Raw genomic sequence first — 128,450 nt, 5'->3', positions numbered from 1 at the left:
ACATTTGTATTGTGATATATTGTTACACCCCTAGAATCTATTAATTCATAAATTAAAAAAACATGTTCTTACAAACAATACATTTTTTGACATAAAAAATAATTCATTATTTTGAGTTTCTTTCTTTTTTTTTGTGGGGTAGCCTATAAAGTATAAAATGTCAAGCTTGTATAGCTCTCTTACTGTTCTCATAATAATAAATAATAAAATAATATTTTTAATGATAATGATTTTTTAATATGTAGTGAAGCAATTCTGTTTAAAAATTTTAATATTTAAAAATAATAATAAAAAATTGTCCATCAAAATGTTTTCCTCTGAAGTCAGTGTTGTGTAACCAGGCGGTGGTGTTGTCATATGACAGGACAACCATAAAACAGACTGATAATTTACTGAAATTCACACATAAAATGCTTCATCTTCATGTTCTGTTTTGATTCCTTTAGTTCCTGTTTCCCCACTCTGTTCAGTTTTGGTTTCCTCTTTTGTCTACGTTTGTTTCTGTGGTTGCTTATGATTTGCACTGGTCTCTTTATGTTTGCTATGGATATATACTCCTGTACAGTTTAGTTCTTTGTCGGTTCTCGTTTATGTGTGGTTTGCTTGTTCTCCTACGTTTTGTTAGATCGGATGGATCTCCACGTCATATATTGATATATCTGATGCTGAATCCCTGCCAGAAGATCTGTTTTATCTGGTGTCCAAAACCAGTAAAACCTGTCAACACAAAGTCCAGTCTGGTATCAGAGCTCTAGTCTCAGTCTCTGTCAGCCTGAGAGTTTGACTGAGAAAGCCAAGGAGGAGCAGAAGGAGATGAAGTGATGATGATAAAAATAATGTCCATCTGAATGTCTGACCAGTAAAAAGGAAAATTACAGCTTCACAACATCGTCCTGTGAAGTTAAAAACCTGGAGACATTCTCTCATCTCTGACAAACCACACAATCACAAGATTAAACAACAATAGCAGGCATTGTAAGAGCAAGGAAATTAGTAAAATAACATAACATAAAATGACAAATTAAAGGTCCCGTATTATGCCCCTTTTCACAAGATGTAAAATAAGTCTCTGATGTCCCCAGAGTGTGTATGTGAAGTTTCAGCTCAAAATACCCAACAGATAATTTTTTACAGCATGTTTAAATTGTCATTTTTTGGGGGGCTTAGAAAAACGCGCTGTTTTAGTGTGTGCCCTTTAAATGCAAATGAGCTGCTGCTGGACGACCCAGGGGGCGGAGCCTCACGAGCTCGCGCTCAGTCTCTCAGGACAATCTCATCTCACGGAATGATGATAATATCAGAAACTCTCAGTAACGGTGTTCATTTCGAGTCGGACAATAATGCCTACAGAGTCAGAGTGCTGTATAGAGATGGAACAGGTACAGTATAGTTTAGTAGTTTAATTACGGTTATTATAACGTATTTGTCATCTGCTTGTATGTATCCATTATTTATTAATAGCCTACAAGTCTGCTGTCTGAATGATGATCAAACATATACTGATGAGTTTAATAAAGTTTATTGTACATCACACAAAAGATGAAGCGTCAGTTTTACTTCAGAAAATCACCGTAAGAGCTGAGTAAACACAGTAAGTTATAAGAAGTGCGCAAAGCACATAAACGAATTTCGGTAGAGTTGAGGGAGCATTCCTGTGGGCGGAGGTTAGTCAAAAAACGGTTCTAGTGACGTCATTAAAGAAGGAAGTAGAGGGATGTAGTCCAAACGGGCCGTTCAATGTAGGCGACTTCTGTTAAATAAAATATCTCGCTTGGCATTGAACTTAGAGCATAAATAATATCTGTAAAATTATAAAGCTCAAACAACAACATTACACACTAACTAAAGTTTGAAACATGGGATCACGAAGAACGGGACCTTTAATAATAATTAAATGATGTAAATCAAATAATAATGATAAATCAAATTGCAACTACATAAATGACTAGTGATAGTAAATTATAAAATTAAATTGTATAAAAAATAAAGAGAATAAAACACAACACAGATGTGAACACACACACACACACACACACACACACGTACACACTGCTATTGAGAATCCTTAGATTCTTCAGTTTCACTAGAATAATTTTGAATAAAGACTGAAAAATGTCAAAAATGTTTGTTGTGCTGCTCCTCCTGCAGACCAGATGTGAGAATAACCGCAGGAAAACTTTTTCATTTGTTACAAATACTTTGTGAAACACGTTTGCAACACAACAGGATCATTAAATCAGAACTTTTGTTACATTTTGTTAAAACCTGTGAAGGCTTTTTAAGAATTTGGCATGTTTTAAAATATCATTTTCACAGAAATGTAATCTACCTAATAATGATTTTTAGAAATGAGAATAGAAATCTCTGAAGCTCTTCTAAAGGAAGATAGAAAACACTGATCTCTCCGATTTTAAATATTTATTTAAATATACATAATTGTGTACTTAAATTCAAATTACACAAGTGTGCACACAGCACACATATTTAAAACCCACACAACATTTTAATATTGGTACTGTGTTGCATGTATTTTGGGACTGTGATATCATCAAGACTGCTCATGCTTTCCCCATTATTGTTGAATCACAGAAGCTACACCAGATATTTTGCAAGAGATTTGTTATACATGTATCAGACGGAGAGAAACAGGCATACATGAGAGGTGTCTTCACTCCAGATTCATCTGTTCCCCATTTCTCTATCCTCTCACCCTGTCATGCCAGCTGTAAAGGGTTTCTCTATGTTTCTCTTTCCTCTCACCCCGTCACGCCTCTGTTTCTCTGAGGTGGGACAGTAAGATTGAGCTTATATACACCACTGAGTGACTTACAACTTTCTTGTAAGGTAGAAAAACATGTTGCTTATGTTTAAACTGGAACGTATACCTAATGCTTACACATGGTACAATCCACTTTCCACATTAAGAAACTAGTCCTCGGTGTATACATTAGTGGTATGTTTGCATCAGCTGAAACACATTCCTTTGCTTGTAAAGAACACACCAACTCTACACATTTGCTGTATCATCATCAGTGGACATCTCTGCTCAGTGAACGTTGCATTGCACACACACCTCTGAGCAAAATATATAACTCTCCCCGCTCTCATCAGCTCACATGTACAACGCACTCTGACTTCACAACATACATTATGAATGTATTATGAAACGTCCTCCACTGGAACTACGACAGTCAGTTCCACACCGTCATTCCCAGGTTGCCAACCTATTGAAACTGACATTGAGGAGAAATAGTAGACCAAAGGAAAATACGATAGAAAAACAAAATAAACAGACAAGGGAAACATAAGGAAAATAGGAAGGGAAAAACCCAACCCATGTTATGTCCTCGCATACTATGCGTCATTTAACGTATATGTGTCAGCATTTAAAATAAACCCCAATCATCTAAGAAAAGAAAAACTAATAAATCTTCCACCAGTGCTTCGACTCGTTAAGTGCTTAACTCCTCGAGTAAGTAGTGTAGTATAAAATCTCCTATTTCACTCTTATTCCCATTCTCGGTTTTATCCATATGTTATCAAAGGAGCATTTCTAAAGTTATCTTTAGTTTTAATGGTGAATTAATGTATCCCCTGTTATCCAGACTTCTCTTGAATTAGCAAAAACGATCTTCATCTTTAGACACCACCATGTCTTGGAATTATTCAATGTCTAATGATCGGCAAAAGTGAAAACTATGGTAGACATATTAATTCAGTATCACACAGCCATCACGGATTCAGGATCTAAAACTTTTAGATGATTTTGTCCATAAGGCAACCAACATCATATTTCTAAAATAAATTAATATTCTTTGTTATGGTCTCCGGAGAACAGTCACCCTCATGGTCTCAGCTAGGTCCTGGAGACCCCTTCCCATCAGCTCTTTGTAAACAATCTCCTTTCCTCAGGGTGTTCCCTTGGCATAGTTACATCAAGTTATGATACTTGTCACAATGAAACAAGCCATTCAAGGAATGCGGTTTCTGTTGATCAGGCATTGGAGAGCTCACATTTTTTGGGCAGAACCTTCAGTGATGCTGTTGGCCTAACAAACATCCGCTCAGCCGTCCCCATCTCACATCTCACACCCCCGTCAGGAGATGCCCAGTGGCGGTGACCCCCTGCCTAAGGTTGCCCTCTGCAAAAGAGGATCTTACCCGTCTATGAGAAACCACCTCATGCTCACTGGTAACCACTCCTTCCCATTAGGACATTTCTAACTGGTATTTTCCGGAGCTCAGGAAAGTGCATTTCAAGAGCCATCGGAGCCATTTCGAATGCCTAATAGTGTAAACATGGAGACAGATTAATGACAGTATATAATTACTAAAATCCATTAGACATCTTCAAACATCAACATAGCAATGCTGAGTTTATACTCAGTGAATTTAGTTATTACAGCCGGGTTGTTATTACAACCAATATTTAAAGGCACACTGTGAAGGAATTGTGTTTTTGTCAAACAGCGACCCCTAGAGTCGCTATGGAATACTTGCACTGTCGTAAATACCCCCCCACCTCCCACCATGGAATAGGCACACAGACTCCGAAGACATGATTATTGCAATTTATCATAATAGTTTGCAAAATGTACTCGTTTACACTATTTACAACCTCTACGTTAGGCTTATTTATGTCCTGATAATTATGTGAGATATTAAAAACTGTTCTCATGATAATCGCAAGAATCAACGTCAACAGCGTCGTCTGATATCCCTCAGGACTACGTGATAAATACACCTCACAACACCTGAGTTCAGCTGGCAAACTAGTTTGTGAGGCAAGCTATAAAACATAACGCAAAAAACACGTAGGTCTTAGAGAACGAGTGTTTGTTAGCAAGTCTGTTAACAGCTCTGATAATCGAAAGCTAGCTAGACATATGTGGAAATTATTGGACTGGTCTAATTATCAGCAATAAATGAATGAACAGCATATAAAAAAACATACTACAAGCAAGCGCAACAACATACAACATAGAATGCAAACAAGTTTACAAATAAGAGATTTATTTACTGGCCACTTCGTGCGTTTTCTCAGATCGGATAGCTATCAGATTTATCAAAACAATTCTATTTACACCTGGTCACATAAATGTGTTTTTGCGAAACGGATTTAAATCTGATCTTCAATTCCCGTGCTATATGCAGATTTAATGGAGTGCACGTCACCGAAAGCAACAGATATGAGCTGCATTTTATTGATCATCAGCTAAAATTTCTAAATCAAAGACCGCAATAAGAGAGAGCGGCAACAGCCCTGGTAAGATCATTTCATTTCTTTACTTTTAATGATGATGACTGTGTGTTAAGCGTCTGCGACTTACTTTCACTTTGATTTGCGATAGTTTGCACGTTCTCTTGATGACTATGCTCAGTTGCTCATCTGCGGTGATGTGTGTTCCAGTAGCATCGTCATATCTGTCTATAACATATAGCCTATAACACGCTCTCACACGTTATTTTTAGCATTTTTGGGAGGAGTACAATTTACATGTGGTTTCAACAACCAGATGCATTTACACTTGTCCAGTTTCGTCTGGAGTGCGTCTCAGACCTCCTCCTGAAGTGGTTTGAGCGATCGGATTCAAATCCGTCTCGAATGCGTTTCGGAGGGCATTTACACCTGGTCTTTTCACGATCACATAGCTTTCCGATCTGAGAAAATGCATGAAGTGGCCAGGTGTAAACAGCCCCCATGACAAAAACATACGCACGAAAGCCGAAAACAAACGCTGGTTGGCCTCTCACGTCCAAATTTGAGGAAGTGGTGGGGGAAGTGACGTATGCCGTAAAGCAGTCGAATTTTGTAGTTCTTTTTGTGCTCTGGTTACTACCCGAACCCCGAAGTTACGTAGTGCCAGTAAAAGCGATACAGACCCCGTCAGGCTATGGCAGACGTGTCATTCAACCTATAGTAAGTCGATGTACCATCACAAGGGTCTTGGAAATATATTATGAAGGTTGAAAAGTTACACAGTGTGCCTTTAAGGTATATTATTATTTATTAAAACATTTAACTACCAATTGAATTTCTTTTAAAAATCTCTGTGTCTATAATTTCCAACTGAGACACTGTGCTTTACTATAAATAGCCTGTTAATGACTCAGGCTCAAATAGCAGAATCTAACTGAACGTCCAGAATGCCCCGAACTGGTAATTCTGCATTTTCATAACTTTTATAATTTCATTCTACTAACTTTTTACTCTTAGTCAGAAATTACATGTTTTTTTTGTTTTTTTTACAAATAAACATCTTTGTTTATATTCGTCTTTTTTCCTTATATATTTTCCCAACTCACATTCTTTTGGAGTCATTATCTATAATTTACATCAGCTTGTACTTGTCAATTAACTATAAAAACAATTATCATAGATCTTTCCTCAAAGTAATTCCTTAACTTCAATCTTATGATCTAATTTTTTATCTCTTGTTCTTTTTCAGACAAAACTTAAATTTTGTAACGTTAAACAATGATCTACTTTCAACCCCACATTAACACGAGAAATTTCTGTTCAAAAGCTTAGCTTGTTTCTGTTTTTCTCTTCAAATACCCCAAAATATTGTTGATATTGCCTCTATGTTTCTCTTTCCTCTCACCCCGTCACGCCTCTCTGTTTCTCTGAGGTGTTGCAGTAAGATTGAGCTTATATACACCACTGAGTGACTTACAACTTTCTTGTAAGGTAGAAAAACATGTTGCTTATGTTTAAACTGGAATGTATACCTAATGCTTATTGTACAATCCACTTTCCACACTGAGAAACTAGTCCTCGGTGTATACATTAGTGGTATGTTTGCATCAGCTGAAACACATTCCTCTGCTTGTAAAGAACACACCAACTCTACACATTTGCTGTATCATCATCAGTGGACATCTCTGCTCAGTGAACGTTGCATTGCACACACACCTCTGAGCAAAATATATAACTCTCCCAGCTCTCATCAGCTCACATGTACAACACACTCTGACTTCACAACATACATTATGAAATTATTATGAAAATTAACAAAGAAAAATAATACTAAAAAAAAAAAACATTAAACAGTAAATGTTTAGTCTTCAGAGTGCATCTTCAGGCACGAGTGGTTATTTTTGGGAGCTTTTCTAGAACGGTCCCTCTTCATGGTCTCGCACCATCCCTCTGGACACCAGTGTCATGATGAGACGTCACTTCCAGTAATTGCTCTCAGGTTTGCCTGTATTGAAACACAGATAAAACAGAATTCAACAAATAAAGGTGGGAGAGAATCACACCAAAGCATGAAGTACATAGAAACACACACACACATGCAGGTACACACCTATAGGTTTGGTTGGCCTACCCAACTGGCTGGGCAGGTCTGTGCCTACGCCCATACCTGCAACACCTCCCTCAATGTGTGTGTGTGTGTGTGTGTGTGTGAGAGCTCTCAATCAGTCAGCTGAAATCACCAGTGCATCTGCCTTCGACTGCAGCTTAACTCATATTCATCAGGTAAGTCCTCTGTTCATGTTCATTACGATCCACAAACTGTTTCTTTCTAATGTGGCTATTTGGTGTTGGCAAATCTTTGACTGATCTGAAGTATTGCAAGCTTGAAGTGACATTTTTATTGCAGTTTCTTATATATATATATCTATATCTGCTGGTGTCATCTGTACTGTGTTGTGCGGTGCAGCGAAAGTGTTTTTCCCTCATATATCGCTGATTTGGCTTTCACACTGTCACTGTCACGAACACTATTCAGACATGTTTCCTCTTGCTCAAACTCTGTTGACTCATCAAGGTCATGTTGTGTCACTGTGGTGCAGGAGGATTGTTGGGCTTTATGTACACACTGGGATATTAATTTGGCAACCAAACAAACAGTTATGGACACCAAGGGTGGTTGATTTTTGAAGTCAGTTTTACAAAAAATCCTGCTATATATATATATATATATAATACTATTTTTAATGAATGGTGTCATCAAACTTAGGTGAGTTAATGTTCAGGATATAACATAAGGAAAGTGTAATGTAAATATGATCAGATGGTAGGAGATCGTAGATTTCAAAGAGAGAGAGAGAGTGTGTGTGTGTGTGTGTGTTGCCTGGATGGACAGGCTCTTCTACATGGTTTAGAAAGGAAACTCAGGAATTTTGCATAATGGTTCAGTGTTATAGATCCCTAGATGTATTTCCTAGGTTCAAAATAAATCTGTTAAATAAACAGAGATATTCATGATGTAGTAAGGAATGGATTATTTCAGTGATCTGGTTTGTGTAACTGAAACTCTTTGAGAATGCCATTAACACGGCTCCTCAGCTTCCCTGTTTTCTGTGAATCTGTCAGTTTCTTGGAGAATTACCTAAATAAATTTTTCAGTTCGTGGGAATTTCTTGAAGAAAAGTTGTGAGACACTCCCACAATGAGTATTTCTTTTTGTGTAGGTGGTTGTCTAACTTGCCAACAATACGCCTTTATTTAATAAATAGTGTGCCTACATTATTTACAAAATATGCAGTGCTTCCAGCAATAAGACCAATTCAATTATAATAATTAATATTAACCCATTTAATTCCAAATGTTTCCCACAGATGACATATATGAATTTGTATGGTATTTGTAAGGATATTAAACAATTATGTCAAAAAATAATTGAAAATTCCATGAAAAATGTTTTTTTTTTATGTCTGGTCACAAATGTGACCGGTAGTAGAACGAAGGGAGTCGAGGTCTATGGTGTTAATGCATTTACAAACTCACAAACCTCCAGCAATTAGTTCAAAGACTGGGTTAAATTGTTGAAATGAGTGTTTTATTCCATTAACAAAGAAGGCTCACTTTCAAAAAGGACAAAATAGCATTTCTATGCAGCAGTACGGCACAAATAATCAAATAAAATGATGACAAAATGACATAAATTATAGAAAAATGGAAGTTACCACTTGGATTAAATGGGTTAATATACATAGACTACCATTCAAAAGTCTGGGATCAGTTATGACAGTTTTCAATCTTTTATATTGTAATTTATTCCTATGATGTCATTGAATTTTCATCATCTTCACTGTCACGTTAAAATTCTTATATCTTTATACATCAATGTCAATGCATATCATATTTTCACTGCATTCCATTTTGACAAATCAAGTTTTACCACATGAAAATGAAAAATTAAAGACAATGAATAATATTTTTTTTTATGTCTTTCTAATGTCCAGGTGTCTTCTCAGGAAGATCTTTCACTTGATTGACAGTAACAATGTCTAAAGGTACGTTACAGCGTCCAGTGTTTCGATTCACTGTCTTATCTTATTGAGTCTCACACGGGTCAAACTGTCAGCGTTTGTTCATAAGCTGCAGCTATTAATTCATGGCATTCCACTCTTACAACCAAAACAATTATGTCCTGCGTCACAGCATCAAATCCTGTCGTGCCACATGTCACACATTGCTTAACACACTCAACTTTCAGCCATACTAAATACTCAAACAGCTGCGTGTATTACCCCTGAAGCAATGGCCCCTGAAAAACTAAATAAGATCTCAAAAGATGTCTTTATGTTTCTGTTGATTTCAGAGGGGGACAGACAGTCGGTTTTACGGACCACAAAGGTCCGCACCGCTCTGAAAGGAGACGCCAGCTGGATTCAGAGACAACAGCAAGCAAAGCTTGAGAGAGAGGAGGAGGAGAAGAAGGAGAAACCATGGTGAGAAAAGAAACAAAGCTTGAAAAACTACCCTAAGTTAAAAGTTCACAGTGCAATATGTCTAACACGTTCTCCCTTTTTAGGGTCGCTGAGGTGCGAGCAACCCGCTCAAATGGTGTGTTTGAAGAAGCACCTGTTTCTGATCCTTCACCCACGGTTAATGCGGCGCCCCAGCCCAGATCCGACACAGAGAAGTATGTGCTGTTACTCTCCATGAGCTCTACATTTACATTTAGTCAATTAGCAGGCCAGAGCCAATGTGGAAATTGCCAGTATGAGTATGAAAATCGATGTGTTTAGATGATAGGTCACATCAATGTTGTGCATTTCAAGAAGTGGAAGGGGCCGATAACCGAACCCTGAGGTACGCCAGCAGTTAGTTGACACCAAGATGCCATGAAGAATGGATTTGTGAAGCAATACTCAAACCAGCAGAGTGCAGTTCTCTGAACAATAAGGTGGACAGAAGGATCTGGGGTCTCATTTATAAACTGTGCGTAAGAAACACTTACTAAAAGTGTACGTGCGCCCGAAAGACAAAAAATGGCGTGCGGCAAAAAATGCCAGAACTTGCGTAAAATTCCCTTTATAAATCCCAGTCAGCGGAAGATTGTGCGCACGTGCGTCTCCTCCCTGAAATAACCATATATGAGCTTACAATGCCTAGTTTTACTATGCATTTCCTCATCTGCATATCATTTGCATATGTATATTCATCCACGTGATACCACGTTTAACGGTACAAGACGTTAGGAAAATAAGAGATATACGGATGTGCATCACATTGCTAAAAATCATTTAGTATCCTTGCCTTGTTTTTGAATAAATAAATCAAATAGTATAAAATACATTTCAGAGAAAGTTTTTCTCAATCTTTTCCAATGGCCAAATAGTATTTTTAATTGCTTTATATTTTTAATGGAAACAGATAGGCTTTATTGTGCATTATTGATCACTATTTGCACAACAATATTTTCTCAGACCATTATTTCTGATATTATCATGCGCTAAGCAAACATTAAAACACAGCATGCCTCAGGAAAAGTGTTCGAAAGCATCGCATCCACTACAAATATTTCTATTTATTAGAAAATAAAAAATGTTGTAACTTCTCGGTAATGATTTCATGTAATTTAAGTGCTTAACTCCATTAATGAGAATGGCATATAAATGTGTATATCAGATGCAAAACAGAGTTTAAATCATTATTGTGAACATGCACTATGTTTATGATTAGGAGTCATAATGAATGTTAAAGTGGTTTTCCTTCATCTGTTGTCACCATACGCATGGCTCAGAGTTTGCGTGCTGGTGTGCAAATTTTCCCATCAAGTTAGTCTTTATAAATCACAACTTATGCGTGGGAAGTGGCATACGGGCGTACGCCTCTGTCAGGGCCTGTTTTGTGCGACTCAGCGGTTATAAATGAGGCCCCTGGTGAATTACTGTGTCCAAGGATATCTTGCCACAGCAGAATGAGGATGAATGATTGAGAAGAAGCCAACTTGCCAACCGCAGGGCTTTGTTGACTGATAGCGAGGTTTCTATTGAATATCTGCTTTTGAAGCCTGGTTGATAATTGTCTAGCTGGTTTTTCTGAGAAGAAAGAGGACAGAAAGTGAAAAAAAGTGTCTGAAATGCCCTATTAGTGTAAGGTTATGTGCTTTTTAAGTAGTGGATACCTGATACTAGGAGATATGGCTTGTAGAAAATGCGAGGATAGGGTCAATAAATCTGTGATGTAAAGATGTTCTGTTAACTCCACAATTTGTCTGTTTACATGTTAAAAATGTCAATATTTAATTTTCAATTTCACAGACCAAAAACACCAACATCTGGATACATAATCAGGTAATGAGAATATTCAGTCTATCGAGTGAGTTTGGTTAACCCTGCTTGCGTATCGCTTTCCCTCATGTGTGATGATTTACTTTTGCAGAGGCGTTTTCAGAAAAACCGATTCCAAGCCCACATCAACTCCATCCACCAATGGATATGCGTAAGAGCATTCGCTTTTCATGTCAGAAACCATAGTTTCTATTGATTTTAGAACATCATATTCATCATTAAATTCATATAGATGTAGTTTGTTTGCAAATAAACTGCATTGCTAATATAAGATGTGGTCTAGTACATGAATTTTAATAGTATGCTGTTTGTTTCTCCTCCCTTAGCGGAGTAAATAGCTTCACCAAAAAGCCATCTGATAGTTACAAGAAAATGTAAGTGAGCCGAAAACACTCAAGCGTATGGGTCACGCACATAAAGCGTTTGAGCTCATTTATAGAACACCTTAATAAGATTTATTTCCATAAATATTAATTTCCCAGAGCCCCTCACACGATCCGGCCCAGCAATGAAAAGACGGCGCTCTTTGAACCAGCTCTGGATCCAGAAGAAATGGAAAAGAGGTGAGAGTCCACACACTACAAGCTGATTAATCCAAGATGACTTCTTCATAAAATAACCTTTCTGTTGTGTGTGTGTGTGTAGGAAAGAGGCTGCCATCGGTGTGCTGAGAAGTTCGGCATCAAATCGGCGTTCGTACGTAATATCTGCTGCAAAGAAATATGGGTAAGTGCCTTGTTAAATGTCTTCTGAAATCTCTGAAATACAGAGATGAAATGTTTTTTTTGGAAATGTACCAGGGCAATCCCATTATTTTTGGTTGTGTCCTGCACTCTAGGTGATAATATATTCCCTTTAGGGCTAAATAAAGTAAATATGTGTATCTCTCCAATAACAGCTGTTGTTATCTTGAGAGTGTATCGCCACTTTTTTTGGTCTGGATAGTAGATACCACTAGTAATTGGTGAAAATGTTAGGATGAATGCATATCCCATCCCTCACTGCACAATGTTCACATTTAATATTTCCAGATCTTTAGAGAAACCAGACAACTCTGATGAGACGAGCACATCCTTTGTTGCCAAAAGGTATGTGGGAAATTTCTGAGTTAAACGGGACAAACTGACTAAATGAAATAGGGTTGAAAGAGGTGAAATGGCACAGCTGATGATATGGCAGAAATTAAGCTTAATCATTATGTGTATATGTTTCCATTAATAAAAATGAGCAATGAGTTCAAGTGTCCCACTGTATAACCCCTGTATTTTATTACGATTGCCCTCATCCTCATTCCTTGTGTATATGATTGACGTGATTGTAGGGTAGTTATCAGTGGCGATGATGATGACACTACAGCATCTGTGCGGTCTGTGCCTCAGCAAAGGTAAACTACTCAACATCTGTCAGTTATACAACTGCAGGCTCTTATTTCTTGTTTTACACGGTCTCAATTGCAATTTTACTGTATTTACAGTGTTAAATCGAGCATTGAACAACCCACTGCACCAGTGGTGAAGGAGGTCAAGCCAGCCGCACCTGAAACTAAATCTGAACCTAAAACTACACCTGCCCCTAAACCAGCGCTTGAAACAAAAACAGCTCCTGAACCTAAGCTAGTGCCTGAAACTAAACCTACAACACAAACTAAGACAATAGCTGATCCTAAACCAGCAGCTGAAACTAAACCAGCGGCTGAAACTAAACCAGCGGCTGAAACTAAACCAGTGGCTGAAACTAAACCAGTGGCTGAAACTAAACCTACAACACAAACTAAGGCAGTAACTGAGACTAAAACCACAATTGAACCTAAACCAGTTGCTGAAACTAAACCTACAACACAAACTAAGACAGTAACTGAGACTAAAACCACAACTGAACCTAAACCAGTTGCTGAAACTAAACCTACAACACAAACTAAGACAGTAACTGAGACTAAAACCACAACTGAAACTAAACCAGTGGCTGAAACTAAACCAATTGCTGAAACTAAACCTACCACACAACTTACAACAGCATCTGATCCTAAACCAGTGGCTGAAACTAAACCAACGACACAAACTAAGACAGTAACTGAGACTAAACCCACATCTGAACCTAAACCAGCAGCTGAAACTAAACCAGTGGCTGAAACTAAACCAGCAGCTGAAACTAAACCAGTGGCTGAAACTAAACTAGCGGCTGAAACTAAACCAGTGGCTGAAACTAAACTAGCGGCTGAAACTAAACCTACTACACAACTTACAACAGCATCTGAACCTAAACCAGCAGCTGAACCTAAACCAGTTGAAACTAAACCAGTGGCTGAAACTAAACCTACCACACAAAGTACAACAGTAACTGAGACTAAACCCATATCTGAACCTAAACCAGTTGAAACTAAACCAGCAGCACAAACTAAAACAGTAACTGAAACTAAGACAGTAACTGAGACTAAACCAGTGGCTGAAACTAAACCAACAACACAAACTAAAACAGTAACTGAAACTAAGACAGTAACTGAGACTAAACCAGTGGCTGAAACTAAACCTACCACACAAAGTACAACAGTAACTGATCCTAAACCAGTTGAAACTAAACCTACAACAGCAACTGAATCTAAACCTCCAACTATAACTATAACAGCACCTGAACCAAAACCAGCAGCTGAAACTAAACCAACGACACAAACTAACACAGCAACTGATCCTAAACCCACATCAGAACCTAAACCAGTGACGCAAACAAAACCAGCATCTGAATCCAAGCCGGAGCCGGTTCCAGAGAACAGGTTTGCTCTATAAATATTCATATTTAACTGAATTTCAATCATTGCATATCTAATGTAAATATATAAGCCTATGTGTCTATAGATAAAATCATCCAGCACTACATTCTGTTGATGCATTTTCCTGATGTTTCTTGAATCCCTAGCAGTGCTAAGAGCCTGATCGAGCTGTCCGACACGCTGATATCCTTCAGCACAGAGCCGGCCAGGTACAAGATGATCCCATTAATATATAATATCCCCGTCATACAAAGATAACGTTCATTAATCTCAGTGTCATTCATGTGTAAAGGGCTTTCATACACCATACAGTATTAATGAGCGAGTGCGCTGATATTGTTGCTGACCTCTGACCTCACTGTCATATAGATTTATTGCAGTGTGATAGTAAAACGCAGTCAGATCCACACACTCACTCTTTGAGATATGAATATGGATACACTGTCCATAAGCAGCATTAGTTATAATTGTGGAAATGTGTATTTAGTCAAGTAGCCTACTATTCATGCACAAACATATTCAGAGAAAATAGGCTAGTGCTGTCGTTTGTACAGCTATACTACCAACAATAGGTTCGTTGTTATGCTTTATATGGTTTTCCATTTCTTTTGTAAAGGAAAGGCCTAAAATTAAAGTTCAGTCATTATTTACTCACCCTGGTGTTGTTCTGAAGCCGTATGACCTTCTTTCTTTTTTCAAACACAAAAGGAGAGTTTATTTATTTATTAAATGCCCTGCTTGTGCGTGTTCATATACGGTGACCCTCTTTTCAAGCTTTAATAAAGGGTATAAAGGTATATAAAACGATCCCATGCTTAATATTTCCAGTGTTCTGAAGACGTGCGATAGGGTTTGGTGAAAAACAGTCCGAAATATAATGTATTATTTAGCGAAAAAACAAAAAAACGAGTGGCCAGTTCTTCATATGAAACCATTTTAATGCCGCGTTATTATTACACTTAATACACCTATAAAGACCTAATTATTAACAAGTAGAAGAAAATAAGGGCCAGTTCTTATAGACCTTATGTAGCCCCGCCCCTTTTCAGCGCTGCGCTCGGTCTGTATTTCCACAGCGATCTTGCGTATTTATGAATGAACGGCTCGTTTTAAAATCTTCCCGGTCTACTGACATTTGTTAAGACATCTGCTTTAAACATTACAATCCTCATGATAACTTTCGTTAAGTTTACATTAAGTAAATCCACTTCAAAACTAATAACTCCTGGACAGCAGCGCCATAGAAATGTACAGAGCGAAACGGAACGGAAAAACGGAAGTTCAAAGATAATATTCTAAAGATGGCGGCGCCCTCGTTTCTCTGGCGCATAAGGTCTATAGGAGACGTCCCATACTAAATGCACACCTCACATGAAACCATTTTACTGCAGCGTTTTGGAGATATTTCACATTATTACCGTTTACACACCTATAAAATCAACCCGCGGCAACAGTTTAAAATAAGCCCAATTCCGCGGGAAAACCCGTATGTTTTATTTTTATTTTTTTATTTTTTTAATCATAGCATTGATAAGCTCAACTCAGTGATAATTGTGGTGGGTTAATATTTTGTTTTGGAAGTGATGCTAGCAGAATTTTAGTGTCAGGTATTGCTTCAAAATCACTTCAAAATGTAACAGGGTTGAACCTGTAATTCACTACTCTGAATATTTGCCCGACATGTTATAATTATGTAAGTCTGCTGGCATGACTTTAAAGAGCATTTTAAAACGTGCTGTTCTGTAATAGACCACAAGAGGACACAAGTTTTGTCAGAGACTTGATGAAGAATCTGACTCTACTTATGAGATCATTACTGTATATTTCTTATTCCTTCAGTTCTGGCCAAGTGGATCCAGGAATAGATCTGCTCAGTCGGGATCTGCTCATGGACAACAGGTGTGTGCATTTATGATTATTATTTACATTATATTTTACACCCCCAAGGAGTGTAATATGCAAAGCAGAGGTTATGGTCATTCTGCAAAATGGATGCTTCATATAAATGTGTATAAAATGAGTTGAACCGAATGCTGAGGCTAAATTCTACTATAGACTTTGACACTTCAGTTCACAACCTATCAACCCTGTTCTCTTACTAAATCACTTATAGTACCTATATTGAAATGTATTCATAGTGCTTGAGATGGCGTAATGCAGTAATTGTTAACACAAACACATTATTTACATGGGTAAAATCTTTCAAACTAGTTGTATAGAACGAGTCGTTGAATGTTCTGGATGTTTCTCCTCTAGTCCTCTTCCTCAGACGAAGAAAACTCAACACAGTCTGGATCTGCTTTCTGATGATCTTATTCCCTTCAGTACTAATACCACCAGGTGATTCTTCTGCTCATCTCAACCTTTTCTTCATTACTTTTGAAGAATTGTGCAAAAACAGTATATAAAAGAAGCTCATCGAACCATTGAAGTGTAATAGTTATATATTCCCTCTCTCAGAAGTTGGAGATGTCATGAAAACCACCCAAACATACACAAATTCTCATGATCTATTTGCTTTATTACAGAGATGGTACATGTGTTGATCATAGTACACACTACAGCCTCAGCACAATTAACGCTTTTCAACACATCACACATCCACTTTGCATATGTTTCTGAGCTCAGCATTAAATCTGTGTGAAATGGTTTATGTTTCAGTGTGTTCGATCCATTACCGACGGAGGGTGAGCCCACAAAGAGGTAATGAATCTGATGTGAATGTGTGTATTCCCAGTGTTTATCAGTGTTGTGTGTTCACGTCTCTCTCTCTGTCTGCTTGTGTCTCTCAGCCCTCAATGGTACCGTCCTCCTGTGCTGGACCCGAGGTGATTCTGCAGATCAGTTTGATAACTTCATGATCATTATGTGTGCCATGATAGAGTTTGTCATAATAGTGTATATTTATATTTTCAGTTCCACAGATACACTCAATGAATATCAGAATCCTATAGACTTGGTTGCTAAGTGAGTGTTTAAATCAATTCACATGGACTATATTTAATTTAATTTAATTTATAATCAGGGCTTGACATTAACACCCGCCAACCCGCCAAATGCATGTGTATTTCAGCAGTGGCGTGTAACAGTCTCTCCTACTAGACACTTTGGCTTTCGGACACTTTCAATTGTAGTCTTGTAAAAAGGCATCTGAAATAATAAACTAAGTTTAATGTAGTGTTGTCAAAAATATAGATTTTTCGTTACATACATATCGATACTGGAATATCTGAAACGCTAATTTTCCACAGAATATATACAGGATCCCAGCGTCTCTTTCTCTCTCATATCTCTCAGTCAGCGAGTGACACACAAACCCGCCTCTCCTCACTCACTCCATTCATTTGCTCCGGATGAATATTGTTGCTGTTATAAGGATTGAATTTCGGTGTGAGATTGTGTGTATTGAGCATAATTTTACTCATTCCTGCACATTTTGTACTCAAACCCAAAGTTAAATCACACACTTAAAGCCGCCTCTCAGGACTAAATTGAGCTCTTTTTCACTGTTTATTGCCCTTAAACTGTGAAATACACTCAAAATAATGTCAAAATGCCGGTCTTGGCGAGTATTCATGTAAACACAGTCAGTTCTGTTTTAAGTGAATGTAAACAGTTGAGAAAGAAAACACATGTGTAACAGTGTAATGGATCAGTGCGTCAGGTCTTAAAGTGACAGCAGTCTAATATTCCTGCTGCCAAATTATGAGATAATATTAAAAATATCTATATGGGAGTTTTGCCCAATGGTATTGATGTCAAAATTGTGGCCAGTGGAAATGCTGAGTGGCTCGTAACTTTAGAAAACCACGAGCCACAGCGGCTGATGAGCAAAAAAGTGAATGTCAAGCCCTGTTTATAATATTAAAGTTCATAATGTCATTATACACTATGCAATTGATTAACCAGTAATATTAATCTAGATGTTTTGTATTTTATTAATAGTATACCAAAAGATGTTTTGGTTTCCTTGGCTGAAGATGTCATTCCATTTGACACTAAAAGGTAATTCGTTTAATTATTTATTAGCACAATTCATTTCTTGAGAATCATGTCTGTGTTGATTCATATTGTTTGCATGGAGATCTTTGCTATGAAAAGTCAATAACATAATTAAAGTGCCGGAGGTGAAAGTGGCAAACCCAACCCTAACACTGCACCTGAGCGGCAGATACACTCTCACACACTGTCGAGCGCTCGTTCACATGTGTGCTCTCGCTCTCGGGGAATAACACTGCACTCTTTCTTCACAGGAGCGACTGGAGCACAGACATGGACAGGTACAGTGAGGCTCTTCTTATTCTCTCATTGTTTTATCGCTTACTATTTAACCTCCCAAAACAATAATGCAAGCAAATCCCACTATTCATATGGGTAATATGGGTCACATCATTCTTTGATACTTTTGACATAATTATATCATTGCTTTTTATCATCAAACTTTCTTATCAACATAAACTGGGTGTGTTGATATAATAAATGAATTAAACATGATTCATTTTGAGATTCTTTAAGATTCAAGATTCAGATTTGTATGTTTTTCAATAAAAATAATAATTATTGAGGGGGGGAAAGTTTTCTTTTTTTTATGTCCTCCTTGGAAGTTCCCCCCACCAAAAACATATTTAAAAAAGAAGTTTATATATTTATATATATATTTGCACACATAATTATGTTCTTACAAATATTGTACAATGATTTACTTGTATAATATTAACTTCCAGATTTATTACACATTTTGTGCAAGAAAGTTTCCAACCTCATTTATAATGTCTAAGGCATTTTTAAAATAAGGGTTAACAAGCACTTAAAGCCAAACCATCATGTAATACTCATATATTGGTCAAAAGGGTTAAACTAGCTTTTCCTGTTCAGCAAAGAAATATAGGGCAGGTTTACTAGGATAACATCTACATAAGTACAGCCCTGCTTTATGTCTAGGGTTACTCATTGTTTCTTCAAGGATCTCACTGAAATATGCCTTGACAGACACACTTTAAAAACGCCGCCTTTCTCTCCTATCTTCACCATAGATCGCATGTTTGCAGTCAAACTAAACAGTTATACCTGATTACACATGATTTACATAAACGTACAGGAGAAGCTTCACAGTCGTGTGATAGTGTGCATGTGTCGTGTTGTCTGAGACCGGATTACTCACACACTCACTGTTTTGTCTTGTAGTAACAAAACCAGCTCTAAACCAGTGGAGAGTTCGGTCCCGGAGAAGCTACCCGAATCCGAGTCCAGGAAGTAAGTGTTCATCCAACGAGAGCCGACTGTTTAACCGGATTATTATTGTCCTGTTGAGTGCCTGATCTCCTTTGTTCCCTGTTTTCTAGGGGGTTTGTCTTTGTTAAGGAATATGTGAATAATGCACTACCCGATGACAGGTAAGCTGAAGGCATTACTTTCTTAGAATAATTCGGTTCTCAATTGGTTTGCTTCAGGATCCAGATTTAAGACTCAACACAGTACCAAAGTGGCTTGCATTTGATACAAAAGTAACAGAAATATAAAAAAAATCTGAATCAAAATGACCATGAAATGCATGGGTGAAGAAATCCGATTTTTGTGCATATCCGATTGACATCCGATCAGAATTAGCTAATGTGAAATGTGATTTTTACAGATCCGTTTCGAGCTACAGTTCATTCATATGTGCTTTGAAATCCTATTCAAGTCGCATTTCTGGAAATCTGTATCAGTCTGATCGCTCTGATAGGATTTCACGTGGTTAATGTGACTTTCTCACGCCACGTAAAACGGAAACGTCAGACGTTGTTATAGGAAACATTGTTATAGGAAATTGTTTCGCCGGCTAAACAATGCTGTGTTGTTGCAAAGTGCCGGACGAGCAGAAAATGACAATATAACGGAGACATATTTGTGAACCGACGGAGACAAGCGCAGATTAAGCCGCTCAGCCTCACACGCTTCTGCCTCAGGGAACACAGTAGTCCAGCGCCGGCTACACATGTCCATGCTGTACAACAAGACAACATCTCTATTGCAAACCCCTCCATGTTGCTGCTGTTGTTATTGCCATATTCCTACCAACGCAACATCATGGCCATAGAAACCAATGCAGATAATCCGGAAAACGAAAGAGCTGCAAGGACACACAAATGGGATCTGAGCAGTTGTGATACACACTTCCCAGACAGCAACATAGTGTCGGCCCAGATCCGGCCCACATCTGGGCCGTGAGGAATCCACGTGTACCGGATCTGGGCCGACACTGTTGCTGTCTGGGTGTGGACATCAATCATTTTAGATCAGATTCCCATCAGATACACAAATAATCGGATTTGGACTGACAGTGTGAACGTAGCCTATGTTGCTGTCTGGGCTGCGACCTGTTTTTATCATGACTGTTATACATCATGCTGGATCAATACAGTGTCATCTACCATATACCCTTCTTCCCTCATACAGAAGCTCCTCCGACTATGTGTCTTCAACATCCTCCAGCTACAACTACAGCAGTCCCAGCAGCCACTACTCCAGGTACACCTCTATAATCACATACAGTACACCACTACTCCAGGTACACCTCTATAATCACATACAGTACGCCACTACTCCAGGTACACCTCTATAATCACATACAGTACGCCACTACTCCAGGTACACCTCTATAACCACATACAGTACGCCACTACTCCAGGTACACCTCTATAACCACATACAGTACACCACTACTCCAGGTACACCTCTATAATCACATACAGTACGCCACTACTCCAGGTACACCTCTATAACCACATACAGTACGCCACTACTCCAGGTACACCTCTATAACCACATACAGTACGCCACTACTCCAGGTACACCTCTATAACCACATACAGTACACCACTACTCCAGGTACACCTCTATAATCACATACAGTACGCCACTACTCCAGGTACACCTCTATAATCACATACAGTACACCACTACTCCAGGTACACCTCTATAATCACATACAGTACGCCACTACTCCAGGTACACCTCTATAATCACATACAGTACACCACTACTCCAGGTACACCTCTATAACCACATACAGTACGCCACTACTCCAGGTACACCTCTATAACCACATACAGTACGCCACTACTCCAGGTACACCTCTATAATCACATACAGTACGCCACTACTCCAGGTACACCTCTATAACCACATACAGTACACCACTACTCCAGGTACACCTCTATAATCACATACAGTACACCACTACTCCAGGTACACCTCTATAATCACATACAGTACACCACTACTCCAGGTACACCTCTATAATCACATACAGTACGCCACTACTCCAGGTACACCTCTATAACCACATACAGTACGCCACTACTCCAGGTACACCTCTATAATCACATACAGTACGCCACTACTCCAGGTACACCTCTATAATCACATACAGTACGCCACTACTCCAGGTACACCTCTATAACCACATACAGTACGCCACTACTCCAGGTACACCTCTATAACCACATACAGTACACCACTACTCCAGGTACACCTCTATAACCACATACAGTACACCACTACTCCAGGTACACCTCTATAATCACATACAGTACGCCACTACTCCAGGTACACCTCTATAATCACATACAGTACGCCACTACTCCAGGTACACCTCTATAATCACATACAGTACACCACTACTCCAGGTACACCTCTATAATCACATACAGTACGCCACTACTCCAGGTACACCTCTATAATCACATAAAGTACACCACTACTCCAGGTACACCTCTATAATCACATACAGTACACCACTACTCCAGGTACACCTCTATAACCACATACAGTACGCCACTACTCCAGGTACACCTCTATAATCACATACAGTACGCCACTACTCCAGGTACACCTCTATAATCACATACAGTACGCCACTACTCCAGGTACACCTCTATAACCACATACAGTACGCCACTACTCCAGGTACACCTCTATAACCACATACAGTACACCACTACTCCAGGTACACCTCTATAACCACATACAGTACACCACTACTCCAGGTACACCTCTATAATCACATACAGTACGCCACTACTCCAGGTACACCTCTATAATCACATACAGTACGCCACTACTCCAGGTACACCTCTATAATCACATACAGTACACCACTACTCCAGGTACACCTCTATAATCACATACAGTACGCCACTACTCCAGGTACACCTCTATAATCACATAAAGTACACCACTACTCCAGGTACACCTCTATAATCACATACAGTACGCCACTACTCCAGGTACACCTCTATAATCACATAAAGTACACCACTACTCCAGGTACACCTCTATAATCACATAAAGTACACCACTACTCCAGGTACACCTCTATAACCACATACAGTACACCACTACTCCAGGTACACCTCTATAATCACATACAGTACGCCACTACTCCAGGTACACCTCTATAATCACATACAGTACGCCACTACTCCAGGTACACCTCTATAATCACATACAGTACGCCACTACTCCAGGTACACCTCTATAACCACATACAGTACGCCACTACTCCAGGTACACCTCTATAACCACATACAGTACGCCACTACTCCAGGTACACCTCTATAATCACATACAGTACACCACTACTCCAGGTACACCTCTATAACCACATACAGTACGCCACTACTCCAGGTACACCTCTATAACCACATACAGTACGCCACTACTCCAGGTACACCTCTATAATCACATACAGTACGCCACTACTCCAGGTACACCTCTATAATCACATACAGTACACCACTACTCCAGGTACACCTCTATAATCACATACAGTACGCCACTACTCCAGGTACACCTCTATAATCACATAAAGTACACCACTACTCCAGGTACACCTCTATAATCACATACAGTACACCACTACTCCAGGTACACCTCTATAATCACATACAGTACACCACTACTCCAGGTACACCTCTATAATCACATACAGTACGCCACTACTCCAGGTACACCTCTATAATCACATACAGTACGCCACTACTCCAGGTACACCTCTATAACCACATACAGTACGCCACTACTCCAGGTACACCTCTATAATCACATACAGTACGCCACTACTCCAGGTACACCTCTATAATCACATACAGTACGCCACTACTCCAGGTACACCTCTATAACCACATACAGTACGCCACTACTCCAGGTACACCTCTATAATCACATACAGTACGCCACTACTCCAGGTACACCTCTATAATCACTGAACATACAGCAGCTCCAGAAATGCACACACACGCACATTCATGCCTTTTGTGGGAAATGCACAATATAGTATTATATATGATTATACAGACTGCAATTAGGGCTGGGTGCATTTCACGATCCAATTTAATTTCGCTTCACAAGCTTGCGATTCGATTCAGTCCCGATATAGTTTGACTCAAGGTTGATTAATCGTGATATACAGGTACAGTACAGAAACTCTCTCAACTAATGTAGTAAACTAGACAGGGAACCCCAGTTGGTACATCACTATTAAAGGTTAAACTGATTTGTATAGGCACTTCAATTACACGTGAGCAAGTTTTTATAATAATAACATTATAATAATAACTTTTTAACGACATAATTATGTTTTTGGAAAATAAATGTTTAAATGGTGGTTAACATTACAGATTAATATCAAATATTAAATATTGAAGAATGGGTTAAGAAGAAATACAATGAATATGCAATATAGTGCTCCAAATAATGTCAAAATAATATCAAAATAATGCTCTCTAGAGTTATTTTTCTTGTTAAACATTGAGTTTATGGTCATTGAATGGCTTTTCTGAGGTAAAATTGGTTTTACGACGTTTATCGGCGAGTCGATTACACGAGACATGACTGAGTTCAGTGAGTTGTTCTGTATCTTCTGATGTTCACTGATGTTGATTTGCTGCTGTAACTCGTAGTAAAGAGGAGGAGATGATCATCTGTCAGCACACATTACAGAGACACAAACACATTTATTGTTTGACTTAAAAATTTGCAGAATGGGAAAGCTCAGACTTTTTCATATAAAACATAAAGCACAAAGCTTATTGCGATTTATTGAATGGGAGGCGCCACAAAGATTCGTTCACTCATCAAACGAAAACAGCTCTTGGGATTCTTGGGATTTAGGAATGGATATCGGTTCTCCCACATGAGAATGGACTGAAACGGAGAGCCCAGTGCTAGCGTCACTGATGCACTAGCGGTGTGAGGGAGTGAATGCGAAGTTGTTTCCTTGAAGCCCATGCTTATATTGAATTAGGCTATATACTTATGAGTATTACTATTCTATTATTTTTTATAAAGACTCATTAAGACCTATACTGCATTATAAGAACAGTTATAGTTACATTTATATTATTTTTTATAATTACTTATAAGTCATGCATTTGCTTTTTCAATGCGTATGCTCATAATCCATTATACACTGATTTATAAATGATCAAATATAAATAGATCCAGAGACGCTTGTTTGCTGCACCAATTGATCAATTTATTGTCAATTATTTAAGTTTTTCTTTTATTACAAGAATTATTGTTCATTAGTTGCATTTACAAGTAAACAACTTTAAATGTATGATGAGCACATCTTCATGATTTCTTAACATTTGCTTTAGGAAAATTGCATCCAATGTTTTCACTTAAAGCCATCAGTGATGCATTTATAGAGTTAGTAACTGTATTATCACTCACAATAAGTATTTATAAGAACACAACAAGGCTATTAATAACAATAAATTCACTTATTTGACAGAAATAAATCTGAGTTACTAAAAAGTCATTGTAACTATAATATAATAACATTATAGCAATGCAGGTTGCATCTTTATAAATGCATTCATGGAACCATACGACTAACTAATTAATACTCATAAATCAGTGTACCGGTAAAATGGATTATGAGCATACGCATTGAAAAATAAAATACATGACTTATAATTATAAAAATAATATAAATGTAACTGTTCTTAAAATGCAGTATAGGTCTTAATATATGAAGAGTTCAGATGCAAAAGCCTCTAAGTGCCATCTGAAATTTTCTTCTAGAATGATCATTTTTATAAAGCTTGTATATTTAAGTTCAATAATTTCACTTAAATGGCAATGCAAATTACCTATTAATTGTCATTTAAGTTAAATTAATGAACTTAAATATACAAGCTTTATAAAAATGATCATTCTAGAAGAAAATTTCAGATGGCACTTAGAGGCTTTTGCATCTGAACTCTTCAAATAGATTTATAAAATAGTATTAGTACTTCTGGAGCTATAATATATAATAAGCATGGTCTTCATAGAAAGTGTTACAGTTGTTTTTTAGTTAGTCATATGAGCCTGAACTAACGCCCTCATGTTGTCTTCAGTAGAGATGTGACGTCATGCACGTACTGTGGAGAGCCGGTGGGAAACGACGCTAAGATCACCATCGAACACCTGAACATATCCTGTCACCCGTCCTGCTTTAAGGTAAGATCCCATATCCGCTTTTTTCCCCGGACTCCTCTCTCATTTGTAAGGCACATTATGCTGGATGCTTGTTTGGGATACACTACCCTGTATTCATGACATCATGCCATAATGAATATGTGTATTGAATGTCTTTCCCTCCCCCCCTAGTGTGGCATTTGCAGTAAACCAATGGGAGATCTGCTGTACAACATGTTCCTCCACCGCGGGACGGTCCACTGCGAGAGCTGCTACTCCAATGTGCTGTGAGGAGATCTGCCCCAAACATCTCCACAACACACACGTGACTGTCTCATCGAAACATCTCCACAACACACACGTGACCGTCTCATCGAAACATCTCCACAACACACACACGTGACTCTCTCATCAAAACAACATCTCCACAACACACACGTGACTGTCTCATCGAAACATCTCCACAACACACACACGTGACTCTCTCATCAAAACAACATCTCCACCACACACACGTGACTCTCTCATCAAAACAACATCTCCACAACACACACACGTGACTGTCTCATCGAAACATCTCCACAACACACGTGACTGTCTCATCGAAACATCTCCACAACACACACACGTGACTCTCTCATCAAAACAACATCTCCACCACACACACGTGACTCTCATTGAAACATCTCCACAACACACACACGTGACTCTCTCATCAAAACAACATCTCCTCAACACACACATGACTGTCTCATCGAAACATCTACACAACACACACACGTGACTGTCTCATCGAAACATCTCCACAACACACACACGTGACTCTCTCATCAAAACAACATCTCCACCACACACACGTGACTGTCTCATCCAAACATCTCCACAACACACACACGTGACTGTCTCATCCAAACATCTCCACACACACACATGACTGTCTCATCCAAACATCTCCACAACACACGTGACTGTCTCATCGAAACATCTCCACAACACACGTGACTGTCTCATCGAAACATCTCCACAACACACACACGTGACTCTCTCATCAAAACAACATCTCCACCACACACACGTGACTCTCATTGAAACATCTCCACAACACACACACGTGACTCTCTCATCAAAACAACATCTCCTCAACACACACATGACTGTCTCATCGAAACATCTCCACAACACACACACGTGACTGTCTCATCGAAACATCTCCACAACACACACACGTGACTGTCTCATCCAAACATCTCCACAACACACACACGTGACTGTCTCATCCAAACATCTCCACAACACACACACGTGACTGTCTCATCCAAACATCTCCACACACACACATGACTGTCTCATCCAAACATCTCCACAACACACACACGAGACTGTCTCATCCAAACATCTCCTCAACACACACGTGTTTACTGACCCACACAAGCTCCTCCCCCTCACTGATACGAGAGACACAAGCATATCCTGTAACACTGTGGAGAAGCTTCTGAACATGTTCATTACAAGGTATTCTAGTGCTAGGATAGTAGGAACGCTATTTTGGATATTTTTTATTCTGTCTTTAAATGTTTAGCCATCAAGACAGTAAGAATGCATGTGTCGTCGTCCTGTTTAATCACCAGAAACCATTTTGAAGAAATGATCTTATTGACGTAATGATTCATTATGAAAATATGTATCCTACATCGCTAATCAGAATTACTGTAAAGCAACACTCTCATGAATAAAGTTGTATTCTCATTTTATTTGTTTTGTTACAAGATTGTGCAGTAGAAAATATAAATATATAAATATTGCATAAAAAAATACTGAGGTATGCAAACACTGAAGATATAAACAACAGGTCTCAGGAGTTTCATAGGAAAACCGCATCAATAATTCAACAACTGCAGGTCAAATATCAGTCAAAAATCAAAAGGAAAAAGTACATTTTGCTTATTGACACCTATTCAGGACTTTAATATACAACCTCCCCCTCCTCCACCCCAAATGTACATTACAGGAATGTGTAAAAAAATGCTACAAAAAAATAAAAAATAAATCAGAAATGCTGCATTTTTCAAAAACGAACATCACCATTAAAAAAAATAATCCAGATACATAAAGGACACATTTTAATATTTTATAATATATAGACGAGTTATAATATATAACTCATGAAAAAGTCAACCCCCTCTCCACACACACATAGAAGTCCTAAAAACAATCTTTTCCTTTTGATTTTTGAAGTGAAATGTGTAGGTTAATAAATGTGTTTTTAGGGATGCACCGATATGAACATTTAGTCCAACACCGATAATTCTTTATATCTGAGAGCCGATAACCGATATATACAAGCCGATACATCTAAATCCAAATATTTATATAATGTTTGAGAGCCTTATTACAAAAACAAAAGTCTCATCATTAAAAGCCATGTCCAAAATACACAATTATGATGTTCACCACCATGGTGAACTGAAGTGAAGAAAATAATCCATTATTTATCGGCTTTAATATGTCGGCCAAATTTTCTTATCGAGCCGATAACCATAACATTAAAAATAAACATATATCGGGCGATACCGATATGGTGACAGATATATCATGCATCCCTAAAAATGTGACCTGATGCGTTTCATGAGATTCTCTTAAAAACTATCATGCAAATAAATGTTGATCATAACTGAGATCCTTCTGTGAGCAAGCCTGAGCGACTGAGGCCCTCTGAGCAACATATGCGTTCATAGTGAATATAAATGCAGAATACTGATGAGAAATGTCGGCATAGAATGAGATTACTGATTGTGAGTGTGTCCGTTTAGTTAGAAATATCACAATATGTGCACAAACTTCAAGAGAGGCTCATCCGCCATGGGTGCCGAGTCACAACTGCTGCCAGACACACTCCCCTGTCCTGAGTTTGCCCCGAGGCGTGACCTCAGGGTCGTCTGGCTCTCCTCACGGCGATGCTCTGGATGTGCTGCCACAGCAGCGACGGCTCGGACTCGTTGTGTCGGATGAGCGACTCCAGACCCTCGGCCTGGTCCAGACTCTGCCAGTAGTCCTGCGGCCACATCTGGAGCCAGCTGAGGACACACACACACACACACACACACACAATCAGCTGCCAATGCTGAAACAGCAACATCAAACAGGAGTCACAACATGTGTTTTTAGGCTGTGTTCACACTTGTAGTAGTTCAGTTCTCTTGGTTCTTTTGATCAGGACCAAAAAAAGATTTTTTTTTTGTTTTTTAGCATCCACTGTCATTTTTAACACAGAACTTAAAGACAAAAAAAAAAACAATTTTTTTTTTTTTTAACAAGGCCGAAACGATGCTGCTCGTTGTATGCGTGTTCATATGATGGTGTTTTGACCAGCTGAGATCTCAAGAAGAGTGTTATAAAATGTGTAAAGGAGTAAAACATTTGCACACAAATGAAGATTTGCTGCGACGAGACTCGTTCCTGACGCCTGAACCGAACTCTGATGGGCAACATCACGCCTAGTGGTGTGTGATATTGACAAAAAAAAAAGATATCTCAATACTGTCTGGGATTTTATCAAAAACCATAATTTGAGGATAATTTGCTGAGTGTTACTGTGTTTGTACCTCTGTCAGGGACGGAGACTCCTAAAGTTCCTGATCTCCTTCATATTCTGTGAGGTGGGCACAGCAGTGACAGATTACAGAGATTTTTTACCTTTATAAAGCCATTTTTTAACCTAATTAAATGTATGCATCATCTTTTGTCTCAAATTCTTACATTTAATCGATAAATTCTATTAGAATAAGACGACACTATAGTGCTGTTACCAATCAAATCAAATCAGCTTTAACAAAATGCATGTTTGCACTGCAGGGAAGCACAGAAGCTGCATCTGAAGTTCAGAAGCTTTAACACAGACTGTTTAATGAAGAGCAACATCAATGTGTTTAACCTGCACTTACACAAGCAGGAATAATGTTCTCATGTTTTAAACATAAAATGCTGAATATTGAAAAGATCCTTTAAATGTGAAGTGTACACTGCCAGTAGGTGCAGCAAGTCACTGTTCATGAGCGAGTCACTGATGCGTTCATTCGGTAATGAAACACCGCTGTGTGTTTCTCAGAGACGCAGAACAGTCCTGTGCTTTTGTTTGGAACCATTTTCATTGGTGAAATGGAGCAAAAACCAGCAATATTTTTCTAAAATATATTAATATATAATATTACTTAATATTAACTTGTTTATTGAACTTGTGAATCAAAATCACATGCTGATATTTGGAGAAAAAAAAACGGCACTCAGTGTGATTTTGATTAACTATATTAAATGACATAAAAGACATTATCGCAGACAATATATATCGCACACCCCTAGTAGCGCCAATGATGAGAAAAACAGGTATGTTTGAGCATTCTGTCCTTTTTAGCGTCGCATCTTGTGACATCACGTACTGTTTTTGGTTCGTTTAGGTGTCTTTGGTCCGTGTTGGATTCATATTTCATTCGAACCACACCAGAGTTAGTCTGGTGCGCACCAGGGTTCAGATGGCAGTGTTCACACTTCTTCAAAAGAACAGAGCAATCGCACCAGAGTTTGTTTTAATCCAACCAAACATGCACACACACACCCTTAAAGGCCCCCTGAAATAAAAATTTAAGTTTTTTAGATTTTAGTATGAATATGTCAGCCTTAAGGTTATGAATAAGATGGTGTGTTCCAAAACAATGACAAAATTTGCATTTAGGAGATATAAGCATTCAAAACTTCTCTCACTTTTGCTAAAATGGATGAGGGATTTTTATGACTTCAGCTTCTCATCAGATCTTCTGTCCAATCAAATGCTCTCTAGAATCTGAAGCTCCGCCCCCTCTGCTATAAACACCACCTGGCCGAAGCGATCGTTGACACATCACAGAGAAATATGTGACCCTGGACCACAAAACCAGTCACATGGGTCATTTTTTTTAAAATTGAGATTTATGCATCATCTGAAATCTGAATAAATAAGCTTTCCATTGATGTATGGTTTGTTAGGATAGGACAATACTTGTCCGAGATACAACTATTGAAAATCTGGAATCTGAGAGTGCAAAAAAAAAATCGAAACATTGAGAAAATCGCTATAAAGTTGCCATTTATGTTGGCGATTGTGCTGCATTCACTCACAAAAATAAATGTGTTATATATTTACGGTTGAAAATGTACAAAATATCTTCATGGAACATGATCTTTACTAAATATCGTAATGATTTTTGGCATAAAAGAAAAATCGATAATTTTGACCCATACAATGTATTGTTGGCTACTGCCACAAATATACCCGTGCGACTTGTGACTGGTTTTGTGATCCAGGGTCACATGTAGGGATGCGCGGTATACCGATACTGCAAAAATACCGGTATACATTATATTGTAAACAGTACAATATCATAATTTTGCTCAATTCGGTATTTGATGCACTGCAGTTTCAAAGTTCACCACTAGGCAGTGCGCTACCCAAACAGACGCGGGTCACTTGAAACAGGTGTTCTGATGGAACACCATACCCATCAGAATGGGATACCTTCGGTTAATGCGCATGCGCAGCAGTGAAATTTGTGGAATTGCGCATGCGTTAAATTTAAACCATCATTTCAGCATACCTAAGATTACAAGCGGTAAGTGTTGGTGTATTATATCGCATATTATATACACATTACCTAATTGCATGCCTTGTACAATCACAAGAAATGTTGACAGACGTTTTCAATATATTATTTTTAGCAAGTGGAGTTGTAAAGTCACGTAATGTCGTGTTAAAATGTTAAATCTGGTGTTAACTCGAGGTTCTAGCGTTTGGCGCCATCTGACCGAGATTAAACACATCGACTAATGTTTTGCTTTTAAATGATTAATGCTTATTTTTCTGCTAACTGTAGTTTAACCATGGAAAATAAGTGGGAGGAAATTTTCAATTACCCTTTAAAGGGTTCATACCCTGCAGAGCTAAATAAAGTTCAGAAGCAAAGCCTAAGGAAATACTCCTCGAAATTCAGGATTCACGGTCAGTATTTACCATCAAAATATGTCTATAATACTGACAGAAATAGTGTTCATATTTTGTATTATTTATTATTGGTTATGTCAATATTCCTTAAAGATGGAGAACTACTCTTTGGCAGTCACAGAAGAGTCATAAAGACAAAGGAGGAGGCTATGAATTTATTTAAAGAATTTCATGCCTCACCTATTGGAGTATATATATATATATATATAAAAAGTGTATTTTTATTAAACCAGGGGCTATCAAAACAGCATACCCTTCACAAACACTGGTATGCTGTTTTGACAAAGTAGGCTAAATTGACAGACCCTAAAAAGTGACAACGGAGAAACAAGATGGATCGAACTGATCAAACTAATTCTACACACCCGCAATTAATAAAAGAAGGCAGTAGGAGTGAAATATGGCATTACTTTGCCTACAGAGGTAATGAAAAGGTGAAGCTACAGACGTGAATGCACCACTATGCAAACGCTGTTTGAAATCATGTGTCGCAACGGGAGGCAACACTTCAAATCTGGCTAAGCATTTGTCTCTAGCTCATCCTGACTTATTCAAGGAGTTCAGAGATCGACAGGTGAGTTATGAATATGAATATTACTAATATTAATGTTAGAATAACACTTTACAATTAAGCTACATTTGTAAACATTCATTAGGTAACCTGACCTAACAGTATTATAACATTTATTAATCTAGATGAATCAGTAATTATTATTTAAATATACTAATACTAGTTTAGCATGTTAACATTACTTTATGGAATGCATTAAACTGATCTACATTGATACGCTTTTGTTTTTTTGCACCATGTGATAAAGAGTAAAGACTGACAAGATATGAAGATATTAAACTATTTTAATAGTATCTTTTCAAAATTTAACCTACTGTATGTTCCCTGGCTGTAGGTTTTTTTTTTATGTGTGTGTGAACATTTTGATACTTTTGGTTTGTACATTTGGTGCAGCAGAGTTTCAAGCAGTGGTTTTTTTAATAAAACTGTTTCAATTCTTTTAACTTTTGAGGCTGGTTATTGGTCACCTGTGATATCGATTTAGTATCGATACTGAGGTATTAGATTCTGGTATCGTACCGAAGCCAAAATTGTGGTATCGAGCCATCCCTAGTCACATGTGTGTTGGAGTGTGTGTTCGGTTGCTCAAACGCTCGAGTTTTATTCAGTTTTCTAACTGTACGTTAGTTAAGAATGAAATGACTAGAATTTATTCACACCTCTACTATTCCATCGTATCATCAGCGCTCGGATCCGCCTCCATGGTGCTGTCGTTACTGAGGGAAACTAAGCGCTATTGGCTATTTGAAAAGGGGGAGGAGCCATTCAATACGTCCCGCCTTAGCTTCCTGTTTCAGCGGAAATTACGTCAACGCATCACACAGAGCTGCGCGGTCCAAGACACTTCAGTGAGCGTTTAAGAGTGAAATGCACAGATTTATGTGTTCACCTGTCGTTCGGGTCGATGCTCTCCAGCGGTCCGTGTCCAGGGCTGGGCAGCGGGCAGCCCATGTGTGAGCTGTTGGCCATCTTCGGCTGAGGCGGCGGGTTCAGCTTCGGGTTCTTCCGGTGCGCCTTCACCGCCGCCAGACGCTCGTTCTCCCGGTCACACACGAAGCACTCGAAGCCGTTCAGGTAGTTGGGTTTGCTCATGTCATTGACGCCCCACTCTCGGCTCTCCAGCCCCTCCAGCAGACGCAGGTTAGTGATGCGACTGGGCGTTTTGTACTCCAGGTAACGCGAGTACGCCTCGTCGTCTTGATCCAGAGCCTGTATGAACTCCGCCAGCTCTCGAGGAGAGGGGAAATCATCCACGAGGATAGCGGAGCGGTTGTTGGGCAGCCAGTCGGACACCGAGGACGAGCCCCGGTACACGGGCACACAGCCCTGGTGCATGGGCCGCCACAGCTTCTCCGTCATGTAGTCCGGGCACAGGCCGTTCTCCAGCGCCAGGTGGAACTTATAGCGGCTCACGAAGCGCATGAAGCGCGCGTCCTCACCGGTGGCAGTGCTCGTGTCCTCCAGGTGCTCAGGCAGGGGTCTGGTGTTAAGGCACTTCCCATACGAGTCAATCTGAGGAGGAGACACAAGTTACTAGAGCTCCACAATATATCGAAATATCACAAATGTATATATCGCAATATGCATATCACAACGGCTTGCGAGACAAAGAGAAAATCACTCACTGCTCTTGGCTGAATAACTTCTGTAGCTTTAATAAGAATCAGTATATTTAATTCATACAGTGAAAACTAAGCAGTGTTTTATTTTTACATTTGATTATTCAGTTTCTGTTGTTAATAACCCTAATGTAGGATAACCTGAACCCCTAAACCCCACTGATGTTAAAATAACACTTCTTACGCTACAGTAAAACACTGCTGTTCACTGTCAGAAGTTTAGGGATGTTTTCTTGTCACAAAAACAATGTGAAACACACATGTAGGTTTAAAGATATTTTAAAGATAATTTAAGTTTATTTTACACACTTTAATCATTATTGTATCGCATATCGAATATCGCATTATTTAATGAGTTGTTGCATATCGCATTTTTCTTCAATATTGTGCAGCCCTACAAGTTACGATGAGTTTTAAAGACACATCCTTTCAAACTAGGGCTGCACGATATATCAGCCACCATATCGGTATCGGCCGATATCTGTTCGTTTTTAATGTTAATGATCTTCTGACGACACACAATTTAAAGAACACAGACACAGCCGGATCATTTCCATAATGACCAACGCAATTTACCAGTTAGCACCTGGTTTAAGAAGACATGTTTTTTTGGAGGTAAATAATGGTGCAAACACCAGTAAATTGACGAGCGCAAACCTTAGTAAATCATCTTGCATGATTCATTTAAATTCTCTCCTCCCATAAATAATGTGTCTACACATGCATATGCAAATATGAAACTCTACACATGCATATGCAATAAGGTCAGCTACAAAACTAACCCTGTCCAAGCCTTTTCAACACTAATTTTACACTTTGTGTCCTTAGTAAATCCAGACAGTAGTTTTCAGAAGACAGTAGTTTTGCACTGGAGCAAGATGTTAGTAAATCTGGCCCTAAATATTTATCGGTATCATAATAGTCACCCTCCTTGGTGTGAACTGGTTTTCACCTTTGACTGGATGGACAAAGTCTGAAGCCTAAAAAGTCTAAAAATCGGAAACCAGCAAATTGGGGCTAAGGTGTTCTTGAGGTCTCTTTCCATTTAAATATTTTTACTAATGTATGAAAAAATTTAAACTCTTAAAGTCCCCCTGTGGTGAAAATCCAGCTTTTAATGTTGTTTATGTGTCTATGTGGTGTTTTTAATATGCTTTAAGACAAACCATGTGTAAATTCATAAGTCGACACCATTGCTGAGTGTTTCCTCCTTAAAACTTCAGTGAACCAAAGACAGTCTCAAAAACACCCTTTGAAATCGCTGGTGTTTCTGACGTCACAAACTACCTTGTAACCAATCAGATCAACGTGTGATCGTCAACCAGTGGATCTCTGAGCTGAGTGAGTGAGTGGAGGCGGGGCTCAGTTGCATATTCATAGACTAAATGAGGCAAGGGTGTCAAGATATTTTAAGGCATGAATAATTTTTTTTCCAAAGAAAAAACGTTAAATATGTAATTTTGGTGGAGTTTAAGGGATAAATGATTGACTACAGGGAGTACTCACCTCTATGTGCTTCATGAGCTCCTGAACGTAGCGGTCCCGGTCTGAAGGCACATCACAGTGGGACTGCATGTAGAGCACAGGGGCGAGACCGGCCCGGCGCCAGCGGTTCTTCTCCAGCAGGGGGACAGCCGTCGGCGCCAGAAGATAATCCAGCGAGGGCAACCACTGCAGCGTCAGCGGATAGTCCGACTCCCGCCTGAACGTGGCCGTGTAGTTAAACAGCCTGATCCCGACACTGTGAGACAGAAGGTAGTTGTTCATGGGAGACTCCTCGTGGAAAAGCGCCCAGGTTTGATGGGGCATTCGTGGCAGCGGAGCCTCGTACGCACGGAAGTCTGTGCCGTAGAAAATAACGGATGCCGTGCGACGATACAACTGAACTTTCCGGTTGCTCGTGACGAGGCAGGACGAGCGGGAACAGTCCACGCGCTCCGTGTCTCCTGGGAAGTGTGGGAAGAGATTGGCGCTCCACCACAGGAGGATGGGCAGCTCTTTGTTGGGCCGAGGGTCAGTGTTTCCAGGGCCGCGGTAGGAGCTGACTGAGGCGAACTCCATGTCAGTGAGGGCACTCTGGGGCTGGAAAACACCCCCGTCCCCTGCGTCCCCCGGCCCCTGAGCCCCGCAGAACAGCGGGAACGCCGCGATAATCCACAGGCGGAGCGCCATAGCCAACCTGAGGAGGGAAAGGACACGCGAGTCACACTTCCAGCACCCTTAAACTTCATCTACACTGGACTGTGAATCTTATTAAAGTCAGCATGAAACAGAAGTTGCACTATTATGCTGTATATCAGAGTGAAACGCTTCTCAAACAAGAGCAAATGTGGGCGGAGCTTCATTTTGTCTGTGGGGAACTGATTGGATGGTTGTGGTTTGCTATTGGTGGATCTCATGTGAGTGACAGGTTGCCCCGCCCTCGTCATCAGAGAAGAGATGCTGAATTAAAAAAACAGATATTACTTACAAAAAAATATTTTGGTGTTAATATAATGGATTACTTATTCCATTTCTACGGAGCCCCGCACACGACATGCAAGAAAACATATGGCCATAAATGAACAATTCATTCCCACGACTTGCTTATACGGCAGCACGATTTACTAATCAGTTCCCTCGTTTTACTAAATTGTGGCAACAAAATTATTATATCGTGCGCACGAGTGACTTAAAACGAGGGAACTAATTGTGAAGAGGGTTAGTTCACCCTAGGGTGCGTTTACATGACAACGAGTTAAAGCGGAGAAGTTTTTCCTTTGAGTTTTCCGCGACACCATTGTCAGAACGATCCCCACTCACACGGATCCGCGAAAACGACTAAACCCCCTGTATTCTGCTGCCAGGACAGTAGATGGCGATGAAACACTATAGACTGAACACGTAATACACATGTGGATGACATCATTAGCGTTTTTGTTGTTTACACAGACCGTTTTCAAAAACTTCCACTTTGAAACCGGTTTTAAAAGTTTGCGTTGTCAGCCACACAAAACTCTGTAGTCATGTAAACGAACAGCCAAAACGGATAAGAAGTTTTACATTTTTAGTTGAAAACTGTGTTATGTAAACAGCCCCTAAAATGAAAATCAAGTCATCATTTACCAACTCTCAACAATACTCAAAAAGTAAATCACTCGCATATGCGACCAAATTTCATGCTAGGCGACTAAACAATGTCTTTAATTAGACATTGGCTAGTAAATTGTACGATTTCAGTCGCATGTGATTGAGTTTGAGGCAAAAATAAATAAATTTGCTTGACAGAGCACCCTCTGTCACTTTCTCTCTCTCACACACACACACACACACACACTCAACGTGAGAGAACAAGAGAGGCTTTTACACATGCCATGTCAGGAGAACTGACGCTGTCCCGATTGGGCCAGTGCTGCATCATCATTAAAGTGTATCATTTGTGTGTGTTTTTAAGCCTGACCATTTTAAACATTCAAGTGAAAAAAGACACGGAAAAAACTCGCACATCCGAAGACAATTTCACAGAAAATTAGGTAAAAATATCCGTCTTGGCGACTCTGGCGAGTATCCTAGTAAACAGTCAGTTATGTTTTAAGTGAACGTGAACAGTCGAGAAAGTAAACGCACGTGTATCAGTATATTGGATCTGTGCATTCGCTCAAAGTGACAGATGCCTAATATTCCTCAGTTTGTCAAAAGACAAAAGACTTGGAAAAAAAACTAAATTACTCAATGCTCTTGACTGAATAACTTCTGTAACTTTAATAAGGATTAGCCTAATCTATATTTAATTCATACAGTGAAGACTATGCAGTGTTATTTTAAATTTGTTTATTCAATATCTGTACCTAATCTACCTGTAGATTATCTGTAACTACTGTTAGATCTACCTGAAAAGCACTGTTTATTTAATTTGTATCTGTTCTATTGTGTTTATTTGTGCTATTGCTTGTAGTTTCATTATTTTTCTTATTTTATTACAGACTGTTTACTTGTGTTTAATAGTGTTTTTTTTTTTTTTTAATTCTCCTTTTGTGGCCCTAAAAAGAAAGACAGGCATACAGCATTAGAACAACACCAGGGTGAGTAAACAATGACTTGATTTTCATTTTAGGGTGAACTGCCCCTTTAACAAGTCGCTCCCTCATTTCTGTAGTATTAGATTAACCTGAAGAACTTAAAACACTGTTTATTTCATTTGCATCTCTGTTCTGTTGTATTTATTGGTCTTATTTATTGTAATTTGTTCATTTAAACCATATTAGCCTAGTAGTTTTTGCCTTGGTATATCGAAATAAAGAATTGAGAAATAACACTGGTATCTAACATTTTAGTGTCGTAACAACCTTATTTATCAGGAGACATGGTTAGATGGGTCAAGAAACAACGAAAACTATTTTTTTTTTTTTTTTTTTTTTTTTTTTTTTTAGCAGGTCCAGTGAAAACTTTGGGCAAGTAAAAATCTGAATCACTGACCCATCCGGGTGAGTAAACCCTTAGCGTTGAGCACTGTTAACTATTCAGAGTGTCTGAAGAACATATGAAGTGACTTAATAAACATGCATTGATCGAACAGAAGAAGATGTGCAAACACAGTCATCTGTCCTACAGCATTTTGGGCATTGTGCTCTTAAAACCTACTAGGTGCCGCATTTAGTCAACATCTTTGAGTATCACAGTACCAAAATTCAGTAATCAGCCTACATAATAATAATTTTGGGCATCATATGCAACTATTATTTCTAAAAATGCCTTTGGGTTACAAGCACGGCCAAAGAAGAATCTACAAACACATTTCCCACAAACACAGACGCTCGTTTTCCATGCTTTCTTACTTTAGCTCAGGACCGACGCATGTTGTGTTGTTGCTTTCCCACTGTTTCTCCTCCTGTAGGATCAGGATCAGGAATGATGCTGTGGCGTGTGAGTGCTCTTCCTGCTTTGAGGAATGACAGAGGGAAAAGCTGAGCATTACTGCCACCTACAGTTCTGGATGAGATGGAGACACAGAGGAACTGCATGAAACTCTGCATCTGACTTTTAATATTTTCTCACTTTAACTTGTGTAATCAAACAATTAAATAAAATTATACATTAAATTGAATTTTGCTGAACACTCTTTATTATTGCATTTACAGTAGAGGAATACAGAGCCATCACAAGTAAATCTATAAAACAGAGCGAAAAAAATCTAATCTTTTTAATTTTTTTAAACCAAATTCGGTCATATATCTAATACATAAATTATCTTTTTCAACAGCAGAGAGGCCTCACTTTACGTGTGTTCTTTATCGAGATTATTGTGTCAGTGGAATTAAAGATTAAAGTCAGTGGAAAACAGTCTTATTTTGGTACAACTGACATGATTTTATTTTCAAAAATGTATAATATTCATATCCAGTAAACAAGAATCATGTTCTATAAACAAGACCATGTTATTGTAAAAAAAAAAAAAAAAAAAAAAAACATCAAAATGAATGAACATAATGAGCCTTTTGGACTAAAAATGTTTTTATTAAGTGCAACTGAAAAATAGAGTAAGATTGTTTCTGACTGATCTGTACAGAAACAACATAATGGAGAAAAACTGTCCCTGAATAACAGGATTTTTGACCACAGTTTCTGAAATTTGTTGAGCAGTGAGCACTCAGTCACACACACACACACACACACACTCTCTCTCTCTCTGTCACACACGTACGCGCACGAAGCGCGTGAAATCTCTGCAGACAGCAGCACTGCTCGCGGTACAATATGAGGTAATTCAGAGAGTATTTTACATCATTGAAGTCTTTTAAAACCAGAGTGATTATTTTCCACAGCGTTGTATTTCTCCTGTGTGTAAGGTCGCGTATGTGTAACAGTGCTGAAGTTAATTTAATAAAGCATCCAAAACTGTGCTAGTCATGGAGCTATATCTAGCTAACGGGGCTGAGGATGTGTGAATGATTAATGACACCAAAGGCGAACATAAAAATATCAGTTGTGTTTACTAGTCATAGTACGAGCTGAGTTGGAGTAATAACAGACAGAGTAATAAAGATAAACCATAGCTTGAGCACTCGTATGCTAAAAACACAGCTGTCATGCACGTGTGCGCATGCGCAGGGAGCGATCATATGTTTCCTGCTCTTGGTGTATTTAAAGGCATAATACAAGGTTTTTGGATTAAAATATCCAATAAATCACTAAAACGGTGTTATATATTTTGACTTGTGTATTTACATTATCCCAAATGTCCCCAAAAATGTTTAAATCCCGAGAAATCAGCTATTTCAACCTGTGTAATAATGTGTCAGGTCAAATTGGGTCCTCCCATGAAATCTGGTCTCTATCAACTGTCGGTTAATGATGATAGTAAGTACGTTAGCCTACATACGAACGATATTAGGCTAATTTAAAATATGTATAGCTTACTATATAATGTATAAAAGCAATTGAACGTTATTTATTTTACTTATTATACTTAAGAAGTCTATGATTTCATTAAATAAATGTGAGCGCCTCGTGGTTTCAGAGCATTTCGCGGTCAGTGACACGACACATTTATGCCAACCGACAAGTGATTGCTTTTGATGCACCTTTGATGAGCTGTCAATGTTTACGTTATGGTTTTTATATTTTAATATATTCTAGATGGTTGTAAGAGTGCGCATTTTAATGTCGATCATATCTTCTGTTTATTTTATGTCTCCTTTTGAATGAGCAGCTGGAATTAGCAAAGCATCAGACATTTCAAAATAAGAGTCCCTGTGTATTTCGTTCCCGGCGCTTTTGAGAATGGTCACTTCGTATTGCGCAGCTAATACGCAGTGGGGACCAATGTAAAACGCCGCACTATTAGCAACTGACTCCGTCCTGAACTGGAGCCCAGCGCAACAAGCCCGAGATTCACAGTAAGACACGAGCCACTAATAAAAAACTCCCGACAGGGATATGAACTCAACGGGGACCAGACCTGAGTCGGGTCCTTATGACATATAAGGAGGGCAGGAGCCTCCGGGGGCCAGGCTCGCTCCGTGTGAACAACATCACTTCCTAGGACAGATTTGTGCTTATGGACAGTAAATTCGTGTTTAGATCGATAACAGACTCGTTAAACGGAGAGGACTCGAGCTTGTAAGCAGGGTACCTCCATATATTATAGTTTTATTACAGTTTTTCAGCGAAAGTGGCTTTAGGTCAGCCGACTGAAGTGGCTCAAATGGGGGGCCCCTCAGGGCCCCAAGACCGTGGAGAGGTCCCAAGCCGGTATAGAAGGGGGCAGAGGGGGGTTCATCCTCCCCTTTGAGGAAGCGAAAGACGAGGTCGCTTCTCCCTAGTGATTGGCCAGCCACAGGAGCGTGGTAGGCTGATATGGCCGCCACATACACCTTGAGCGTGGAGGGGGTGCGTCCCGTGTCAAAAAGCTCTTGAAGGAAAGAGAGCACCACTGGTACCTCACATGAATGGGGTTCGAGGTCCCTATCTGTGCACCAGCTGGTGAACACCGACCATTTCAGAGCATAGAGGCGCCTCGTAGACAGCGCTCTAGCCTCAGTAATAGTATCTAGGACTCTCTCTGGGAGGTCCCAGGATACCCGTTGAGGGGCCACACATGGGGGGCCCACAAGTCGGGGCGAGGGTGCCACATCGTCCTGTTCGCCTGCGTGAGGAGGTCCTTCCTCATAGGTATAGGCCAGGGGGCTGTGTTCAGCATCTGCGCCAGCTCTGGGGACCATACCTGGGTCTTCCAGAGGGGGGCGACTAGAAGGACTGCGCATCTGCTCCTTCTGCTCCCTCGATGACCTGAGGAATCATCGAAACGGGAGGGAACGCATAGAGCGGGCGTCTGGGACAGGCATGGGCCAGAGCATCCCATTTCTTCGAAAAGAACATTGTGCAGTGAGTGTTGCTCTCTGAGGCAAAGAGGTCGACCAGCCGAACACACTCCAGATCAGATGGACTGTCTGGGGGTTAAGGGACACAGGGGGAGTGTTGTCTTGGGACAGCATGTCCGCACCCATATTTTGGATTCCTGGGACCAGAGCATGTGAGCAGAGTGGAGCGGGAGCGAGTGGGGAGCGTGAGCGGGCGGATTTTGGACAGAGCACAGAGCGGCATTTTTAAAAGGACGGAGTGTTGCCCTATGTCCCGCTCATACCTGTCAACATTTGGGTACCAAAATACGGGAGACTTGGGGGGATTGGGGGGGATTATGGGGGGTGCTGAGGATGGCAGAGGCAGGCTAAATGCACATTAATTGCGCAGATATTAACATAAATAAATACATAATATTCAATAAAAATAAACATGAATAAGACTTATTCATGTTTCTTTTTTATTTATTTTTATCGATTGCAAATATTAACTAGATTAAAACAACTTACGTTTTTAATATATTTTATAATGTAACAATTTCAGTTAATCTCCAAATGAATGTAGAAACAACATAAAGACAGTATATTTTAAATACTTGTCTAACAGGTAGGAAATATACAGAAATTTAATAAAGTTATCAAACAGTTTGCACTGCATACATTTTAAATTATATATAGATTAATCCTTATTAAAGTTACAAAAGTTCTTTAGTCAAGAGCAGCGAGTGTTTTTCTGTTACGTTTGTTTTTTGACTAGCTTTACTGACAGAAAGCTTTATTGGCTGCTGTCACTTTAAAACCAGCCGCTGCTGACAGAGACGCGGATCTCACACACGTCTCATTCTCTCACAACTCTCTGCCTTCATTTAAGACTTTATTTAACTAATTTAAGACAGCTCAGTCTGCTCTTATGAGGATACTCCACAAACCTCAGGCATCTGCCGCAGAGGGCCTGCTGGTGGATAATGCAGTGCAGAGCAATGGCCTCCTCCACATTCTCCTCTTACGGCTTTCTTTGAACAAGTGCCACCCGTCACCAGTACGGAGGAAATTCGTTTGCACATAAACTGAGAAAAACAGAGTTTTAGGCAGCTGACGTCACAGTATGCGACAGAACTTGCATCTGCGTCAGTGCGGCCTATGTTTACATTTTTATTTGGCTATGGTGATCATGGATGCATTCAGAGTTGTAGTCGCATTTAAGTTGGTGCAAACCCTTTTTGTCTGTTTGCATTTGCAAATACAGCTGCTCTATTATGTCGAGGAACAGCGACTGATTGGCTAACGTGGGCTTGAGCTTCTCGTTACACCGCCACCTACAGGTTTGGCATGCTCTTGACGGCATATATACACGGGTTCCTGTAAACTAACACTTTTCTGAAAACTGACAGGTGTGCACGATGTTACTTTGGAAAACGGAGAGGGTGAAATGTCCGTAAATGGTCCGCGTTGGTCGGTACAGTGTGAATTGGCATTTAGGGTAATCAAAGATTTATTTTTGGATTTTTGTTGTTGCGATCACATGGTGACCCAGCTAGAATAGTCTTGCTTGTGATGGAGCAGATCCTATTTGTTGCAAATTGCCCTAATTCATCCTTGCACAAGATATAAAAAAAAAAAAAATGTCTTTATTGGGTGAAATGAAAGAAGAACGGTTTCACCAGTCCGTGTGCTCTTAGAGGAGGCGTTGTCCTGGCCAGAGTCTCAGGGTCAGTGATAGAGCATCTGACCCACACCAGCCATTATCTGTTCTTCACTGTTTAAGAAGTTTAGATCGTTCAGAGTTCATCTGCTGTCGAATCAATGTCTGTGTATTTAACCTGGAAAGTCATATGAGCCTTTAACACATAGACTTTTTAAATTACCGTATATATTACAGTTTAGAGATCATTTGTGAAGTGTGCACAGGACCTTTTTGAAAATACAGGTAAATCAGTTCTGGCATTTTCCAATTTTCATAGGGTCCAACTTCACATTATTAACTAGTTGCTTATTAGCATGCATATTACTTGGACATTGGCTGTTTATAAGTACTTATAAAGCACATATTAATGCCTTATTCTTTATTCTACATCCCTTAATCCTAAACTTAACAACTAGCCTACCTTACTAACTTATAATAAGCAGTTTTTAGGAGTTTATTGAGGTAAAAGTCATAGTGAGAATTGGACCCTAAACTAAAGTGTGAGCGAAGTCTGCTTGGGCGAATCATAAAGCTAAAGCATAAAGTCGGAGCTGTTTATAGTAAAGGCACGTTCACACCAAGGACGATAACTATTATGATAAAGATATGGTCTAAAAATCGTTCTAAATTGAAAAGAATAGCAGAGTTTCACACACCAAAACTCTGACGATAACAACACTTCGATTCACTTTCAGAATAATTTTTTTCAGCTGATGAACGTCATTGACAGCCAATCAGAACTCACCTTCTGAGCTTGAGCATTTAAAGCGACAGGCGATGAAACTGCAGCGCTTGCTTATACTAAACAGCAAGTTATCGTGGATAAAAGTCTTTTTATATAAAGGTGTTAGTCGGATGTCTGACTGTCTCGCACTCGAGATTCACACAATCAAGATGTTCTCGTCCGAAATTTTCGCACGTTAAAAAATAAATACGACCTCACATTGTCAATGCCGTTTACATACTTCCTCCGAAACTTTCGTCCGTCATAAAAAAATTCGGATCGGATTAAATTTTCTGCGTTTTTTTCACAATTTGTAGCAAACATTTTGAAAGGTGTTTTGACAATTCAGAGCCACCGTACAAACGAACGGCAAAATCCAGAGCTGTTCAGGATCAATTGGTGTTCTTCTTTTTAATATGTGGCTCCAGTATCGCTAGCAAAGCATCAAACTGAGCCACTGACATCCTGAAGTAAACCTTGAATCGCTCGGGATAATCCCGCAGCGTACTCTCCTTCCTCTCTACGCAATCTCAGGATTGGATGATGGACCCAATATGTCCTAATTTTTTTCTCTTTTTAAGAAGAGTGAGGACAACAAAATCATCCTCACTGCTTGAAGACTCTATTGTTTTGCGAATTTCTTCGCAACGGATTAATTAAAACGCAATGGACTCAGAGTGCAAGGTTTCTGTGCGTGATGAATTTTTAGGATGACGAATATGAAAAAACGCATACGAAAATTTCGGATTCAGTCTGCAAGGACCTTAAAGTCCCCCTGTAGTCAATAATTTTATCCATTAAAACTCGTCTTTGATCACCAAAATGACATATTTAAACAGTTTTTCATGTGAAAAGTTTTTTTCATGCCTTAAAATGTTTTGAATGTAACTCGACACCCTTGCCTCATTTAGATCCACTGGTTGACGATCACTCGTTGATCTGATTGGTTACAAGGTAGTTTGTGACGTCAGAAACACCAGCGATTTCAAAGCGTGTTTTTGAGACTGTCTTTGGTTCACTGCAGTTTTAAGGAGGAAATACTCAGCAATGGTGTCGACTTATGAATTTACACATGGTTTGTCTTAAAGCATATTAAAAACACCACGTAGACATATAAACAACATTAAAAGCTGGATTTTCTTTAAAACCACATTGTGTGATCACTTACACCTGTCACTCATTAGTAAAAAATAGCCTAAATGATGAATGAAGAAAACAGCTTTGCATTTAAAAGATGTTCATGTCTTTCTTTCTTCAGTCGAAAAGAAATGAAGGTTTTTGTGGAAAACATTCCAGGATTTTTCTCCATATAGTGACTATAGAGATTAGACTCTTACTCCTCGGCTGGATCGTGTCGAGACTTTGAAGCTGCACTGAAACTCACATCTGGACCTTCGACCCGTTGGACCCCATTGAAGTCACTATATGGAGAAAATCCTGGAATGTTTTCCTCAAAAACCTTCATTTCTTTGCGACTAAAGAAAGAAAGACATGAACGTCTTGGGTGACGTGGGGGAGAGTAAATTATCAGGAGATTTTAATTCTGAAGTGAACTACTCCTTTAATGTGTGAAACTGGCTAATGTTGTCACTGTGTTTGCACTTGTGCTTCATGTAGTGTGTATGCTTGTGTCTGCGTGTGTTTGTCAGGCTGCACTGAGCGCGTGCCGCTATGAGTGGGAAGAGCCTCTTGCTGAAGGTCATTCTCCTGGGGGACGGCGGCGTGGGCAAAAGCTCCCTCATGAACCGCTACGTGACCGACCGCTTCGACTCGCAGTCGTTCCACACCATCGGCGTGGAGTTCCTGAACCGAGACCTGGAGATCGAGGGCCGGCTGGTGACCCTGCAGATCTGGGACACGGCGGGCCAGGAGCGCTTCAAGAGCCTGCGCACGCCCTTCTACCGCGGCGCCGACTGCTGCCTGCTGACCTTCGCCGTCGACGACCTGCAGAGCTTCCAGAACCTGGGCTGCTGGAAGAAGGAGTTCATGTACTACTCAGACGTGCGAGACCCCGAGCGCTTCCCCTTCGTGGTGCTGGGAAACAAGGTGGACAAGGACGAGCGCGAGGTCGGGGAGGACGAGGCCAGGGCTTGGTGCGAGGAGAACGGATGCTGTCCGTACTTCGAGACCAGCGCTAAAGACGACATGAACGTGGGGGCGGCTTTCGAGGCTGCGGTTCGGGAAGTCCTGGCCAGCGAGGATCCCATTGATCACGCTCTCCTGAGCAGCTCCATCGACCTTCACGGGAACCGTAAAGTGTCTCGCTCCTCCTGTTGCTGAGGTCTCTTTCGAATTGCTCCTGTCCATGTTAGTGTTGTCAAAAGTACCGACTTCGGTGCCAAGTCGTTACTGAAATTTTAAAAATGTGACTCTTTGAGCGCTGTTGAGTGGAGTCATAAACGCCTCTGATTGGCCGTTGTGTTCACGAGCTCACCGGATATGTCTGTGATTGGCTACAATGATCAGCGCACGGGAGCGTTTGAAAGCACTAGCAGGACCGATCCGCTGATGGACACCTGCTTTGCAACGCTCCCGTGTGTATCTGTGCAAGCGCTCGCTGAAGAGTGTCATTGATTTATATTTACAACATGTTTTTTAAAACGCTGATCATTGTAGCCAATCACAGACATATTTAATGAGCGCGCGAGTACAACGGCCAATCAGAGGCGCTCAAAAGTGCGCAAAGAGTCACATTTTTAAAATTTCAGTATCAACTTGGTACCGAAGTCGGTACTTTTGACAACACTAGTCCGTGTGGACTCACACTCTCCTGCTGATGTGCCTGAGAGCTTTCCGGACCGGACGCGTCTCGTGAGCTACATGTGTGTTTCACCCAAACTCATCTCTCCACAGTCTGGCAGCGCTGGGCAACGATTAATCGCGATTAATCGCATCCAAAATAAAAGTTTGTGTTTACATAATATATGTGTGTGTACTGTGTATAATTATTTTGTATATAATATAAATACACATATGCATGTATACAGTGGCGTAGGTTTGATTTTGAAATTGGTGGGGACGGGGACATCAATATAAATATATTTTAAGTTTTGATCGAAATTATTGCTAAGGATATATCAGTGTCACTGGATATTGGTAGGGACACGTCCCTAGCGTCCCTACTAAATTCTACGCCCCTGCATGTATATATATTTATATTATATATAAATATTTTATATATAAATTATATAATTATACACAGTTACATATATTATGTAAACACAAACTTTTATTTTGGATGCGATTAATCGCGATTAATCGTTGCCCGGCGCTCAATCCCTGATCATTCCCCGGTCGAAGGCTCTTCTGCTTCTGGTGTTTGACGAGTCTCGCCGCAGATCCGGCCGCTCTTCTACATTCTGCTGTTCTAAACGCACCATCTTACTCTGTTGTGGTACTCTTTTGTCTGATATTTTAAAATGCATAACCCCAGAGAGTGACACATTGCTGACCGCTGCTGTCAGTGATATAATATTGCTTGAGAGAAAGGGTGTTTATGTGGTATTGAAAGAAATAAGGCATTTTTAATTTATTTTGCTCATAAGTTATTCTTTGGGTGAAGTCTGACGAGTCTGGGTCATATTTCACCACAAATTCACCACATGTTGTGATATCATAACACATTTTGACATTCTCAGTATCGTAATGTGAAGAAAAAAAAAAAACATTGCATGACCATTACAGTAATATGAAAAAAAAAGTAACATTATTTAAATTATTGTAGCGTTTTTTTTGTATTGGCTTCAATTTATGCTGGTTTCTTATAATAATTGTGTCCAGACAGGATGAATGAATTATAGGAAGAAAAACATTAATGTTCTTCATGCAAAGTTGATTTTGGGATGAAATATGACCATTTCTGCGTTAGATTCACCCTATTATGGTACGTGTGGTCAAACACACAACCTCAGGTTAGCATATTGCTAACAGACTGTATGAGATGCATTGGTACAGCATTACTTTTTTAGACAGAACGGGAATTTCTTCTAATATCAAAAGATTAAAATAATTGTTTTCTTTTTCTTTTGATCGAAGTTATCCTTTTTTGTTTTGTGAGGTACAGAGAGTTGGTGTTGGATATTAAATATCTTGTTTTTGTTTTATTTTTTTAAATAATTTAGTTTCAGTTGTCAGCCTGTGTTGTGTATATTTGAGCAATTTTACAATGTCTAAGGCTGTGCTGTAGAGAGAAAGTCGTGTGTGTGTGTGTGTGTGTTTGAGGGTGAAGCCCAAAGTATACTGCGGTTTTTACATGAATGCGAGGGTCCGCGTAAAGTGCGCGTAACACAAATGTTGTCACTAGAATAGTTTGCGCGCCGAAAGATTTTTGTACCGTGCATTACTTGTACGCACATGCACACTGAATTTGTTTTGCACTAAAAGTTCCACTAGGTGGCAACACTGTCCCGGGCCGTTGTTTTTACAGAAGAAAACTAAAGTATGGAAGCTTGTTTCCGCCACAGAATAAAAGATAAAAAAAAAAGGTAATTCTGACTTTTTATCTCAGAATTGCGTGATATAAAGTCAGAATTGTGTGATATAAACTCAGAATTGCAAGAAATCACCTCGCAATTCTGACTTTATAACAGGCAATTGGGAGATATAAAGTCGTAATTGTGTTATAACAATTGTGTGTTATAAAGTCGCAATTGTGTGATATAAAGTCTCAATTGCATGTTATAAAGTCGCAATTGTGTGATATAAAGTCTCAGTTGCGTGTTATAAAGTCAAAATTGTGATATAAAGTTGCAATTTTGTGTTATAAAGTCGTAATTGTGTTATAGTCAGAATTGTGTGATATAAAGTCGCAATTGCTTGTTATAAAGTCAGCCTTGTGTGATATAAAGTTGCAATTTTGTGTTATAAAGTCGCAATTGTGTGTTATAAAGTCGCAATTGTGTGTTATAAAGTCACAATTGCGTGTTATAAAGTCAGAATTGTGTGATATAAAGTCAGAATTGTGTGATATAAAGTCGCTATTGTGTTATAAAGTAGCAATTGTGTGTTATAAAGTCGCAATTGTGTGTTATAAAGTCGCAATTGTGTGTTATAAAGTCAGAATTGTGAGATATAAACTCGCAATCCTGAGGAAAAAAGTATTTTTTCCTTAGAATTTGACTTTTTATCTTATTTTATTATTAGTTTATTTCTTGCAATTCTGACTTTATTTCTCAGAATTGCGAGATATAAAGTCATAAACTTGCAATTGTGAGATGAAAAAGTCACAATCATCTTTTAAAATGTTTTATTCTGTGGCGGAAACAAGCTTCCACACTAAAGAGACGAAACAACAACAAGATCCCGGAGACTGCAACACCACCGGACGCCCGCAGTGACCAGCGCTTGTGTGAGGGGGTTATGAATATGAGATAGACGCAATTCTAGTTTAGAAGAAGACAAATACATTTTTAACGCTCATAACTTCTGGAGAAAAATAGCGCAGACACCAGACGAAGATGAAACTTCCCAGAGCACAGTATCAAGTGGAGTAAGCTTTGAAAGTCTGCGCGTGAGTGTAAGAAGCGCAGTGTACTCTGGGCTTTAGCTGCACATCCGTCTCTCTGAAGGACTCTCAGGAGCGTTGCTTAGACAGATGCACAGTTCGCTTCTGAACCGCTCAACAACACCCGTCGACAGCAGACTTGGAGAGGTCAGCTGACCAATGCACTCGCATCCATCCTCTCCTCAGTTTCAGTTCAGTGTTGATATGAAACCAAAGCACATGGTACCCAGTATCTTGCACTGACCTTTGACCCTGATTAGAGGGCACTTTTTATTTTAGTGCATTTAATAGGTACTTATTTCACTTCTATCTTTTATAATATTGACTCATTTCCTAGTGCTTTCCGCCCAATATGAATGTTTTCTACACCTGTACTGCTACAGCTCTCATATAACCAGAGAGAGCCTGATGTTCTGACAGCTTTCTGTCACTGGCATTAATGCGTTTCTGTTTACACACCTCCGCTTGCCTGCTATACATGTAAAACACAAGACATTGTTTGTTGTTACTTAGTTTTTGTTGACGGACGTCACATGGTTGTTCGTACACTGTGAAATGGAAATAGATGCAACACTGTGTTTCCTGTACACAAACTGCTGAACTTATTCATTCTGATACTATATAGTGTTTTCCAGCTAATAAAGGTACCAAACGTCTGGGTTTACAGTGAAGAAATGTTGCGTCAGATCTCTATTACACGATGGAAAGATTCTCCACACAGATGCAGAAGTGCAACTGTTGGACGTGTTTCTTTGTTACAAAAGTCTTTTGATTAGTCAGTCGAAATGTCAACTTGATATGTGAACTAAAGCTTTGCAATAGGTGAATCTCAGAGAAATGTGCAGGTCATTTCCACCACAAGAGCAAAAAGAAAGAAATGAAGCCTATTTATAAAACCATTGCATTCTGATTTTATGAAAATTAAACATTTTTTCCCTCTCAAAATTCTCATTTGCAATTTATCTAGTATAGTAATGAAGATCTAGACAATGATGGACAACAAATGGCGTGTGTGTGTGTGTGTATGTATGTATGTATATATGTACATATCTATATATATATCTATATATATATATATAATTTGGTGGTGAAGTGTATTCTGGATGTTTCTGGTGAGATTCACCCGAGCTGTTTCGGCTCGAGCCGGTGTTGTAGCGTTCCTGACACAGTATTGATCATGTTACAGTTCACACGAGTATTGAATCGCATTAATACTGTATTTTTCATTATTTTTTAACTGTGGGGGATGACGTGTGGTGAATTAAGGGCATTACTGCATTGAATACTGACTGTCAGTTTTTACTGTGTGATTGGTATAAGGTTGCTGTAGTGTTCAATCAACCCTGTATTCACTGACATGCAAACCGACGTCTTTTAATGGACCAAACGAGTGTTTGGAAAGCAGGGATTGTGTTATAATCCCTGAAAATGTGTGGACCACAAATGTCTGTTTCACATCATCTCCGATGCAATAAGGAGGTCAAGACTGCTTTAGTTTGCAAGAATCCAATGCGACGAATAAACAAACTGCAACAGCAATCATATGTGTGGTTTATGCTTTAACTCAGACTGTCATCGTTTTAAACGTCAAACAAAAGGCTCTTTCCTGTTTAGCCAGGCAACAATATAGTAACTCAAATACAGTGTTTGGTTTATAACGTTAACTCAATATGTTTTGGGTGTCCTCAGTCGGGATCTTCTTCTGGATTCACACATCTGGTGTGTGTAGATCGTAAGGGGAGCGCAGGGTTCCTCTGTGCTCATCTAACACTCGCCCGAAGAGCGCATGCAGTCTCCTCTCCTCCTTCTCTCTGCGATCACGCTCTGCTAACACAAGCTGCCATGCTGAGAGATGCAGGGGACAGTGAATCTATGAATAACAGAACACACATTAAAACACAACTCAAGGCTTTGACCTTTATTTCAGCTGAACCTCCAGTTTTTACAGTACTGTGCAGCCGACTGCAGGATACAGTGAGAAACCTGAGCTGAACAAAGCAGTGAGAGACAGAAATCTAGGAAACACTGTTAGTGCTACTAATAATAAAAAAAGTCCTTTGAATATAGAGAAATCACTGATTAATTGAAGCAAAAGAAAGCGTTATACAATAACTACAATATAATCTCCTGATAATTAGAGTTACATAACAAAATAGTTCACGGTTCAGATATTCGTTGCAGTCACATGTCGTTCCAAACGTTATTTTTGTTTTGGTCCCCTGCACTGTGACCTTTTCAAAGAAAATTAATTCAGTAGTGTTATCAATTTGACACTATCGGATGAGAATAAAACTTTTACTGAATTGAGCTGAATAATAACACTTTGTCTTCTGCAGAGCTGTTCTAAAGACATGGCGTTCTAAATACACTCGAGTTAAACTAAGTTCAACTTTAGAAAATGTGTTTCTAGACCTTGTATTTTTTTCGGTCCACTGACCTACATCTCGCGTTTTTAACAGCAACCTGCATGGACAAGCCCTAACACTGTTATTTTCCTGTTTATTAAAGTGAAGCTGCTTCTAAAAACGTTCTAAAAACACAGCGTTCTACACGGCGTTCTAACCACAGCGTAGCGTTCTACACAGCATTCTAAAAACACAGCGTATAGCGTTCTAAAAACACAGCGTAGCGTTCTACACGGCATTCTAAAAACACAGCGTAGCATTCTAAAAACACAGCGTATCGTTCTACACGGCATTCTAAAAACACAGCGTAGGATTCTACACGGCGTTCTAAAAACAGCGTAGCATTCTAAAGACACAGCGTAGCATTCTAAAGACGGTGTTCTAAAAGCACGGCATTCTAAAGACACAGTGTTCTAGATGCGGCGTTCTAAAGACAAGACACAGCGTTCTAAAGATGCGGCGTTCTAAAGACAGTGTTCTAAAAACATGGCATTCTAAAAACACGGCATTCTAAAGACACGGCGTAGCGTTCTAAAGACAGTGTTCTAAAAAAACGGCATTCTAAAGACAGCGTAGCGTTCTAAAGATGCGGCGTTCTAAAAACACGGCGTTCTAAAGACACAGTGTTCTAAAGACACAGCGTAGCGTTCTAAAGATGCAGCGTTCTAAAAACACGGCATTCTAAAGACACGGCGTTCTAAAGACGAGACACAGCGTTCTAAAAACATGGCATTCTAAAGACACGGCGTTCTAAAGACAAGACACAGCATTCTAAAGATGCGGCATTCTAAAGACACAGCGTTCTAAAGATACGTCGCTCAAGTTAAAATAAGTTTAACTTTTAAAAAATATGTACCTTGCGCTTTTTTCATTCCACTGACCTACATCTCGCTGAACAAGCCCTAACACTGTTACTTTCCTGTTTATTAATGTGAAGCTGCTTTGATACAATCCTTATATGAAGCTCTATATAAATAAATGTGACGACTTGACTATATTTTTACTGTGGAACACAACAGGAGATATTTCGAAGAATGTTCACACTGCTCTTTTTCAAACAGCAATAGCAGGACAAAGCTCCATCAAGACATAAGAGTATCATTAAAGTAGCCCATATAATTTCAAGTCTTCTATGATGGATCTTTACAGAATTGCTTTTTTTAAATTACTCATAAAATTGCATTGAGCCAAATTTTAATACAAGGAACCACAAATGAGATTTAAAAGCCATGTTAAAGGGTATGTTTTTCAAGGGCAATAAAAAAAAAGCAATCTTATGTTTCGTGACTTCAGAAGACTTGGATTATAGTGCAAAAGTGCATACTTCATTCTGCCTAACATTGTTTTTTAGTGAGGCGGTTTGAAACAACGTAATGGCGATTCACTGATGACCGTTTTCATTTATGAACTATTTAGGTGAACTACTGCTTTAAATCTACACTAAAACCCTGCTGTCACCAAACACTAGGGGGCGATCAAGCAGCCAACAATAGACTTTCATTATAAAAAATGTTCAAATAATCAATCTCTGAATTGGTTAACTTTTGTTATAAAAAAACAAACAAAAAAAAACCTATATACAGAAAACGAAAAACAAAACTAAGCTACGGCTGAGAAGAATGCTTTTTGTTCATTTTTGTTTTCTACATTTTTGCTCTCAGTTTTGAGTAAAATATCCCAGGCGTGAAACACTATTAGCACGGACACCCTCTGCAGCATCAGACATCATTAGCCCCATCTGTGCACAGGCTTTTATTCGAGCGGCTGAAAAGTCCCAGAAGCCTCTTTGTAAGTGGGCGATATCTTCTGACGCGTAAACTGACCCCTGTGGCGTGGGCTTTCCTCCAACAAAGAGGGGCTGGTCCATTGTTTAGGCTTTACTCAGTCCTTTCAAGAGACTGTGAGAAAAAAGTTCTGGGGTCACACGTTGTCTCTCTCTCCATGGCAACCAGATGTGAGGGATGGTCACCATGGAAACCAGCCATCACCATGAGAGGTTTTGGTTACATTTTATTTTAAGGTGTCCGTGTTAATCATACATTTAAGTAGTGAGTAATATTAATTAACTACATGTACTTCCTATAGGGATAAGATTAGGTTTGGTTTAGGATTAGTTGCATGTAATTATGCATAATGTATAGTAATTACTATTGAGACTACATGTAACGTGTAACAAGGACACTGTAAAATAAAGTGTTACCAACAAAACCATTGGGTAATAGTACCATAACATCAGATTTTTAGATCCTCAAAAAACCTTGATAACACTTTATTTTACAGTGTCCTTGACTGTGTCAAATATGTATATATATATATTTCCGCTTCAGACACGTCGGCGCTCCAGCCATCTTGGAACGGTCAGAGTTTCGTCTCTCACCGTAAGAATCAAAGGCCCTGTTTACTCCTGGTATTAAGATGTGTTTTGGTCGATCGGATCACAAGTAGTCGATGCTGAATACAGGTGTAAGAGTCTAAACCTTTTTGAGCTTGTCCACTTTCCACCACTTCCAGAGGTAGTTGAAAACTCATTCGTCCTGATTGCTTTCTTAGTGTAAACGCTCATGTGATCGAATGTGTTCGAACAGACAAAGAAGATTGTCTTCTCTCCATCTACTGACCTAATGCGTAAACATGGGAAGAGCGCTAGCCAGACAGGACTCAAACTTTATCCAAGTTTGATCTGAAGAGAAAAAAGGACCAAGCACAATGTTCTCTCACCATTACTGATTTCTAACTACACAGCGTTCGTAGTGATCTAGCGGCTGTCAGGGCAGATACGAAAGATGATGATCTCTGTGCCTTTCTCCGTCATCTCCAGGCGCGTTCATTTGTAAATTGTGTGAGCTTATTTTGTCCATTAGATCGAAAGATCTGAAATCCCATACATTTCCCGCCCATAGACCCTCCCCTCGAAGAAATCAGGACAGAAGTGGTTGAAAGTGGACAAAAGAGACGGATTAAAACACCAGGTGTAAACGGGAATGTGTCTCCCTCGTCTGCTTGTGACCCGATCGAACAAACCTTAATACCAGGAGTAAACAGGGCCAATGATGAAATTCCTGAAGAAATGGGAGAACCTTTCACAGATGAGAATGTGTTGGTTTGCGGTTTTATGTCTCAATGTTTTTACTTATATTATGGTAACTTAGCTGACGCTTTCATCTTGTTGAATTGTGTTAGTTTAGCAAAATCATCTGCTTAAGTCTATTACATATGTAGATATTCATACATCCATCTAACTACAGTTATAGACGCCCAGTTAACTTGCTCTCAAATGTTCACGGACCGCCTTTGACTGTTCCAATATGGCGGACCTCTTACGTATGGCGGCTCATAGAAACAGCCACTAATGAGGCATCTATGTACATATATCTATGACATATAGTATCACATCTCAAAAACAAAAAATAAAAAAGGGTAAACAATGGAATCCAATACTTATAGTTGACTTCAAGTCGTGTTGGCATGATCGTCAGAGTCGCCAGGTCTGTGTAACAAAACTAGCCCGGTAAAATGATCAAAACTCAAAATATGTCACCCCATACATAAATATTTTACAGTCAGTGTTATGCGTTATACACAATTTCAACTTCAAATCACTATATAGGCCTAGGCTAGGCATAATTAAGTTGGCTATACAGTTTAGTTGTGTACTGTTGAAGAAGAATATTGGTAAAGTTGGCTTGAAAACATGAAAAAAACACTACTCGTGAGGCGACTGAGACCAAAACTGAGGCCATTCTTTGTGGCAGCACAAGAATGATGAAATACATGGATCTTTTGCACACCCGTTTTGTTACGTTAACACAATTATAACGTCCCAGAAGACTTGAAGGCAGAATACTTCCCCTGGTGGACGGGAGGGGTATAGGTGGAAAAATTAGTTGAAAGATAGTTTGGAGAAAAGATTCCAAAATCTAAGCCTTTACATCCAAAAATGTAAAAGACAGTCAGGAAACGGTGTTGTGGGAAAGCACGAGATGAGATATGGTGCTGTTATTGAGGGTAGAGGGACCAGTGGACACCAGGACAGAAGAGACGTTAACACCGCGGACTGATGCCTTTCCTCCCCAGATACCGCAGAACTGCAAAGTTATAGGTGGTGGACACAGTATATGTGAGCTGAAGAGAGAAAGACAGAAACAAAAGATAATATATATATGAATAAGACCCAGTGACAAGAAACCAATCAGAAAAACCCAATCCACAAAGCTAATGTTCTGAGTGGTTGTTCCTAGGGGTGTGATGAGATCTCATGCCACAGGATCTCGGGATATTAAAACGTGACGATATTTCTCGTTGAGGTGAAAAGCTTGCAATATCAGCATGACGGAGTTGAGTTTGTGGCAAAACCTTTTACAGTGCTTGTATTAGATTACATAAAGAAGTTGCCAAATATTAAAGATTACGAGGACATTTGAATTAAATGTTGTTTGGTCAAAATGAAACAAGGATTTGATCTGCTGTAAAGTGTAACAACAACAAACGCCAGGCTGTTGGCGCCCTCTGCAGGCATTTGTTATAATACATTATATACATAACTTGATTATGATTACAATATGTATTTTAATAGTGTTGTTCAATAAAACCATATGATAACCTGCTTTTGATACTTTATTTGATCCAATTATTATTGCCTCATTGTTATTATATATGCATTTTAAGTTAAAGGCTATTATTAACTTTTTTTATTTACTATTTTTATTGCTACAAAAAATAATTTGATTAATCGTCAAAAAAATTACTTGAATAATCGTTAGTCAAAACCCAAGATTAGTTAAAACATTTCAAAATGCACCTGAATTGTTTTGCATTTTGTGACTTTCAGTTGAATAAATGACTATTTTCCAAGTCATATATTTTGTCATTGAAGATTTCTTAAAAATAGTGTTAAAGCATCGTCTCGTCTCATTCTCATAAACCCAATATCATGTATTGTCTTGTGAGTTAAGCGTATTGTCACAGCCCTAGTCTTTATCATAGATATGTATATGTAGATGTCACATTCGGCTGCTCCAGAGATGACAACGCGTCCGCCATCTTGGAACAGTCAGCGTGTCATCACGCACCATAAGAATCAATGAGTTTTCTTAGATGCCACAACATTGCGCAGCTTCTGGTTGTAAAAACTGCCGAGATTTAAACTCCAGAAGGAATGGGATAACCTTTTACAGGTGAGAATGTGTTGGTTTGTGTTTTTATATGCATTAACTCAAGGTTTGTCGACTCAGCTAACGCCTTCATCTCGTATTGAGTTAATCATGATAAACAAAATTCTATGAAAATCATCTGCTTAAGTCTATTGCATATTATTGCAGATATTGATACAAATTGATACTAACCACGGCAGCAGTCACATTCAACTTGCTCTCGACAGTTTATGGACCGGCTTTGACTGTTCCAATATGGTGGATGGCTTTCTCATAGCAGCCCATAGAAGCAGCCGCTAATGCGACGTGTGTGTGTGTGTGTGTGTGTGTGCGCGTGCGTGCGTGCGTATGTATGTATGTATGTATGTATGTTTAGTATATTATATATATATATATATATATATATATATATATATATATATATATATATATATATGTCAAAAGATTAAAATATTTAATCGCATTAATGTCATAGTTAACTCGCAATAAATCGCAATTTTTTATCTATTCTAAATAAAGCCTTGAGACGAAGAACCATATAAGTACATATTTTCACATTTTGAATAATAACTTTTTTTTATTTGGACTGTGAACATTAAATTATATATCTTTATTTCACTCGAAGATAGAAGACAACAAAAGCTTCCCAATTCTATTCTGTTACGATTTTTCAGTGTCAATCTTAAAAATAAAAAGTTAGACTAATTTATATTTCTGGAATGTGGAAGAAAGGTAGGCTATATGTCCAGTTAATGTGGAATAACAGTATAAGTCCAATTCATCATCATATCACTTTAAACCACTGGGGATTTGATTCCTTTATCTTAGTTTTAATACAGTAACAGAACTTTAAAGAAAATATTAAGCATTTCTTTCTTCCAATTTATTAATTTATTTATTAATTTATTTATTTTTTGCTAACGTAAATCACAGAACAAATACAGACAATACAGTGTGAACAATTAACCCCTGTTTCAAACCGCAAGCGTCAGCGGCGCGTCAGCAGCACACATTTTGTGGTTGTGGGAGAAATTTAGCTTAATTTAATGACAATCACATTGCACTTTTTAAGAAAGCTCAGCAGGAACTCAAACGTCAGACACAGAAAAAGTCACATGTGTGGTCATGACATTTTCACAGTGCTGAAAACTCCCTCCAAACGCAAAATAAGCTGTTCTCACAATCATCCAAGGCATTTGAGCACAATAAATGACAGCCAGCCCTTTAATAAATGCAGGGACAGAATTCCTCGACACCTACGGGAATGGCGTCATGAAAACACACTGTGATTGTGTTCAGTTCTGCACACACTCACCAGAGCCAAGACCGTCATCCCCGCTCCAGCGAAGGCAGCGATGTACAGGTCATAGGTCAAGAAAAACTGCAAAACAAGTCAAGACGCGAAACGTGACGTCCTGAACACTCACATTGCCTGAATGTTTGAGCTCGGCTTTGAGGAAGGTTTTACGGGAAGACATTGAATGGCACGTCTTACCTCTCTTGTCTTGCACACATTCGACAGGGTCATCCCACAAACCTTTCCTGGGACTGCGTTCCACGGAAGTAAACCTTAGAGAGACAGACACACGAAACTCTGTAACAGCATGAAAGAGATCACGGCACACTGATGTTTTATTGAGATTTGTGTCAGTATAAATAACACCATGTTCGTTTGTTAAGAGAACAGAGATTACACATTTCAAGTGCGCCGTCACATTGTACACACGTGGGTCAATGACAAATATTGTATAATATTGTGTAACTGTGTATTTGGTTTCTAATAGTTATGAATGTTTATACTTTTTACAAGAAATTTAGTGACTCTAAAATGTCGATCAAGTAGCCTACTTTTCCCCTTACATCTTGAACACAGTTGAGTGTACAAACTAATCATTTCAAGAAATAAAAAATAATAATTAATAAATAAAAAATAATTATATTTTTAGGCACACCTATGGAAGATTGTTTCCGCCACAGAAACAAAAGGGTAATTTGCGACATATATATATATATATATATATATATATATATATATATATATATATATATATATACACAGTATGTGTGTGTGTGTGTCATATATGTTTTTAAAATATATATATATATTTTTAAATATTAATAAGTAGTGAATTATTTTTATATTTATATACATTTTTCTTTAAGAAATAAAAAAAAAACATGTCAAACTAAAGGATTTCTTTTGAAGAACTGTCATTCACATTATGATGTCAGGAAAGTTGTATTTTTACTGTAAGATCTATTTTCAACAATTATGGTTTTTACTAGTAATAATTGTAATTCTGATATATGAAATTGGAATTTCAACTATTAAGAAAATAATTCTTGATATCAACAACTGAATTTGAATGTCAGCCTATGGTGACATTTAACTAGTGAAAATATAATTACAGTTATCAAGAATTACAGTTTTTACTAGTTGATATAAAATTCTTGATATCAAGAATTTGCATTTCTGCAAGTGATGAAGTTACTGTTGATACCAAGAATTTATTTTTTCTAGTGGAAATTACATTTTTGATATCAAGAATTCATATCCTGCGAATGAATAAAAGTAAAACGGCTTGCCATACTCATGTGGCAATGCACATGAATTAAATGATCTGACATTTCAGAATGCAGCAAAATGTGAAATCCAGTGTTTGTATTCATGCATTTCTTTCCGGAGAACATCAGGACACTTCAAAAGACTGGCAGATCATCAACAGGACTTTAATCATTATTACAGAGCTGCGATATCAGATGTCTAAGCTGTTGAGAGACAGATGAATGCATGGCGGGGTCATTACCGTACTGTCTGGCATCAATGCACAGCTGGTTGATGCTGGAGGGAGTTTCAGAGAGGAAGTTTATGGTCTGGCAGGTGTTTGCCATGTTGTAGAAGAAATACACAGGAATCGCAGAGAGGGAGAACACCAGCAGCCAGACTACAACCAGGACATAAGTGATCACGATGAACTGTGGGAGGAATTACACATATCAGTTTAATGCATTTTATTTTAATTCAATAATTCAGATAATTTTTTTTTTTTTTAATTGCACATATGCTTATTCAAGTGATAGATTTCACCAGGTTTAACATCAATGACAACATGAAACTGAAAATCTTGCACCAATTTTGAATATACAGAAGTGATACACATAGGGGAACAAATTCAGTAAATATCACCTTTTTGAACAGCTTCTGAAAGCATTATACATTCATTGTATGGAAATGTGCAGCGTAAAAAAATCTTAAAATGTTTTTATTTTGCTTACAGGACGAAAGTAAAGCATCTGTGTTTGAACATGAGGGTGCGGCATTTTGGAAAGGAGCCAATGCAAACTGAAACCTTCATTTCGAATCACTCACCGTTGTACTGAGACAGCGACCACAAACTGTACTACGAAACTCTCCAAATGACTGGCGAACTGCACTGGTGGTGTAAAAGCCTTCAGCCAGCAGGACTATACAGTACAGGAAGAAGAAGGAGGCCAGGACATAGATAATGTACTGAAAATACTCTATACTACAGGGGAGAGAGAGAGAGACGTTCACAATAAAAATATGTTAAAATGACTGATCGTTCCACACAATAAAACATTGTCTACTAATTCTAGCACAAATTCACTTTTGACACCTTAAAATACTTTAATTAAACTTCCTTTTTCATATGATTTTTACTGTGAACTTTTGATTATAGGCGAATAAATGGATTTAAAACTGAAATTGGAATTGCACATAGTTGCTAGAGCTACGTCTGGCACGCACAGGTACGCTAGGGTGATGTAGTCCTGATGGTCACGGGCGAAGTAAGTCTCGATGAGTCTTTCGCTCTCTGTAAGGGCCTGATGTCCACAGCCGCAGAACAGAGCAATGCCAGAGAAACACAGTAGAGTGGCCACGAGAGAGACGTACGGCACTCCTCCCAGACAGCGCATGCAGCATTCATAACAACCTGGGGATTCATAACAAAGGCATATGAAAGGTCAGCTTATGTCTACCATATCAGACATTCAGACCTTCACACATCATATTCTCTGTTCAAAAGAGGAACCGTGTAACGTGACACCAGTAAGGTATGGGGTGCAGCAAGGCTCTGTGTTAGGCCCTCTGCTGTTTGCTTATAAAAGCTTCCTCTTGGAAATATTATTAGTAAATACAAGATTAGTTTCCATTGTTATGCTGATATATTGTGTATTTCTTCAAGAAATGTCAAAATGATCCAAGTTAACAGAGTGTATTAAAGAAATTAAAGATTGTATGACCAGTAATTTCCTTCACTGAATTCAAAACTGGCCAGAACTTTAACGTAAAGTCCAGTCCACACAAATTAAAAATCACCATCGTGGAAACATGATGCAAAACAATTCAATAAACATTAATTTAACAACATGAGATTCATAAGAACATAAAACCTTAATGTACAAAGCTGATAACAAAAAACTAAGAAACAAATAAGAATCACACAGGGAATTCTGGGAATCTACAATTTTTTTTCTAACACTGTAAATTTAACAATATTTTACTGTATTTTTTTCCTTAAATTACATGAAATGTCCCATTCGATTTATCACAGTTTTCCACCATATAGAGTAATGTAACTTACTGTTAACCAGTCATCATGTCTTTCACCATTACAATGGCAATCATTTGTTTACAGTGTTCCATTTAATTCTGATAAAACAGAGACATTATTCACTTGACCAAAAACCTGTACACATGGTATCTCACAATATAATTTGCATTTAGACGGCTTAAAAGTGCAGTTTATAGGCCCGGTTTCACAAACAGGGTTTAAGTCAGGATTAGGCCTTATTAGTTCAATTAGGACATTTAAGAGGCTTTTATAAACATGCCTTAGAAAAAAAAGAAAAAAAGAAAATAGCACTGACATATTTTAAGATATGTTTTCAGTTAAAACAGCTCAATCAGGCATTTTTGCCTGGGACTGAAAACCTGGGGGAGTTTTTAGCTCATATCTCTATAATGGCTACGTGTTAAGTACTGCATCAATGATAAATATTACTTTAGTAGTAATTAGACAGTAACTTCAATTGTTTAACCAAACGCATGACTTGTACTAACTTAGAGCAATATATTATTGTTAAATTACACTATTTTGTTGCTAGAGAAAGTCAGGTCCGTTCAAGGTTGTTCAACACCTCACCACCAATGCGGTTTCTTGATTTAATGCTAGATTCATTAGGGCCAAATAAGATTGCATCAGTGAAACATGCAAATTTATAAAGCTGCTTTGAAACAATTATTGTGAAAAGCGCTATACAAATACAACTTGTGTTGCATATAGCAAGAGAGTAACCCTAAAATACATTTCTGGAGCACTGGTGCTAGAAATATAGACTATTAGATTTATTGTTAGTTTAATTAGTAACGCCTGCTCAGTGAAACATCTATACTTCTGCAAGGCCCCTAAGCTTAAGAATTCAACCCTGGCGTAGTAAATAATATAGACTAATAATATACACTGCAAACAGGGCTCATTCAAATCCAAAACAATATAACAAGCTCATACTCTCACAGATATCTATTCACAATCTATTCACATGTGCCAAATCTGAAACGCTGCGACAAAGCAGCAGCTGCAGCGAGGAGCGCGAGTGTGTGTCTGCGGACGGGTGTAAGTGTGTGTGATTCTTCCTCCGTCCGGATCATGTGCTGGTGTGTGTGGGGGTGAGCGACGGAGCTGCTCCGTACCACGGCATGAGGAGTGTGAGAAAATAAGGAGGACCAAGAGCCAGAGTGTCTCTTTTTGTGGCTGCACTGACAATAGCCTTTGTCTCGATGCCACACAAGGGCCAGCAATGACAAGCAAACAAAGAGCCGGTGCCACCGCGGGCCCTACAGCCGACTGAAATGAGTCTAGGGGAGGAACCAGAGGCAATACTGAGGGGGAAGATTTGGGATGGAGCTTGTTGCCAACCACCGTAAAACACAAAGAAGTAGTAGTCACCGTCATACGGAAGTGCTTCTGTTGGCTACACCGCCAGCACAGGTCCGTGAAAGGCGGTGGCACCACTTCCAGGATCACTGATCCTTAGCAGTTGTATTTCCAAATTTGAGCTTGAACTTCAGAAATGCTTGGGAAAATGTAGCTTGTGTGGATGCTGCCGCATTACTTGTTCAACAAAGAGCTTCGCTATTGAAAAGCTATTTGATTCAGAAAACAGCGACGCTAGCACCACGCTATTGAGAAATGTAGTTAAACTAGTAACGTCACCATGTGTAGCGACGCTACTGTCCAACACTGATTATTTAAAATATTATGTTTTATAATTGTGTGCAATAATACATTTTTAATTAAATACTTTGTGACTAGGGTTAGGAATCGAAGATCGATTCCAATTCTGCAATTCTGCAATCGAATACTAAGGTGAGGAATCAGATACTTTTTGTAAAATTAAAATGTTGATTCCTCTTATCGATTCCTCTGAGTGCATATTAATGTGATTTTAAACCATTCAAGCGCAAGAAGGCTCACACACTGTTTTCTCAATACACAAACACAGAAAGCCGCCTTTCATACATACAAACTTTGTTGCATTATTTTCCTGTTATCACTGTAAAGCTGCTTTGAAACAATCTGTATTGTAAAAAGTGGCAAAAGCGCTATATAAATAAAGGTGACTTGATTTGACTTGACACACTGTATTGTACGCAATACTGAACTGAGTTCTCTTCCGCATCGCTTTGCACTTGAATGGACAAATACACACAAAAACAGGTCAAAATATCCTTGGTTATATCGTAAGTGTTAGTAAACAGTTGAGAAAGGAAACGCACGTGTATCAGTATATTGGATCCGTGCAGCTCTTAAAGCAACAGCAGCCTAATATTCCTGCAGCCGTCTCTATAATAACGTTAATCAAACAACAAAAGACAAATCTTGACTGAATAACTTCTTTAACTATTTATAATGTATATTTTATTCATAACGTGGTGTTATTTTACATTTGATTACAAAAATCTTAAAACACTGTTTATTTCAATCATATTTTTGTTTAGTTGTATTTATTCGTGTGATTGCTAATTTTCTTTTTTCTTTTTTAATTACTGAGTATTTACTTGTCTTTAATGCTTGAAATGTATATTAGTTAGGTTAGTTGTTTTTGTTAAGGTATTTTTAAAATGTAGTCTAAAGTTCCTTGTTTAAGTGTTCTTTGGCATGTTGAGTTTTGTTTATGGTATTCAGTTACAATGAAATAATTTGCAATTAAACTTAGAATAAATGTGAATGATATCAAAGTTTTTTTTATTTTTATAATAGGGAACGATAAGAATCGGAATCATTCAAATTCAAACGATACTCAACCCTAGTTGTGACTCAGCAGTGCCATATTATAAACGTCAAGCAGTGAGACATTTCTGTAATTGTAATATGAAGCAGCACAACTGTTTTCAACATTGATAATAATCAGAAATTATCTTAGAATGATTTCTGAAGGATCATGTGACACTAAAGACTGAGTATTGATTATGAAAATTCAGCTTTGATCACAGGAATAAAGGTTAAACAGTAAAAGTATTTCACAATATTACTATTTTTGATCAGATAAATGCAGCCTTAGTTAGAGAGCAAAATTATTATTTTTTATTCTTACAGACCCCACACTTTTTGAACAGCAGTGTATGTAAAGTTGGTTAAACTTAATAAAAAACTATATTCTCTGAATTACTACAGACACAAGGATAAAGAAAAACTTAAAGTCTAATATCCAGCAGATCTATTCATAAACGGCACTATTAAATTTGAATTGGAAATTTAACAATTCCAATTCTTATCGATTCCTAATTAAATATTTTGATTTCATTGAGGTAAAAAACAAACAAACTTTGATATCATTCACATTTATTCTAAGACATATCCAAATATCAAACAAAGTGCTATTTCATTTTCAAGAAATACAGCACAAGCAAAACATTTCACATTTGTTTTGAAATAAGACATATATGCGGTTCAAAAAGCATTGGTGTTAGTGAATGATGTTCATAGTTAAATGATCTACACCTGTGTGAAGAACTGACTTCATACAGCCACTAAAACACAAGCTGATCAAAAGACACTGAGCTAAAATTATGAATCAACGAAAAGTTAGTTAGAAACTCTCCTGTGGAGGAATTTAGTCCTATCTATTGCAGTGACATCCAGACACTCTCAAATATGTATATAAGTATATGTAGCTGCTGGATATTCAAGTGTAGGCTATCACCATGATAACATTGTTCATTTAAATTTACAAAAAAATTACAAAATAGGGCGAACCGTCCCTTTTAAAGAGTAGAAATGCTGAGCTTACCCATGTCTTTCGGCAGCAGTGCTGTGCTTCAGTGTAACGCTGCTCTCAGTCTCTCCTACACAGACTCAGAGAACAGCCTTAAGAAACAATGTGTCTCTTCAATGGACTGGCTCAGAGTTCAGGGAGCAGACTGACAGGGTCATGATGATGCAGAAACATGCTCGCTTAAAATAAGTGCCTCTGATTTGCACTATCAGCAGCTTCAAGATGCAAAGTGTCTGATTACAGGCCACTTTCAGCTCAGAGAATTGATGAGTGTTAAATCTTAATTTTATTAAAAGTTTAATGTGTTTGTAATTTTATTTACCCTTAATTTTAGTTCAACATAAGACTGTTTGTAAAGTATATAGCTGTGGAAAAGAGGTACTGCTAATGAGCTAAAACTTTTGTGTGTGGATTTGTATGAGATCGGGCTCTCTGCTGACCTCTAGTGTTCACACGTCAAACTGCTTTAGCATCAAATTAGAAGTAGTGCTAATTGTAGTCCATTAATACTGATAACGAATTACAGTACAAAAATTGAAGTTAGTAACGTAATGCAATACATTACACATTTAAGGTAATTTGACTACTATTTGATTACTTTTAGATTACTTTTTACCTAACTCGTTTATCACAATGATTTGAATAGCATAATCATGTACCATATTGATAAAAATAAATAAATAAAAAAATACAAAGAGAAAGAAAATATATTCCATTCTTTGTTATCAATAACATGATGTGCATTCAATATTACATTACATTACATTACATTAGGGGTTCCTATACTGGGGTTTGTAAGTTTAATAAAAATATATTAAGTAATTAAATCATATACATTTTTAAATGAAAACAAATAATTAAAAAATAAAAACAATATAAGTAAAACACTTACTAAAAATACTAAAATTTGTTGACCTGCATGTCATGTGACCTTTAACTAATGTTAGTGAACTGTGAACCTAATTTTATTATTCTTTATTATTAATATTGACTTAATTTTATTATTGACCTAATTTTATTAACTTAAAATCTCAGGAGGTATTTCAAGTAAATATCTTGGGTCAAAAAGGTTTAGCTGACAAAAAGATGGTGAATCCCTGCACTGCATGTAAATATGAAATTATAATAATTTGTCAATTTTAATGTGTTTGAAACACAAAAGCCTTCCAAAGACAGTAATACATTAAATGACTGATATCACCCTGTAGCCCAAGACACCTGGATGGGAGACTCCTGGGAAAACTACTGAGGCCAGTAGGGGGCGCACAATTTAAATAATAATTTATGTGTTTGCCAGGAGTTGATTAGATATGCAATGTTGAAAAAACACTTGTTAAAATTTCAATGATTTTTCGTAAATGCAGTGATCTAATGATGGGCCTCATTTATAAAACGTGCGTATGAACAGATTTGATCTTAGAGTTTGCGTACACTAAAATCCACACCAGCTTTAATATTTATAAAAACTGTAAATTTTTGTGTCCAAGGGCATTGTTTCCGTTTAATATAATTTCATAAATATCAGGAGTTTCAAAGCTGTTAAGATAATTGAAGAACTTTTGTCCAGCAATTTGTATGTCAGGGTGGCACAACTGCAAACATGGCACTTTTATTATGAATTGACAAGGTAATAACAGTAAGCATGATAATGCATCATCCAGAGGAGCCCAACTGATCCTTGTGGCCGAGTGGAAAGGTTTGTAGATCTCTCTCAAATACTAGAAAAACTGCTAATTTCAAGGATGGGTAGGTTGGTAAACTTTCCATGTCTATACAACTATCTGGTTGTACCGCCTGACATAAAAACAGTCAAAAATATATTTAAACACTTTGAAATGTTATTTAACAACTGAAACTTGTTTAAACACATTATTCGTGACTGATATATATGCATGACATCAATTTTAAAAAGATATTTAAATAACACTTTTTTGAAGCTTTATTTGTCAATGATGCATTTATGAACAACAGTAGAACATCTCGGTTACATTCATTGTTACAATACACTCACCTAAAGGATTATTAGGAACACCATACTAATACTGTGTTTGACCCCCTTTCGCCTTCAGAACTGCCTTAATTCTACGTGGCATTGATTCAACAAGGTGCTGAAAGCATTCTTTAGAAATGTTGGCCCATATTGATAGGATAGCATCTTGATGGAGATTTGTGGGATGCACATCCAGGGCACGAAGCTCCAGTTCCACCACATCCCAAAGATGCTCTATTGGGTTGAGATCTGGTGACTGTGGGGGCCATTTTAGTACTAGGCCATTTAGGCCATTTAGCAGAGGATGGGTACATGGTGGTCATAAAGGGATGGACATGGTCAGAAACAATGCTCAGGTAGGCCGTGGCATTTAAACGATGCCCAGTTGGCACTAAGGGGCCTAAAGTGTGCCAAGAAAACATCCCCCACACCATTACACCACCACCACCAGCCTGCACAGTGGTAACAAGGCATGATGGATCCATGTTCTCATTCTGTTTACGCCAAATTCTGACTCTACCATCTGAATGTCTCAACAGAAATCGAGACTCATCAGACCAGGCAACATTTTTCCAGTCTTCAACTGTCCAATTTTGGTGAGCTCGTGCAAATTGTAGCCTCTTTTTCCTATTTGTAGTGGAGATGAGTGGTACCCGGTGGGGTCTTCTGCTGTTGTAGCCCATCCGCCTCAAGGTTGTGCGTGTTGTGGCTTCACAAATGCTTTGCTGCATACCTCGGTTGTAACGAGTGGTTATTTCAGTCAAAGTTGCTCTTCTATCAGCTTGAATCAGTCGGCCCATTCTCCTCTGACCTCTAGCATCAACAAGGCATTTTCGCCCACAGGACTGCCGCATACTGGATGTTTTTCCCTTTTCACACCATTCTTTGTAAACCCTAGAAATGGTTGTGCTAGAAAATCCCAGTAACTGAGCAGATTGTGAAATACTCAGACCGGCCCGTCTGGCACCAACAAACATGCCACGCTCAAAATTGCTTTTCTGACATTCAGTTTGGAGTTCAGGAGATTGTCTTGACCAGGACCACACCCCTAAATGCATTGAAGCAACTGCCATGTGATTGGTTGATTAGATAATTGCATTAATGAGAAATTGAACAGGTGTTCCTAATAATCCTTTAGGTGAGTGTATACTAGGTATGTGATGGTGAGAATATTTTACCACAGGTTAATCAACGTTAATCAATATTTTGAGTGTATCATAAAATCAGAATAAGGTAAGACAAGTAATATTTTCTGTCTTTTATATATACAGCATATATATATATATATATATATATATATATATATATATATATATATAAATATAGCTGCGAGCAGCGATGAAGGGCCAAAGCCAGCGGCACCGCCACCCCGGTGCCTTTAGGTAACTAAAGGTATCGGGGTTGCGGTGCCACCAGCTAGGGCCCGTAATCGCTGCTCGCAGCTATATTTTCAATTTGTGATCATTTATTTGACTGTTTACTATGTAATGTGTGAGTTTAACTTGATAGTTGTGTACTTCCAGTATATACTAGGGCTAATTTCATACTAAATGCCTTGTGGTATATTTTCATACAATGATACTGTTTGTGTAAAAAAGGAACTTTATTATACACACAGTAGTTCAACAATCAGTTTAAAGTACATTCATATGTGCATTTAAGTGAATTTATAACATGTTTGTATGTTAACTTTCTCAAATGTGTTATTTAATTTCCATTTATGTTTCCTATGAGTGCTGTCCTGTTATGTGGGGGGTAATTCAGCACCATAAAGCGTTCGCGCTCAGACGCATGGTGTATGCAGACGGGGAAGCGGAGGAATGAGAGGGTAGGTCTTCTGGTATGTCCCCCTAATTGTGCCTCACTACTCTATTTAAGGTGAATAAACAATTAGTATCACTTCAGTCGTTGTGTGGTCGTGTTTCCATGGTGTCCTGTGGTTTCCACTTGAAGTCTGCTACATTTGCACTTATTAGTTCACTGAAAAAGTTATTGTAATAACAATGTTTTATGTTCTTAGTAGTGTTCAAACCAGACAAAATTTTAAATAATCCCATTAACTTAGCACAATAAGCACTACAGTAATGTGTGCATGTACATGACAAGCATGTAATCAATATATTAAATATCCTACATGACAACAATCTATTTAATATATTGATTAATTTATTTATTAAAGGGATACTTCACCTCTGGAAAGATGAATGTGTATTTAAAATAGGTCATTTATGTAGAAGAAATGTGAAGAAATTTTTGCATTTGGAGCTTTCTAGACTGAGAAAAGCCAGAAAATGTATTTTTGGCTTATGTGGATGAAAGACAACAACTCCCAGAATGCACTTGCTTCGCTGCCCTAGGAGGTCACTCCCAAGCCACGCCTACCGGTTACAGAGCGCAGTTGAAAACAAGGCTAGGCTACTATTGAGACTCCGTGATGAGTTTGCCAGGGATTTCGAGACTGCCCAAAATGTGCAGGATTTGGCTTTTGCGTTCTACAGTCGCCATTCATTATGTCTACTGTAGCGAGCAGCAGGGACGTCACTAGGATTGGAAGACAGGGGGGGCTTAGCCCCCAGGGTATTAGTAATTTGTGTTTATAGAAAATCTTACAGTGAATTTGAGTAAAAAACAACTATGTATATGTTAAGCTGTATTTGTCTCTTCAACCCCGTTACCATCTTCAACCCTGTTACCCTAGTCTCAACCCTGTCACACCAGTGTTAATTTTGGCAGCCATTTTTGATTTAGTCTTACGCCGGTTTCACACCGCAAGCGTCAGCGGCGCGTGAGCAGCGCGTATTTTTTTCGGCGTCCATGTTATTCAATGAGTGCATTCACACCGCACGCAGAGGCGGCGCGGCAGCGCGTAGCAGGAGCAGAGCAGGAGCAGCAGTGCCGCGATCGTTTCGGCGCCTGGTCTATTTTTTGCTGCGCCGCTTACGCTGAATTAAAGTGACAATACATTGATCATGGCCAAAATACACCGCAGTTTTACCAAAAAAGCGCATTGATGATATATTGTGTTTTAAACAGTCAATCAAATGACCAACATCAATTTAAAAAGAAAACAAATGTCCAAAAACAAACTTGTTGCCCGAACAATAAAAACAAAGACGAACCAAACGTTATATAAATGAAATGATTAATAAAATAAGCTTCTTGACAAGTCTTTTCTCTTAAATGTATTTGAAAACGAAATAAAGCAATGCCAACTTACCCTGATTATAGAGTAGCCTACTCTGTCTATACACACGCCGCGGTTCAGCCGCGCGTGACAAACGCTGCCAGTGTGAAAGCAAAACGCTCGTGTCCTGCTCCTGCTCACCATATGCACTGCTCCTGCGCTGCTTACGCTCTGCTAATGCGTGCAGTGTGAAACCGGCGTTAGTTTTCATCTTGAGACGAAAATACTTATTGGTCTTAGTCACATTTTAGTCATTTTGTCTTTCATAGTTTTAGTCTAGTTTTAGTTGACGAAAAGTCATTGCGTTTTTTGTCAACTTTTAGTCAAACTGCAGTTACCGACATTAATTTTGGTAGCTATTTATATGTAGTCTTTAGACAAAAAATGTCCTAATTTTTTATCTCTAGGCCAATTCAATTAAGCTTATGAGAAATGTAAATTAAGGTAACAGGCTGTATTGACATTGCACTCTTTAGCAGTAGCACTTGTGCAATTCTACATAGCCTACCCCTTTTCCTTAGTTCAGTGGTTTTTAGAGTGCCCTACCCCCTGGCACCCCCTCTCTTCCACTTAGACTGCAGTCACACTTTTTCCATTAAGGGACAATATTTATATATATTTTTAAATTAAACAATGTTCAATAAATATGCAATGATGGTAAAAACTTAGTGATACCTGTACTTTTAAAATATTAAATTAAAGCCAGTAGTAAGTCACTGTCTTTATGAGTGAGTCATGGAGTCATTCATTCAGTAAGGAAGCAAGCTGCTATTTTTATGAACGGGTCAGGAATCTCACGATTCATTCTAAGCCATCGTTCACGAATCACCGCTGTGTGCTGCAGTTCTGCTGTGGCTTTCGTTGCAAAATAGAGCAATAAGCCTATGAGAATACTGTTTTAAATGTAGTAAATAATTTAATGTTACCCTTCTGTTTGTTGAACTGTTGTATAAAATCAATGTCTCATTTGAAATCGTGTGGATATTAAGGAAACATTGCATTCTTGCTCGTATAATATGATCGACATTAAAAACACTGGATATCAGCCTATATTTTGATCGCAGATTCATAGCGCAAACGGCTCGTGGCAGAACACAGACCGACTGAAAGACACTTTAATTTAAGTAGAAAATCTCAAATGAAGATCGCTAAACTCCAGCTTACTTGTCTGTGTTGTTTTCAGATCATCCGCGCTTCTTCAGCAGTGTAGAGAGCGCGCGCGCATGGTTGCCAGATACTATTGAAAAGACCGGGTAGAATACGTGTTCTTTTAACAGATCTGTCTGGGGATTTAATTATTAAAATCTGTCAATGTGTTGTCGTCTCCTTTATTTGACACAAACAAGTGGTTTTGGTTAAGTTTAAAAATGTTTAAACACATTTCAGTCTCGTCTTTTTTCGTCAACGATATTGCATGTGTTGATATAGTCACAGTTATCGTTTAATGACGTGGGTGTCGTCTCTCATCGTCTTGTCTTAGTCAGGGAAAAAAAGGTCGTCAACGAACATTTTTCGTCATAGTTTTCGTTAACGAAATTAACACTGTGTCACACTTACATTTTTATTAATTATTTTTTTAAGTTTATGAATAAGTAATTTAATGTTTGTTGAACTTAGTCAGAACTGTTCAGAGCAATCATAAGAATACTGATTTTAGTTTAAATTCTGAAGTTAAGCCACATCTTTGTTTAAAAATTATAGGGTTGCTGTCACAAAAAGTGCCCATTTCAGGCTTTATAGCATAAGTGTAAAATTATATGTAAATGTTATGGTGCATGGTACAATTTCTGGTAAGCTACGCTTTTTTATTATTTCAATTCAATTCAGTTATTGTAGCCTAATTTGATTTAATATTGACTCATTTGGATAAATATTAGGTACTCAAGATTTTTTTCTCAATAAAAAAACAACTCATCTAATGCTGTAAACAGACAGCCCTATCAGCTGGTAGTATTATTTAAGGTTAAAAGTAACTCAAATTAAATATAATGTGTTTTTTTTTTATTATAACAACAACTTTATTTAATGATATAAGTAAAAATATAATAAATATAGAACACATATTTAGCAAAATACTCTCTATAGGCTAGCTCTTTTTTTTCTTGCCAACTATAGGCTATATTATGTTCATTAAATGGCTTTCCTGAGGTAAATGGCTTTCCTGAGGATCATAAGTAACCTGCTCTGTCTAGTCTGTTGGTCTCCGTGTTCTCTGTTTCGCGATTTTTCTGTGCGTGAGAAAATGGATGTGTGGTGTGAGAGCGTGTGAAAAGTGTCAATTGCATGTGTCACAGACTCACGGTGAATGCGTGAGAGTTGGCAGCGACTTTGTACTTCTGTCCAACTTCCGACTTTTCGGCTATTTTTTGTAGCTGGATATCTTTTGTTGCGTCTAAATATGAATGAGGATACGGTTATTGATAAATCGAATTATTATTGTTGTTCTTATTATCATTTAGGGGGGCTTAGGAACATTTTGGGGTAGCTTCAGCCCCCCTAAAATAGGCCTAACGACGTCCCTGGCGAGCAGGACGAGGCTGACGGCCGCGGGAGAACGGCACGAGGCTGGTGGCGTGATTACTGAGACATGCCGGTCTCGTATCTCTCACGGAGGAGCGGGTATTTTCTTAGCAATGTTAAAACGCACATCAACCGATCACTTGTTTAGCGTTCATGTAAACACTACATTCAGATTCACCAATCGGAATGAATTCAGTTAGATTGAAACAAAAGGTGTGCATGTAAACAATGAATGGCGACCGCAGAAAGCAAAAGCCGAATCCCGGACATTTTGGACGATCTCGACGGCTGGACATGTCCGGGAAAAAGAGGATGGTAACCCCTACTACTCAGCTTTCTCCTACTACTCAGCTTTCTCCACAGAACAAGAGCCTGCTAGCTTAGCTTCCAAAGAAAGATGGCTGACTGACACTATGTGTACATTCTGTGAGTGAGATCCCACCCTCTATGGGCGGGTTGAAAACATGCGGGACAGCCCCTCCTACTGGCTGTAGTCTTTAGCCTCTGGCCAGTAAATCCTCCGATGATGCAAAATTACGATTTTTGTGTCATCGGAGGATTTTTTCCAGACAAAAAATACATAAATCTCTCGTCTCAGGGGGTTATGAGGGTGGAAAGCATGGTAATTCGAAAATACTACAGGTTTTCTACTAATACAAAGCTTAACCCTCTGAGGTCGGCAATCACGCCGGCGTGATTTGCTCGTTTTTTTTTTTTTATCAGTTCAAACGAGAGTCCAAATACTCTGTTGACTTTGATCTTACAAACCAGTATCATACATCAATCTCTCCTGTTAAGTGTGTATTATTTTTGTGTATACTCACAATAAAAACAAAGTGTTGTGCTTTTTGCCAAATAAAGAAAAATAAACATGATGCAAGTTCTGCTTTCTCTCTGTCAGTGAAGTCAATTCTGAAACGCGTCCGAAAATGAACCATAACTCAGCGAATACTCAGTCAAACAGGCATACAGACTGAAGCTTGAATTCTCTTCTTTTAAATGAAGTAATTTTTATAAAAAACAAATATTCTCAGTTTATGTAATCTGTAAGAAAAGAGCGAGATGTCAGTCGTTCTCATCTCATCTAATTATTTTTAATGTGACCCCGCCCACGGAGAGCGCGCGCTATTCAAACGCAAATGACTGAGGCGATCCACGCAAACCTGTGAACGCCCCCATATCAGCTCGAGAAAACACAAGTTTATTCAGATCATTACTTGTTTACACTGTCTCGCAGCGCTGTGAGGAATAATAATAATGGAAAATGTACCTCAGAAGTGCGGGTATTTCGAGGAACAAGGATCCCTGAGCTGAGGAATACTGTGTTTTTTTTCCTTCTCAAGTGAATCGCGTTTCTGTTTGTGAATGAATGAACGGCAGAGATGCGCGCTGTTTACCACAGCTCGCAAAAAGACAGTTTAAATTTAAATCGCGTGTGTTAATGAATGATGATGTTTTAGCAAACTGTATTGCTATACTGAGATGAGTAAAAATCGACTGAAATATGTTGAAATAAAATGTAGGCTATTTGTATTGCAACGTATTAAACTGCAAATTAACATTTATATGCCCTAATATTTCATAAAAACAACGTTAGAGTCAGGCGAAATATGAAAGACAACATTTTGTTGACTAGATTTGGGTACAGTTTTTACTGTAGAATATACTGCCACATCAAATAAGCTTTTGTTTAGCAATTTCTGCTCATATGTTATATATATATATATATATATATATATATATATATATATATATATATATATATAAATACTGTTTTTGTCAAAAATAAAGTCATCAACTAAGATGTTAGCTGTTCCAATGTTGGCTATATTCAAACTAATGAATACATATGATAAAATGTAGGCCTATAATCATTTTTTTTTTACAAAGAAAGAGTACACTTGAAATATTGTTGAAATTGTAATTATTGTTGTAATTGTAACCTTTTTAATAAAATAGCAAAACATATTTACAAGATCGATGTAAGCAAAATCTTAAATGGTCAATATAAGTCTTCTTCTAAATATATCTTTTGTCCTTGCATTGTGGTTCATTCAGTGTCACATAGTGATGTCCGGTTCGTGAACCGGTTCTTTTTAGTGAACTGGTCGAACCAGTACACTAAATCGGACTGAATCGTTCGAAAACAGTTCGCGTCTTGCATCAGCACTGATCCACAAGTTAGTAAAGTTACTCACTTTCGGACATGCCTGAGTCCTGACAGTCCCTTCGACTCAAAATAATCCAATATCCCGGAGTAGGCATATTACTCCAGTAAATACAACAGTTCACTGAACTGAGACATGTTGTGCTGAGAGAAGTGATAAGCACGAGCAGTACACTGAGCATGCGCGCACTACCGAACGTACAGGTACAGCGGTTCTCGGATCACCAGTACAGAACTGAGAACTGTTTATTTCGGACACGTTCGATACGGAGAACCGATGAGCTGATGAGCTGAGCATGCGTGCAATTTTTTCAGAGGGACAAAATGCATGTTTCTTAAGTATTTTATTGAACATCAATAAGTGCAACAAAATAAAACATGTTAGAAACATGTTTATCACATAGGCTACTGCCTTTTCACTGTATTATTTTAAAGATTGGAAACACAATGAATGGATTGTAAATCTAAACATTTATTATTATACTAAAACATTATTTTCTGGAACAGATCATTTCATGTCTAAGTAAGTTGATATACATTTTTGACTTGCCAAGGTTTTAAAGGGTGCAAAGTAAATGTTTATAATGTGTTAATCAAAACATAACGTATTAAACAAACTGGAGACATGCATCGAGTTTTTAGTTTTGTCGACTGAAGGCTATAGTCTAGTAAGGTTTCAGTAGTTCTCAGCTCACACACAGGCATAGGTTCTCGAGTCAAGAACTGTTTTGTTTTGTTTTCACAATTGAATTGTGTGTGCGATGCGAGTATTAGCTTTAAAATGCGTCGTTTCCTTGTCCCAAGTCAACAGAAGTCAGCATTAAGGGAGGATACGGAGCCACCTGTCACCTGTGTGAGTAAAAAAACGATCCGTGGCGACGGTTTTGCAATCCGTCCGCTCAGTTTATAAACAGTACTCACGAATTCTCAAACTGTTCCCTCGGTTTAATAAATCGTGCCCACGAGTTTCTAATCCGCGCTCTCAGACTTGTTAACCAGTTTTTGCAATCTGTACCCACAAATTCATAAACCGTGCCCACGCTTTCGCAATCCGTTCCCACGTAGTATTGCGTGACGAGTTCATAATGCGGTGAATTCCCGCTCCCATTTACTTCACAATCTCATTATAGAAAGACGCGCGTCACGATCTGTGCACTGCCGCGTCTCGCGCTCGCCATGCAGCCAGATTCAGTGCACCTTATGAACCATGGCGTTAACTTGAACTGCATTTCTGTCAGTGCGTGACACAGCTTGTTAATAAATAACAGCTCGTTTTTTTTATTGATCCATTTCATACAATCCGTCTTCATTTGGCAAGTCCACTTGCGCAAAAACGTTTTTCATGTTCAACTGTTTTTGTGTGTGTGGATGCTGCTGATAAAATAGCTTCGCCGAGACTACAAAGAGACATGCATTTGTGTGTGTGTGTTTGTTTGTTTGTTTCTTTCTTTTGTAAAAGTTTCCCGGATATAACTTACCTATTTAATGCACAATTTTCCTTACAAATTATATTTATCAGCATTACAATGTGAGTAAATGTAGCCGTGTAAAATGTAAGGGTTGATGCCACCCTTATAGAACAATGTGCATTTACGTTTAAATTGTAACATATTTAATAGCATGGAATTACAGTGTAATTAGTGTTAGCCTACTATCTTAGCCTTTTTCAGTGCATTAGGTGAGGTAATCTGATAATATTAGTGATTCTCATTTATCAAAACACTAAAACTGGTATCGTTTTGGAGAGAAATTGGGTATTTTTTAATCTCTCTTTTTAACCCATCTCATGGTGTGTGATGCTAAACTATCATATGAGTTTCTAAAAGTTTTTGAATTCTTTGCACAGTTATGAATATTGATATTTTATGTGCAACAATAGCATGCTCAGGCTCAGTGGACTTTCGCCTAATTTTAAATGCTTTTTTTTTCAAATACTGTAATATGATTTAAATGGTGATGAGTACGTACTGATTTGATGCATTTTAAAAAGATGGATGATAGATATTCTTTAATCTTTCTGACAAAGAACAAAATATAATGTGAATTACAGTATGTGCAATTTTTTTAAATTTATAAATTGTAGTGCACAGTGTTTATTATAAGGGGGTAGAATCCGCAGCTCAGTACTCACTACTCACTACTCATGAGTACTTTTAAATAAGCTACTTTTTTACTCTTACTCAAGTAGTTTTTTGGACAAGTACTTTTTACTCTACTCACACTACATTTTTTGGAATGTAATGGTACTTTTACTTGAGTATGTTTTTTCAGTACTCTTTCCACCCCTGCTGATTTTCTTCGAGATGATGTGCATCTCCTTCAAATGTGCGCTTAAAGCCCGGACACACCGTGCCGATTTCAGCCATCAGGTGTCGTCGGCGGTAGCTTTGGCGCCGATTGCACGTTAAGCATGTTTTGTTTTTTAAAAGTAGCCTCAATTAGGCATGCATAAAGAATCTTTGCTGTTGCAAAGAATCGTTTCTGAATGCACTTTTAAGAAAGTTGTGGAAATAAAATAATATTTACATTTTATCAGTTATTATTGAAAATCATCATTGCCTGGAACACACAAAAGATGGCATTTACTGCAGAGGCGTGTGTGGGTTAGGGCAGGCGGAGGGATTTTGGGGAAGGGGGGGCTCGGCTGTCCTTACCTACTCTAAGGGGAGGCTCACATTCACCCAATTTGAAAACCCCTGCTTTAAGACATGTAAAACATCCGCGTTTGCGCATTGCTTAGGCCTACTATAGGGTTAATTTTCAAAACGTAAATGTAATAAACCTATCCAAGATGATTATGACGATGAGTACTATTATTTAACTGAAGTTATGATTACAAATGCCTTTAGAATGTATTTGAATGTATATTTATCCGCCGGGATGATAGAATTGACGTCATTACGTGATGACGTAAAAGAACTGGTGAACCGTTTTTTTGAACCGGTTCATTGAAACGAACTGTCTGAAAGAACCGGTTCGCGGAAAAGAACCGGACTTCCCATCACTAGTGTCACACCTGAATGAATGGCTCATTATGCAGAGTGGGTGGGACATTGTATTCTCAGGTGTAAACTACTCCTCCTTCACGCCCCCCTCGCATATTGGCTTTCCAAGCAAAACCTGTTTTACACAATTTAAATCAATGTATTGCTTTATGTGAACAATAAAGCAAGACTATTTTCAGATCATTTTGAAGCCAGAACTCGAAGCGACAACGTCCATTAGTCAAAAGTCTTGTGGACACATATTTAGTATGAGTTTTGTGGTCTTATTTCAGCAACTTTCATTTGAATTTTTTCCAATTACCACGCATAAACATTATTCTCTTAAAAATACAAACATCTATGATGCTCACATATTATGGTAGCCCTGTTTGTGCTATATAGAGTGAATTTACACCTTTGCCATTAATGTGTTTATAAATAACTGAAAAAAGCACAAATGTCAGGGCATGTCAAAACATCCCAAGGGCCCCAAAAACACCTTAGACCCCAGAGGGTTAATGCTAAATCCTGAAGTATCCCTTTAATCTATCCATTCATTCATGTTTGCTTCCAAGATTAAAGGGGTGGTTCAGGATTTTGGACATCAGACCTCATTTCCAAGTTAGCCTGGGTGTTATTTATCAGTTGAGACTGTTTCCATCCAGTTTCCAGACAGTATTCAATTTTCATCCAGTTGCATAGTTCGCCGGTACTAGGCTAGCGCGAGTCAACGGTAACTGCTAGCCTGCCATTAAAATAGTTTTACCCACTCCACCGTACACCAGAATAAAAAAAATCATAACGCCAGAATATCGATGTAAATGTCTGTTGAGAGAATAATGCTAGAAATCAAACGACTCTCTTGCATCTCAATGATCGCATTACAGTTACAGGAACTAGTTTCTCTGCAGAGGCGGAATTTTACTTTGCTCCGGTTAGTAGTACTGCGCCGAAAAGTAAACACAGAACAGATGCGCTCTACGGTCGGGACGTCTAGCTATCTAGTAGTAGTCTCGGCTGCCTAGGTAACTTAATATCACTCCGCCGCTGCCATAGACTGTGCTAATAAATACAGGTAACAAAGTATAACTATTGCAATGCGATGAAAGGGTAGTTTGATTTCTAACATTATTCTCTCAACAGACATTTAAATCGATAGTCTGGCATTAAGATTTATTTGCTTTTGGTGTACGGTGGAGTGGGTAAAACTGTTTTAATGGCAGGCTAGCAGTTACTGTTGACTCGTGCACTGGCGAACTATGCAACTTGAAGGACTGGATGAAATTTTTTGAAAACTGTCTCCACTCATAAATAACACCCAGGATAACTTGGAAATGAGGTCCGATGTCCAAAATCCTGAACCACCCCTTTAATGCGTTCGGATGTGAAACATTTTGCGACACATCACTTTCCTGCACTTTTACCAGCAGAGGTCCTCGTCGAGCTCTGATTTAAAAAGCTTTGTGTATGAACCTTTTTCCGATATATATATATATATATATTTTTTTTTTTTTTTAACACAGGAAACCAAGATAAAACTCAGAAATGCAGAGTAACAACATCCAAGACTTTGCTTTGTCTTGTTTTTTTGGAATCAAATTTTTATGTAACAGACATAAAAAAGTTTTGAACAGTCTTAAAAAAAAAAAAAAAGATGACTAACTTGTAAGACTAGTTTCAGTGGTTTATGCAACCAGTCCCAGAGGCTCCAAAAGGTCATCAGAAACTCCACCCTCTTACAAAACCTACCAGGAACTGACTACTCATTATTTCTGTCTTTCATTTTTACTGAAAGCTAAAACGAGTTGTGAAGAACAGAGGAGGACACATTATATTAGGGTTTTTGTGTATTTCTGAATGAACCCAGATTAGATTTTGATTGTAATAGTTGTTTACTCTTTAAACCAAATTTCAGAAAGTGAAAGTTAATTCATTAGATCTTTTACAAGACGAGGAAATGGATCCAAAATCTGTGGAAGAGCTTTCTTGTCCTGTTTGCTATGAAATCTTCAAGGCTCCTGTTCTTCTGTCCTGTAGTCACAGTTTTTGTAAAGAGTGTCTACAACAGTTCTGGAAAACTAAGAAAACTCAGGAGTGTCCTGTCTGCAGGAGAAGATCATCTAGAGAATATCCTCCAAATAATCTAGCATTAAAAAACTTGTGTGATTCAATGATAAAGGAGGGAAAGGAGAAACGTTCATCAGGATCTGAGGAGATCTGCAGTTTACACAGTGAGAAACTCAAACTCTTCTGTCTGGAGGACAAACAGCCTGTGTGTTTAGTGTGCAGAGACTCAGAGAAACACACCAATCACACATTCAGACCCATCAGTGAAGTGCTTTCATCTTACAAGGTAAGACAAATGTCTCCCATTTCATATGCTGAATACATTGTTATACATAGAATTTAGAAACAGTATTATTCGTGTATACAATAGACCAATATTTATGTTTTTTCAGACTAAATCTCTATGATTTACTACTGAAATAAAATTCTGCTCTAATCTTAGACCCTCTGATGTTCAAATCTTCTTAAATGTAACAGCATTGGCACAAAATATGTTTAGAAAAAATAGAAATGTCATGGGTTATTAATATTTTTTCAATAATAATAATATGTGATTTAAGACACACCAAAAAGTGAATGATACTAACATACTTTCACTTTCTGTATTTGTATTTGCACAACCACAAAAATACAACTGAGAATTGGCCATTGCAAAAAACACATTTGTTTGGTGAAAACATGATTTCTTGATGTTCATCCTTTCCCAATTAAACAATTAAATATATATCTCCTGCCATTTTCAGGCACAAATGCTTCCTGAGAATGATCCATTCAACATATATATATATATATATATATATATATATATAAAAAAAACATCCAAACATACAATGTTTAAAGCTCTTAGAGCTGCATAAGTTTCACAGATTTTCATCTTAACCTGTAGGAGGAATTTAATACAGCACTGACGTCCTTACAAGACAAGCTCAAACATGGAGAAGAAATGAAGAAAAAGTGTGATGAAAGAATTGAACACATCAAGGTGAGGATATAAAGAGTTAAACACTCAACATTAGTGGAGTGTGTTCATACAGCGCTGACTGAAGTGAATGTGATTTGATTTCAGTCTCAAGCTGAGCACACAGAGCGTCAGATTAAAGAAGAGTTTGAGAAGCTTCATCAGTTTCTCAGAGACGAAGAAGAAGCTACAATCACTGCACTGAGAGAGGAAGAGGAGCAGAAGAAGCAGAGGATGAAGGAGAAGCTGGAGGAGATGAACACACACATCTCAGCTCTTTCACACACAATCAGGGACATGGAGGAGATGATGAAAGACAATGACGTCTCGTTTCTAAAGGTGAAAATCAGTCTGGCTTCATTCTTTGTGCATAAAACAACTTGTATAGAGAGACTCATTGACACTGAGAGTGTTTGATAAGATATTAAAATGTTTTCAAACTCTATATTTTCCAGAACTTTAACGCCTCAATGAAAAGGTAAGTGAGCTGCTCGTATCTCTTCTCTCAGTGGATCTGAACTCAAATTCACTGCAGTTCTGACTCCTGAATGTTCCTCAGAGTCCAGATCTCACAGCCGGATCCACGGATGAGTTCTGGAGCTTTGATTCATGTGTCGCGTTATCTGGATAACCTGCTGTTCAAAGTCGGGAAGAAGATGCTGGAAACTGTCCAACACAGTGAGTCTCAGCAGATTTGACACCAGTACAGAAGATAGTTCACATATAAATACAAACAAAATCAACATTTGATAGAAATATATTTAATAATCACTTGAATTTCTAAGTGAATCTGAACTGCATTTCAGAAAATCATCAGATGATACAGCGAACTCATAATGAAATATCTATTCCTCATGGTTTATGTTTATGTATTAGGATACAATAGTGTTTATTGAATATTGATATTAAACCTGAAGCCTCAATCCATTCTGACAGTAACTGAGAGACAGAGGTGGAAAGTAACGAATTACATTTACTTGCGTTACATAATTGAGTAGTTTTTTTGTGTGTAATTCTACTTTTTAAGTAGTTTTTAAAATTAGCAATTTTTTGTTTGAAGTATTGTACTTTAATACATTTTAAAACATATCCGTTAATGAGTAAAAAAATAATAATACAAGGAAAAAAAAAAATCACGCTCAGGAAACTACTGCATTGATTGAAGGGCGGGAGAACAAACGCAGACCCAGCTGTTGCAGACCCAGCTGAAAGCGAGCCGTCGAATTCTTATGAAGCGAACCATGGCCAGTATGGAAACAATTTGGATGTAGAATAAATGTGCGGTTGTCCTCAAGGATAGATATCCAATTTTCAAAAAATGTGGACGCAGAGTGGCTGCAAAAAGAGGCCACTTGAAAAAAAATTGCCTTCAAGGCAATATATATATATATATAATTTTTTTATTTTTAAACACAGGATAACCAAGATAACACTCACAAATTCAGAGTAACAACATCCAAGACTTTGCTTTGTCTTGTTTTTTTGGAATCAAATTTTTATGCAACTGATTTAAAAAAGTTTTGAACAGTCTTAAAGAAAAGAAAAAAAACTAATTTGTAAGACTAGTTTCAGTGGTTTATGCAACCAGTCCCAGAGGCTCCAAAAGGTCATCAGAAACTCCACCTCTTACAAAACCTACCAGGAAGTGACTAGTCATTATTATTTTTTTACTTTCATTTTTACTGAAAGCTAAAACGAGTCGTGAAGAACAGAGGAGGACACGTTATATTAGGGTATTTGTGTATTTCTGAATTAACTCAGATTAGATTTTGATTGTAATAGTTGTTTACTCTTTAAACCAAATTTCAGAAAGTGAAAGTTAATTTTAGATCATTAGATCTTTTACAAGACAAGAAAATGGATTCAAAATCTGTGGAAGAGCTTTCTTGTCCTGTTTGCTATGAAATCTTCCAAGGCTCCTGTTCTTCTGTCCTGTAGTCACAGTTTTTGTAAACAACCACAATATGTGGAAACTCACCTTCAGGGAGGCCTGGTGAGGCCTACTACCTGATAGCCACCATATGTGGGAATTCGCCTTCAGGGAGGCCTGAAGAGGCCTACTACCTGATAACCATCATAAGTGGGAATTCACCTTCAGGGAGGCCTGAAGAGGCTTACTACCTGAAAGCAATCTAAACAACTAGCTGCTTTGAGCCCTGAATCCGGGTGACAGTCCCAGGACGGCCTGCTAAGGCCAGCCAGTCCTGGGGCCCAGTCTCGGAACGGCCTGTTTAAGCTGGTTTCTAACCCTGTTTCTAACCCTAACCCTAACACTAACGGCCTGTTTAACCCTCCTGAAAGTCTTCTTAAGAAAGAGACTAACTACCACGGCCAGAGAGGCCGGGTACTGAGCTACATGGTAGCCTGATAAGGCCAACCACTGCTGGGGACTCGCCTATCAGTGAGGCCTGGTCAGGCCTACTAGCTGATAGCAAGTCTATTCTGCTACAACATACACTGTTGGGAACCATACTGTTTTATTTACCATTAGCCACCCACAGGAGGCCTAATAAGGCTAGCTGGTCGCGGCCATAATTTATGTCCCACAGTGTTGGGACCCACCTCCGAGGAGGCCTGTTAAAGCAGGGCTCAGTAGTTTCGGGATTTCTTCGCTGTATTCTCGCTTTTTGCTCGCAGGTTTCTCTCTAGAGCTCCCCCCACAGCTTCGGAATAGATATGTGACAACACTGCTGTAAAAACTTGTTGGCGATTCTCAGACACCAGAGGCTAGTAGATCAACGACATCAAAGCAGATGGGACATTCTTTAAAATGTCTTCTTCATTCGGGTTCGAACAGCGTGAGGGAGCGCAATAATGACCGCATTTTAGCAGATTTCTTTTGGCCGTAAAGCAATTGTTTACATCGCGAGACCTGATATCACGCGAGACTTCCTGACGCGGCGGCCGCCGGCCCGCCGGCTCAAAGTTGCAAGTGCGGATTTTCCGCTCACGGGCACCAGGGGGGTGCGAAACGACCACCATTCAACCCGAAATAAGTAATATAACCATTCCAATGACTCTGAAGCTGTTCAGTTAAGGTAAAAAAGTTACTTAGATCACCTTTAAAGGAGAACTCCGGTCAATTTTAACACTGAGCTAATTTTTTTGTAAATTTGGAGTGCTGTCAGTACAGAGAACAACAACAAAAATGGCCTAAGCTGGCCTAAAGAGCCCTATTGGGGGCTGCCCAGTCAAGGAGGCCTGCTGAGGCCTACTACCTAACCACGCAGCCTTCATTTGTCAGAAAAGCTGTTTATACATTGCTACAGCATCCTGGTACCTTATCACTTTGCCAAAGGCAGTGTACTCAGCAACAAAGCAACACCCTTTAAACAAGAGGAGTACAACATACGCCACTCTGCCTCAGTGGAGGCCTACCATTTATATGCATGGGCGTCAGCCTTGCATATAGATAAGTTTTAGAACTCTCCTGCTCAACCCGAGCCATCGTGGTGTGAAGTAGATTGATACAGAACTGAGAATGGAGTACTCAAAACTACCCTGTATCAGTGGGGGAGTAACAACCATATGCCCCTAAGAATTTAACAGGGTACGGGCCTGCCAGTGGCTCTAGAGGTGACAGGGATTCTCGTACCAAGTCTAGGGGAGTGGGGCTTGCTTGCTAGCCAATTACCTTCAACCCATAACTTGGGCAGTAGCTCAACCAGCTGAGTGAAGCCAACTCTGGAGGCCCAAGTCCATATGTTGGCTCTGTACGGTGGAGTCTGGCAAAAAAAAACGATCTCTTTGCAGAGCGAAAGACGGCCTAACCCTGCCTGATAGACCCATAGTACTGGGCAGGCCCTACTGGAGGCCTAACCCTAGATCTTTAACAATCATGCCTCTAATATCAACCTGCATTACTCTAGAACCCCCTAATGCAAAGAAGGGGGCATGCCTTGGCCGAACAACTCCGTATTATGGGAGGAGGCTGTAATCTAGGGATGAAGGAAGCCTAAACTCACGTAGTGAACGGCCAGAGGCAGAAATGCTTCAGCAGAACGCCTCCATTATCCCTAGTCTAGCCTGAGGGCCAGCCTATAAACCTAGATCTATTAAAATGTCAGACGACACAGATGGCTGGGCATAAGATCTGAAGCTCCAGCGTAAGTCTAGAGAAAAATCTACTATACTCTGCAATAAAATAATTATTACTAAGAGGAGACAGACTACTCTACCCTGAGGTGGCTAATAGCACAAGGGCTGACAAAGACCATGCAACCGCTAACATTCCATTATGCCTCAAAGGCTCTCATCATGAGACGAAGCCTAAGCTATTAAAAAGTCCTTATAACTAGACTGAGCTGTGGCACACCCTGTGAATAGACAAAAAGGAAGCCAACACATACTCAAAAAAGAAGCCCAATAGCTGATGCATTTCTATCATTCTAGCGACCTAACAGGGGAACCACATTCCAAAATGTTCCTTACCTTATTCCTTAATGTCAAACATGCTCCCTAACTCTATACAGGGAACAAAGTCTGTAGGGAAATACATTTTAGTGTTAATTACACACAAAAAATGCTCCTTAAAGAAGACCAGTCAGCTCACCTGCGGCGTGCAGAGTGAAGACTCACCAGATAGTTCTCTATGAACCTGGGGTCCACCACTTTACATGCCTGAAAGAGGCGCTCTCACTAACCAAGCCGAAGCGGGCCATCAGAACATAGTTCTCATCATGGACCCAGCCCCATGCCTGATGTAAGGAACACCTGGGGAATCAGGAAGAGAGGAGAGAGCTGTAATGTAATGAGGCCCTCCAGGGAGATTATCCATCACCGATGCTGTGTGCACTTGCGCTGGATAACCTCCCTCAGATCCCTCTTCTTGCCGGAGTCACGCCTCCTCTGTGCCCTGCTCCTCCATGGAGGGGGCGCACGAGATGCGACACTGGCTCTCTGGCCTTGTCTACGGTCCTCGGATGCCTCTCCATGGCCACCATTGCTGCCATTGAACGACCGATCACGGCAACAGTTTGTTTGGTGGCCCAGAGAGCAAGATCCGTGGTACGGCACAGCTCCGCGACCGCCTCAGAGGACATCCCTGCCCCCCTGGTCGAGATCCCGCTGCAGGTCTGCCTGGTACGCCTGTAGTACTGTCATGGTGTGCAGAGCAGCACTGGCCTGACCCGTTGCCGTGTATGCTCTGCCATTCAAACGTGCTGTTGTTTTAAGCGGTTTGGATGGCAGGGTTTGTGCTCTCAGTGTCAACGCCTGCCCAGACAAAAGAGTTCGGAAACGTCTCGTCAACGGGCGGCATCGACACATACAAAAAAGAAAAGTGAAGTCTGCACACTGCATGCTACTCAAAATAAATGTATTAAAAGTACAATGTTTCGACCATCAGGTCTTCATCAGGTGCAATGCAAAAAAACACACACATTTGCATTGCACCTGATGAAGACCTGATGAAAACCTGATGGTCAAAACGTTGTGCTTTTAATAAATTATCTTGAGTAGCATGCAGTGTGCGGACTTCACTTTTCTTTTTTTTTGTTTATGTTAATTTTATGTCCTGCACCTGAGCCCAATCTGGGTGTTTGGGATGTGCACACCAGTTTTGTATTTCGGCATTGACACATTCCCATGCTCTCCGATCCCCTCAACATCAGCGAAACTAGCCCACTGATGTCGGTGAATATGGGCAGAGTATGGGTTCTTCCATGCCCACTCGATCTCTGTGTGAAGATCAGGAAGGAATGGAAGGCTCACCTCAGCTGGTGGCCTATGGTTGGGGAAAAAACGATCATCAAGCCTAACGCGCCGCCACAGCAGCTGCAGTCTGCCGGCAGCGTGCTCCATAACATCCACCAGCTCCGCATACACGGGGCAGGATGGTTGAAAGGGCTCAGGATCTACCTGATTATCACCCTCATCAACCATCTCCTGCTCATCCTGAATAGCACTCGCTGCAGGAAAAGTAGGAGAATAATCTTCGTCATCCACCTGCAGCTCACCCTCTTCAGCCGTTGAATCGTCTGAAAGGTTTACACTCCTCTCAAGATGATCGACGAGCTCTATCTGGGAACCCCATGATGCAAGTCCAGATGCTGAGCCCTCTTCACTCGAGAAAAGGGCCAGACTAAAGCAGAGCGTTTTCAGAGAAATACGCTCACAGTTTGCACAGGCGGCTCCCTCGAGAACCCAGGCAGAAAACACTTCCCATCCCTTCACCCAGGCAGAAAACGCACAGTTCATGTGTCAGCCGGCATCAAAAACCTTGGGTACGGGTCGGCACACTTCAGAAAACAATCAGCCTTCGCCGTGCGTTTCATTATAATTCTCTTACCGTTAATACTCTTTAGCGTTACAGACAGAACAGTCCCTGAAGACGAAAAGATGATTGTCATTTTTGGAAGGTGCCCTTTTATACTTCCAAGTCGCACGTTAATCATTCACGCTAATGATTCACAGGCTATCGCCGGTCAACATGATTGCAGTGATTTGATATTGATTTCAGACACCTGTCACGTCTGAGGCGTTCCCCAAAGCGTCATTGACCCTTTCGAAAGAGAACACCACATACACATATAAACAACATTAAAAGCTGGATTTTCACCACAGGGGGACTTTAAATAGTGTTCTTGAATTAATTCTTTGCATTTGAGGTCTAGAATATAAAGTCTGTATTCCCTGCTACCTTTCCTGCTAATTGCCACTTACATAATATGTACAATTTATTATTATCTCTTTTGGTGGGAATGTTTATGATGTGTATGACATTAAATGCAAAGAATGCAAATAGAAATTCATGGTTACACTTTTAATGTGTGATTGTAATTTTAGATTTAAGTACTGAGTAATATTAACCCTCAGGGGTCTGAGGTGTTTTTGGGGTCCTTGAGATGTTCTGACATGCCCTGACATTTGTTATTTTTTTCAGTTGCTTATAAACATATTAATGGCAAAGGTGTAATTACACTCTATTTAGCACAAACAGGGCTACCATAATATGTGAGCCACGTGTATGTACATGTTTGTATTTTTTAGAGAATAATGTTTATGCATGGTTATTGAAAAAACTTAAAATGAAAGTTTCTGAAATAAGGCCACAAAACACATACTAAATATGTGTCCACAAGACTTTTGACTAATGGATGTCGTCGCCTAGGGTTTTTTCTTCAAAATGATCTGAAAATCATCCTGCCTAATCATTCACATAAAAATTTCTAGTAATAGGGCAGTTAATTGTTCCCATACTGTATTTTCAGAAAGTTTTTGAATATATTCTCTACCCAAATGTGTCACTAATAAAACACAATAAAAATAATTTAAAGAGAAGGTTTATATTGACCTTTTAAGATTTTGTTTACATCTATCCTTATATATATATATTTTTGCTATTTCATTAAAAAGGTTATACAATTACAACGACAATAAAAATGTTAACAATATTTCTAGTGTAATCTTTCTTTGTAAAAACTAAAGTATACATTTTATCATACGTATTTCAAAGTTAAGGATTCATTAGTTTGAATATTGCCTACATTGGAACACTATAATAACATCTTAGTTGATTATTTTTGACAAAACATAATAGGCTATATATATATATATATATATATATATATATATATATATATATATATATATATATATATTAGGGGTGTAACGGTACGTGTATTCGTACCGGACCGTTTTGGTACAGGGCTTTTTCTGTTCCTTTTCCCCCCGGTGTTTCATTTAATTAGGTGATTCTAAGTTTAGGCCTAATTATTGATGATTACAAGCTTGGAGGAACTGCAATTAATTACAGTAAATTGTGCAATTAATTAGTTCATTTTTTTAATCGATTCCCAGCCTTCATTTTTAACAGGGTTTCCGCGGGGCATTAAAAAGCATTAAAAGTCCTTAAATGGATTTTGCGATATTTAAGGCCTTAAATGGCATTAAAAAGCATTAAATTGTAATCCTACAGGCATTACATTTTGTTATGGTTTTGAAGAAAATGTTATATTATCAATTTATTTGAATATAGTCTTCATAATTAATAATTTGTATTTGCTGTCGCAAAATATGTTAGTGTGATTAAAAACACGTGGAAACAGTTTGGTGATTGCCTCCGGCCGGAGCAAAGTTGCGGAGGTGGAGCGAGTAATTTTGGACAGCAGGAACCAGGGCCGGCCCGCGGCATAGGCGGTATAGGCAAATGCTAAGGGCGCCACTCATCCATAGGGGCGCCAGAATGAGTGATTTTTTTTTTTTTTTTTTTTTTTACATTTTTTTTTTTTTATAATAGGCTACTATTTTAAAACCATTAATTCGAAATACTACCAAATAAAGCAAAAAAAAAAAAAAAAAAAGTCCGGCTCTTCAATCTTCCCCCGCCCATCGAGTGCTTGAAGTGCGTCAGAAACAGAGCGCGCGCGCGATCAGTTGTTGGTAATTTGTTGTGTAGCGTGCCCGACGCCGCATCCAATGTAGACAGCACTGCTTTAGTTAACACACAGCTCGTAGAAACGGGCCTGGCAGCTCGCGCCAGTTCTAGACACGGTGAAAGTTTCCTGATTGTGACGGAAGGCCGAATTTACATGACACATTATAAATGAGCATAGTCTGCGATAGATACAGTGCCAAAAAGAAGAGAAGAGGATAAAGACAGAGGTAAAGTGATGTAGTGAATGAACAATTTATTGCATAGGAGTAAGATACTATAATTTCATGGCAGTTATTTTTACCTTAAACTTAATGTTAGCAGTTGTTCTGAGTTCTGAGTCCCCAGACTGTGATTTTGTAACAATCATGTCAGTTTTAAGACGCATTTTTTATTATCACTTTTTTATTAATGTTTTACTCTACAGTTGTGCAGTTTTGGGGGGATACAGTACAGGCCAAAAGTTTGGAAACATTACTATTTTTAATGTTTTTGAAAGAAGTTTCTTCTGCTCATCAAGCCTGCATTTATTTGATAAAAAATACAGAAAAAAATTGAATATTGTGATATATTATTACAATTTAAAATAATTTGTTTTCAATTTATTATACTTTAAATGATCATTTATTTCTGTGATGCAAAGCTGAATTTTCAGCATCATTACTCTATCACATGATCCTTTAGAAATCATTCTAATATGATGATTTATTATGAGTGTTGGAAACAGTTCTGCTGTAATGTGTGTGTGTGTGTGTGTGTGTGTGTGTGTGTGTGTGTGTGTGTGTGTGTGTATATATATATATATATATATATATATATATATATATATATATATATATATATATATGCTAAATCATGAACACAATGACAGGGTGAAATGGGCTGTGATGCATGGGGCGCCAGGTAAAATCTTGCCTAGGGCAGCAAATTGGTCAGGGCCGGCCCTGGCAGGAACAACAGGAATAAACCTAGACCAGAAAACTGGGAAAGTGCATGGAAGACAAACAATTTAGAACATGGTTGGTGGTCAAATTAAAGAATGATTTTGTAGCGTTTGTAAAAAGGTATTAAATTGTGTAGCTACAATGGTAATCAACGCCGTAAAATCTCATGCAGTCTGACAGCCACAGATCGACGGTAAAAGGCAGACAGCAGTTATCCAAGTTATGTGTAGTAACTTTCTCTCATCAGCCGCTGTTGAAGCTCACTTTGCGTTTTTTTAACGCGTTAACGCATGAGATTATTTTTGTCCAGTTTAACGCTGTTTTTAAACGCGCTGCCTGTGAATGTCCTGTCTATGTGACACACACATACACACACACACACACACACAGAGAAAGATGCGCGCCAGATCGTGCGCACAGACTGCGCACCAGAAAACGGTCCTCTTTCAGGCTTGAACGAACAATAAAACACAATTTTGCCAAAATGTCTGTTTTGGGAGTATCCTCATAAAATAAGAGCAGTCTTAAATTAGTGAAATTAAGTCTTTAATGAACGCAAAGAGTTGTGAGAGAATGAGGCGCGTGTTAGATCCGTGTTTCTGTCAGCAGCTGCTCTTAAAGGGACAGCAGCCAGTAAAGCTTACTGTCAGTAAAGTTAATCACAGAACAAAGGCACCAGAGAAAATTACTCACTGCTATTGACTAAAGAACTCTTGTAGCTTTAATAAGCATTAGTCTATATTTAATCTATAATTTATGCTGTGCAGACTGTTTGATAACTTCATTCAATCATTTTTTGTATGTTAGACAGGAAGGCCAAAGGTAAATATGACATTTATTATAGGTTTATGTGAGGATTGTTTGTTAAGTTCACTTAAATTAAAAGTTGTCATATTTTTTTTTTAAGCCTAATGTTAAAAAATTGATATAGCTTTCAATTACACTGTAATGTTGGATGGCTATAATTAATGTGTAAAATTAGGGGGGAGAAATCATTTTTATCCAGATATCAATAGCTGCATTAGTATCAGTAAAAATGGTCTTTATGTTGTCTCTACATTCATTTGTAGATTAACTGTGAAATGATTACATTATAAAATATATAAACTAATATAAACCTAAACAAATGTAAGTGTTTTTAATTGTGGAAAAAATGTGTGATTAATCAAGTTAATATATATATATATATATATATAAGGTGGCCTTTTTCCACCTTAGAAACATAGGTTTCTAACATTTTCTAAGGTGGCCTTTTTCCACCTTAGAAACATTGCTAAGCTACGTAATATGCTATCAGTTTCTGATGCAGAAAAGTTAGTTCATGCATTCATGACCTCGAGACTAGATTACTGTAATGCTTTATTAGCCGGTTGTCCTGCATCCTCAATAAACAAGCTACAGTTAGTCCAAAATGCAGCCGCTAGAGTTCTTACTAGATCAAGAAAATATGATCATATAACACCGATTTTATCATCACTACATTGGTTACCTATAAAGTTCCGTATTAATTACAAGGTATTGCTACTGACTTATAAAGCCCTAAACGGCTTAGCTCCAGTCTATTTAACGGATCTTCTATCACCCTATAATCCATCGCGCTCTTTAAGATCAATAAATTCAAGGCTTTTGGTCATACCTAGGATATCCAGATCCACCAAAGGAGGGAGAGCATTTTCACATTTGGCTCCAAAACTCTGGAATAGCCTTCCTGATACTGTTCGTTGCTCGGACTCACTCTCCCAGTTTAAAACTAGATTAAAGACGCATCTTTTCAGCCAGGCATTCATATAATATTGTTAATCTCACAGTTTCAAACTACAATCCGGCCTCTAGTTCATAAATGCCAGAGGAGAACTGGCCCCCGACTGAGCCTGGGTTCTCCCAAGGTTTTTTTTTTCTCCATCAGGTCACCTGATGGAGTTTTAGGACACCATTAGGCCGCTTGATGGAGTTTTTTCGGTTCCTTGCCACTGTTGCCTTTGGCTTGCTCAGTTGGGGATATTTTGGGGATATTTAATTTTATTCTATCAATCAATAAATTCCACTAGAAACAAACTTTGTTGTATTATTTTATTTTAATACTGTGAAGCTGCTTTGATACAATCTGTATTGTGAAAAGCGCTATACAAATATACTTGATTTGATTTGATTTGATTTGATATATATATATATATATATATATATATATATATATATATATATATAATATCCATGGTTAGTCATGGGTTGTGTATGGCATTAAAAATGAAAAAAATGGCATTAAAAGGCATTGAAAAGGCATTAAATTTAAATTGAAGATCCCTGCAGAAACCGTACTCGGTTACTAACGTAACCTCGGTTCTCTCTAGAAGAGGGAACGAGTACTGCGTAAGATATCTTACGCTAGGGGAAAATCCTTTTTCCGCGAGATATTGAAGCCAAAAATTATCCTTAATTTTGTAATAATGCAAAACGTGTTGCGGCAGCATACAGACATGGGCGAGGCAGCTCGCGCGCCTATTGGCTGTTCTGCGGCAACTGCAGCAGCCTATCGAGCGAGGCCTGGCGGGACACCAGACCCAATGAGGGTGCTTCGCGCCCGCTGCGTCACATCCCGCCGAAACGGGCGTGGTCTAGGCCTATAAATACCGCTCGCAGGCAGCTATTATCTGGTTTTTCATCATCGAAACAACCAGAGCGTGCGCATGCACGGCAAGATACGCAGTACTCGTTCCCTCTTCTAGAGAGAACTGAGGTTACGTTAGTAACCGAGTACGTTCTCTTACGAGAGGTCTCTGGTTAACTAGACCGACAGCAGCCTGGCCTGCAGGGCGGGAACCTCTAGGTTGTAAAACCTTATAAATGTAGACGGGGAGGCCCAGCCTGCCGCCGTACAAATATCTTGCAAGGCAATCCCACTCGACCAGGCCCACGAAGAGGCCATGCCTCTCGTGGAGTGCGCTCTGACACCCAACGGGCACTGCATGCCCTTGGAGGCGTATGCTAGCGCTATAGCATCAACTATCCATCTGGATAGGCTCTGTTTCGACGCGGCTAGTCCCTTAGAACGTCCACTGAACGAAACAAAGAGCTGCTCTGTCTGTCTGAAAACAGACGAGCAAGACACATAAGCTCGTAATGCCCTGACCGGGCAAAGGAGGCCTGCGTCTCTTTCCTCATCAGGGACCGGTAGGGCTGACAGGGAGATGACCTGCGCCCTAAACGGTGTGTTGAGGGATTTTGAAACATAACCCTGCTTAGGTTTGAGTATAACTTTTGAGTCATTAGGCCCAAATTCCATGCACGTCGCGCTCACAGAGAGCGCGTGTAAATCCCCTATGCGCTTCACTGAAGCGAGAGCCAGCAGAAACACAGTCTTGAAAGACAGATGTTTCAGATCAATCGTCTGTAAGGGCTCGAATGGTCCACCTTTCATGGCTTCCAGTACCGTAGAAAGGTCCCATACGGGGACTGAGGGAGGTCTGGGAGGATTCAGTCTCTTAGCCCCTCTAAGGAAGCGGATGACTAAATCGTTCCTTCCTATTGACTGACGAAGCGTTGTTCTTGAGAACGCTGCTATAGCCACCACATAAACTTTGAGCGTGGAAGGGGTCCTGCCCTTATCCAACAGCTCTTGTAGGAAGGAAAGCACCTCCGTCACTCCACAGTCTGTGGGTGACACGCCACGGGCTGTGCACCAGCCCGAAAACACTGACCATTTCGAGGAGTAGAGCCGTCTCGTAGACGGAGCTCTAGCCTGCGTGATCGTGTTTAATACTCCCTTAGGGAGTTCGACATGTACCCGTTGATGGCCCAGACATGAAGGGACCACAATTCCGGGTGAGGATGCCAGATCGAGCCGTGGGCCTGAGAGAGGAGGTCTCTCCTCACTGGCACTGGCCACGGGGCAGTGCTCGCTAGCTGCATCACAACTGGGAACCAAGGTTGGTTTTCCCAGAACGGTGCTACGAGCAGCACTGAGCATCCTTCTTCCCTGATCCGCTCTATCACCTGAGGCAGGAGAGAGACGGGGGGAAAAGCATAGAGCGGGCGGCGGGGCCATACATGAGCCAGCGCATCCCTGCTCTTGGAGAAAAATTCCGGACAGTGAGCGTTTTCTTGAGACGCGAACAGGTCTACTTTCGCTCTGCCGAATTTCTTCCACAGCAGTTGGACTGTCTGTGGGTGTAGAGACCATTCGCCTGCCGGAACATTGTTCCTGGACAGTCTGTCTGGTCCTATGTTTAGGAGCCCTGGCACGTGCGCTGCTCTCAGCGAGCGCAGGTTGCGCTGAGCCCATACCAGGAGGCGTTCTGTTAGCCTGTACAGGTTCCTGGACCTGAGGCCGCCCTGGCGATTTATGTAGGACACCACAGACATGTTGTCCGAGCGGACCAGGACGTGGTGTCCTTTTATTTGGGGACAAAAACGCGTCAGTGCGTTGTCCACTGCCAGCATTTCGAGGCAGTTTATGTGCAGGAGCTTCTCCCGTTCTGACCACTGGCCGAAGAACGGTCTGCCCTCGAGCAGCGCTCCCCATCCCGAGGTGGATGCGTCTGTGGACACCACTCTCACCCTCGAGGAAGTCCCCAGGCTTACACCTGATTGGTACCAGTCGTCCGCTTTCCAAGGTTTCAGAGCTGTGACGCACTTCTGATTGACCTTGAGGCGAAGCAGACCGGATGCCCACGCTTGGCGTGGGACTCGCGCTTTCAGCCAAAACTGCAGCGGGCGCATGCGGAGCAGGCCCAACTGGAGCACTGATGATGCTGAGGCCATGAGACCCAGCATTTTCTGAAATTTCTTGAGCGGGACAGACGCGCCGAGTTCGCGCTGCACTGAATGTCTACCGCGCGCTGCGGTGATAGTCGCGCTATCATGGACAGCGAGTCCAACTCTGTGCCCAGGAAAGATATTGTCTGACTGGGGGACAGAGAGCTCTTCGCCCAATTGACACTGAGACCCAAATTCTCGAGGTGATCGAGTAAAATGGTCGTGTGCTCTATGAGCACTGAGCGAGATTGCGCTAGGATCAGCCAATCGTCCAAATAGTTAAGTACTCGCACGCCCCTCAGAGCGCCGCATCCATGCACTTCGTAAATGTATGGGGTGCCAGGGATAAACCGAATGGCAGGACTGTGTACTGATATGCCTGGCCCTCGAAGGCGAATCTCAAATATCGCCTGTGACGTGACGCTATCTGTATTTGAAAATACGCGTCTTTCAGATCTATTGACACGAACCAATCTCCTTGGCGAATCTGCGCGAGGATTTTTCTGGTCGTGAGCATCCTGAACTGTCGCTTCACAAGCACTCTGTTCAGTTGCCTTAGATCTAGTATGGGTCTGAGACCCCCGTCTTTTTTCGGTATCTTTTTTCGGTATCGCTGAGTGTGGCTCTGCACGAGCCGCAGGAAGGCATCTTGAAAAAGACGCCGCCCTTTTAGAATGTGTGTCGCGGCGGCGACACACACACACACAGAGTACAGAGAGTAAAGGATATAAGCGCCGGAAAGCGCAGCAGGAAGGCAAGGAAGGCGGCGCGGCCAGCGACTTCAGTGACTCGTCCCGCTGAAGGTGCTCTCTCTCAGACGGCGCGGCTTCTTCTCCAGCTCCAGCGATGCGTGTGCTTCGCTTGAAGGATGAAAAATCAGATAATAGCTGCCTGCGAGCGGTATTTATAGGCCTAGACCACGCCCGTTTCGGCGGGATGTGACGCAGCGGGCGCGAAGCACCCTCATTGGGTCTGGCGTCACGCCAGGCCTCGCTCGATAGGCTGCTGCAGTTGCCGCAGAACAGCCAATAGGCGCGCGAGCTGCCTCGCCTATGTCTGTATGCTGCCGCAACGCATTTTGCATTATTACAAAATTAAGGATAATTTTTGGCTTCAATATCTCGCGGAAAAAGGATTTTCCCCTAGCGTAAGATATCTTACGCAGTACGAGAGACCTCTCGTAAGAGAACCTGTTTAAATATAAGCAGGCCTACAAGCTGGGATTGGTAATGCTGCACTGTAATCATAGTTATTTATTTATATTTTTCATTAAATTTATTATGTGATATTGGTTTTGCTTTGCAGCAGTATTTTATTTCTTATTCTTTTTTTTATTTTATATATATTTTATTTTATTAAAAAGTGTAAACAAATTGTTAAAAAAAAGTTTATAGTAATAAACAACCTGTAGTTTAATGTTTGCATTTCTTTCCCTTACTGTGCCGAAAATAAACCGAACCGTGACTTTAAAACCGAGGTACGTACCGAACCGTGATTTTTGCGTACCGTTACACCCCTAATACCAATCCCAGCTTGTAGGCCTGCTTATATTTAAACAGGGTTTCTGCAGGGATCTTCAATTTAAATTTAATGCCTTTTCAATGCCTTTTTATTGCCATTTTTTTCATTTTTAATGCCATACACAACCCATGACTAACCATGGATATTATATATATATATATATATATTTTTTTAACTTGATTAATCACACATTTTTTCCACAATTAAAAACTTACATTTGTTTAGGTTTATATTAGTTTATATATTTTATAATGTAATCATTTCACAGTTAATCTACAAATGAATGTAGAGACAACATAAAGACCAGTTTTACTGATACTAATACAGCTATTGATATCTGGATAAAAATGATTTCTTCCCCCTAATTTTAAACATTAATTATAGCCATCCAACATTACAGTGTAATTGAAAGCTATATCAATTTTTTAACATTAGGCTTAAAAAAAAATGACAACTTTTAATTTAAGTGAACTTAACAAACAATCCTCACATAAACCTATAATAAATGTCATATTTACCTTTGGCCTTCCTGTCTAACATACAAAAAATGATTGAATGAAGTTATCAAACAGTCTGCACAGCATAAATTATATATTAAATATAATGCTTATTAAAGCTACAAGAGTTCTTTAGTCAATAGCAGTGAGTAATTTTCTCTGGTGCCTTTGTTCTGTGATTAACTTTACTGACAGTAAGCTTTATTGGCTGCTGTCCCTTTAAGAGCAGCTGCTGACAGAAACACGGATCTAACACGCGCCTCATTCTCTCACAACTCTTTGCGTTCATTAAAGACTTAATTTCACTAATTTAAGACTGCTCTTATTTTATGAGGATACTCCCAAAACAGACATTTTGGCAAAATTGTGTTTTATTGTTCGTTCAAGCGTGAAAGAGGACCGTTTTCTGGTGCGCAGTCTGTGCGCACGATCTGGCGCGCATCTTTCTCTGTGTGTGTGTGTGTGTGTGTGTGTGTATGTGTGTGTCACATAGACAGGACATTCACAGGCAGCGCGTTTAAAAACAGCGTTAAACTGGACAAAAATAATCTCATGCGTTAACGCGTTAAAAAAACGCAAAGTGAGCTTCAACAGCGGCTGATGAGAGAAAGTTACTATACATAACTTGGATAACTGCTGTCTGCCTTTTACCGTCGATCTGTGGCTGTCAGACTGCATGAGATTTTACGGCGTTGATTCCCATTGTAGCTACACAATTTAATACCTTTTTACAAACGCTGCAAAATCATTCTTTAATTTGACCACCAACCATGTTCTAAATTGTTTGTCTTCCATGCACTTTCCCAGTTTTCTGGTCTAGTTTTATTCCTGTTGTTCCTGCTGTCCAAAATTACTCGCTCCACCTCCGCAACTTTGCTCCGGCCAGAGGCAATCACCAAACTGTTTCCACGTGTTTTTAATCACACTAACATATTTTGCGACAGCAAATACAAATTATTAATTATGAAGACTATATTCAAATAAATTGATAATATAACATTTTCTTCAAAACCATAACAAAATGTAATGCCTGTAGGATTACAATTTAATGATTTTTAATGCCATTTAAGACCTTAAATATCGCAAAATCAATTTAAGGACTGTTAATGCTTTTTAATGCCCCGCGGAAACCCTGTTAAAAATTAAGGCTGGGAATCGATAAAAAAAAAAATGAACTAATTAATTGCACAATTTACTGTAATTAATTGCAATTCCTCCAAGCTTGTAATCATCAATAATTAGGCCTAAACTTAGAATCACCTAATTAAATGAAACACCGGGGGGGAAAAGGAACAGAAAATAGCCCTATATTAAAATAATATTAAACATAAATATATCAGTGTATTATTATTTTTCAATAATCAATCAACATAATCAATTTAAGTTTTTTTTTCGTCGTTTTTTTTTACTAATTATCAAAATAAAATATAGTCCTACAAAGCTATTATTACCAGAGCATGTGATCAGAGCAGGTCATTTTACCATTGTTGCCAGCATGACTATACCAGCTCAGCAAACAGAAGTCTTCTACTGAGAAATTTCACCTTATTTGAGCGGACTTTGCTTTTCCAGTGCGTGATCGGTCCATGATTGGAGTGTTTGGGCCGTTAACGACAGAGCAGAACGCGCAGCGCAAACACGGAGTCGAACATTGAACATTGAGCAGAGAGCGCAGCGCGCAGACACACACACACAGACGGAACGGAGAGTGCGGCGGCGCACACGGAGCGGAAAAGCTTTTTTTCGCCCTGCAGTCGATTTCATTGGTTTAGGTTACAGTGACGACGGGTAAAACCAGAGAATGTCTAATAAGGCAGACGGGCTCTGGTAAAACTTTAGAATCAGCTGCAGGGCGGGATTTTCGTGCAAAAGAGACTTCTTTCAAAAACATTAAAAATAGTAATGTTTCCAAACTTTTGACTGGTACTGTATGTATATATACAGTACCAACTATTTTCAACATTAAAAATAGTAATGTTTCCAAACTTTTGACTGGTACTGTATGTATATATATATATATATATATATATATATATATATATATATATATATATATATATATATACATACAGTACCAGTCAAAAGTTTGGAAACATTACTATTTTTAATGTTTTTGAAAGAAGTCTCTTATGCTCATCAAGCCTGCAGTTAAAAAACAAAAAAACAAACAGTAATATTATGAAATATTATTACAATTTAAAATAATGGTTCTCTTTTTTAATATACTTTCAAATGTAATTTATTTGTGAGGCAAAGCTGAATTTTCATCAGCAAGTACTCCAGTCTTTGGTGTCTTATGATCCTTCAGAAATCATTCTAATATGCTGATTTATGATCAATGTTGGAAACAGTTGTGCTGCTTAATATTTTTTTTATAACCTGAGATACTTTTTTCAGGATTATTTGATGAATAAAAAGTTAAAAAGAACTGTATTTATTTAGAATAGAAATCTTTTGTAACAATATACACTACCGTTCAAAAGCTTGGGAACAATAACTATTTTTTTTTAAAAGAAATTAGTACTTCAATTCAACAAGGATGCGTTAAATTGATAAAAGGTGATGGTAACGATTTATATTGTTAGAAACGTTTTTATTTTGAATAAATGCTGTTTTTATGAATAAATGCTGTTAACGTTTTACTCATCAATGAATCCTGAAAAAAGTATTCCAAAAAAATATATTAAACAGCACAACTGTTTCCATCATTGATAATAACTGAGTATCAAATCATCATATTAGAATGATTTCTGAAGGATCATAAGACACCAAAGACTGAAGTACTTGCTGATGAAAATTCAGCTTTGCATCACAAAAATAAATTACATTTTAAAATATATTAAAAAAGAGAACCATTATTTTAAATTGTAATAATATTTCATAATATTACTTTTTTTTTTTTTTTTTTTAACTGCAGGCTTGATGAGCATAAGAGACTTCTTTCAAAAACATTAAAAATAGTAATGTTTCCAAACTTTTGACTGGTACTGTATATATATACACAAAGTAAAAATGTATTTGACTGATAACCACCCCTGTGGAGCTGCTTGAGAACAGAGTGGTATGCATTCTTTGAAGCAATGTAGCTATGGTCCAGTATATTACTGTCCCTGGTGGGGCTGGTGATGTGCTGTCTGAATTTAGGCAGTTTGCAGGTAAGGTTAGATTGGTTAAATTCACAGAGAATGATAGTGAAAGTGTCCGGGTAACGTTGCTCCGTGTGTGTCATTTGCTCTTAAGCACGCGTAGGCTACAGGATCGTAGCTCCGCCGAACTATAATGTCAAATAAAATGTTGGAATGCTCAAAAGTCGGCAAAAAGTTGTTTGGTGAGCTGTTCCTGATGTCAAGGAGTTTGTTTCTAGTAAAACTGATGGGGAAAATTGTTACATCTAACAGGACAAACAAACAAGAACAGTAAAAGTACTGAAGAGCTCAAAACTGAAGCAGCCATCCGTGGCACCATCTTGATGAATCCAATGTGGTTAGGATGTGGTTGAGAGTTAGTTGCATATAATTATGCACAATTTACTGTTATTACTATGGTAAGTACATGTAACATATCTAACAAGGACACAGTAAAATAAAGTGTTACCAAATTCATTAATTTAAGAGGAGTTTGACCATACTAGACCCTTGAGTACACACACAAACATCTCCAATTAATAACAACCCTGTCATATTTCTCCTATTTTCAGAAACAAAGGAGAACAGACGTGACTCCTCTCCTCACGGGTCCTCCTTCGCCAGGCCTCAAGGAGCGGCCCACTTTACCTCCCCAGGACCCTCTCACATGGGCTCGGCCCCCCGCCACCCCCCGATGGTGCACCCTGGGGTGATCTGTGACGGGTGCGAGGGGCGGGTGCGGGGGACTCGGTTCAAGTGCACGGTTTGCCCAGATTACGACCTGTGCTCTTCCTGCAAGGGCAAGGGCCTTCACAAGGAGCACGCGTTTCGGACCATCTACTTCCCCAGGAGCAACTTGTTCGAGGTGATGCACGATTCACTGATTCTGTGTGTTTTAATGTAGGGCTGATATAGATGATCCAAGCTGCCCAAAACATGAGAAATCTTTATTTTAAGCTTCAAGCATAATGTTTAACATGGCTTGCCTGTCAGGCGCTTTCACATGTGTGTGCTGTTTAATGTGTGATACGTTTCCCCGGCGCAAAAGTTTCATTTTTCAGTTAAATCCTTACCTGTAAGTGTTACAAATCTACATGAGTATTTACATTTTGAATGAATGCTTGTCCTGACAGTCTGCATTAATCTTCAGACTTTACTGAATGAGTGCCTTCTGACAGGCATAACAGAGGAAGACAATTTAATATTCATCGCAACAATATTTATTTTGCTGAAATATTTGTTAATGGACGTTAAATTTAAGTTTAAAGGTCAACATTCAAGTATTTGTAATTCAAGTATTTTTTGACAGTGGTAACTGTATGTATTTGAATATAAATGTAAGACGTTTCTAACATTTACTGGATTAAGAAATGACAGTAACAAGTCACGGAATGAATGTGTGTGTTCCTGCAGAACATTCCTCTTATTTCTTAATACTGAGTTTTTTTTTTCTTTCTTTATTATCTTTATTAGTTGTCATGTAAAACACGCAAACTGATGGATGGATGAATAAATCAAAAGTACAGCTGTTCAATAAATCCAATGGTGACATGGTCTGTGAATACTAAAGCTCAAAAAGACTGTGTAAGAAGTCTTTTGTAAATATATAATGTGCTTGATCTGCATGTCTCTGTGTGAATGAGATGTGCCGCTTCGTCTACTACTCAAGCACTCGACGCGCTCATGGTGTTTTCAGCATCTCATAAACAATATGAGGACATTAATACATGAACATTTCCAGAGCTGCTCTGAGAGAACGCCTAATGAGCATTTCCATCATTTTATTTACAACTACAATAAAAGTTCGGTTTAACTAAATTATGACAGAAATATATTACTATTGTAGGCCTACAATAAAACATACTTCTCAAAATAATAATAATAACAACAATACAATTTATTTAAACATTATTTAAAGAATATATTTTTGTCCATGGTTTAATTTAGTAAATCTGTTTTTCAGCACTTCCCCCAAAAATAAAAGGATAAAAGTTTAAATTTTAATTTGATTACCACCGTTTTTGATAATATATTTATATTAAATCATAAAAAGAAACATTAATTTTCAGAATAAAATACATTTCATAGGACTCTATTATTTTTAAATATTTTAATAAATTATTACTGTTAAAAATAAGTTGTTAATATAATTCATTATCAATTATTGAATTTAGTTGATTAGACATGTTTTAATTTTAATAAACAAACAAATGGATTCAAGTTTGTTATAATAAAAGCATTTGTTCAACCAAAAAAAACAGTTTTCATTCATTTAACTGTCATTTTAACTGATGATAATAATAATAATAATAATAATAATAATAAACATAATTTAATAATACTGTTTGTTTATTTATGTAATAGATGATTAATACCGCAAACTGTGATATTTTCAGTTATATAACATACTTTGAAAATCTCATACCATTACAACCCTACACAAAAAAGTAACTCAGTAACTTTTACTCTGAGAATTTTTTTGGATTTTTTTTTAAAATTAATTTTACTTGTACTTACGTAGAATTTCATTGTAGTAGTAGTACTTTACTGAGAGACCACTGTTATGATAGCATGATTTATGATCTCTTTCAACAAAGTCTTTATATGTGTTTTACATTTACATTTCTAATATCATCATATTTCATCCTGTAATCTGATGTTATTCTCTTTGCAGCTCCGGTGACTCTGGATCCAAACACAGCAGCTCCTCGTCTCACACTTTCTGCTGATCTGACCAGTGTGTCGTATAGTCGTGTATATAAAACTCTTCCTGATAATCCAGAGAGGATTGATGAGTATGCATGTGTCCTGGGATCTGAGGGCTTTAACAGAGGACTCCGGGCAATTTTTAAGTTAATCTTGATCGTTAGACCTTTGTGAGTACTGTCTATAGAAAAAAAACTAACCGGATCGATGCTTGCAACACAGAGCTACTACAGTTAATGTCCAGAGCTCCCACTCAGCTATAACGCCAGTAATGGGGGCATATACATAAAGAGTCTTTGTGCCTGTTAACAGACTCACAATGCAATTAAAATGTCTGTCCAACATGAACAGGGCCCTTACATGACAACAAGATGCGTTTAGCAACTTAGCCATTGTTTAAATTCGCCTAAATAGTGTTTTAGACGGGTAGCTGTAGTCTCGCGCTGAAGTCCCGTGGGAACTCAGTTGTAGCCGGAAAAAGGTAAACACATGGAAGAGGCTTTTGAGTTTGATGGTCGTCCTTATTTATTCGAACCCGTGTATAGAGAACTAGCCTCACAAGAGTTGGAACACATTACCTCCACAGTGGTTGCACGCGTCTTCGTCCACGGAATGGCATTTTTCTTCAACCGGCCCCGCTGTGTTGTGTCTGTGTAGTCATCTTTTTCAAAGTGTTCGCTGCAAATGCGGTAATTAGGGATGGGAACCGAGAACCGGTTCTTCTTCAGAACCGGTGCCCAGTGAATCGATTCCTTGGAACCGTTAGTATCTGCTTAACGATTCCGCTTATCGGTTCCGCTCGTTCAAATGTGACACGACGTCACACACGTGCTGCGTTGTTTTGGTTCAGAACGTAGCAAACACTATGAGCAAACATGGCATCGAGGCAGAAGCGCTCTGACCGCGTCCTAACTACATGCGACGCGATAAAAAGTATAATTTTCCATGTTAATCAAAGTTTAACCAGCCGCGACACGCGACGATTCTATTTGAAACGGATCCTATTTTACTGCGACGTCGCGCTGGAACAACAATCTCAAGTGTGGCAATGATAATATCAGGTACTATTTTTGTGCTTTATTTAATGTTAAAAGCGTGTATAAAGTGACTGAATATCATTTAGTGCTCCCAGCTTTGTAGCTGTAAAAACAACAATGGATAAGTCACATCAGATCTTGAAATTAAACAAATGGAAACAAAAACGTTCAAAATGTGAAGAAAACCCGTGTATTATTTGACAAAGATTGTTTTAGTAACTCAATAGCCTAATCCAAATGAGCACTGTTAATATTCCAAAAGACACAAGCTCTTCCTAAACTGTTTTCAGTCTGTGTTTTTAGTTTTTATGGCACATAAATGGCAGTTTTTTTTTTTTTTTTGTCCGGACCAATGAATGTGAAAATTGTCAGTTTCCTAATCCTAAGGCACTCTTCTTGATAAACTTTCAAGGCACACAGGTTGAGAAACACTGCCCTAGGCTATAGGTCCCTGGACTTTACTTTGAGAAGTAGCTCACCTACTTAGGTTTGTTCTGAGGTTGCTACACATAATTTGTGTATACTCTGTGCTGTGTCTTCTGATCAGATATTAAAGCGAGTTAATACAAACAAATTTGTACTTATTCCCTCACCCAATAAGAATCGATAAGAGAATCGATAAGGAATCGGATCGATAAGCAATATCGATAATGGAATCGGAATCGTTAAATTCTTATCAATTCCCATCCCTAGCGGTAATCTTTAGTGCGTAGTACTCTTGTGGGAGTTTGCACATCAAGTTGAAGTACAACTAGCCACAACTGCAGAATATCGAGGTCATGGAAAGGAAAACTATGAAAATGTAAATTCTTGTATTTTCGCATTCTGTTGCCACAATTCGGAACGGTACAAACGCTAACCATTTCTTCACTTGTGAGCAACTCTGATCATCACTCTTCACACACACGACGCTCCTCCCACCTGCACACTGTTGTTTACCTTTTTCCGGCTACAACTGAGTTCCCACGGGACTTCAGCGCGAGACTACAGCTACCCGTCTAAAACACTATTTAGGCGAATTTAAACAATGGCTAAGTTGCTAAACACATCTTGTTGTCATGTAAGGGCCCTGTTCATGTTGGACAGACATTTTAATTGCATTTTGTGTCTGTTAACAGGCACAAAGACACTCTTTATGTATATGCCCCCTGGCGTTATAGCTGAGTGGGAGCTCTGGACATTAGCTGTAGTAGCTCCGTGTTGCAAGCATCGATCCGGTTAGTTTTATTTTTTATAGACAGTACTCACAAAGGTCTAACGATCAAGATTAACTTAAAAATTGGCCGGAGTCCTCCTTTAACTCAGGAACACACTGCTGGGATGTGGAGGTTGGAGACAATACAGACTGGTTTCTTTGAATAACAGCAGCATCAAATCAAAGGAAGGAGAGGCTTTCTTTAAGTCTAATGTCTGGTGTGTGGATTATATAAACAGCAAATACGGCTCACAGTCTCCAGAGAAACGCGCCACTTACTTTACTGTTAAACATAAGTTTCAGCATGTGAGAGTTGAGCTGGACTATGACAGAGTAACTAAAGAAGTCTTATGTAATCGCTGCACAACTTCAGCTCTGAGGATCTTACCAGTTAAACTGTTTATTACAGCAGAAAATCACAGTTAAATCTGCTTCTGCTTCTAGATTAATACAGTTTTGCAAATTATGCTTAAATAATAACACTGTAATCAAAGGGTCTCATTGATCAATCACATTTAATGTAAAATTTAAAGCCAACTTAACCCTTGTGTTTCCTTAACAACATGTTTGTCTCTTTCAGGTTTTTTTTTTTTTAAATCATTGTTCCTGTGTTAATGCCAACTGTATCAATTTTGGCACAAGTGTGTATTTTTATTGTATTTTTCTTATTTCACCCTCATTTCCTTTCATAAATCACTGAGTACACAAAATATTTTTACACTCAGGACCTTAAGGACAAAAATGTCCCCATTGAAACCCATTAAAACTGCCAATTTCTTTTTATCCCAGGGCCATTTAACTATTAACTATTATTTGCAGTCTTTGTTAATAGACTTTTGTTCTGTTGGCAAGGCTTCAAAAGTAAAAAAATGCAATTATTTATACAAGATGGTGCCGTTTTCTCAGGTTTGGCCTATAAAGCGCTTTTTTCCTGTTTTCTGCTTCTGCATATTAGATTCAGTTGGATAAATTATTGTGTAATAATTGTGTGTGTGTGTATGTACAATTTTTTTTTATTTGTGCATGTAATATTTGATAAAGAAACATTCTACTGTACTGTAAATCACAAATCGCAAAGTAATAATTATTATTATAAATTCAATACTTAATGCATTAATTAAGTCATACAATAATACAAATGTTTAAATTCATGTTTACAATCTGTAGACAAGATAAAGTATTGACACATTTTAGTAATCTTCTTGCCAGTGAAATCCTCATATGTTCATATGTATATTATCCTATTATGAATACCTTGTGTTGAACTGTATTGTGTTGAACTGGCACTTGGTTAGCCAGTTAAAAAACTGAAAAACAATGGTTAGGGACCGTTCGGTATTTATGGATTGGTATTTATGGATTAGACCACCGGAGGGTCATGTCTTTTTATTCTTTGTTGAGGGGAGGGTCATCCAACTTTTTTTAGTATAAGGGGAGGGTCACCCAACTTTTGTATTCATGAAAATCGCAAAATTTCAAACTGGCTGGTTTGGTGCATATTTTTTCCACGTAGCTCCATGTATCCCTCTCAGTCTCGAATTGGGCAATTCCAGTGTTATGGATGTGACATTTGCAGAAAATACAGAAAATGCATTTAATACCAATATATTGAAACATCTGTTTATATATTCATACTTCCTTAATAAAATAGTCCAGACATTAGAAAAACGTCTACACATGCGTTTTAAATTTAATATGAGGGAAACGCACACGAGGATTTCTTACGGACGTGACACAAAAAATCTTTAAATTTTAGGTGGCAAAATATATTTTTAGTAATTCTGTGAATTACACTGCGCAAACCAATAACTCCCACCGGATGAAGAAGGGACGGCTCTCCACAGAACATAAAATATTCATTGTATTTTATTTTTCGTGTTCGCATTTATGAGGAAAAAACAATGTTACGGACGTGTCAGTTCTCTGTTACGGACGTGAGCGCTCTGAAAGCGGCACTAAAAGACTGCTTTAAAACTTTCACAGAGACCTCAAACAGAAAGCACAAAGCCCTTCCTTAAAGGGGTGGTATAATGCCCTTTTCACAAGATGCAAAATAAGTCTCTGATGTCCCCAGATTGTGTATGTGACGTTTTAGCTCGAAATACCCCACAGATATATTTATCTAGCATGTTAAGATTGGCACTTTTGAAAAACGCACAGTTTTTGTGTGTGTCCCTTTAAATGCAAATGAGCTCCTGCTCCCGGCACAGAGGGCGGAGCTACAACAGCTCGTGTCCTTTTACCTCACACAGACATGCACTGAAAATTTCAAAAACTTTTAGCCTTTTATGTTCAAACTGGAGTCAGAAAGATGGAGAGACTCAAAAAGTGACAACATGTAGAAGCAACAAGACGTTTCTGAATGGTTAGTTGATGAATTTATGCAGAGGCGGCCTTACCTATGTTTCACCCGTTTCAATTGAAACGGGCCCCGCCGCCCCGCCCTCCAAGGGGGCCCCCAACAGAACAGGAAAATCCCATTCATTTTCTCCCTAGGATATTTATTTTCAGACATAATGTCTAAAGTGGTCTCCAACACGTCACTCGCGAGAGTAGCTCGTGGCCTGATTGGAGGTAGCTCGCCAAGGGCCGTTCACATATCGCGTCTTTTGCGCGCTCAAGTTCGTTATTTCAAATAATTGAAGCGACGCGCTCATTTTTTTCCAGGCGCAACGAGTCAATATGAAGGATGGGGGTGCACCCAAACTACGGGTGTTTTTTTATTCTCCGTAAATAAATCTTCTAGCAGAGCTACGCAAGCGTTTATCGGTAGTGGAAATCCATTAGCTATTAAAACTTCTCTGTCGTTGTGGAGAGCGCATGGTAGGCTATAGCAACGACAGACGCCACGGGAAAATCGGACCGAATTTTACTATTAATAATAAAAGATAAGCTAATGTGCATTGTAAATGTCAGTATTTTGTCTTTTTTGAATCATTCTTTTTATAAAAATGATTTAAAGGCTGAAATATGCGAGGTTTATCTTTTTATAAAAACTTTTTTGTCAAAACTTTATTTGAACTTGTACATGTTAGTAGATAACATGTTGCAAGACACTCCTTTCAAATTTGGCCATCATTTTTAATGTTACTATTTTAATGTTTATGTAAACAAAAAGTGCATATTGATGGTAAGTTTATTTGTTATTTGCTGGTTTTCGACATAAAACTTGGTGAATTGATTTTATTGTGTATAGTATTAGTACTTTTTGAACAGGATTATGTGATAACCATGCTCATTTTGCTCACTATAATCATGAAATTACATTTTCATACCATTTCATCTCTAGTTATGATGCACTATAAAATCAACAATAATTATGTGTTTTTACAGTATAATATTTTTTTTATGTCAATTAAGGGTGACATATATAGGCCTACAATAACTCGTTTAGGTCTAAAACAGTTAGCATAGTTGTTAATATGAGAGTTATGAGACATTATTTAAGAGATTTAATTATTGCATATAGCTCTCGGCCACTTTCATTTTTAAAAAGTAGCTAAAAAAGGTTGGAGACCCCTAAACCATCCAAGTTAGATTGACCACGAGCTACGAGGTTGTGAAACGAAAGTTTCTGCTCCTATAAAAGCCACAAAGTATAAAAATCAACCTTGTTATTTGCGATCTTCTGGAGAAATACTACACTACCCATAATTCTAAGCAAAACACTGACGTCTCTGATTGGTCGAACTTGAGTCGCGCTGCGGTTACCACGCGAACGGTGATCTGAAGTAAATAAATACCGGTAGTTTATGTGTTTATACTTTGCCTTTTTTCCGTAAGGTTAAAACGTTGTTTTTTTTTGAGCAGGGAAATAATTTGAATGGGAAATGAAACGTACATATGCCAGTGGTGCCTGTTCATGAAGCTGAAAGTGCGCGTAATAAAATAATATGATGCAAGCCAAAAAGAATCCTTGCTTTTTCTGCTCATGTTTACATTTTATGTGGGCAGGGCCCCATATTAGTTATTGAAACGGGCCCCCAGATGCTTAAGGCCGCCCCTGAATTTATGTAGCTGATGTGTAGTTATCTTCTAGTCATTGATTAGCATATTCGGTCATGATAATCTATAATTTGCATTCCCGGGGAGGGTTTATGTAAATTCTAGGGTTGGTGATGTCACTAAACGGGGAGGAATGTTGTGTAGTCTCTACCAGCCGTTTGTTGCAATTTCTTTAAAAGCAAATATGTCCCTTTGCTTTGAGCGTTGTAACTTTGCAGATGTTGTTTATGCTCAAACAGCAACATTACACACTAACTAAAGTTAGAAAAGTGAAATCATAATCAACCTCCCCTTTAAAGTGAATTTCGTTTTGTATTAATTGTATCTTCATTTTAATCAATATTTCATGAGCCTGGATTTAATAAATAAGAAGTATAAGAAATATTGCAGACAATAGATATTCACGGCACGAAGGCGCTGGCACGTTAACTGGAGCTCGTCTCATAAATGAACCGAAACTCAGCATATAAGGTACTGGCCTCACAGACCTGAGCAATATATCTAGAAAGCTTGAAATGTCTACTTATAAACAAAACAATTAAAAACAAAAGGAAACAGACTGCTCTCTGCTTATGTAATCCGTATGAAATGTGCATTTCTCTCTGGCGCGTTCAGTACTGCGAAGATCGCAAGTCAGCATCGTCAACTTAATCTTTGCAGCCGACAATTCTTATCGATTCCTAATTAAATATTTTGATTCCATTGAGGTAAAAAAACAAACAAACTTTGATATCATTCACATTTTTTCTAAGACATATCCAAATATCAAACAAAGTGCCATTTAATTTTCAAGAAATACAGCACAAGCAAAACATTTCACATTAATTTTGAAATTATAAGACATATATGCGGTTCAAAAAGCATTGGTGTTAGTGAATGATGTTCATAGTTAAAGTTATGATCTACACCTGTGTGAGGAACTGACTTCAACAGTTGATGAGAAACACTCATTTTCAGTCAATCTCATGTTAATCTTGAGTACCTATAGAGTAGTACAGGGATTAAAGTTCTCCGTCGCTACGACGGATTTCCGTCAATTGCAGGGTTCCAGTCTGTCCTTAATGTCTTAAATTAACTTTTCATAATTTTAAGGCCGTAAATTGGCTTTCATTTCTCAAATAGTGTAATAAATGTCTTAATTTTAGTTTGAATAGGTCTTAAATTAAGGAAAGACGAGGTGTATTCACCCTGCTGAGGGGGATCTTTTTCCTGAGCCTTCTGTCTCGCTCTGTGAAAGTTTTGCAAGCTTTTTCACTAATAAGGTATTGGCTATTAGATCTAAGATGTCTCAGACAGGACATGTTTTGCCAGAGATTCCATTATATTCCGTCACATGGTCTGTGTTTGAGCCACTCAGCTTTCAGACCTGTAAGGAAATTGTGGATCGTCTTAAGCCTACATCATGCCTACATGATATTGTTCCATCACATTTCCTAAAACAAAATGTGGGTGCGATGGGTTCAAGTCTGCTGTCAGTCATTAACAAGTGCTTACATACGGGCACTGTTCCTGCTTGCCTCAAACAGGCTGTGATAAATCCTTATATTAAAAAACCTAATCTAGATCAATCATCTCTCTCCAGTTTTCGCCCCATTTCAAATCTCCCTTTTATTTCAAAGATTATGGAGAAAGCAGTTTTGGTACAATTACAAACTTTCCTGTTAAATAATTCAATCAATGAAGTTTTTCAATCTGGTTTTAAAGCTTTACATAGCACTGAGTCTGCTCTTTTAAGAGTTCTTAATGACATATATTTTATCACAGATTCTGGCAAACCATTTGGCTCTGATCCTCTTGGATCTAAGTGCCGCTTTTGACTTAGTAGACCACAGCATTCTTCTGTCACGCTTGGAGTCTTGTGTAGGACTTCGGGGTTCTGTCTTACCGTGGTTTCGCTCTTATCTGTCAGATAGATGTTTTACTGTTCAGTTAGGTCAATATTCATCCTCTAATAAACCGCTTAATTGTGGTGTCCCCCAGGGATCAATCCTTGGGCCGGTGTTATTCTCTCTATATTTACTTCCTCTGGCCACTATCTTTAAAAAATATGGTGTCTCCTTTCATTTATATGCTGACGACACCCAACTTTACCTTCCCCTGCAATGCAATAATGATTCTTCTCTTCAGCCACTGTTAGACTGCCTGAATGATCTTAAGGCATGGCTTTCCCTCAATTTTCTTCATTTAAATGAAAACAAAACTGAGTTTATTCTGTTCGGCCCCAAGGAAAACTGCGATTTTGACCTTGACCTCGGCCCTCTCACCCCTTATAACACAAAGTGTGTTAGGAATTTGGGCTTCTTATTTGATTCAAATTTAAAATTTGATAAACAGATTTCTGCTGTAGTTAAGTCATGTTTTTACCAACTCCGCCTTCTCAGTAAAGTAAAATCCATTCTTTCAAGAAATAATTTAGAAATAGCCATTCATGCTTTCATTACCTGTAGGCTTGATTACTGCAATTCATTGTACTATGGCAGTACTCAGGCATCTATCTCCCGCCTACAGCTAGTTCAGAACGCAGCCGCTAGATTGCTTGCAGGGAAGCGTAAGTTTGACCATATAACACCTGTTTTAATGTCCCTTCACTGGCTACCAGTCAAGTACAGGATTGAGTTTAAAATTTTATTATTTGTTTACAAAGCTTTGAATAATCTGGCACCGCAATATTTAACTGAACTTTTGGTTCCTTATACACCATTTAGAAACCTGAGATCCAGTGACCATGGCCTCCTAACAGTCCCTAAAGTAAAACTAAAAAAACGTGGCGATCGATCTTTTGCTGCCGCAGGCCCGAAGCTATGGAATAGCCTTCCGATGTTTATTAGGCATGCCCCGTCTATCTACATTTTTAAAACTCAGTTAAAGACTCATTTATTCTCCATGGCTTTTAACACTATATAGCTATTTTTAGCTATATTATTACTGCTCGCTTGTTCTTATTTTTTGTATTATATATGCATGCTGTATCTGTTTTATTTGTTCTACTGTGTTTCTTTGATTGCTTGTGAAGCACTTTGGTCAACCTTGGTTGAGTTTTAAATGTGCTCTATAAATAAATGATTGATTGATTGATTGATTGATTGGATGTGATCAAAGCCTGGAGTGGAGCAAAATCACGTTCATCTCTTCACTCTAAGCATTCTGTAATCACTTCGCTTATGGTCCACTCCAGGTTTTCAATTACCGCTCACGGAAAGTGCATGTCAGGCTACAGTTGAGCGCTGAGGTAAAACTATATTTCAGTTACCATGGACACATTTATAATGCAGGTAGGGCTGGGCGATATATCGATATAAAAATATATCGATATATTTTTGAAATGCGATATGGAATTAGACCAAATTTGCGCTGTGATCCTTGCTCCCTGCGCCCCCGGTCCTCCGCTCCTCCTTTTCCACTCTGCGTGCGTATTTAGAGCATGTTATGTTATGAGAGGCGAATCATGACTACTTCAGAAAACCCATCACAATAGGAACTACCAGGCAGTGACATTATATGCTGAAATAAAGTTTTTCACCTCAGAAAAACGGACTTTCTTGTCCTGTCAGCCGTTATACTGTAGCGCACACTCTTCAATTGCACGCGCAAATGCAGCGGCGCGTGCTGTATCGCCTCACTGATCAAGTGCAAAAGAAACTACGAGAATGCAACGCCATTATGTTGTAAATTACCCAAAATAAAAGTAATGCAGGTATGATTTTCAGGAGCAGTTTCCATGTTTCATTAACAGTTATTGTTAATATTGTGTATTCACCATGGTAACTGTCGTTAACTATTCAAAATAGTTTTCTTTGTTATTTTTTATATTTTTAAATGACTGTAGTGGCTCATACCAACATTGTATTAACAAAAACTAGTTTGGGACTGCTATTTAATAGCTTTAGCATAATGTTAATTTATTAGTAGCCTACTAGTCTTTACTATTAGTCATATTCTTACAATTTATGTTAAGTAAAGGGGAAAAGTACTTGTGTGTTTTAACAAATTTTGTGTAAACGTGTTATAATTTGCCTATATATAATATACGTGTATATGAATGTGTATATATATAGGCAAATTATAACATGTTTACACAAAATTTGTTTATATATATTCAATGTAAACTTTGATAATCATAATTAATAAATCACAATTACAATTCAAAGGGAATAATCGGCAATTATGATTTTTGTCATAATCGTGCAGCCCTAACTTAGGTGAAGAAACCTGTTTATTATTTATTCATTTGATTTTGCAACTGTTCACTGATACGCCTGGCAATATTAAAGCGGTTTAAAAACGTCTCCCCTTAAAACGCTATTGGTCTCGACTATTTAAAAAGGTAAAGGAATATGACTTGGCCTATAAAAAAAATTCAGTTAAATCCCTGGTAGTGTTGCATCCTTCAAATCTTCAAAAAGTCTTTAGTTTTATTATATTTATAAAAGAAAGATAGGCTGTACCGAGTCTTTCCGGAAAAAAACGAGCGGCTGGAGGCGGGCCGTGTGGGCGAAGCTAAAGCTGTGCTAACGCGCCGAGCTAACAACACACAGAGACATTTGACACATAGACACATATAAGGAAATTAGCCCCCATCTGACGTCACATAGACCCATACTCGAAAAAAACTTTCCGAAACTTGTGACAAACCGGAAGAACAATTTTTGGCACAGAAATACTCCTTCAAACGTACAATTTAATTTTTGAAACTTTGTCCATGTTTAGCATGGGAATCCAACTCTTTAACAGTGTAAAAAACTCAGTATGCATGAAATAGCATTTCACTCCCCCTTAAAAAAAAGTGCCTCTGATTTGCATTGTATCAGTAGCTTCAAGATGCAAAGGGTTTGATAAAGAATTACAGGCCACTTTCAGCTCAGAGAATTGATGAGTGTTATATCTTAATTTTATTAAAAGTTTAATGTGTTTGTAATTTTATTTACCCTTAATTTTAGTTCAACATAAGACTGGTTGTAAAGTATATAGCTGTGGAAAAGAGGTACTGCTAATGAGCTAAAACTTTTGTGTGTGGATTTGTATGAGATCGGGCTCTCTGCTGACCTCTAGTGTTCACACGTCAAACTGCTTTAGCATCAAATTAGAAGTAGTGCTAATTGTAGTCCATTAATACTGATAACGAATTACAGTACAAAAATTGAAGTTAGTAACGTAATGCAATACATTACACATTTAAGGTAATTTGACTACTGTTTGATTACTTTTAGATTACTTTTTACCTAACTCGTTTATCACATTGATTTGAATAGCATAATCATGTACCATATTGATAAAAATAAATAAATAAAAAAATACAAAGAGAAAGAAAATATATTCCATTCTTTGTTATCAATAACATGATGTGCATTCAATATTACATTACATCACATCAGGGGTTCCCATACTGGGGTTTGTAAGTTTAATAAAAATATATTAAGTAACTAAATCATATACATTTTAAAATGAAAACAAATAATTAAAAAATAAAAACAATATAAGTAAAACACTTACTAAAAATAAAAAAATATATTGACCTGCATGTCATGTGACCATTAAAGGAATAGTTCAATTTAAAATGAAAATTCTGTCATCATATACTCACCCTCATGTTGTTTCAAACCTGTATGAATTTCTTTCTTCTGCTGAACACAAAGGAAGATTTTTAGAAGAATTTCAGTAACCAGACAGTTTCTGGGTCCCATTGACTTCCATAATATATTTTTTCCTACTATGGAAGTCAATGGGAGCCAGAAACTGCCTGGTTACTGACATTCTTCTAAATATCTTCCTTTCTGTTCAGCAGAAGAAAGAAATTCATACAGGTTTAAAAAAACATGAGGGTGAGTATATGATGACAGAATTTTCATTTTAAAGTGAACTATTCCTTTAACTAATGTTAGTGAACTGTGAACCTAATTTTATTATTCTTTATTATTAATATTGACTTAATTTTATTATTGACCTAATTTTATTAACGTAAAATCTCAGGAGGAATTTCAAGTAAATATCTTGAGTCAAAAAGGTTTAGCTGACAAAAAGATGGTGAATCCCTGCATTGCATGTAAATATGAAATTATAAGAATTTGTCAATTTTAATGTGTTTGAAACAAAAAAGCCTTCCAAAGACAGTAATGGATTTAATGACTGATATCACCCTGTAGCCCAAGACACCTGGATGGGAGACTCCTGGGAAAACTATAACTGCTAGAAGAGGTGTTACTGAGGCCAGTAGGGGGCACTCAATTTAAATAATAATTAATGTGTTTGTCAGGAGTTGATTAGATATACAATGGTGAAAAAACACTTGTTAAAATTTTAATGATTTTTGGTAAATGCAGTGATCAAATGCTGGGCCTCATTTATAAAACGTGGTTATGCACAGATTTGATTTTAGAGTCTGCGTACGCTAAAATCCACACCAGGTTTCATATTTATAAAAACTGTAAATTTTTGTGTCCAAGGGCATTGTTTCCTTTTAATATAATTTCATAAATATCAGGAGTTTCAAAGCTGTTAAGATAATTGAAGAACTTTTGTCCAGCAATTTGTATGTCAGGGTGGCACAACTGCAAACATGGCACTTTTATTATGAATTGACAAGGTAATAACAGTAAGCATGATAATGCATCATCCAGAGGAGCCCAACTGATCCTTGTGGCTGAGTGAAAAGGTTTGTAGATCTCTCTCAAATACTAGAAAAACTGCTAATTTCAAGGATGGGTAGGTTGGTACACTTTCCATGTCTATACAACTATCTGGTTGTACCGCCTGACATAAAAACAGTCAAAAATATATTTAAACACTTTGAAATGTTATTTAACAACTGAAACTTGTTTAAACACATTATTCGTGACTGATATATATGCATGACATCAATTTTAAAAAGATATTTAAATAACACTTTTTTGAAGCTGTATTTGTCAATGACGCATTTATGAACAACAGCAGAACATCTCGGTTACATTCATTGTTACATTATATTGTTACATTCCGGCTCAAGGAAGTAACAAAAGAAAGGGATCAGAGGCCAAAAATATATTAAACAAAATATTTCTAGGGGTAAATCTAGGGGCTATTTATATTTGGTACGAGTTCGGTACAATGGAGGGAAAAGCAAAACAAAAATGCAGAAGGCTTGTGCATGTCTCAGGCTGTACCACCAAAGGAAAATAAATGTCTTAAACTTTGTATTTTTTAAATAAGTTTTATTGATAAAGTAAAGGCATAGAACCAGTTTATTTGTAGTGCATTAACAATAGTTTTATATAATTAGTTTATTAATTCAATCAAAAAAAACAAAAAGACAAAAAGACCTTGATATATGTTTGGTAATTGTACCTGAATGAATTTAAAATGAATTTGCTATATTTCAGATCAATATATTTGTTTTCCTTAATTTTAATTAACACTAACTTTATTCTCATCTGAATTATAAATAATTTATTTCTGTATAAAATAATACTACCATTAAAAACACATTTGATTTTCTTTTTTAATCAATGTAGAATGTGTAACTTAAAAATAAACAGATTAGTGCTCTGTTTGAGGACAAGACATGAAAACCAATGCAATGATGAATGTCCAAAAAATGGCACCCACAGATGTTTTTAAATGGGGTTGGATAAATATTTTTTGCTCTTAAACAGTGTGTGTGTGTGTGTGTATATGTGTGTGCGCGTGCGTGCGTGTATGTGTGTGAGATTTTGGTTGGGTGACAGCTGTAAGAGTTTACAGTTTGACAAAAGCACAATGTTGTGTTTTATTGCGAGTGTACACAAATATAAGTAAACACTTTGCACTTTGTGAATGGTGTCCTGTAAGAACAAAATGAGGGAGTATGTTTTTATGTTTCTACTGTTCGATCGCGCCCGCGCCTCTCTCACACACGCACACGCGCACACACACACAACATATTCCAGCATTGCAATCTTGACATCGCAGCCTGTTCATTATAGCCACAGAGCTTCAGAGCTAAAGCGGGGCTACAGATTAGGTGTCCCTAAACAACCCGCGTCTCTAACAGTAGTTCCGCATTACATTAATTAAATTGCACACAAGTTTTATTTATTTTTATACTGTGTATTCTCCGTGTATATTCATGCACCGAACCGTGACGCCCATACCGTTTCGTTTCAATATGAATACATGTACCGTTCTACCCCTATCACTGAGTATCCGAGCAGGGACCCGGCGCTCAGCAGTGGTCCAGCAATGGTGGCGACGGGACGTAACGTCTCTGTTCCCAAAATTAAGTCAATGTCACTTATGTATTGGGATCCCAAGTAAAACGTCACCTATTCTGGGGCGGAAGATCGGACAGGGCTTTCGCCGAGGATGTCTATTACTGCTGTTCCGCATGACCCATCCAGGAAGACTATTGGATAGCACTGGGAAAGCGTGCCCTTTCTAAGGGAAAAGAACACTGCAGAAGCCACAACATGCCCGTAGGGAAGGTATCATGTGGAAGCTACAGTACACATATGGACTGGCTGATTAGGGCAGTACAACATATGGAATGTCACTGAGGTGGCTCCGGCCTATGTTAGGGGGAGACAATACCGGTCAATGATGGCAGAGCAGACTCTGCCAGGGGAAAGACACAGACTCACTGTAGGGAGCTGAACCGTGGAAGAATACACATATGGGATCGCCGTAGGGATCACAACAAATGGGACCCAGCCTAGCACTGGTTCTACCAATGAATGGAACTCATTGAATGAATCTAACACGCATATGATGTTTAGGCCTGGCACTGGATGCTGCGTCACGTCTGACTGCCGGAGGGTGTGGAGGAACTCAACAGGGTTTGCCTAGACGGATAACTCACTTGGAGCAAAGATAGTGCACGTATCCGGTCCATAGGAGGGGAATGGCGCAGTAAAACAACACTTAAGCGGGGTCTCCGGTGTTTACTGACTATGGGAAGCCAGTACATGGGAGGATACCGGCTCAACAAAAAGGCTATAAAACCTAATGAACGTGTTAGGTGTCGCCCAGCCCGCAGCTCTATAAATATCTGTCAGCAAGGCACCCTGTGCCAGTGACCAGGAAGAGGCAACACTCCTAGTGGAGTGAGCTCTCAACCAGCACATGCTTGCCTCGTAGCGGCGTTTTGAGGCGGCCCAGCGCAAGACGTAATTCTAACAACTCGAGGCAGTTGATGTGCCAATGCAGTTGAGGGCCTGTCCAGATCCCCGCAACTGCATGCCTTTTGTACCCCCCAGCCACTGGTGGAGACATCCGCGGTGACCACAGCATGCCTGGACACTTGTTCTAGTGGATCTGGCTGAAGGTTTGGAGGCAGGCCGGGGTGATTGTCACAAAAAGCGTGCCGCTCTGCCACGCCCATCTAAGGACTCAGCTGTGAAGCCAGTACTGAAACAGCCTCATATGAAGCAATCCGAGTGACGTTACTGCAGCTGCGGATGCCATATGCCCCAGGAGCCTCTGAAAAGGATCAAAACATGAAAGCACGGGTCCTTCAGGGCGATCGCTGCAAACCAATCTCTTGGACGGATGCATTCGAAAATGCATTTCTGCGTCAACATCTTAACCCCCTGGGGTCGGCTATCGTGCCGGCGCGATAGGCTAGTTTTTTTCCGTATGAGTGCAAAAAAAAAATTTAAAAAAAAAATTAATTTCTATCTTATATGCTTGTGTTATACATCAATCGATCCTGTTTAGTGTGTATTTTTTTTGTGTATGCTCATAATAAAAACAAAGTGTTGTGCTTTTCGCCAAATAAAGAAAAATAAACATGATGCGAGTTCTGCCTACTCTCCGTCAGTGAAGTCAATTCTGAAACGCGTCCGAAAATGAACTGTAACTCAGCGAATACTCAGTCAAACAGGCATACAGACACACAGGCATGAAGCTTGAATTCTCTTCTTTTAAATGAAGTAATTTTTATAAAAAAACAAATATTCACAGTTTATATAATATGTATGTAAACAGAGAGATGTCAGTCGTTTTCATCTCAGCTAATTAAGTTTTAATGTGACTCCGCCTACGGAGACCGCGCTATTCAAACGCAAATGTGAGGCGATCCATACAAGCCTGTGAAACGCCCACATCTGCTGGATAAGGCCGGTGAAACACTGGATGCGTGGCGTAAGCGTCTCAGCTGCGTGGCGTGTCCGTTTTTATTTCGGCTCCCATGTTAACAGTTTAGAATTTGTACACTGCCTGTGTGAGACGCGCGTCTCAGGCGCGGCACGAGCCGCGTGGAAAACGCGTGCATTCTAGAAATAGAACCGACGCCTATTTTTCACGTGACACGCAAGCGTCTCCATGCAAAATTGAATAGGAAAATCTGTTTATTTGTCATTTTGACACGAATACATATTAATAAATGTCCTTTTGATGTTTAAAAGTGTCTAGGTTTTGACATAAATGCAAATATAAATGTAATTTACAAAATATGATCGATTTTCAAATACTGCTGTATTGAATGAACAGCTTTTAGCAAACTCTATTGCTATACTGAGATGAGGAATATATACTGTATGTGTTTTGTCAAAAATAAAGTCATCAACTAACTAATGAATGCTTTACTTTGAAATACGTATGATAAAATGTATACTTTAGTTTTGAAAGACGTTGACTAGTTTTGAAAAGATTATAAAGTATGTATGTGCATGCATATATATATATATATATGTGTGTGTATATATGAAGAGTTCAGATGCAAAAGCCTCTAAATGCCATCTGAAATTTTCTTCTAGAATGATCATTTTTATGAAGCTTGTATATTTAAGTTAGCTATAGGTGACACACCTGAATGAATGGCTCATTAAGTATGCAGGGACATTGTCTCACCAGGTGTGAACTACTCAATATGCATGATGCCGTTGGAGCGTTTACGCCCCATCCGCATATTGGCTTTCCAAACTAAAAGTGTTTCACAAAACTAAAATCAATGTATCGTTTTATGTGAATGATTAGGCAGGATGATTTTCATCCATTAGTCAAAAGTCTTATTGCCACATATTTAGTATGTGTTTTGTGGCCATATTTCAGAAACTTTCATTTTTAGTTTTTTCGATAACCATGCATAAACATTATTCTCTCAAAAATGAAAACATGTACATACATGTGGCTCACATATTATGGAAGTCCTGTTTGTAATTTACACCTTTGTAAATTTACACTATTGCTGTTTTATTACAAGATAGAAAATCTAAGGCCTTCAATAGCCGTGCAGCAAACCTAACTAATCTGGTGCCTATTACACGTCAAAGTAAGATTGATGTGGGGACAAAAAGTAAGACTGTTAAGTTAGCACTTTTAAACATTCGTTCACTTAAAAATAAATCACTTCTAGTTAACGATTTAATAACCACAAACAACCTGGATTTTATGCTTCTAAATGAAACCTGGCTAGAAGACAGCTTTAGTGCAACAATCCTCAATGAAGCAGCCCCTCCTAACTTTACTTTTATGAGTGTCTGCAGAGCTGTTAAGAGAGGTGGGGGTCTAGCTGCTCTTTTTAAAGATATCTATCAATGTAAGCAAATATCATTTGGGAATTACCCTTCTTTCGAATATCTGGGTATTGTGTTAAAAGGTGCTCCACGCATTTTACTTATCATTATTTACAGGCCTCCAAAATACTCTCCAGCCTTTGCTGAGGACTTTACAGAAATGTTATCAGCAATTACCTCAGAGTTTGACTGTTTTGCCATTGCTGGAGATTTTAACATCCACATAGATAGTGCAGAAAAAAATATGGCAAAAGAAATCAAAAGTGTTTTAAAAACTTTTGATCTGACTCAGCATGTACATGGACCCACACACAATCGTGGACACACTCTAGATTTACTTATCAGTAAGGGTCTAAACATTTCATCGATTGTTATTAAGGATGTAGCACTGTCTGATCATTTCTGTATTTTCTTTGATATATTGATCTCTCCTGCCACTGAAGCTAGATCTGTGTCTGTCAAGAAGAGATGCTTAAATGAGAACACTAGTGTACTATTTATGAAGGCTATATCCTTAACACCAAGCATATCTGCAGACTCTGTTGATTTTCTCCTTGATTCTTTTAACTCAAAAGTTAAAGGTGTAATTGATGATATTGCTCCTGTTAAAGTCAGGAAGAAGAGTGGCAGACAAAAAGCACCTTGGAGAAACTCAACAGCAGTGCAAAATATGAAAAGACAATGCAGAAAAGCAGAGCGCATGTGGCGGAAGACAAAACTTGTAGTCCATTATAACATCTACAAAGACAGCCTTCATGCTTTCAATATGGAACTAGGCAAAGCTAGACAGACTTTCTTCTCAAATATTATAAACAGTAATTTAAACAACACACGCACTCTTTTTGCTACTGTAGAGAGACTGACAAACCCCCCAAGCCAGATTCCCAGTGAAATGCTGTCAGAGAACAAGTGCAGTGAGTTTGCTTCTTTCTTCTCTGAGAAAATCAGTAATATCAGAAAGGTGATCAGCACATCCTTGAGTTGCACTGAGGTCAGACAGATCAAACCACCTGAGAAAGTAGTTACTATGTCTGACTTCAAAGAAATTGATGGCAAAATTTTGGAAGAAACCGTACAGCACCTTAAAACATCAACCTGTGCTCTTGACACACTTCCCACATCATTTTTCAAAAGTGTGTTAAACAGTTTAGAAGCAGATCTTCTAGAAGTGGTAAATGTCTCAGTTCTCTCTGGGAGTTTTCCAAACTCCCTGAAAACTGCAGTTGTCAAGCCCCTCCTGAAAAAGAGCAATCTGGATAAGACCATATTAAGCAACTATAGGCCGATCTCAAATCTTCCTTTCATAGGCAAGATCATTGAAAAAGTTGTCTTCAATCAGCTGAACAAATTCTTAAGCTCGAATGGATCCTTTGACAATTTTCAATCTGGTTTTCGACCGCACCACAGCACAGAGACAGCGCTCATAAAGATAATAAACGATATTCGCTTAAATACTGATTCAGGCAAACTATCAGTGCTGGTGCTACTCGACCTCAGTGCTGCATTTGACACTGTCGATCATAACATACTTCTTGACAGGCTGGAAAACTGGGTGGGGCTTTCTGGGATAGTCCTAAAATGGTTCAGGTCATACTTAGATGGGAGAGGTTATTATGTGAGTATAGGAGACCATAAGTCTGAGTGGACATCCATGACATGCGGAGTCCCTCAAGGCTCAATTCTTGCGCCACTCCTGTTCAACCTGTATATGCTCCCAATGAGCCAAATAATGAGAAAGAACCAAATTGCTTACCACAGCTATGCAGACGACACACAGATCTACTTAGCCCTATCGCCTAACGATTACAGCCCCATTGACTCCCTGTGCCAATGCATTGATGAAGTCAAAAGTTGGATGTGTCAAAACTTTCTTCAGTTAAACATAGACAAAACTGAAGTCATTGCATTTGGAAACAAAGATGAAGTTCTCAAGGTGAATGCATACCTTCACTCTAGGGGTCAAACAACTAAAAATCAAGTCAGGAATCTTGGTGTGACACTAGAGTCAGACCTTAGTTTCAGTAGTCATGTCAAAGCAATAACTAAATCAGCATACTATCATCTGAAAAATATTGCAAGAATTAGATGCTTTGTTTCCAGACAAGACTTAGAGAAACTTGTGCATGCTTTCATCACCAGCAGGGTGGATTATTGTAATGGACTCCTCACTGGCCTTCCCAAAAAGACCATAAGACAGTTGCAGCTCATACAGAACGCTGCCGCCAGGATTCTGAGCAGAACCAGAAAATATGAACATATCACACCAGTCCTCAGGTCTTTACACTGGCTCCCAGTTAAATTTAGGATTGATTTTAAAGTATTATTACTGGTATATAAATCATTCAATGGCCTAGGACCTCAATACATTGCAGATATGCTCACTGAATATAAACCCAACAGATCACTCAGATCACTAGGATCATATCAGCTAGAAATACCAAGGGTTCACTCAAAGCATGGCGAGTCTGCTTTTAGCTATTATGCCAGCCGCAGCTGGAACCAGCTTCCAGAGGAGATCAGATGTGCTCCTACTGTAGTCACATTCAAATCTAGACTCAAAACACATCTTTTTAGCTATGCATTTACTGAATGAGCACTGTGCCAATGTTTGTCCGACTGTTTGTACTGTACTGTATTTTATTTTTTTATTTTTTCTTAACTGTTTTAATTATTCTTATTTCTTTTTATTATGTTAATTTCTTTTATGTAAAGCACTTTGAATTGCCATTGTGTATGAAATGTGCTATATAAATAAACTTGCCTTGCCTTGCCTTGCCTTTGCCATTAATATGTTTATAAGCAACTGAAAAAAGCACAAATGTCAGGGCATGTCAGAACATCTCAAGGACCCCAAAAACACCCCAGACCCCAGAGGGTTAACCCATTAAAACCGGATCACACATCTGTGTGTGTTTACCTTTAAGACCGGATCACGCATCTGTGCGTAGTCACCATTAAGCCCGGCAAACGCGCCTGCGTCATTTTGAGCGGTGTCGTCTTTTTCAAGGCACATGGCCAATTATATGCACTGTGATTGGCTGAAATAATCTTGGGGTGAGTGACAGAGATGCTTATTTTTTATTTATTTATTTATTTTTAAACTCATGTGACTAGTAAAATACTTTGTGATTGGTCGAAATAAGCCTACACATACAGTAAGACTGTCTTTACTGTTTTGGTCGACATTTAAACACCGTGCTAGCGATCCGTCATGGCTGACTCAAGTGAAGGAAGTGATATTGATGAAGTTATGGAGGATGACACAGGACCAGATTAAAATGATATCCCAGATGATTTAGATGTACTAGCCGACATCAGCTGCTTAGTTAGAGCGCAGTGGATCTTAGCAATGTTTCGAGAGGAAGAGGAGGATATGCGCGATTTCATGGGCTTCCAAGAAGAATGGAAGACCGACAACTTTCACTCTCGTGAGAAGATCCCGTATAACCGCGAACCAGGCGTCAAGATAGAGCTTCCAGATGTTGTTACACCAATACAGGTATTCTCCCATGTTTTCACGGAGGAGTTGTGGATGCGACTTGTAACAGAAACGAATCTTTATGCTGAACAATCACGGAGCGCAACTCCATCAAACAGCAAGTGGGTACCGGTCACAGTTGTTGAAATGAAGACTGTCATTGGACTGTGTCTTGCCATGGGGATCCTTGACCTGCCATCACGTAGAGATTTCTGGCGTCATCCCATCCCCCAAGCCATTTCAAGGGACAGATTTGCCATCATCTGGAGGTAGGCTAATAATAATAATACACACATACTGTGTGTGTGTGTGTGTGTGTGTGTGTGAGAGAGAGAGTGAGGGTGTGTGTGAGAGAGTGAGGGTGTCTGAGAGTGTGTGTGTGTGTGTGTGTGTGTGTGTCTGTGTGTGTATATGTGTCCGTGTGAGTGTGTGTGTGTGTGTGTGTGTAAGTGATTGAGTGTGTGTGTGTGTGTGTGTTATAATTTGATGCTGATTCTAATGACAATAAATGAATAAATGTCTAAAGATGATGATTGATAATAATTGATGATTATGGATAACAACAATACAAAATAAATAGGATGCAATAGACAATGCTAGCTTATGATGCATGATGATAATTGTGATGTCTGATGACTGATAATACATAAAACATACATAAATAGAAATTAAAATGATAGCTCATGATGGATGACAGTAATAATTATGATGTCTGATGATTACTGATAAAGTGTAATTATACAAACACATGACAATGAAAGCTCATGATATTACAGTAATAACATCAACAATAATGTGTCATTCACTATCCAACTTGCTATGTGCATTTTCAGGTATCTCCACTTGCAAGACAACAGCAAAGATGTGAAGCGCTCTGACAAGCTCTGGAAAGTCAGATGGTAGCATGACTACCTGAAAGATCGATTCCAGGAACTGTACGAAGTGGATGGCTTTGTCAGCGTGGATGAAAGTATGGTGAAATTCAAGGGGAGACTCGCTTTCCGGCAATATCTTCCTCTCAAACCCACCAAGTGGGGCATCAAGGTGTGGGTTATGGCTGAAAGCTCCACCGGGTATGTATCAAACTTCCAGGTCTACACCGGACGTGAGGCGGGGGTGGGGTAGCGAGAAGGGCCTTGCGCACCGTGTTGTGATTAATCTGGCTAGACCATACATTGGGTCCCATCTCTCCATTTTTATGGATAACTTTTATTCCGGGGTGCTGCTTTTTGAAGATCTGAAGGCTCATGGTCTGTATGCGTGTGGCACCGTTCGATCAAATAGAAAGGGAATCCCCCCAAAACCGCCTGCCATGGATAAGAATCTTGGCAAGATACAAAGGTCGTTCTGGTACTGTCAAATTACCACAAGCCCATGGCAGAAGGGACTGTCAGGAGAAGACAGGGAGACATCCAGACAGAGGTCACAGTGCCAGCATGCCTTTCTGACTATCAGAAGCACATGAAGGGGGTTGATCTACTGGATCAGATGACAAGCTACTATCAGTTTCAGCATCGGTCCAATAAATGGTGGCGGAGGCTCTTTTTCTTTTTCCTGTCGGTCAGCTGCTACAATTCTTACATTGCTGCAAGGAGTGCTGGAGCCTACAATGGTGGCTACATGAATGAATGAATGAACGAATGAATGAACGAATGAATGAATGAATGAACGAATGAATGAATGAATGAATGAATGAATGAATGAATGAATCTTCGACAAGAGAAAGATCTGCAGGGAAAGTTCACTGTCGAAGAGTGAGGCCCGTCCTGGTGCAACAGTGTATGGCTGCAGACAGTGCAATGTGCCACTGCACACTCAGTGCTCCGGAAAGCATTGCCGCAGCACTCGACAGTGAATGATGAGTTGTGTTTAGTTGAATGTATGAGTTGAGACTGTACAGTTCTGTTGATCTGTACACCAAGTTATGATTATGGTTTCTTAGTGCTACGGTTTTTCTGACGCTTTTATCAAAGGCGACATCCAAATAATACAAGAAACAAAATTAACATAATCAATATTGAAATTGTTATGTAAAGAAGAAGTAACCCTCTGTTTTGTTTTGGGTTTTTTCTATAACTTTGTATCAGTGATGTTCACTTGTCACTTTGGTACCTCAAAAGTATGAAATAATGAAAAAAAACGGATCTGTACGAATTTTCAAAATATTCTTAATGTTTTTGTTGTTTATAGATTTAAAAAAATGCAGTTGAAGATTATGGCCAAGCAAGTCAGTCAAGTTGAAAGCCAAAGAAGTAAGCTCTCAAATGCTTTTTATTCCATGTTTTTATCTGCTATAGAGCCTGAGAAATTAAGATTTTAGTAGGCTTTGACAAATTTTGACAAATTTTGACAAATATTTCTGGAAACCCTTAGGTTTTGGGAGGGGGTTTACAGAAAAGTACTTAGGCATAAAAAGGCCTTTTTTAGCAGGCGATTTAGGCCTAAATGGGTTAAACAGGAACCTGTGCAGGGCCCGGTTCAAAACTCGCAGGTCCAAGATCGGCCATGACCCACCGCCTTTCTTGGGTACAATGAAGTACGGGCTGTAGAAGCAAGTCTTCATATCGACTGGAGGAACTGGCTCTATCTATCGCGTCCTTCGCCAGTAGGACTGTGATTTCAACTTGTAACACAGGGGCACCCTCGTTCAGCACGAAGGTTAAGTGCACGTCCATGAACTTGGGCGGATGTCAGCCGAACTGAATCGCATAGCCGAGTCTGATGGTGCTGATGAGCCAGCTGGACGGGCCGGGGAGCGCTAGCCAGGCTCTCAGAGACTGTGCCAGGGGGATCAACAAAACCACAGACATAAACGCAGTGGGGTAACAAAGTGGAAGGCAGTTACCCAACTCGGATGGCATAGCGGCCCAAAGTGGGGTCTGAGTGTGCGGTGCAACACTTACCTGACTCCACCGATTGGCAGGGGACGCGTGAGAAGGCTTCACGTTCTCGAACCCCATCAGGTTGTCGGCTGGCGATGGAAGAGGGGGCTGAGGGTGGCAAGGCATAGCATCGCACACCAACCTTGCACTCTTGGGACCCAGGAACAGAGGAAATTTCTCTTTTATTGAAAATGTGGGTACCGCTGGCGGAAAACAAACAGAGCAAACTGAGGATTCTCCACCCAGCCCTCCACCATCTCCCGATGAGCTACTTCCTCCATCCCTGGGTTGCCTTCCCAGTACGTCCCGGAGGGCGAGGTCGGTTCCCCTACGGAGCTCACGCACAAGCTCACGGTGAGGGCTACCCTTGTGCATGTCCATTATTGTGCTATGGCCTGATGGACCTGCAGGGATGAGGCAGCCTCTTCACAGGCTCTGTAAGCCTTGCCCGTGAGAACAGACAAGAACTTACAGGCATTGGATGGGAGGCGCAGATTATCACTTCAGGAAGTAGCGGGCTTTCAGGAATTAGCTCTCTCAATGCTGAAGCACACAGGGGAAATAGCCGTGGCAACACTGGCAGGGAATGGTGCAGCCTGCTACAGTGAGCACTCACTCAGTTGTATAAACTGAAATCTCCTTTGAAACGCCCTCGAATCAATCAGTGCTGTGATAACAGCAGTTGAGAGCTGAGTTCGCGACCAACGCTGCATGCGCTGTACACCAACACCAGCTTGAGAGGCCTCTTCCTAAAGAACTCAGACTCCTTGAAAACACTGAAATCAGAGACTGCATACAGATTGACCTTCTTTACTCCGAAGCCAAAGACAACTGGAGCTGGCATCCGCTTCCTATTTATAACCGAGCTACAAATCTCGCACACCAATGTGCATTGGCTCGTTCTGTTTACACTCAAAGATGATTGGGGCTCTCTGACTCGATCCCAATACGTTGGTGACGTCGACGTAATGTGACCGACTGAAAGGGAACTGATATTTTCATTAAATATTTTGATTGTTACACATCCCTGGA

At 38.8% G+C, this 128,450-nt stretch overlaps 5 protein-coding genes and 1 long non-coding RNA gene across 9 annotated transcripts; 4 read left to right on the top strand and 2 right to left on the bottom strand.

The window, feature by feature from the left end:
• Positions 1-7,385: 7,385 nt before the first annotated feature.
• Positions 7,386-27,776, top strand: znf185 (zinc finger protein 185 with LIM domain). Of its 2 annotated transcripts, none has more exons than XM_084134009.1 (25): positions 7,386-7,483; positions 9,196-9,246; positions 9,555-9,684; positions 9,768-9,878; positions 11,503-11,535; positions 11,624-11,683; positions 11,859-11,906; positions 12,015-12,095; positions 12,178-12,258; positions 12,564-12,620; positions 12,854-12,916; positions 13,007-14,299; positions 14,443-14,505; positions 16,136-16,195; positions 16,553-16,636; positions 16,958-16,999; positions 17,089-17,124; positions 17,213-17,263; positions 18,242-18,301; positions 18,550-18,576; positions 19,481-19,549; positions 19,639-19,689; positions 20,735-20,806; positions 25,690-25,789; positions 25,940-27,776. In XM_084134009.1, exons 2-25 carry the CDS (start codon positions 9,237-9,239, stop codon positions 26,036-26,038), a joined length of 2,781 nt encoding a protein of 926 aa, XP_083990135.1. In that variant the 5' UTR covers positions 7,386-7,483; positions 9,196-9,236; the 3' UTR covers positions 26,039-27,776. The 2 variants fall into 2 exon arrangements, with proteins under 2 accessions (XP_083990135.1, XP_083990134.1); XM_084134008.1 differs by having other exon boundaries at positions 7,387-7,483; positions 25,687-25,789; positions 25,940-27,497.
• Positions 27,478-39,018, bottom strand: pofut4 (protein O-fucosyltransferase 4). The gene is made up of 4 exons (XM_084134010.1): positions 38,780-39,018; positions 35,472-36,144; positions 33,236-33,858; positions 27,478-28,821 (listed from the first exon to the last, which is right to left on the bottom strand). Exons 1-4 carry the CDS (start codon positions 38,914-38,916, stop codon positions 28,674-28,676), a joined length of 1,581 nt encoding a protein of 526 aa, XP_083990136.1. The 5' UTR covers positions 38,917-39,018; the 3' UTR covers positions 27,478-28,673.
• LOC311095482 lies at positions 37,991-39,048 on the top strand. Its single transcript, XR_014608839.1, has 3 exons — positions 37,991-38,026; positions 38,375-38,428; positions 38,839-39,048. It is a non-coding gene; the product is annotated as an uncharacterized lncRNA (long non-coding RNA).
• A 562-nt stretch (positions 39,049-39,610) lies between these two features.
• Positions 39,611-46,872, top strand: rab9b (RAB9B, member RAS oncogene family). 2 transcript variants are annotated; one of them, XM_084134032.1, is made up of 2 exons: positions 39,611-39,703; positions 45,829-46,872. In XM_084134032.1, exon 2 carries the CDS (start codon positions 45,883-45,885, stop codon positions 46,489-46,491), a length of 609 nt encoding a protein of 202 aa, XP_083990158.1. In that variant the 5' UTR covers positions 39,611-39,703; positions 45,829-45,882; the 3' UTR covers positions 46,492-46,872. The 2 variants fall into 2 exon arrangements, with proteins under 2 accessions (XP_083990158.1, XP_083990157.1); XM_084134031.1 differs by having other exon boundaries at positions 39,637-39,703; positions 45,861-46,872.
• A 4,745-nt stretch (positions 46,873-51,617) lies between these two features.
• Positions 51,618-104,757, bottom strand: plp1a (proteolipid protein 1a). Of its 2 annotated transcripts, none has more exons than XM_084134030.1 (7): positions 103,938-104,757; positions 61,039-61,225; positions 60,640-60,796; positions 60,077-60,245; positions 58,765-58,838; positions 58,585-58,650; positions 51,618-56,241 (listed from the first exon to the last, which is right to left on the bottom strand). In XM_084134030.1, the coding sequence occupies exons 2-7, from the start codon at positions 61,206-61,208 to the stop codon at positions 56,161-56,163; spliced, it is 717 nt and encodes a 238-aa protein (XP_083990156.1). In that variant the 5' UTR covers positions 61,209-61,225; positions 103,938-104,757; the 3' UTR covers positions 51,618-56,160. The 2 variants fall into 2 exon arrangements, with proteins under 2 accessions (XP_083990156.1, XP_083990155.1); XM_084134029.1 differs by lacking the exon at positions 103,938-104,757 and adding an exon at positions 65,586-65,706.
• LOC311095493 (E3 ubiquitin-protein ligase TRIM35-like) lies at positions 80,192-82,753 on the top strand. Its single transcript, XM_084134028.1, has 5 exons — positions 80,192-80,768; positions 81,369-81,464; positions 81,549-81,779; positions 81,896-81,918; positions 82,000-82,753. The coding sequence occupies exons 1-5, from the start codon at positions 80,373-80,375 to the stop codon at positions 82,136-82,138; spliced, it is 885 nt and encodes a 294-aa protein (XP_083990154.1). The 5' UTR covers positions 80,192-80,372; the 3' UTR covers positions 82,139-82,753.
• Positions 104,758-128,450: the final 23,693 nt, after the last annotated feature.

Source organism: Abramis brama, assembly GCF_963993115.1.
Source record: "Abramis brama genome assembly, chromosome: 13".
Lineage (NCBI taxonomy): Eukaryota > Metazoa > Chordata > Actinopteri > Cypriniformes > Leuciscidae > Abramis > Abramis brama.
This window is presented reverse-complemented; position numbering and strand designations above follow the sequence as displayed.

What these genes read in the sequence shown, in the direction of transcription:
- rab9b (XM_084134032.1), top strand. Translation starts at nt 45,883, where the DNA reads ATGAGTGGGAAGAGCCTCTTGCTGAAGGTCATTCTCCTGGGGGACGGC.
- plp1a (XM_084134029.1), bottom strand. An exon ending in TACATCACCCTAGCGTACCT is followed by an intron (nt 60,797 to 61,038) that starts GTGCGTGCCAGA and finishes TCTCCCCTGTAG; the next exon opens with TATAGAGTATTTTCAGTACA. An exon ending in ATGTGTGCAAGACAAGAGAG is followed by an intron (nt 58,651 to 58,764) that starts GTAAGACGTGCC and finishes CTTGTTTTGCAG; the next exon opens with TTTTTCTTGACCTATGACCT.
- znf185 (XM_084134008.1), top strand. An exon ending in ACATCTGGATACATAATCAG is followed by an intron (nt 11,536 to 11,623) that starts GTAATGAGAATA and finishes TTACTTTTGCAG; the next exon opens with AGGCGTTTTCAGAAAAACCG. An exon ending in TCTGCTGCAAAGAAATATGG is followed by an intron (nt 12,259 to 12,563) that starts GTAAGTGCCTTG and finishes TAATATTTCCAG; the next exon opens with ATCTTTAGAGAAACCAGACA.
- pofut4 (XM_084134010.1), bottom strand. Translation starts at nt 38,916, where the DNA reads ATGCTCAGCTTTTCCCTCTGTCATTCCTCAAAGCAGGAAGAGCACTCA. An exon ending in TGCGTCGGTCCTGAGCTAAA is followed by an intron (nt 36,145 to 38,779) that starts GTAAGAAAGCAT and finishes TTCCCTCCTCAG; the next exon opens with GTTGGCTATGGCGCTCCGCC. An exon ending in AGCTCATGAAGCACATAGAG is followed by an intron (nt 33,859 to 35,471) that starts GTGAGTACTCCC and finishes TCTCCTCCTCAG; the next exon opens with ATTGACTCGTATGGGAAGTG.
- LOC311095493 (XM_084134028.1), top strand. Translation starts at nt 80,373, where the DNA reads ATGGATCCAAAATCTGTGGAAGAGCTTTCTTGTCCTGTTTGCTATGAA. An exon ending in AAGTGCTTTCATCTTACAAG is followed by an intron (nt 80,769 to 81,368) that starts GTAAGACAAATG and finishes CTTAACCTGTAG; the next exon opens with GAGGAATTTAATACAGCACT. An exon ending in TTTAACGCCTCAATGAAAAG is followed by an intron (nt 81,919 to 81,999) that starts GTAAGTGAGCTG and finishes AATGTTCCTCAG; the next exon opens with AGTCCAGATCTCACAGCCGG.